At 39.6% G+C, this 112,860-nt stretch overlaps 3 protein-coding genes across 5 annotated transcripts; 2 read left to right on the forward strand and 1 right to left on the reverse strand.

Annotated features, from left to right (window-relative positions):
- Positions 1–1,410: 1,410 nt before the first annotated feature.
- Positions 1,411–5,559, reverse strand: adra2db (adrenergic, alpha-2D-, receptor b). Its single transcript, XM_026938758.3, has one exon. It carries the CDS (start codon positions 5,106–5,108, stop codon positions 3,888–3,890), a length of 1,221 nt encoding a protein of 406 aa, XP_026794559.3. The 5' UTR covers positions 5,109–5,559; the 3' UTR covers positions 1,411–3,887.
- Positions 5,560–17,842: 12,283 nt separating this feature from the next.
- On the forward strand, positions 17,843–29,422 carry cnot6a (CCR4-NOT transcription complex, subunit 6a). Of its 3 annotated transcripts, none has more exons than XM_026938483.3 (12): positions 17,843–17,956; positions 19,452–19,573; positions 20,329–20,515; positions 21,052–21,137; positions 21,293–21,394; positions 21,619–21,687; positions 23,180–23,337; positions 23,527–23,681; positions 23,804–23,958; positions 24,098–24,331; positions 24,416–24,618; positions 25,562–29,422. In XM_026938483.3, exons 2-12 carry the CDS (start codon positions 19,462–19,464, stop codon positions 25,772–25,774), a joined length of 1,674 nt encoding a protein of 557 aa, XP_026794284.2. In that variant the 5' UTR covers positions 17,843–17,956; positions 19,452–19,461; the 3' UTR covers positions 25,775–29,422. The 3 variants fall into 3 exon arrangements, with proteins under 3 accessions (XP_026794284.2, XP_026794287.2, XP_053096383.1); XM_026938486.3 differs by having other exon boundaries at positions 24,101–24,331; XM_053240408.1 differs by having other exon boundaries at positions 17,873–17,942.
- A 16,471-nt stretch (positions 29,423–45,893) lies between these two features.
- adamts2a (ADAM metallopeptidase with thrombospondin type 1 motif, 2a) lies at positions 45,894–106,808 on the forward strand. Its single transcript, XM_026938717.3, has 22 exons — positions 45,894–46,053; positions 46,988–47,367; positions 70,446–70,614; positions 84,099–84,301; positions 86,438–86,521; positions 88,087–88,243; positions 88,433–88,538; positions 89,721–89,864; positions 90,576–90,708; positions 91,494–91,607; positions 91,729–91,874; positions 94,369–94,544; positions 96,273–96,406; positions 98,061–98,184; positions 98,600–98,680; positions 99,010–99,173; positions 100,055–100,214; positions 100,309–100,441; positions 100,547–100,754; positions 100,851–100,980; positions 101,790–101,864; positions 104,058–106,808. The coding sequence occupies exons 1-22, from the start codon at positions 45,966–45,968 to the stop codon at positions 104,798–104,800; spliced, it is 3,852 nt and encodes a 1,283-aa protein (XP_026794518.3). The 5' UTR covers positions 45,894–45,965; the 3' UTR covers positions 104,801–106,808.
- The last annotated feature ends 6,052 nt before the right edge of the window (positions 106,809–112,860 follow it).

Consider the following 112,860-nt stretch of genomic DNA (forward strand, 5'->3'; position numbering starts at 1 on the left):
CTCTTGAACATTTTTGAAGGAGTGTACTTAAGCTCTTTGTGGTCTTTTGATTTATTTATTTTTTCTAAAAGTCAGACAGACCTTTCTGCAGTTTAATGAAATTTATTCCTGGAAAAGTCACACTTAATTCATTATTATCTAATACCAGGAAAATGTTTGACTTTAACATCTGTCAATAATTTCCCAAGGCTCATTAACACGCAGAAATCAAGGTCAATACACAGTAGTTCAGTATCAGGAAGCTCAGCTCTGGAAATGATTTCCACCAGGTACTTTTTTTTCTAATCAGATGTTCAAAGCATACGTTTCAATGCCAGCTCATTGTCCGGCACCCAGGGCTAAAGATAATTGTGAGAAAGTGTTTTGTTTCTGAATTACTAGAGAGAGGTTGGAGTTCATCCTCTCTCTGAGTGGCTGTTCCACACAATGCTGCTCCTCATCTGATTACTGTAGCACGTCCCCCGGTCATCCTCCCTAGCGTGACCTCGTTCTGTCTCTTTCAGGAAAAACGGGGCATATATGCTCTCATGTGATACTTTCTGCCTGTTCCCAGCACTTTATTCATGCTCTGTATGTGAACCAGCTGCCTCTTCTCTCTGTCTCATACTGTTTCCAATGCTAAATTTACTCTCTGTCTGGGTGTTTTTTTAGGGTCAGGGCTACAAACAAGCAGCCGTGCTGAAGCATTTATTCAGCCTTTGCGTCGGATTCTCTATGGGGTGCAGCGTTCAAAGAGGAAACTCTTCATTTTGGGGCGGGTTTGAACAGCAGGTGGTGAAGATGCCGCCCTGATGTTTTTTTTGTTTTTGTTTTTTTTTTAAAGTTTCACAGATTTGTTGCCTTGTTGTTGCCTTTGTGGAGAGGATGTGTGATTATAAAGGCAGTATATCCTTGTTAAAAGAATGGTGGTGCCATAGAAGAACCAATTTCTGGTTTCCTAAAGAATCTTTTGATTGATGGATTTGATTATGTGAAAGGATCTTTGTTGTGGAAAATTATTACTATAATATAGAAGACACAATGACTAAAGAATCATGAATCAAAAACCCAACATACAGTAGCTCTGTATAGTGAACCAAAATGGTTCTTCTTGCTTCTTTTTTTTTCTCAAAACTTTTATTTTAAAGCTTGTACACCTGCAGAAGGTTTTCTCTGCTTTCTAAATCCCTCTAGTTCCTGTCCCTTTAAAGATAGTCTAAGCCAAGTGGAGGTGATGCTGCCAGCTTCCAGTGCTGATTGTGTGGTTGCATTTGCTATTATAATGTTCCCTAAAGAAATAAGCAACATATGAGAGAACTTTCAGATAACTGATCGCTTAGGTCAATTAGCAATATTCTCTTCAGGGTATTTTTGCACATTATTTTACCATGTGAACATTAACTGAATACAAACTAATTGCTCAGACAGACATTCATTTATTCCCCAGTTTTAAAATTACAAGCATAAAGTGAAACACAAACAGGTCACAAATATCATTTTAGCATATGATCATTTTCATCTTCATCCAAACATTCAGTGTGTGCTTGTGTCATGTGGATGGGGGCGGAGTCATCCTGGAAGAGACCACTACCATCAGGATTATAGAAATGTTTCGTGACAGGATAAAGGTGATCAGTCAGAATAATTTGCAGTGACTCTTCCGTGTAAGGGGAATTGTAGACCCAAATCATGCCAGCGGGATATCCTCCAGAGAGCCACTGGATTCCTTTCATTTGCCACGCATAAATGAATTTCATTCATTTCCCCTTCAGAAATTGACAGTACAAATTAAATAGGCGTACTTCCTTTGCCTATACTAAAAGATATGTGTGTGTGTGTGTGTGTGTGTACCCGTTTTATCCGGTTTTTGACAGACCTTGTGATACATCTTTAATGCTTATACTTGGTAAGACTCATGAAAAGAAGCTTTTATGATGAGATAGAAGAGCTGGAGTTCAAAAGAAAGACAGAAAAAGACAGAAATGTGGGAAGGGTTCTCAGAGAATATGTGGCATCTACAAAGACTTGTTTTCCATGTTATTTTATCAGCCAAGGTAGAATTCACATTTGTCATGTCACAGCTGACATTACATTCATATCATACATATGGACCTAATATAGGCTTTAGAGACTTTCGCTTTTTCCTCCCAGTTTTCCTGTCATACGACAATCTACCAACCGGGGAGGGTGAAGGTGCTTCCTTTGAGACACGTGAAGCCAGCCAATCGCATCTTTTCAAACCGCTGCTCATTCTACATCACAGGGCAGCGTAGCGCACTCAGAGGAAAGCGCTATCTACCGTCTTCCGCATACATGAGCTCAATGATTGCTCCCGATTGGCTAGTGTTGCTGTGATTGACAGGGGAAGAGTATGCCATCCCTCCCACCCACAGAGCACGGCCAATTTTTGCTCCCTTGGCTCCCGGATGGCTGTGGCATCTTCAGGACTTGGACTCGCAATCCCCTGATAATACTGCGAATGCTTTTCTGTTGCACCAATCGGGACTCAATTTTTAATCTTGTGGAATGACAGCAAATATTTACAGTTATTTTTAAACCCTAAAACTGATGCTGAAAAGAGAGCAGCACAAACTATAGCCCAGGCCTGCACATCACAGATGGCATATAAACAAAATGCAGCAATACGCACTACAATCAAATACTACAGATAGGTAATGTCATTCGTGTCATTACTCTTTTCACAGATTGTGTAAAACCTTAAGCAGCTATGCTAATAACATAAGATGGCATGCCACTTTTATTTCAGGACCAAGGACAATGAAAAGACTGGATGGTGTTCCAGCAAACCACTGAGGTAGACTAGCATCAGTAAAACCACTAACTGTGGTTGTCACAGAAAGGATGTTAGAAATAAAGGATTCTTTATTTGCCTTTATCTCTAACATCCTCTATTGTTATTGTTACCTTCATTCTTATGTAACCAAAGGTGTCCAAGAGGCATAAAAAATAATTAGGAAAAGGTGTGGAAACGTTTAATTAGCACTAGCTAAGAAAAGCAGCTCCGTGAAATGACTTTGTTCTGTCCACCTTGTTTCACTGGAATTCTTTCCATTTTGACTTAAATTGGGTCGTAGTTTTAGTGTCTATTAAACAAGAAAGCTTTGTATCCAGCCATTTTATTTACATAAATTATAACACAAGAGTCATATACACCCACTAATCCCACTCACGACATTCTAGACAGACATTTTCCTAACTGAATTGAATCTAGCTTATTAGGTGCAAAAATATTGGAGGTATAGAGTCAGTATTGTTTACTCACAACAGTAAATAGGATTTAAAATTGGTGCCACTTATAGGTGGTTTTGCATGATGAAAACACGTCGTCCATCCACCAAAAATCCAATGCATCTGCATTCATTATCGCCATAATAAGGTTTTTTTTTTTTGGTTTACCAAGACTGATGAACAAATCTGACACATGGTATTATCTGAAGGAGATTTGTTTGGACCAGTATCCATTTAAACAAACAGTATGGATCATTTCATTTCATTTAAACATGATAGCATGAATCATTTGTTTGCAGTTAGCAGAAAGGCATTCTTTCTGGAGGTTTTGTTGGAACTGTCAATCCCTCCTACAGCCGCAGTCACAGCAAAATGCAAATCATTTGTGTCCAGCTACTCTTACATAAACACTGTAGATGTTAATCCAACATTAGAGACTTTACTGTGCATCAGTATTCAGTATTCAGTATTGTATAATGCTGGAATCTCAGCATCCCTATCTAGACATGTAAACAGGGAATATCTGCAAAAAGCCAACTGAGTTCCTTACAGTATTCACACACACACACACACACACACACAAAGTTCCATTCACTCTCTGCTGGGGCAGCAGGTAAAAGTGTGCACCAATTGCCCCTGGGTTTCAAGAGAATCTACATTCAGGCTCTCACTGGGTTGTGGCACATGATCTTTTTAAATGCTCTCCGAAAGTCCCGGTTAAAAATGGTGTAAATGATCGGGTTCACTGAGCTGTTGCAGTAGCCGATCCAGAAAAAGAGGTTAAAGAGGGTGTCAGGGATGGTGCAGCTCTCCCTGCACACGGCATGAAGGCTGTACGTGAAGAAAAACGGGAACCAGCAGAGCACAAAGACACCCATAACCACAGCCAACACGAAAGTAAAGCGCTTCTCGCGCATCTGAGCCAGTTTGGCTTTGGACAGGGAGTTCTGTCGGACACGACTCACCGGCTCATCGTCACACACCTCCGACGCACGTCCGTCCAGCTTGGCACGTGCGCACACACACGCCACTTCCACCTTGCCACCTTTGGCCGAGCGCGCACTGGAGACGCAGCTCTCTTCCAGATCGATGGCGTCCAGCTCGCCTTGGTTCTTCTCTTTAGAGCCGCAGGCACTCGGACTAGTCGCTTCGGACCTTCCTTTGCGTACAAACCCCGTCTCGGAGAGTGAGGGCTGGCGCGCCATGCTGGCTTTGGCCACAAACACGGTGGCAGCCCTTTGCTTGGCCACTCTGTAGATCTTGCAGTACACGGACACCATGATGAGGCCCGGTGCGAAGAAGGACACGGCGCATGATGCCAAGATGTACCACGTGTCGTTGTTAAGCAGGCACTCGAGCTCGTCATGCTTGGTCATGACAAGCGGAGGGAAGGAGATCACAGCTGAGATGAGCCATACGGCGGCGATCATGGCCTTGACGCGCCGCGGCGTGCGCTTCAGGTTGTAGCTCACGGCGCTCGTTACCGACCAGTAGCGGTCCAGGCTGATGGCGCACAAGTGCACGATTGACGAGGTGCAAAAGAGCACGTCGAGCGCCAGGTAGAGCGCGCACCACGTGCTGCCGAAGTACCAGTAGCCCATCACCTCGTTGGCCAGCGAGAACGGGATGACCAGCGTGGCCACCAGGATGTCCGCCGACGCCAGTGACACCAGGAAGAGGTTCTGAGGTGCGCGCAGAGCGCGGCTCGTGAACACGGCCACCACCACAAGCACGTTCCCCACGATGGTGACCAGAATGATCACGGTGACCACGAGGATGATGAAGGCGGCCGCGCAGCGCGAGTGTGGCGGAAGTTTGGGCGCGCTCGTGCCGTTCGCGGAGGAGTTGAGCGCCGGGAAACTCGCCTCCGCTATATCCATTCTTGATACATTTGCTCGAAGTCACCCATTGCTTCCATCCAAGCCTGCGCGCTCCATTCAGCTGTATTCCAACTAAACACTGTGCCGATGTTCCACAGTTTGTGCCGAATTGTGGAAGACGGAATTGTTTCTCTGGTCCGCGTCGTCGCGTGCGCGCTGTGTCCACTCATGCCCAGGCATTCTGACCAGGAACACTGAGTGCAAGTAATAATCCTGGATATACAAGATATTCTTCCAACTCTTAACGCATCATTTTAGGGGGGAAAAAAGTCTGCAGCTGGGGGGAATGCTCTTTCTTTTCGTGGTCGTAGCTTTGCGTTTCGCTTAACGAATGTGGGAGTGTTGGAGCTGGCATGTCACTTCAGGTTATGCGCTTGTGTGTGCAGAAAGAGAGAGAGAGAGAGAGAGAGAGAGAGAGAATGGGCGGAAGCAAATCGATGGTGCGGGACTTGATTTCACACTTTTAACGCTTTTTGTAAAGAAAACCTCGAATAATCGACGCCAATTGCAATCACATAGTAGGCTGTATACTACCATTGCACGAATAATGCACGAGCACATATCCTTCGCCACATGTTATCTCATTTGCTATGATAAAAAAATGCTATTACATGTTAATACATTGCATCACCATGGCATAAGCTGAGCATTTGGAGACTTATGAATTTCCATTCAGTGCTGCGCTCCCCGACAACGCTCCCTAACATCACGAAGTAATGAAACGTTTCCTAAGACATTTCTGAAACAACTCCTTTCAAATCACTCCGATCTTGGAGCTACTTTGCCATTCAAATCGCTGGATTTCTTCGTGCGTAAAGCAGCCGCGTCTCATTACAGTCCCATTACCTGCCATCAGGCCCCTATAGAAACAGAAGCTACGTCCCAAACGCTTTCAGTCCCAAAGTCCCGAAGTTAATGTGTAATCTGAGGAAATGCTTCAGGGGAGCGCAGCACTGAAACGTCTGGGAAGGGTTTCAGTCATCCAGATTATTCTTCATGCAGATTATTCATCACCCTGACAGCTCAGCTCAGTCTGTGGGCAACGTGACATACACGCTCAGACATAAAGGTACCAAACTGCACTTTTTTCCTGTCACTGGGGGTGGTACAATTGAGAGTACATCATCTGTAGCTTTAGTATGTATCTTTCACTTGGAAATGAGAATATATTATGCCTTTAAAAATAGATTGTGTTCCATTATTGATGCTTAACAGCGACTGATGCACCTTTTAAAGCTTTACTCTAAAATACCACATGCAGCTTCTTGATAAATTATATCTAAGACATATCCAGATAAAAGATACGCTATATGGCCAAAAGTATGTGGACACTTGCCCAACATAGCCATATGTGGGCCTTCGCCAAACTGTCACCACAAAGCTAGAAGCACACAGTTGTCTAGAACAGGGGTCTCCAATCGTATCCACAAAGCCCGGTGTGGTGCAGGATTTCATTCATACCAAGCAAGAGTACTTGTTTAACTTCCACTTGTTTAACCAGTCCATCTTGGTCGCCAATTAACTATTGAGTGTACCTCCTATTTAGCTGGAATGAAAACTTGCAGCCACACCAGCCCTACGTGGAGAAGATTGAAGAACCCAGGTCTAGAATGTCTTTGTTTGCTGTAGCATTACAGTTTCCCTTCACTGGAACTAAGGAGCCCAAACCTGTTCCAGCATGACATTGCCCCGTGCACAAAGCGAGCTCCGTGAACAAATAGTTTGCCGAGGTTGGAACAGAAGAACTCGAGCGGGCCTTCACAGAGCCCTGACCTCAACCCCACTGAACACCTTTGGGATGAATCAGAAAGTCAACTGCATCCCATCGACGGCGTCCTCATCCAACATCAGCGCCTGACCTCACTAACGCTCTTGTAGCTGAATGAACACAAATCCCCACAGCCACGCTCCAAAATCTAGTGGAAAGCCTTCCTAGAAGAGTGGATGGTCATGTGTTCACAAACTTTTGGTCATATAGTGTACCTTTATTTTATGAGAGTGTACTTCATGCATAGAAGTAAGTCAGGGCTGAATTAGTTTGCACATTACCAGATCCATACCCTTTTCTCTAAACACTTTTTTAAAAATATCAGTGACAAACTCTGAGTGGAAGCAGCTGATTTGATGTTAAAATTCTATACTGAAACTTTGTTATTATTTATTATTAAATATCCTTCTCTGTAATTTAAGTCATTTTTGTACACATTGCAGACATATTTTAATGCAATGATACTGTTTTGTTGGCAGTTGGTTACCTAATCTATAAATCGTGATACATATTATGTATCATAAAAATGTCTGCAAGTATCGTGATATGATATTTTCGTCATATTTTTTTACCCTTACTTTAAATGACCATAGGTTACGTACTATTTTTTACATAGGCTACTATTTCTAGTTTGTGTTGTGGGTGTAACCAGAATGCTAGCACAGGAGTCCTGCTTTATAATTGGCAACTATGGCTGTTATTGTTGGTTATGGGACACAATATTTAAGAAGAAGAAGAAGAAGAAAAAGAAGAAATAATAGTCTTAGAAAATCTTATAATCTAATAATAGTAATGATACAAAAGATATCCAGTTAGTGGCAGTTCTGCAGGCAGAAACATCTTGTCAATGAGAGAGGTCAGAAAAGAATGACCAGACTGGTTTGAACTGACAGGAAGGTTACAGTAACTCAAATAACCGTTCTTTACAAACATGGTGAGCAGAAAAGCATCTCAGAATGAACAACACATCAAACCGTGAGGTGGATGAGCTACGACAGCAGAAGACCACATCAGGTTCCAGGTTGTCAGCCAAGAACAGGACGCTACAGTGGGCACAGACTCACCCAAACTGGAGAGCTGAAGATTGGAAAAAGACAAAGCAACACTTTTATGGACAAATAATATAGACAGAGTTAGAAAGAATTTTTCTCAGACCTTAAGTCAGTCTGCTGCATTACTTGTTCACCAGCATCCGAATATCCATTTGAAGATCTGTACTTTTAGAGCTCTCTCTCTTTCTATATTAAATAATGGAAAAGAGGGATCCATTTGAATTACAACTGAGTCCTTACATCACTGTGAATATGGAGTGCGTCATATTTCTTATCATTTAACGCCATGAGCTCTGGAAGATCTCCTTAAAATGGCTATTCCCTCCCAATTTATTGTAAATCACTCTTAATAAGACCATCCGGTAAACAAATAAATATCAATATGCATGTAAATCAGTTTGAATTATACATAAAAAGGTTCTGAACAGGTTTTGAAGTAATATTTATGAGTTGTAATGAAAGCTATAGATGTGAGCTTATGTAATACTGTTTTGGAGTGTTTTTAAGTGCTTGCTGCAACAGCCAATGATTTCATAGCAGTTCGCTGAAGAGCTGGTGGAGATTGTTGTGCTCACTGGCTATCCTAAAGAAGACACTCAAGGCTGTTTACTCTGAAAGCAAATCCCACTCGATGACAGGTTATCTGAACCTATTGTGAGACAGCTGGAAAGAGGAAAAAGGGGGCTAGAGTGCGAGAGAGAGAGGACAAGGAAGAAGGTGTGCACACAGAGGCCTTCATTTATCAAGCTGGATATGAATGAATTTGTTCGCAAATCATTCGCAGGAGCATTTACACAAGAATTGTGGTGTTCATGAAAATCCGGTTCATTCTGAAAAAAAAAAAGAAAAAAAAAAAACGTTTGTATCCTAGAAGTCTCTCATAAGTGTGTGAAATTTTAAGAAGATTCAAGAATTAATCAAAGAATTAAAAGAAGATTCCCTAATGTGAAACTCGACTGATTGGCGATGAGGTACTACGATTTTATATACGAATTTATGATCTCACGTTCAAAATGCTCATTTGTTTCCATTACATACACGAATTTAACTGTCATTTTGATGCTAATGACTTGAAAGAAAGCAAAGCAAAACAAATCCATAAATCAAGACAAATACGAACAGTGATTCAATTAGATCAAATGAAATGGCACGCTATAAAAGGAGTGAGTGTTTTTGTGTGTCTAATGCGCATTACTGGAAGATTTATTTCTCTCATTCCTTAGGAGGTGCTCTTTCAATGTTTAGTGGTCATTTTCTTTAGTCATTTTCAGCTCTCTGGGAGATTTGCCTTTTATGGAGTTTTGTGGGCGTGACTAAATGTAGCAAATGCTATAAATGCATTTACAAATCCAAAGAAAATCAGCATTACTGAAATTTGTTCAATTCTGGCAGGAATTTTAGTTCTTTTTGGCTTATGAAAAGATTAATGCACAACTTTTTTTCAAAACAAGGCCCAGTGTTTGACTCTATATGCTGTTGTTTTCCTACATTACCGCTGAGCTCGGGGCTTGTCTGTGGGTCCAAATGACCATTCTGAAATAGTAGGCTGATGCAGTTACAGAGCTCTGTAACTCATGTCCTCTTGTTTTCTCCTCGGTAGATCTACTTTATTTCAGTGAAATTTAAGCATCTGGGCCCTCATGTGTCAGCTGTGAGTATGCACGAATCTTTTCAAAGTCAAATGTAGGATTTATCAGAACGAACTTTTGTGTATATACTGTATTTTGACCGTGTCTACACAAAGTGCATAGCAGGTGAAAAAACAAAGGTGTGTTTTATTTAGGGGCTTGTTAAATCACGGGGTAAATGTTTTAAATCATGAACGTAGTTACAAACAAGTTTGCGGTTATAGTCAAATCCCATAAAAGGCATTGAAAAGGTGAACTTCTTTCATGCATGTTGAATTTTTGTCAAAATGACATACACACCAAAATATTATTTGTCCCTTGGTGCCCCCATGGTCAAAGAAATGCAGCAAAAGTGCCCTCTAGCTGCCTCTACAGTATAAAAAAGTGATAAAGTAGGGCTTTTACAGTGGTAAGAACGTGATGAAGTGCATTCAAGGGTGCATCTACATGTGAGAAGACATGACGAAGTGCCCTCTAGGGTGCCTTTCTAGTGGAAAATATGTGATGCAGTGCCCATAGGGTTCCCCAACAAGCAAGGACACATGATGAAATGCCTTCATAGATGCCATTCCAGTGGAGAAAAGAGATGCAGTACCCTATAGGCTTCCCTAAATATGAGAAAATGAGATGAAGTGCCCTCTACATGCAGGGAAATGTGCCGCTTCTGGGCTGCACTTTTTATTTTTCGCACCAATGCCCCTTGGGCAGCCTGCGTCCACTGTTATTTGCGTGTTTGTCAATGACGCTAGTAAAACATTGGAGGTTTTTTAGGTACCATTTGAAGCAATGCCTACATACCATATATGGATAATTGTGGGTGTGTCTATATTTAAATGAGCAGTGAAACTAATGTGAATGATGGCTATGAACTGTTTATTTATTCATTGCGTGCATTTATCGAATCATAATTTTGTTGTACATTTGAGACTACAAAACTTTTTTCAAATATGTATAAGAAAAGATTTAAAACCTTACAAAGAAATGTTGATATGTGATGGCCCTGTTCTTTTTGTTTATACCGACAGGCCTGAATTGACATATATTTAAATGTGACCTATTCGCTTTTGCCAACCTTTCACCACTAAGCAAGCGGGTACGTTTTGAACCACATTTTATTTATTTATTTATTTGTTTTCCTTTTTAACTATATTGTGTATCCATAAATTTCTGTATAAGTCCTTTCTCTTGAAAGGAATGCTTTTCTCTAGGTTTGTGTACGAGTCTTTCAGACTATTTCTGGATGTGTGTGGGAGTTCATATGTTGCGAAATCTAAATAAAGGTGACGCATACTAGTGTCTTCATTTTTTTTAAGTGATGAGTAGAATGCTGTCCACCAAGGAAGCCAATGACCTGATTAATAAAGGGTAAGATAGAAGACGATGTTTAAATAAAAAGATAATAGCCTGGAGCCTTACTCCTCCTCCTCCTCCTCAGATGATGATGATGATGATAATGATGATGAAGAAATCTGTTGATTATTAACAAAACACACTTTTTCTAGAGGCGTAACGATACACAAAATTTACATTCAATACGATACTATATGGACGTTTTGATGCATTTTTGATACAGGAAAAATAGGGATTGTGTGAATATGTGCTTGAATATGTCCATTTTCAATCTGATTAAACTATTCAACATTATAAATTTACAATAATTAATTACTAATTACTCTCCAGACTCTTAGCGGTATATAACGTAACAAAATTAAACATGGCTAAGCTTTCATTGGTGGTACTCAAGGATGTGTGTCTGGAGCACAGGACCTTTTTTTTTTGTTTTTTTTTTTATATTCTGCTGTTAGCTAGTTGTGCTGTCCGAGTCGCATAGCTCTCAGACATTCGAGCTCTCTGTTCAGATGTGAGCCATTTCAACTTAAAGTCTGAAAATCCTGATAAATCAGGAGAGGCTACATTAAAAAAAAAAAAGTTTCTCCTAATAAGCACTGTGTATTCCATAAGCCAATATACTAGCAAACTAGTATACTAGTTTATTTCCTCAAAAAACATCAATGGCCTCGCTCCACACCAGGCCTTTAAAAAAATGTGTGGAATCTTCCAGTTGCTGCTTGGTGGTGAACAAAGCCGTTGCTGTTTTTTGAGGTAATATGCTAGTATGCTAGTTTGCTAGCATACTGGCTCTTGGAATACACTGTGCTTATTAGGAGAAGCATGTCTCTCCTGATTCAACCTTTTCAGAGTTTATTACACCTTACGTAATACAGGCAGTAGTTTATGTCAAACTTTATTATGCAGTCTGTTGCATTTATTGTTTGATACACAGATATGATGAATCAAGAGCCTTGTATGATATGATACAATATGCTGTAATTTTTTTTTTCTTTTTTCTTTCAGTTTTGACCGTGATACAGAATATGAAGCCACCATCTACATCTTTATCTGCCTTCAACTGCTATCTGATTGCAAGGTCATACTTTATATTAGTAAGAGAACAGGGTTTCAGAGACCCAGAATGCTCAGGGATTTGTGGCCTTGTTCATGTGTATGATCCAGCTATTGATTCAGGACACGAAATGACGTGTTGTTGATATTAAAAGCTGGGGACACACAGATGTGTTGTTTTATGTGATTCTGATTACGCTACATGAAATAAATCTGAAATCATTTTGGCATTGATTGCTGCCTAGCACATATACTTCCCAAAAATAACCTGCACACTTATTCGGTCATTTTGTTATGCAAAGAGGTAAATGCAATTACAAATTGGCTCTCAGTGCCAGAGAATAGCATGTGAAGGTGATAATGTGGGGGAGGAAATGTGAAAATTGGACAGAGAGGCACAATGAGAGAGAGAGAGAGAGAGAGAGAGAGAGAGAGAGAGAACATGAAGAGAGTTGGGACAATCTGGACAATCTTAACATTGTTCTAAATGCCAAAAGCATGGCTTCTTGTGGCCAAGTGAGAAATTCCTGAACATTGTAGCCCATGAGGGAAAAGCAGATACACTCTCTGCTTTCCACTTGCATCAACAAGCAGCTTCTTTGTTCAGCGTTCTGTGTTTCGGCTCAATTGAAGCGTGATATACTCTCGTAGCAGTTGTGATGTTGGAGGATACAGCAAATGATTCAACTATTAAAAAAAAAAAAAAATTCAAGGGTGGATGGTAGGTTGAAAATAGCTTACCCTGGTGAAAGGCAAGAATCTAACTGCACAGAAAAAAACAATATGGAGCAGTTAGTTGGCTAGTTTTTAAACAAAGCGAAGAATTTGCTAGTTACAGATTTCTATATTTTATTTGATAATTAATTCAGTAACCGCTGTATCCTGGTCTGGGTTGCTGTGGAACATATTCTTTCAATATAACATGGTGTATTAATCTCATTAATGGGATTAAACTACTGATAATAGATATCTTAATATCTTGATATCTTAATTACTAAAAAATTATAGAACCTATGGAATGACAGTTTTACAAATTGGACCCTTCCAAAAGAGACCCCCATACCTAATTCTCCTTTGTTTCCTTCAGGTTAGAGGAAGAAGAGGCCAGTGTGAACATAAACCAAAGAATAGTGGAGAATAATGTAAGAAAAAGAGAACACACTCTTCTAAAAAAAAATAGTGTTGCTCAAGTGTTCTTTGGATATTTAATGGTTCAGTGGTTTCTAAAGGGCTAAAAAAAATGCTCCATTGTAGGGTTTCACTCAGGAATAAGCCAAAGAACTCATTAGGATGCTACATTTAACAATTTTTACAAATAAAATTACAAGAGAAGAAGGCTCTTCATCTTGTGTTTACCTGAGAAGCCAACTTCAGAAGCTAAATCACCAACATCACACTGGAACCATTATGACTCCTGCTATAGTTGCATAAGGTGCATATTGATTGCAGTGACATTTAGACCAAAAAGGTCAGACATATTATTTTGTCAGTGCAAGAAAACTATGCAGACAATGTATCCTCCAAGAGGCTCTGTAAAATACCAGTGAAATGTATGAACATCTAACCAGACCAGCTTGGACATTAGAAAGGGTTGAAGAAATGAATATTGATTAAATGAGAGATAGCAGTCAGATTTGTATTATTTTCATTTCCACAGAAATTGTGTCCTAAAACGGCATCTGTTTTTGTTTTTTCAAATGGTATTAAAATGAAACCACTAAAATCAAAGCCATCTTCTGTTTAATGTTCGCATTTTATTCATCACTACTCACTCCCAGTCATCTATCAGCAACGGCAAATGCAAAGATCACTCGAATATGAATCATAAATGGCAGAAGAAATGTCACAACTGAGTGGTATTGTGATTAGCTGGGCAATGGTAAATCAAACTTTATTATTAATTACTCAATCATCAGGATGGGCAGGCATGCACGCAGTGAAAGCTTACTTCATTTCTGCTCCACTTTACTCCGCTTTCATTGGCTGTCAGTCATCAACCTTTGAGGAACTGAGTGACAGAATGTTCTTGCCAAATTTTTCCCACCCTACAGAGATAATTACATAGTTAAAGAGTTACAAAATATCCCAAGATTTTGATCATATAGTGACGATTGAAAGATCTTTAACACCATTCACTAGACCCGACTCCACTTATAAGTGTCCCTCTTGCTGAACTATTTAAGTACAACTCAAAGCACTTCCTTTGAGGGCTCAATAGCACGCATCTGTAGCATGAGCGGAAGCACCATGCTCGCCAATGAGAGAGCTCATGGGTTCTTGAGTTTCACAGCCATATGATGCTCAGAATAAGCAGAAATGGGGAGAGCAGATGCACTTCTGTGGAATTGTAATAGATGACAGCAGTTGTTTAATGTGAAAAGTGAAAAGGGTGAAGATTTCTAAACAAAAAAAAAATACTTTTCCCTGGTTGATTTTCTGGCCTTTTAGCTGATGTAGGTGGTGTCTGAGATGAAACCATGCTAAGCTCATGACTTCAGGATTATCCTCTGACATTTTTTTTTCTATTAATACTCCACATCACCAGTGCAGTTCACTGAAAAAGCAAAGTGACTCTTCAAATGTCACGTCAAATCAGTGGTATCAGTGATTTAGTTACAATGTTAAATACACCTCATGGAGTTTGTAAGCTGTATGAGGGACACAGTAAAGGGAATTTTATATGTATATGAAAACTATTTCTTAGTTCATGTAGCTGTGTGAAATGTCAAACATTTTTCCCAGAAAGTATTTTTGACCTATGTTGTTTTAGCGAGTGCTTATTCCGAAAGGCAGTATACTGTATATTCTAGATTTATTCCATAATTAATATTTCAGACGACATGGTGGCACTTCATAGCCGCACGCAAGCGAATCTGACAGTTGGACTGATGAAGATTTTTTTCTTTACATGACAGATTTAACTTTACATATTGTATGCCCTGAAGTTAAGGCAGCAAATACATAAATAAATCATGTCGAACCACGGAAGTGAGTACATAACAGCGCATAGATGGGTTTAATTAAATCCATCGATATTGTATATTCATGAGGCGAGTGTAATTTTCCAGTGTTCTGCTCAGGGTATCTTTTTCTCATGTCATCAACATAATAAACATCAATAATAACAGCACATAATTAAAGCTTCAGTTCTCCAGTGACATTTTGCACCACTAAAGACATATTTCTGTTTGTTTTTCTTCTCTTAATTTGTGCTAATTAAAGGTCAAGTTGTAGCTGTAGGACCCCACTGTCAAAAGAGGCTTCTCCTTTTGTCACTATGTCACATCCCACACCAGCCGTTACATACGTACTGACAGTTTTACTCAGAGTCATCTAGAATTACTACTTTTATACATACTAAATGGCTCACAAACATTATAAGGCAAGTGAGGAGCAAAAATATATCAAGGTCAGTAGTTACATCAAAAATTCTTAATGAATCAAAATAAACTACAAATTATGACAACTGAAACTGATGCCACAAAGTTTGAAGCACACAATTGTATAGGATGTCTTTGTATGCTGTAGCTTCACTAGAACTAAGAGGCCCAAACATGTTCCAGCATGACGATGCCCCTGTGCACAAAACGAGGTCCATGAAGACATGGTGTGTTAAGGTTGGAGTAGAAAAACTCGAGTGTCCTGGACAGAGCTCGGACCTCAACCCCACTGAACACCTTTGGGACAAACTGGAACACCGACTGCCTTATTGACTGACATCAACACCTGACTCGGTACCTGTCTGCGGTTCGTTCTTGTGGATAAATGTGCAAATCCTCACAGCCACGTTCCAAAACATAGCATAAAGCTTCCCAGAAGAGTGGGGACAAACAGGGAACAAACTCTGGAATGGGATGTTCAACAAGTACATATGATTGTGATGGTTGGGTGTTCACATACTTTCGGACATATAGTATACTAGTCATGGCTTTTGTGTATGACAGTTATAGTCCATTAATTCATGCTATGTTTAATTCATGTGGATCACTTGGTCACTGGGGCAGGCTGTTCAGAGCCAAGAAAAAAAATCTGTTCAAAAAGATATGGACTGCCCTCTAGTGTGAGTTTAACTCATTGCAACATTTACACAGAAAATCAATGAGCATTTATACATTTTAGGAATGTGGACTAAAATACTTCTGTCTCACGTTTAATAACAGCTCCTTTTATACAAATCAGTGTGAAAGTTTTATATATATTTTATATATTTTACATCCTATATTGAGTTGTATACATGGATAGAACTTGGGGAGTTCATTATGTGAAGCATTTAACATGTTGAATCAAAGAATTTGATCAAACAAATTCATAAATTAAGTTTTTATCATCTAAGAAATGAAGATTTTGAAGATAATAAATGAAGAAGGGGCTTTTGAAGGAAAACAGAATGATAGTTACTTCACTTGCTATGAAGGGCTTTGACCTCCCCAAACTGCTGAATATTTAAAAGATCTGTTTTGTAAATTTTGTAATTACAACATGTCTTCTCTTAAACTTTAGTAGTACAAATATCAAAATTCAACAGTTAATTATGTATTTCACTGCTTTTTTCCCACTCATGTCCAATATATTATGACAAATACTCAGTACAATCACGTGATGATGTACATATTGTATTAAACCATACTGTATTCATTTTTATTCTATATTCAGAACCAAAAATCTGTCTCTAGAGGACCTGCATTCATGACATTTTACATACTTATTCCTATCCATATTCAGAAGGATATTACAGGATAATAGTGTGAATAAGTGTGTGAATCTTTGTGTGTGTGTGTGTGTGGTACCCTTTCATGGACTGGCATCACATCCAGGGTGTATTCCCACCTCACTCCCAGTGTTCCTGGGATAGTCTCTGGATCCTCCTCCACACTGAACCAGGATAAAGCGGATACTGAAAATGAGTGAGTGAGTGTTTCTCTTGAAAGTGTCTTCGCATTTAAACAAATATTTTAATTCTAACAACACTGAAAGACTAAATTTTTGGTTTTATTGTATGAAAATGGATGCCCGTTTAATTAGATGAAGCCTCATTTGCATAAATAAATGTAGATTTTTAAAAGGATTTCAAAACTTGTAGGAATATCAGCAATCAGCTCTCAAGATTGATTGTGATACTGCTTTTAAAATAAGATTCAAGAACTGACATATGCACAAGGTTCCTTGTACAATGCGATTCTTAGTTTGCATGCTCTAATAAAGTAATAATAAAGACAGTAAGGTAAATGCACAATGTATAAAAGTGTGAGGGTACGAATAAAAGAAATAATAATAAATAAAATACAGTGGTATTGAAATGTAGTGCAGGATGACAGTATGGAAAAAAATTAATATGAATGTAAAAAAAAAATACAGGTATAAATAACAGTGGTCCTAATAAATAAATAAAACACACACACACACACACACACACACACAGGTGCCCCAAAATCGTGGAGTGGAGGTTATTATAACAGAAAAAAAGAGAATAAATCTGGAATGGGATGTTCAGAAAGCACATATGGGTGTGATGGTCACGTGTCCACAATCTTTTCGTCACAGTACTGTATATTTACATGAGGTAATTTGCTGAATAAAGGTATTTACATCAGGTATTGTGCAATAAACAACCCTATTGACATGTAGTCTTTTGCTTTAAGTAAATATAACACATTTCTCTCTCTCTTTTTTTTTTTTTTTTTTTTTTACAATAATTCGCCTGTAATAAAACATTTTTGTAGCATTGTGTAGCAACTTATTAGTCGACATCCGCAAATTGACCCAAATTTTCCTGCTTCGTCTCTGGCGTAAACACCGTGGAGGCGTGGTGTGAATTAACCAGCCAATCACAGCGCGCCTCTCGGAATCAGCCAATGAGGACGCGTGTTGTTATCTCAGCCCCAAACTCTCACGGCCGCCATGATTCTTGTTTGCTTTCAGTGAGAAACAGCGGATACAAAGTGGAGCAGAAACAAAGGAAACGCGCAGTCGGCTTCGTGAACTGGTATGCTCTTACAGGTAAACCTAACCCCCCCTGAAAACAACACTCACTTCATTTCAGGGTGACTAAATCGTTTTGGGTGGATTTTCTTGCCTATAAATAGCGTTTGGAAAATTTTGTTGTTGTTTCAGTTTGCACATACAAAGTCGCGCGTTAGCTAGCAGGCTAAGTCGCGAGCTCTCTGGCGAACTAACCAAATCTTAACAATGCCACAGCTAGTTAAAAATAACCACTCTAGTCTGTGTATTTGATTTTATATTCATTTATTTTTTATACATATCAAATTATAGTCGTCTCTTATAAAATGCAGGTTATTTTATATCGTGAATTGACCATTTATTATCCATAAATTGCTTATAAATATAGAAAGCTCATTATAATTTCAGTCTTTAGTAAGTTATATATTTACTAGTTTAGCTAGGAAGATTTAAGCTACTAACTAGTAACTTACCTGGTTAGCATAATAGCGAATAAGTCTGAACAGCTCATGTGTGACTTGTGTGTTTAGCCTTTTAATCTCTTTTTCCATTAATTATCTCAAATTAAAGCATAATTGACTAGTTGTGTTAGTGACTAAACATAACTAATAAAGCGTTTGAAATTATTTGCTTCAGTTTTAACCAGCTAACTGATTAGCCAGCGACCTGCTACATGCACGACATGCCTAGTCTTGTTACAGGAAAACTAGTCTTATACACAGTATTTACAAATTCACTCCATGTCCAGGAAAGTGTTAGAGTTTCTAACAATAGAAACTCTCTCATTAGGCTGTGCATAAGCTTGTATGAGCTTATGAGCCCTCGCTGAACTGGTTAACTAGTTAGCTAACAGGTTGGTGCTATGTAGTTGCTGAACACGAGGTGTTGGTGTTTTCTAGCTAGCTTTGGCAACTTTCCAGATCTCTTCAGTCTCTAAAGGAATTAGAAACCACTAAACACTAACTGATTCCTAGCGAGTTTGCTGACTGATGATCTTTCTCTGATAATCTTTTGGTCACTTGCAGCTTTGTGCCGTGAACCTCCTTAAAAGCATCTCACACACACACACAGCACAAGCTGGTCATTCCCACTGAATTTGTTAACCTAGTTTTGTCCGGGTTCTTCTTTGGAAATTTAGATCAAATGAAGAGTAGCAGTAGCTCTATGAACATTTATGAATAATGGAAAATGAGCCCCGGCTATTGATCTTCTAAAGTGCTACCATGTGTTCTCTGTATTCTGATATCCATTCAGGCTCCCATGTGCCTCCCTCGACTCTACCAGCTACTCTTAGTCCTCTGTGTCTTTTTCTAGGAAGGTGAACACATGCTTTTTAATGCCCTACCAAAGCTTAGATTGTGTGTATCCAATTTGTTTCTAGGACTCTTGCGTAACAGCCTTATGTGTGTGTGATGTATACATCCCAAGATTGGTTGTAAGGATTGCGTGATAGATTACATCCTGTTATTACACTTGGGCAGCGTTCTCCGATGTCCTGTAATCGAGCAATGGAAATAACTTTCACCTCTTTCAGTATTACAGGGATGCCCAAGGAAAAATATGATCCGCCAGACCCAAGGCGGATGTACACTATAATGTCGAGTGAGGAGGCAGCTAGTGGGAAGAAGTCATACTGGGCCGAACTGGAGATCAGTGGTAATTTCAAGATGCTTTTATCCTTTCTTTGTATCATTTTAAGCATGTCTTCATTGTTTCTAGTAACATGAATTAGATATATTAAATATGTATGGCCAAAAGTATGTGGACATCTGACCATCACACCCATATGTGGACCTTCCCCAAACTGTTGACAGAAAGTTGGACGCATACAGTTGTATATGTGTTTGTGTGTTGCTTCCTTTCACTGGAACTAAGAGGCCCAAACTCTTCATGAAGACATGGTGTGTTAAGGTTGGAGTGGAAGAACTTGAGCGTCCTGCACAGAGCCCTGACCTCAACCCCACTGAACACCTTTGGGGTGAACTGGAACACCGACTGCACCCCAGACCTCCTCGACATCCCCACATCACTAACGCTCTTGTGGCTGAATGAACACAAATCCCCACAGTCACACTTCTGAATCTAGTGGAAAGCCTTCCCAGAATAGGGGAGGTTATTGTAAAAGCAAAGGGGGAATAAATATGAAGTGGGATGTTCAAAAAGCACATGGGTGTAATGGTCAGGTGTCCACATACATGCTTGATTTCTAACTTTCTTCACTAATGCTTGGTCATTATTATTATTATTAGTAGTAGTAGTAGTAGTATTTATCCAATTGGCTAATGAGATGTGAACATAGCTTTTTTTTTTTTTTTTTTTTATGGAGGAATTCTCCTGAACTTATTACCGTAACCTGAAACTAAACTCCTTAAGAAATGAAACTTAAGCTTCGCTGTCTGTTTTGCCTTTAGGCAAAGTGAGGAGCCTGAGCACAGCGTTGTGGTCTCTTACCCATCTGACTGCTTTGCACATCAGTGACAACTCCCTCTCACGCATCCCTCCGGACATTGCCAAACTACACAACCTGGTGTACTTGGACCTCTCATCCAATAAGATCAGGAGCTTGCCTGCCGAGCTAGGCAACATGGTATCTCTCAGGTCAGTGACTACAGCATTATCTCATGATCAAGAGCACAAAACTCGTCTTGTGTTTGGATTTTTGCAGAATGCTTTCTTTCTAGTAGAGGTGATTAACTTCGTTATACACATGTTTTAGCTCAGAACTACGCTCCTCTTTCCTTTTTTTTTTTTTTTTCTTTTTTTGGAGCTAGCGGTAATAACCACTAATATCTGTGATCTCATGTATGGCTGCTGCAGGGCTTTACTTGAATGGATCAATTCCATTAATGTCACTGGTTGTAATATATACCCAGCTATATTCTGCTGTGATTATTGCTGCACCAGGTGCCTATAGATCCGTCTATAGCCAGTTCGCTCAGTTGAATGGTTGAGGCCCACTGTTAAAGCTTTTGCATGTGGTAAAGCGATTATGCAAATGTTATTGTTTTGGAGTTCATGAGGATGTGCTAATATCATTTCTCTCGTCCAGCTTGTAAATCATGAGCTGTGCACTGAGGATATTTTGTAATCCACTCTCTGCTCTGTCTTGCCTTTTTTCTTTTTTTTTTTTTTAGGGAACTGCTTTTAAATAACAACCAGTTGCGAGTCCTGCCTTTTGAGCTTGGAAAATTGTTTCAGTTACAAACCTTGGGTTTAAAAGGTGAGTCTACGTGCCAGACAGATTGAACCTTTTGGAAGTAACCCAGTATAAGTTGGTGTGAATTAATATATTTATATATCATATTATGAACATTTGAGAACTGTATTCAGAATGTTGTTTTGAGTAAAATGCAAATTTCTGCTTTGGCTTGCCAGGAAACCCACTTGCACAAGACATCATGAACCTCTACCAGGAACCCGATGGAACGCGCCGGCTCCTGAACTACCTGCTGGACAATCTTGCAGGCACCAAGCGCGGTAGGTCACACATCCTGTCCTCACACCCTGTAAATGCTTCAAACAGGGCATTTTTCCTGTGGGAAAAGCTTGGCTTTAGAATTACATTTTTTCATTTGACTTACGTGAAGACGAGGGGTAGATTCAATAGGAAGGGAAGGGAAATTGTCTTGTTTTGTATGCAGTGTATGTGCATATGCATTTTTTTTTTTTTCCCTATTTACATTGGTCATCTTCTGCTCTAGTCTCCACAGAGCAGCCCCCTCCTCGCTCATGGGTACATCTCAAGGATCCTGACAGGACACGACCAGCAGGTGAGAACCTTTTCACTCTTGAACTTTCTTAAGGTTGTGGTAATATGTGACCATAAGTCAGTATCTGTCCTTTCCTTTGAGCACATTTCTACCAGAAAAGCAATTTTGCAGGAACTCGGGACTTTAAAGCATGTTTCCACTAGAGGAACCAGAGCTGGTTTTGATTTTAATTGTACTGAACGTTGCTGATTAGTCAGACACAAGCTGAATATGATGGTTTAGCCAAGAAGTGAATACTAAAGTCCAAGAGCAGCACAGGCTCAGCCTCCACCGTAATTGTTGTGGTACTCTCATATTTGTTGCATTTGTTGTTTGTCTGTATTCAGTACTAATATTCCCTGCAGTGTGGGAGAAATGCGAACCAGGAACTGGGAAGTGCTCATCTAGGAGAGTTCCACACCACTGTTGATTTTAATCCTGATTTTTGAACTCTTTTGAATCATTTAAATGAATCTGTTGCTCTGAACTGACTCAGAGGTTTGTAACCAGGCCTTTAAATGCAATTGTACATCAACTAACAGCAATAGGACAGATCTGATGCTCGATTCAAAGCAAAATGCATTACATTTAACTCTTAGACACCACTGATGATTTTTGTAGTTAGGCGTGTGATTCATTAGACGCATAACAACAATCAGTTACTAAGCTTTGCACGTTTATTCATCGTTCAAATGCTGCTGAGATTTTGTGTGAAATGTTTATTCATTGATGTATTGATTATAGGCAACAGTGTTCACTGAGAGGTTCTTGACCTGAAGTAAATGAATCGAGTTTTCTACAATAGAACATGGCTGGCAGTGTATATCAATGCTTTATCAGGTTCACTGTAATTGCAAATTAACACAACACTTCCTCTTAGACTGACTGTGTGTCGGAATGATACTGCTAAATATAATCTTTTTCCCTGCACATCACACATGCATCATCTATAACAAAACGCAGAGCAGTCTGTTTTTTTTGTATGGTGTTTCTTGGCTCATCAATCATGGATCAATACATAAAGCAGTTCTCAGGCCAAAATAGGCTTTGCAATTCCAAATAAGTCAAACAATAAAATCTTTCACTCAAATCATACCGGCAAACAAGCTGCTAAAATTCTGTTTTTATTAGCTTTTTATTTCCAGCCGTTTCACATAAATTCAATGGAGCTATCCCAGAAAGAACACATGCTGGGGTTTTTTTTGTAGTATTTGATGGAGCTGCATGTTTCCAGAAGAGTTTCTTCATACAGGAGTAAGATGTTTACCAGAAACTGATTTCAGTACACAGTGACTGAGTGTGCAAGTTGAACTTTTTCAAAACCTTTTCACTAATAAGTGTTCAAATAAAATCTAAATGTTAGAAATTGTTTTGTTCAGTTCTATGCTATTCTTCACGTGCCTTTTCTCAGAACTGGTAGTCATGTAGTTGTAGTAGAGCTTAAAGTCATCTTGGAGAAATTAGGTATGTTTGGAGCTTGCAGTGATGCTGTGAATGTTTGTCCCTGCCGCAGCATTGTTCTCTGTGATGTGCTACAACGTACTGTGCGATAAGTACGCCACACGCCAGCTCTACGGTTACTGCCCGTCCTGGGCTCTCAACTGGGAGTACAGGAAAAAGTCCATCATGCAGGAGATCCTCAGCTGCAGTGCAGATATCATCAGCCTACAGGTCTGAGACACATGCGCATACATTTGCACACATGACATTTATTTATGCTAAGTGCTCATTAGATTGTGGGAGTGATGGAAATTGTTCACTGAAGAAGAATGTACCTATTCTGGGAATTCTGTTATGGTTTTGAGATGCTTCACAAATATGGCAGGGAGTGGAGATGCTTAGATTATGATTTTGTGGCAGGAAGTGGAGACGGAGCAGTACTACAACTTTTTCCTGGTGGAGCTCAAAGAGCACGGATATGAGGGTTTTTTCAGCCCCAAGTCTCGTGCCAGGACCATGTCGGAGTCTGACCGCAAACACGTGGACGGCTGTGCCATCTTCTATAGGACCGAGAAGTGAGTGGTCGGACGTCTCGTTAAAAATAGCAGCCAGTTAGCATGGCTGTTAAAATAACTGAAGTGTCTAGTGCGCTGACCCTACACCTGACCCTTCATGTGTGTGTGTGTCTTGGAAACAGGTTCAGCCTTGTGCAGAAACACACAGTGGAGTTTAACCAGCTGGCCATGGCTAACTCAGAGGGCTCCGAGGTCATGTTGAACAGGGTGATGACCAAGGACAACATTGGGGTCGCTGTGCTCCTGGAGCTGCGCAAAGAGATGATTGAGCAATCTGGTTTGTATCTAATATCTTGCTCTCTGTTTCATCCATGTCACTTTGCCTGCCTACTGTTGGCTAACATAACAGAACTCTGATAAAGAATTACGTGTCTAGTTTCTATATACATTACTGATCCTGGTTTGGTGCTGTGTAGCAGGGAAGCACTTGCCTAGTATGGAGAAGCAGCTGCTGTTGATGGCTAACGCTCACATGCACTGGGACCCGGAGTACTCGGATGTAAAGCTCGTCCAGACCATGATGTTCCTATCAGAAGTGAAGAACATCGTGGACAAGGCCACGCGCAGCCTCAAGCTCTCCTCTGTGTCCGGGGAGACCAATGCCATCCCTCTTGTCCTGTGCGCTGACCTCAACTCGCTGCCTGACTCGGGTAAGCTGTGTGTGTATGTTTGTGTTCTTTCATTATTTCGCATTAAAATGTGTGGATTTTTATTCATATTGTACATCTGTGTAGGTGTGGTGGAGTACCTGAGCACAGGCGGCGTGGACAGCACCCATAAGGACTTCAAGGAGCTGCGCTATATCGACTGCCTGACCAACTTTAACTGTAATGGCAAGAACGGCACATCCAGCAGCAGGATCACGCACGGCTTCAAGCTAAAGAGTGCCTACGAGAACGGCCTGATGCCTTATACCAACTACACCTTTGACTTCAAGGTCTCATAATATCAAATACACACTTATCTTTGCCTTTTATTTCTACATATAATTGTATACAGGGTGTCCAGCATGTCCAGTGTTATAGGGATAATGTATGTTTTTACAGACCAAGGAAGAACAAATCCAAATAATTCTACTAATAGGAATTGAGGAACTGAGCAAGTTCTGTAACTAAAAACATTTGTTTATGATGCTAGACTTTGGGACAGCATGTAGTTTGTTTAATTGATCCTATAGCTTGTTCTTTTGGAGGGGTGATAACCAGAATTTGTAGTTATATTTACTCAACTTTGGAAGGGAACAGTAAATCTGGTGGTCAAATCTTGACATTTTCATTGGTCTGAAAACTACAACTTTTCCTGAACTGAAATATTTTCTCTCTGCATCTATCAGAATAAAATGACACGTATTTAAAGTCTGTTTATCTCCAAACGTAAGGAACAGAGGAAATGATTTTAAAAGACTCTCTTTCGACTTCACTGAAAGATGCTAAAGCTTAGGTCTATATTTGTAATCTAATTTATTTATTGAAAAATATTACTGCCAAAGTTCAAAGAATTATCACAGACATTTTGACAGTCTGTATCTGCTCACAATCTGAATGGATTAGGTTTCTGTCAGTTTCGTGTTTTGCTATGACATGTAACTGTCTGAGAAGCTGATCGAATTGTGAGACATTCTTGGCGATGTTTTAGACATTTTTAGCAGAACAGTGTTTTTACTACTGCGTTTGTTGAATAGGCTCCTTACCGAATATGGTTTCTGTGGACAGATGCCAGGATGAGGTTAGAAAATAATCTAAATAAAACTATTTCAGTATCGTTTGGTTCCTTGTTTTCCCAAGGAAGAGATATCTGAGTATATTGGCAGGAAAAACACCATTTTGGTTTCTGACACTTTTCCCCAAGCCCTAACCATGCTGTTTTATTGTTCTCTGCAGGGCGTGATCGATTACATCTTCTACTCTCAGCCTCTGCTGAACGTGCTGGGCGTGCTCGGCCCACTGGACCCCCACTGGCTCCACGAGAACAATGTCACTGGCTGCCCGCACCCACACATCCCCTCCGATCACTTCTCCCTGTTTGCACAACTCGAGCTGCTCCTGCCCCTCTCGTCTTTGGTCAACGGTCTCCACGTGCCTGGCTGCAGGTAGTTCTCCGAGCTCCGAGGCAGCTCCCGGCCCCGCCTCACACCTGACCCTCTGCAGGGAGAGAGTGAGCGAGAGCGAGGGATGGAGAGAGGCAAAGCCTGTTGTGTACAAATCTCAGTCCAGTAGGAGGAGTTGGGGTATGGCTAAACTTTTATTACCGATGGATTTTAACTGACGCAGACATTTGTCAGTCTTATCTGTACCACCTGTTTCTTTTTGTTGTCTTTTTTTTTTTTTTTTTTTTTTTTTTTTTGGTTCTCTTTTTCTGGGCACAAGTACAATGTTATCTACTTTTTCACACTGTATCCCAAACCCAGATGGTTCTGAGTATACCTTGTATATTTTACCTGAAGACAATGGTCGACGCTTTTATATAAAAATATGGCAATACCTTTTCAGACACAAGCAGGGAGTCCAGACCAAGCAAGTTCATCAGATTTTCTATTTTGGTCCATGCCAATTTTTTTCTGAGGCCAGTTCAGAGTGAGCAGCTAAATTTAATAGGAATCGTTGATCACACCAGCTTTAGAGCGACGATCATTTAGTCCATTCTACCATAAATGCCCTTGTTAGCTAAAGGGCTTTTTAAATGTGTGCAGAGAATGAGAGCAGGTCACTCTCACTTGTGCATTCACCATGGTGCTGAGGCATCTTCTGGTGCAGCAGCTGAGCGGTGTGTTTAATTCACCAGCCTCAGAGACTCCACACGCCACCGGACTGCGTCCATCTCGGTGCAATCAGTTTAACGAACAGCTGCGCGAAGTCAGCCATGCCCAGTGTTTTAATCCTGTTTAAAGTGATGTGGAATTTCAAAGTGCAAGGCCTTGATGTGTACAGCGAGATTATCATTAAGTGTCAGAGAGATTAGCAGGAGAAGGGAAACACACTGTGTTTTGGCGTGTACAGGTTGCGTTTGGGACGCACTCATTACAGAAGCAGCTTAGACTAGCCACCCTCACACTGAGCAGTGCATTGCTTTATCTGACAAATGAGCATTTCTTTTAATTCCACATGATTGTATCGAAACCACAAAGTCCTAATCGTTTAGTGTACATAAAACAGATTCAGATTTGAACACGCACATGATTGTATTGTAAATGAAAGCTAAATTTCTATCCATTTTTGATGTATTGAACATGCAAAATGACAGGCATGTGGGCTATACAAGAGCAAGAAACCAATTTCCACCCTTTTTTTTTTTTTTTTTTGCGCTGTATAAATTTGCACGATTTTTATTCCCCCTGTCCCTGTGTTTTCTTTTTTTTTCTTCCCCTTTTTTTTCTTTTTTTTCTGTGCAACATTGTGCCTCACTGCTCCTTTCCTGCAAGCGCACTGCCACTTCTCTCCTGGACAGCCTCGAGCATTTCCTGTGCTACAGTGTTTGTTTTTTTTGGGTTTTTTTCCCTCTCGTAAATATAGCTGTTGTCTTTCACTGATTGGCACCATGCTTCCCCTCTTGCCCATTTTTCATCAGACTTACTGTGCAATGTCTGTAGACTAATCCCCCATTCACAGTTTACTGCCACTTCTCCTGCTCAACTCAGGCGATGATTTATTATTTTTTTTTTCCCCTTCTTTTCTTTCTCTCCTCTTCCTCCCCTCCTCTTATTTTCAGTTCCCCCAGCTCTTGTGTCCAGTTAGGTCTTGAACTTCCCTCACTACTGCTAGACCACAGCTGTCTGCTCTCTTTTGTTGTGCCATCTGATGCATTTTGCTGCAAAGCCAAGTGTAAAGCTCTTCTTCAGCTACTACTGTAAAATGAAAATGGCGGCGACGTCGTTCGTGCTGCGTCTGCTCTCGGCCAGAGCTATGTGTACGTAGTGTGGTCCAGTCTTGTTGGTTTCTATTAAGCATCAACCCATGATTAATGTCACTGATATGTGCTCACAAGGCCAATCTTTCTTTCTTTTTTTTTTTTTTTTTGGATAAATGTTTTCTTCCTTCTTAAGTTTGTCATGTTTTAAAAACGGAATGGATTGACAAGCACTTATTGTGTATCACTAGTGCAGCTACCCATTTTTTCTCCTTCTGTTTTTTACGAAAAGATACTTTTGCCCCGAGGCAGAAGTCAGTTTTAATGACTTTTACTGAGCAGTGGTTAAGGCATTACAAGACAAACCACCCGTCTCACTGCCAGTGTCTGTTTTAATTTCTTCTTTCTCAGTCTCTTTCACCCCTCCTTCTTTGGGTTGTTTTTTTAATCAAAAGCAACTTGTCTGGATATTATATTGGATTGCTGATGGTGTTGTAGCTAAAAAGAGGATTTTTTTTTTTTTTTTTTTTGTAAAGTGTGAATAAATTATGTATCAAGTTTCCTTTCTTTGACATGAATTGTGTTGTATGTATCATGATATCTATTAGTTGTTTTTTGTCGTTCTTTTTTCATTTTGCTCATGTTTGCTTTTTTGTAATACTCAAAACCAAATTTTTTGTAAAGATGTTGGCACACTGAATTATAGATTTGTATGGTTGCTAACTTTCACTTCAAGATACTTTTAAGGAAAAAAAAACTTCAGTGAAATCTAGAGAAAAGTCACAGAGAAATAAAGAGCTGTCATTTGTCACCAAACGCGATTTCTTAAAGCTTTATGTGACATTTCACCTGGTTTGGAAAGCATATATTCGATTAGTTTTGGAAGCGTAGATGCAGCACTGCCCTTGTTTCCTGTCGTTTTTTCCTGTTTTCCTTGTCTTTGGTAATTTCACAAGCTCTCACTGGAGGAAAGGTGTTAAGGTTAGAATGTAGGAGGCAGTGCAGAGACATGTCTGGCCTCCTGAATTCTCACACACTCTCACACACACACACACACACACACACACTGCTGGTTGTCCTCCTTGTGCTCTCTTCCGTACTTTTCAACTCATGAAAAGCCAGTCACTTCTGATACGTGTGCATGTTTAGTTACATTGGCTACCATCATAGCTGTTTGGGGATTTTTTTTATTATTATTATTATTATTATTATTATTTTTATATATATATATATATAAACACCGCTTGTGAACAACATCATGACTCGGCATCATTCTATCAAGTCTCCTTACTCGAATCCTGGCAATAATACTTTCCCCTAATGCAGTTTTTTTTTTAATTTATTTATTTTTATTATTATTATTTTTTTTTTTTACTTTAAAAAAACACCCTTTCAAATCGCCTTCTCAGAAATGTCTGGCTTTACCATACTTTTTGCTGTTTGTCTTTCCCCTCTCTTTTTCTTTGCCCCTCTCTTTTTCTTGCTCTCGTCAGTAGGGTTAGTCATGCAATGGTAAGGATTGTGATTGAGCTGGAAGTCAATAAGTATTTAGGAAATGTCACTATATGATGCACTGGACCAACTCTTGTTTACCATTTATGGAATACCAGCAAAACACTTGCACAATGTTTTAAAAAGAATGTTAAATATATAAATATATATGAAGAAATATAGATATGAAAAAATAATGGCAGCTGTTTTTATTCTAATATTAGGAAGTGTTTAAAAAAACCTAATGGTAAACAAGGCGTTTTGGGTTTTTTTTTTTTCTCCTCTTCCCGTTCTCTTGGTTCTTCTCTTCTGAGTAGTGGTGTGTTTATAACAGGGTCAGCTTGTTTCCTCTACACCTCTGTATTTTTTCCTACCCATGGTCAAATAAATTCTACATCTGTTTCAAACCTGGTAGTGTTTGTTTTCTTCTTTCATTTCTGTTCTAGGAAAATGTGACTGCTGAAATCTCATCCTATTAACTGTTATTCACTGGTACATTTGTTTGTTGTTTTTCAGAGAAATTATTTGAAGACATTAGTGTCCTCTAGTGTTCAAGGACATATTAACATGAGGGAATATTTTTGCCTGCTGATATTGGTCTTGCCCAGCAGGTGGCGTTCCTGCTTCACTGCTTATCTGAACATGTGGAGTAAAGGAAATGCACATATCCCTTTTTATGGTCCTGGCATGCTGTTTAGTGTTTTAGAAAGAACACTTGTGTTGGTCTTCTGCTGATGAGGTTTAGTGGTACTGTGTATCTTTTCCAAATGTGCAGGAATACAACAGAAAAATGATGTCTCGACTTTTGTACTGCTTGAGAGAAACCACTTAAACATTAATGGTTTTGTTTCTGAAGTGGAAAACCTTTGAATATACTATAGTCACAGATTTCTTGTCATAAAATTAATCTAATAGTCTTGATAAAAGTTTTATAGTAAGCTTTCTAGTAAAAGGTGAGGGGGGGGGGGAATCCACAGCTTCTAAATGAATAACTCTTGGTGTATTCTTTTAAGACATTATAATATTAATCATATTATATAAGTAACATTGATATTATTGTTCTATTATTATCCCACCTAAAAGCAGAATGTAGTACTTAGTGTGTAAAGTGTTTCCAAAATAAATATTATAAATATTTCCAGTGCTACAGAGATGCCTTGGACACACTCCTCATGCAGAATTAACTGAATCATTACCACTTTATCATTAGGTCATTAGCTAATCACAGCGCATATTGGTGACGGGAATTTCTTCTCTCTTCAGTGAATCAGATCATTTGACTCAGCTCACCTATAAGAGTCGACTCTTTCAGCTCCCAAATGGCTCAATGTCAGTTTTTCCTCTTCTATCTAAACTGGACAAAGGTTGCGATTGTTCTTCATTCACTGACTGGTATTGTTTCATGAAATCCTATTCTACCTTCTAATAAAAAAATATTATATTTCACTGATGTTATTGTGCTTGCTGTATTTGTGCTTCATTAAGACGATTCGGAGTCAAACACACGTCTCGACATCTAACGAACAGCTTGAGTGATATACTCAAGAAGCTGGCTACTCTTAATTCATTCAGTAATTCAGTATTAAGATGGATTTTTTACAACAACACTGGAACAATTAATAATGAATATTTTACATTCACACACCTACATTTTAACTTATTACTGCCTTAACCCAGATAGCACACAATCTTCAGGGCGATGGTGCAGTTCGCTTGTTTGACATCTACATGGGTCGATGTTGGCATTTTTGGCTCATAAGGTTTCAGCCATCCTTGAGTATAATTTGTGCTAATACTCTTGCGGCTGAATGGACAAATCGGCACAACCACGTTCTAAATTCTAGTGGAAAGCCTTCCCAGAAGATTGGTGGCTATTATAACAGCAAGGCGAAGACTAAATTTGGAATGGGATGTTCAACAAGCACATATCTGTGTGATTGTCAGGTGTCCACAAACCTTCCACCTATATATAGCGTACATTGGTAGAAGTCTCTGGAACTGTACTGGGCTGATAAACACCATTCTTCCAAAAGATATTCTCTCATCTCTCATAGGTGTTCAAGTGAGCTGAGAACTGAAACCTGAAGCTCGTAGCATATCATTTTCATCATTTTCATCATTTTCATACTCAGCAAACTTTTCAGTGAGCTCTGTTGTATCCTGTTAACGTTAAACATGCATCCGTGTGAAAAAAAAAAAAAAGTGTCTTCCCAGTTAGCAAACAAGCTGCATGTAATATTGTTGAGACAATCTGCACACATTGGCTAGATGTGTGTGTTGTGTGCTATCTGGAAAATATTAGACTGTGGTGAAAAGATGGTAAGCTATGCTTAAAAAAAAGCTATGGCACAAAGCGAATGAGCAAATCAGTTTGTGGTATAGATGTTTGTTTTTTATCTAACTGTTTTATAGTCCTGGTACTACAGATGTAAGTTATGCACCATAGCTGCCATAGTTGTCATAAGTCTAACATGTCGTCTGTAAAACATGGTATTTAGCATTGATGGATGGGCCAAGTTCAGCATTTCCAATATTCGTTACATGGTCTCACTTCTCTAAGTCTCTCTTTACAGTAATAACAACTTTACAGGCAGGTTTTCTAAACACACTCATGCATCATTTTGGATTAAAATGTCATGAGTCAGTGAGGATTCTCTATAATCTTGGGCAATGCACCACTGGCCCTACTGTGTCCACCTGCTTAGATGCTTTCCAGAAATAGACTGTGGGGGAACCCTTCACTTTTCCTTGCTGCAAACCTACATCTTATTAAACTTCCTCTGAGGTCACACAGGTACAGAGTTGCTGGGCAACAGAAGAAAGTCTCATTGAAATATGCCACAGAGAGTTAGTCAATGGTTTGACAATTCCGCTTGCTAGCTCTAACAGATGCCCTGAGGACTATTAAAGGTTTAAGGAGAAAATACGGTGTCTAAGAGAAAGAAGCAGTTGCAGAGCAAGCTGTAAAATTTAGAGAGTTTTGGCACTGGTGTATCGGCTGCCCATTAACACACAAGCTGGCCTTCTGCCAGAGGACTGACTCCATCCTAAGAGTGTTTATGCCTGTACTGGCCTGTCCTGCTCTGCTCTGTGTCTTCCATAGTGTATTCCAAAAATGTCAGGCTCTTTAATAAAGTAAGTCAAATAGTCATTCATTTATTCTGAATTAATCCAAATAAGTTGCTTTAATCAAAAAAAAATCTCTTGGCCAGTCCTGGGGAATATAGTAACAAGAAGCAACAAATAGAATAAGCAAATTATAGCAATTATAGTTATAGTCAGAGATTTCGATAGATAGTTCGCAGCTGTAGCATCACCACCTCACAGCTCCAGGCCCCCAGTTCAATCCTGACCTTGTCTTGCTGTATTTGAAGAGGCTGTGCATGTTCTTCCTGTGTACAGATGGGTTTCCTCCAGGTTCTCTGGTTTCTTCCCATCTCCCAAAACATGCCAGTAGGTGGATTGGCCTAGATACATTGCCCCTATGTGTGTATGATTATGTAAATATGTGTGTGTGTGTGTGTGTGGTGCCATGGGATGGACGTTCCATCCAGAGTGTATGCCTGCCACACGAACACCGTGTTCCCCAGATAGCCTCCAGATCCACCATGGGTTCTGAAAGAGACTGAGTTCCATCTATCACTTCTTTGGTTTGTCCCTCTGAGAAAACCCTGTAAAGATCTATGTTTGAACCCCACTGCAAAGTTTCCTTTATAGAAAGGTTTCAGTGTAGTATTGCTTTAACCGTCCAAAGAATCACAGAGGATTCCCCTAGAAAATGATACGTGATGTGCTGCTCCTGAATATACTGCTCCGGGACTACAAACCACACTGCCAACAGGGATTTTAGATAAGACTTGGATCTTGTTGACATTGTATTCAAGTGTAACCTTAAGCATTGACTCCACCTCATTATCAGTCCACACATATGAATCCTTGTGTTTGTCATTTTTTGGCCATGTCTGGGGGAATGTCTGCATTTTGTCTTTGCTACTAGTCAATGCTCTAAATGTCATTAGCATTTGATATAACAGTTTATATCATACTATCACTGGGCTGATGTGCTGGTGAGCGTTCTCAAATTGTTTTTGCGTTTTCATGTGGGCAGAGATATTTTAAAAAAAAGCTGTTTTTGAAAAAAAAAAAACACGCAGGTAATTATTACATTTTCAAAAATATTGCTGAGTTGACAGGAAACATGATTGGCAGCTAAGTAGAGTTTCCTCCTTGTCCTGATTGGTTGGATATTGGTGGTCCACATCATTTGTTCTTATTCCTGTTTAAAAGAATGTGGGATGCCACAGAGACAGGGTCTTTCCTCCCGACAGTTTCCAGAAAGCTGCTGAGAAAAATATTATCTTATATGATCCCACCTTTAAGAAGAAGCCTTTATTTGTCACATATACATTACAGCACAGTGAAATTCTTTTCTTATATCACATATCCCAGCTTGTTTGGAAGTTGGGGTCAGAGCACAGGGTCAGCCATGATACGGCATCCCTGGAGCAGAGGGCCCAACAGTGGCAGCTTGGCAATGCTGGGGCTTGACCCTCTGACTTTTTACACTTCATTAATACAAAAATCAGAGCTTCTACACTTAGATCTGTGTAAAACATCTACATATGTTACAGATTTTGGGTAACTGGACTATCTCCTGTGTACGTAGTATGTTTCACTAATTGTCTACGTGAAGCGGAGGGCCATTACCGCCCTAAAGCTTATTGTTTTCCAATAACTGCATGTGCTGAAGGTTCCTTATAAACCACACCAATATGCTAATGCTAACAAGTTTATATTTGTTAAAGAATGACACATTGTACTTTCTATTTGCAGATATGTTTTACATTGTGGAACATCTGCCAAACAGGTTACCTGATGTTATCACTTACGTTATAACAGATATAAACAGTCATTCCCTTAACTTACTCTGACATCTCCAATCATCACTTGGTATCCTCCACCATCACTCTCCCTATCCTGCCTAAAACCAACTATTAATACTTCTCTCCCACTCATCGAAACCTCCACTCTATCTCCTCTTCCTCCATAGCTTCCTGCACCCTATCATCCCTTCCAGACCCTGACTCCTTTTCCTCCCTACCACTGGAGTTAGCCACAGACACTTTCCTCTCCTCACTTTCCTCATCCATGGACCTCCTCTGCCCTCTGTCTTCTAACCCCTTGGCTATCGGATGTGTTACGCAGCAATCAGAGAGAATTAAGAACAGCAGAGACAAAGTGGCAGAAACCACAGCTCAACATAGATGTTGCCTCTTGTGATCTCCTGTCCAAGAAAGTCTTTGTGTTGTCTGTGTGCTTTTTTACTATATTACCTCCCCAACAGAGTTTTTAGACGGATGGTAATCTTAGTCCGTGACCTAGCAAACCAGTATCAGAATGTATTTATTAATAAAGACTTCAAAGCACTTCTGTAAGTTCCTCTGAATAAGGGCATCTGCCAAATGCCATAAATGTAAATGTAAAAGTACATGATTTGCTTTGCAGCCAGAACTACTATCTGACCCTGCTGTTATAGAAATTTAATCACCTTCTGACCAATCAGACTCAGAAGTGCTGTGGTATTATGTGTTACTATTGCTTAAATCCATTGGTCATAATGGATTTAATGGATTTTCATTAACCCTGATAATCTTTACTCTTGAGACCAATAACATAAGTTTGGTTTAATTTCACAGCCTAATGTTCCACAACTACTGGGTCTTAATACTAACAGTCGTATGTTACACTAAACTCAGTGTACTCCTTTTTCACGTTCTACTAGTATTACTATGAGGTGTTTTTCTCACACTATGTTCTGGTGTTGTGTGCTGCGGTGCAATAGGCTACATGCTGTGGGATTAGTGAGGTGTACTCTAATGCATTGTATTCTTTTGTACTGCTAAAGGTTCAAGGCTTGTTTGTAATTTAATTTAATGCTACCTTTTCCCCTTTGAGTCAACAGCTGTGTGTCTGGTTTGTGGATGAAGGCAATACCAGTATAATTGCAAAGGCAGGACAGTCTTCCTAGACCAATAGACACCTTCAAGCCCAGCAGGTGTGCTCTTCAGGAACAGCATACTAAGCTGTCTGCTATTATCCTTCACCGTCACATCTGCCTTACTTTGTTTCACAAACTTGCTTTGGTTACTCAGCATGAGGAAGGTCTATGACCCAATATTCTAAATATGAACCAACTGGCTAAGGAGCTGGTGAGAGCTTGAGATACGGCACCATCTGGCCTGGCTCTGGTAAGCCTGGCCCAAATGAGTTGGAGTTAAGTCTGCAGGCGTCTCACTAGGCATGATGTACCCTAATGAGAAGCACGTGGTGCTAAGGATGAAAACACTCTCCTTATTAACGAGCCAGTGTTTCAGTCAGGCAGTTGGAAAAACGTGTTAGGTTTTACTGACAGTGTCTCTTGTATTTCTGGATTTTCTGTATACGGGCTCCAACAGCAGCTCATCCATAGGGACATATATCATCTGTTCAACAAATGTTAGTCTTCATAAAGTCTGCATTTACAGCTCCATACATTTAAAATTTTGTTGAGATATTAATTACATATTTTGCGGGACCAATGATTTTTAAGAATTTTGCTATTTCATCGATGAAACCTGATGTTCCAGAGCTGTCCCACTGAGCTTCCATAGACTTCTTATTGCACCTAGTGGTCAAAAAGCAAACTGCAGCAAGTGCTAATAGAGGCCCATTGGGACGGGAATCATGCTGCCCCATACTCTCTCTATGAACATTTTCAATGGAGGAGAAGCAGACAGAACAGCTAATGGGGTTGCCAGATTGGGCCACCGAGATCTTATTTAACACCAAATATCAGAATTAAATCTAAAAGTGCAGACAGAATATCTGTGCTGTACAGAACCATTTCTATTACAAGGTACCTTGCAAGAATGGGAGTGGGAAAGGGGGATTTATGAAGTGGATAATGTCTGTACATCTTGGTATACATGCATTTCTGGTGGCTTGAAGAGCACAGAAGAGACACAATGATTTTTTAACCTACCTACAGGCACACTGATGTCCCCATATAGCCTCCATACATTACTCAGTCATTCCCTATTGTTGTGCCATGTAAATTAAGGAAAGAAGCAACACATCCTTACAAGAAGGCCTTCACTCCCAACCTAAAAGAACCTGATTGATTGCCTGTCCCCACCTCTGGGCTGCTTTGTTGCTTCTGTCACAGCGAATCCCTCTTGCCATCCATCTCATCCTGTGAGGAAGGCGCACAGTGCCAGAGCACTGTTTTGGTGTGCTCCTAAATAGAGTTGTTGATGAGGTTCCAGGCTGAGTTGAAAGACAGAGGGGGAGCTCAGCTGTGTGCCTGCATCGAGGATAGAGGTATTTGTCGCTGCCACGGAACCGGCGCGACATCAAGGACAGTGATGTTTGTTAGCAGGGGAGCCGGGCTCTGCTGGAGATGCAGGTGGCATGGGAGGATGCTGGGTGACAGCAGGCCCAGGTAGCTAACACTGCTGACTCAACAAGGAGGAAAGCTTCCAGCACAGGCACCTCGCAAACTGTAGCATTAGATAGAATGAACTGTAGAGTTAACAGCACTATGCTCTCAGAAATTCAAGTTTGTTTCATTTATTATCACACACAACTCGTCTGCATGACTACAAATTTGGTCACATTATCACAATCTCAAACCGCCAATCTCAACTTACGAATCAAAGAATGCTTTTATGATGTGATTTTGTCTGTGACAGCAAAATCATACAGCATAAAGCCAGCCATAGCCAGGCACAGTCTCACTGATGGACACACACAGTCTGTCCGCCAGCACTGCCAAAGAGCTGTGGAGAAACAGAGTGGCGTTGTGGCACTAGGGGTCAAGCAACCGTGAGGTGGCTTGGAGAGAGAATGACCACGCCAAACAGTACATACTGTCCAAAAAGTTCACTTTAGTTTTCAGAAATCCTTCACTATGGTATAAACATTGCAGCTGCAATGTGTACGATTTTTTAAAGAATGAAATATAAAACTTTACTGACACGGGGTTGGAAAATACTTTCAATACTAAGACATTGTATTCCTGAGCTTCTAGGAATCACTATGGAAATCCTGCAATAATAATTGACAATCAAGGCTGCTCAGTTTGGTTTTGGCAGGAATTTTTGACAAATACGTCACACATCACCATGCTCCATGCTTAAGAAGACGTCCACCTTCACATGAAGCTGATGAAAGCCAAGCTAACATAGCTAGTTACCTAGAAAGCATGATGAAAATACAAATCAGATTAGATAGCAAACTATACGAAGAGCAGAAATCGACAAAAATAGACCAGAAGTGAGCCGGAATTTTGTTTTAACTCAGACTCAGAGTCTTATGGAGCAATAACGAAAGAGATGAGAGCGAAGCAATCCTTTTCCTTATAACAACAGCTTGATTTTAGCTAGGCAGCTAATCTTAGCCAGCTAGCTCACTTTGCTGATCTTGTATCTGGATTCTGCAGAACAAAGCACGCAATTAGCTATCTAACATTAGCTAACCAACGTGGACTTGCTACCAAAAAGTCAAAAGTCGAATATAGTTGTTAATTTACCCAATGCTAAGGAATGGCAGCAGATCCTCTGAGTTTTAAACACTTGGGCTGTGTCCAAAACCAGTATCATCAAGGGTGTAGCATGTAGTTAATCGCTGCTGTGCTGTCCTTGAAAAGTTTTATTTTTGCAATGACTGTATACGTTAACAAATCAAAGCAACATTTTTTTTTTTTTTTTATAAATGATAAAACTGTGGGAATGGATTTAACTACTAATACTTTTAACCACACATTGGCATGAACAACAAAGGCAAGTTTTTTCAAATTAACAAATTAGATAAAAATGCCTGATAACTCCACATGTGATTTGATCTACCACAACATGAGGATGCAGAACATTTTTTTGTTTCCAGAGAGGGGAAATTAAATCAGATCATTTATGCATTGCTCATGTCATGTGCTTGTTGAATTCACAGACCTGATTTACAGTGTCAGAACGACCAGTCATAAACAGACTGTTTTTTTAAACACCAGGGACTCATTTGATCATCTTGAGCATTTTATTGGAAAATTCACGTCTCGTTTCAGTGTATTTCATTCCTTTCCAAAATCACACCGCTTTTGATCATAGAGTTGGAAGCACTGGATGTGGCACCAACTGCCAGAAACGCGAGACTGCTTCTGCTTAAGCGTCGGGCTCAAACTCGACAGAGTATTTCTGGGGCAAAGCCCATTATATAGTCAGCATATATATATACAGAGAGGCAGAGATGTTATTGAGGAAAGGAAATGCTTTTTACTTTGTTCGATTTACTGCGTCAGATCTGGGATGATTGGTTGAATAGGAATGCTGGGAATGAATATTAAACCTTTCCTACACTTCCTCTGTTCTTGACTTTTGCATTTCTAGAATAAAGTCGGAGAGCCCATGGGGCTTTTACTGTGTTACACAGCCTGGCATGTTTCATGCTTGTTGTTTAGAGTGCGATTCAAGTGCTCATTTTGTTTTCAATCAGACTCTTGAGGAATGCCTATTTCCCTTTTCTACTTATTCCAAGTTATTAAAATCAAGCCGAAAAAGCATCAAAGGAGGTTTTAAAGGTGACACCTTGTCTGTGAGACATGCTCTAATGAGGTATTCTGATGTTGTCATGCACATCACTGCAGAGACTGTCCAGATTCTTCTAGTTAATGTCACACCGTTCAAAACCGTCCCCTCAAATTGTGCCTTTTTACATCTGCTTTCTTCAGCATTTGCTAATAGGTTTGACTCATTGCTGCAGAAGATGCAGAAGACCTTGTGGTCCTCCCGGACCATGGAGGAGCTCTGCAGTTTTAGCATATGGCTGCCCAGTGGGATTTACTCTGTGCTGCAGCAGGGAGCTGTTCTGATCTTCCTTCATGAACAGCAGAGGATGATAACCTTCATCTGACCCTGACCAGGATCACATCCAAACTCACCTAGTTCTTTTTTTTCTGGGGGAAAAAAAAAAACAGTGCAGCATTGGCATTCCAAAAACATACACTATCAACTGAACATCCTAAATAAACAATATATAAAGATACATTGCAGACGAATAGCATATGCATGTAAGCCTACTGGGTGGAAAGAAGCAATTTTATGTCTCTGCATGTTCATAGGAGTGCACACTTTGCCTGAGGGAGTTTGTGTGCAAAAGCCCAGTGAACTCTCATAGCAGTACCATTTTACTTGTGCTTGGTGCCGTTTCTGGTCCCATTACTGAGCCAGACAACACAGAGGAGGTGCTTTTGTGCTTTCTGGAAAACCACAACTGACCAAAAATACCTTGTGAAATGCCAGTTCTTCCACTCTATTAAACAGTTTTAAAGTAACACCACCAAAAAAACACAAGGAAAACAAGTTTCATCAATTAAAATACACTGTTGAAATGTACTGGTTTCAGAACAAATGTGTCAAACTCCTGAACCCTTTAAGCTCTTGGATTGCTACATTAATCCCTTTAAATTAGGGATTACATTAGGATTTTGGAGGTGGGGCTCTAATTATTATCTGAGTGCTAACAATATGGACCAGTACCATAATTTTGTGCTGTTATATGGAATTCTGGGCATTAATATCACAGAAAATGTGATACTTTTTCACTGTATCTGTTTAAACCTACTCCAACTAAATCTAAATATCTAAATAATCTAAATCTAAACCTATCAGTGTTTGTTAGGATTACAATATCTTGTTTGTTTTCGTAGTTAAACCATAAAACAAAAAAAATCATTCATTCCTCTTCAGTAAGCAGGTGTAACTGAATATGAATGAGATGCTTTTCTGCTCACTACGTTTGTAAAGAGTGGTTATTTGAGTTATCGTAGCCATTCTGTCAGCTTGAAACAGACTGCCCATTCTCCTCTGACCTCTCTCATCAACAGTGCCTTTCCACCTGCTGAACCTGTATGTTTTTTTGCTTTTCACACCATTCTGTGTAAACTCTAGAGACTTGTTGTGTGTGAAATTCCCAGCAGATCAGCAGTTTCTGAGATATTCAAACCAGCCTGTCTCTCGCCAACAACCATGCCACGGTTAAAGTCAGTGCAATCACATTTTTTCCATTCCCTTCACCTCCCTCCTTCCTGATAACATGTGTATGTAGTTATTTTAGATACTAAGATCACGATTATATCTTAGTATCTGTACCTCAATATCTTATCTCGGTAGGCAGAATAGAGCACACAGCCCACACGGAAAACTATAATTAAGATTAAATCTCAAAACAAATAAAGAAACAAAAAACAGCAAGAGGAAATAAGGTTCCACTGCAGGGTTGCTATGCTTGATCTCCATGATAGGAAGAAAGCTTGACAATCCTGGGGAGCCGCTGATCCTACGACTCCACAGGAGGCAGTTGTGGTGGTTTGGCCAGCTTCCAAACAGTCACGTTTCAGTGGACAGAAACCCCATGGCATCCCCAGGACCAGTGGAAAGATCATGTCAAGCTGGCTGGGGATCAAGAAGTCTGGATTGACCTTCTCAGCCTGTGGTCACTATGAGCCCACCAGGAAAAGTAAAAAGAAAATTAATGCCAAAAAAATAAATAAATAAATAAATAAATAAATAAAATGATGTAGTAAAAATAGTAACACTTTCAAGCAACATGCACCCTTATTCATTTCATTACAATTCTTAGTCTAATGAAGGAAAAACAGGTAGACGTGATCCAATGCTCAACTTAGAAGATGAATATACCCACAGCTAGCAGAAGACAAACATGTTGGTTTGACAAAATGCTGAAAATATGAATAACTTTTATATTAATTATGGGTTTGATTTATTTTCTAGGACTACACCTGGTCATAGTCGCTCAAGTACCATCCAACAAGACCATCCAAGCAAATCAAATTATGTATATGTACAGATGGGTGACAACTTAATGGAATAACCAACATAAAGTGTGTTAGTAGGGTGTCGGGCCACCATGAGGTACCAGAATACTTACTGGAAGGATGAACACCATTCTTCCAAAAGACATAAGTTCTGTGTTTTGATGATGGCGGTGGAGAGATCTGTCTAACGCATCAGTCAAAAACTCCAAGCGGTTTGACATCTGGTCACTGTGAAAGCAATAGCATATGATTTACCTCGTTTTCATACTCATCAATCAATTCAGTAAGCAGTTGTGCCCTATGGATTGGGGTATTATGATCTTGGAAGAGATCACAAAACCACGTTAACAAAATGCCTCTGTAGCATGACAGAGCAGTAGTTTTTTTCTTTAATTTGCACCTGTCTTTATAAAAGTATATACAGTATATATTTGTGTGTGTGTGTTGCAAATGGAGTGCAGCGGATAGAGTAATGTGTATATTTGTGTAAGAAAGGAGGGGTTGGAAAAGAAGGAGAGGCAAAGAAAAGTGCAGCTGGGGGCACAGCGAGTAAATGGGAAACACACACTCTGGCGGGACGCTCTGACTCGGTCGTGCTCTGATCGAGAGCCAGCGGTGATGCCAGTCAAGTTTTATTCTTTCTCACTCATGCAGCCAAAACGGTTAAACACCCCTGCAGAGCTCAGCACTTGTCCTCCAGGCACAAACCATCCATCTTTTAACATCAATGATACATTAAGATAAAGATTACAGTATGTCAACCGTGGACGTGTCCTGTTTTGGGGAAGCTGAGGTCTTTGAGTTGCTCTCATGTGACTTAATGAATCATACACATATGGTGAGCTGGATTGGAGACAGAGGAAAAGTGCCGGAAACCTAACTTTCAGTATTACATACAGGATTAATACATGTAGCGTGATCAAAATCGGGCCATGTGGTTACTGGAACTGTTGTAAAGTACTTCCTAGCTGATTTCAATCATATGATGAAATATTGCAGGAATGCACAATGATGCAGTGTTGCTGCCTCACAGCTCCAGGGTCCAGGGACTGATCTTGTGTAGGTTTCCTTCAGGAACTCTGTTTTCTCCCAGCTCCCAAAAACATGGCAACCCCAAATTGCCCCTAGCTGTGAATAAGTGTATGTTTGATGCCATGTGACCAACTGGTTTCCCATCCCAATGTTCCAGGGTAGGCTCGGGATCCACTGTGATGAACGTGAAGGTTGGTGGAATGGTTGTTCCTGTTGACCATAATAAGGCGCAGTATTCATTTTTCAAGTGTTCACTGCTTTTAAGCAAGATATTTATATGCAATAATGGCATATTGACACAAATGACATGTTAAGAACTGGGTCAATTTATACCATTACTCTTCCAGGACAAATTGCTAGGTCTAAACTTGTATTCCTTATTCTCGTAATTACATACCATCCCTGTTATTTTCATTGTAGTGAATAAATAATTTATAGGACTTCCAAAACAACATGGCTGCAGCCGAATAACTGAATAATAAACGAAGAGTTTACGGGGTTTTTTCGGGGGTTTTTCTGTGTACATTCATGCATGGTATTTCCATGTTTGTTTTACGATCATTCTCATTCATGCAATTATTACCCAATCATGTGGCAGCTGAACAGTACACAAAACTCATGCAGATATAGCTTCAGTTAGCATTCATATCAAATATCAGAATGGTTAGAATTTTTGATCTCAGTTGCATGGTTGTTGGTGCCAGATGGGTCTGGTTTGAGTATTTCGGAAACTGTTGATCTCTTGTGACTTTAATACTTAACAGTCATTACAGTTTACACAAAATGTATTTAAAAAAAAATACAAAAAAAAAAAATCCAGTGAGTGGTAGTTTTGCTGGTGGAAACACCTTGTTGATGAGTGAGGCCAAAGAAGAATGGCCCGACTGGTTCAAGCTGACAGGAAGGCCATGGTAACTCAAATAACCACTCTTTACAACCGTGGTGAGCAGAAAAGCATCTCAGAATGCACAATATGTCAAACCTTGAGGCAGATAGGCTACAAGGAATCTGACGCTACAGTGGGTACAGACTCACCCAAACTGGACAGCTGAAGATTGGAAACAAGACCAGACAACTTTTTTTTCCCAATCTTTGACTCTCCAGCTTCATTGAGTATAGCTGTTCCTATTAACGGGGCTGGTGAGTATACCATATATAGCGATACTGCATACAATTTATGGTTAGTAAAGGACTGTGGTGTGCTTCATTAAACAGACAGATGCGCCTGGGCTTGTTAAGGCTGTTTAATATACACGTTTATTATACATGACCATCTGTTTTAAAACTCACTCTGTGCATGAGTTTTCGTAGTTCACTGAGTCTAAGTCCGTCTTGAGCCCCATTACTCGATGAAAACCACAATCCTCTTCATTCTTCACAGGATGTGACTTGATATAAATTTCAGATATTTCAGACTGTATCAGAGGTGGTCTGATACTCAGATGCAGTTGCTAAAAACACAGCTAAATAAAATCCAAATCTGAAGCTACATGCACTCGTGTTTCCGATTTATATACACCGATGACAATGCCAGCTGTGGGGTGACCGTTGAGTCTGGGGCTGGTATAGCCATCATCTGTTGTATAAGAGTTAGCATGCTTCATCTGGCTAGCTGACAGAGCCGGCATGCAGTATTTAGATTAAATCCTGTTCTTCCTTTATAGCCAAGTGGCATGTTTGCTTTTCCAGCTCTGTAATAAAAGCATGACAAATGTATGCACTCCCAGCTGTGCCATCTAGTCAGAAAACCTGATCTCTGTCTACTTTGCACTTATGCTTTCCTCAGCCGGAGCTCTCTTCTTCATTATGCCATCAAGCTGCTAGTTCTCTTTAGCTATGCACAATGCAGCGGCTTTGTGCGCAGAGGCCACGCAGTTAGTCGACAAGGTCATGTGGAGGTGTCTGAGATGAATGCCATATGATCTTTCACTGTTTTGACCTTGGATGAGTCACTGACGTGTTTCGTGACAAGTTCAGAAAAGAATGCATGGCAACTCTAATCCACTCAAAAATGACAGCTAACGCTAATAATGGCTGTGTGTTTTATTGTGCCATTGGATTTCAGTGACCCTTTCTGTGTTATTTTGTTCTTATCCCTGCATAAGCTGTGCTGGATCTCGGCAGCGAGGACCTGTAATTGTACTTTCAGATGCATGGCCCAGAGGAGGTGACTGAGAGAGAGCGAGAGAGAGAGAGAGAGAGAGAGAGAGAGAGAGAGATGTGCTGACAGATAGATGGCCGGCGTCCCTCTTCCTCCTGAGCCGCATTCATTAGACATTCATCTGATTCCTCTGTCTTTCAGGAATCCACCATCCAATCCTACCAGGTGATCTATTTCAGTAATCCACTTATGTCAGCTCAAGGCAGTGCAGTCCCTTCCATTTTACCACAGAATACAGAACAAGATTATACATGCATATTTTCTTTGGCCATGAGGATAGCAAGATGACATAAAAAAAAAAACTGTGCAGAACAAGCAACTAGCAATCTAATTCCAGTTTTTTTTTTAAAAAAAAAAATGAAAAGACTGTCTACAAACAAGGCTACAATATACTTTTCCTATATGTACCAAAGCATATAGATTTACACTGCTCAGAGGAAGCCCAATAAGTAATAAATCCAGCTACTGTTATTACACCATCAGAAAGTCAATCTGAAATGTACCTTTGGAAAAATGAAACAAATATAATTTTTTTGGCAGTCCCTCTGCGGTTTTAGTGTTTCATATGAGAAAACCTTGATTTCTTTGCCATTTCTTTTAACATGTGAGACGGCTCGTCTAACATGACAATAAAACAAGGTCATTTTTTTTTTAATACATGATGTGACTCAAGCTCAAAAAACTGCATTGTTAGCTCAAGCAACTGGTGATTCAGACCCTCATATTGCATCAGGCTCTGAGACTTTCATGTCCCTGAAAGGCAGTTGGCAGGAGAGAGAACCTGCAGACAGCCGACATCTCCTGGGGTTTGACCAGGCAGGATGATTGATAGAGAATCCGGGGAACCAATATCTGTGTATATGGGAACATATGTGTGTGTGTGAGTGTGTGTATATATATATATATATATATATATATATATATATATATATATATATATATATATATATATATATCCACCTGTAGGTAGCTTGTACGTTATGTAATTCAATCAAGAATACCACAGTGGAATGCATGATGTTGCCTACAGTGACATTCACATTATTAAAAAAAATATAATGTATAGAATTTCTGACATTTTTGGACCAAGCTATTTTTATTCCTATAGGATCCTGATGAGTGAACATGCCACACAGAATATAGCTGAGGACTATCACAGGTTGCTAGGCAGGATTTTGCATTAATGATGACCAGATTTATTGCTGTCTGAATTTTTAACAGCTCAAAGACCAAGGCTATTTCTGGAACTAACTAATGAACCTGCACTGTATATAGCCAGCTAATCTGTGTAGTGATCATGACAAGAGGAAAGAAAATGGTAGAAAGAGAGAGGAACTGCTCCTGTGCACTTTGCAGTTAGGATGAGCATTCCGACTCACTTTACTGATTCGATTCTTTCAAGCAGAGCCGTTTAACTGAATCGAATTTTGATTCCTTTGATTCATAGCAGAATTTCCATTGACTTGTAGAGTGAATCCCATTCAGCTGGTATAACTTTAGCTTTACATATATATCACTTTCTTTTTATTAATAATTAATAATAACATTTTTGTGATGCTTGAAGCCAGTGCGTAATTTGTATTGAATATAAATAATGTCAGGAAAAAAAAAAAAAAGCTTTAATAAGGTTTTGTTCCAAAAAAGAAATGTAAATGTAGACTCAAAACATTTTTTTTACAAGTAAAAGTACAAACTACAAGGCTATTTGAAACTTTTTTTCTTTTCCTGTGAAAGGAAAAGAACAGGCAACTTTCGATTCACTCGCGCGTGCGAATCGATTCGATGGACTCGCTTAAAAGAGTCGTTCAAAAAGGAGCGATTCATCGCGAATCGCCCATCACTAGTTTGCAGTCGGTCGCCCGCGCGCTCTCTCCCTCTTCCCCGACCTGCCATGGATGTTACGCCGGCTAAATATGCGTTCATCATTATTTTGCTTCACTTTCAGCACACAAAGCCTCTCTATATCACCGACAGCATAGGTATGTACAAAGGTTTTCTTCTTGTTTATTCGGGTTTCACTATTGATGGGTACTTTCTGTCTGGAGTGCCGAGAGAGAGAGAGAGAGAGAGAGAGAGAGAGAGAGAGAGATCAGGGATCCTTCAAATAATCCATATGATCATACAAGCTCAAATGCAACTCTTGCGTTATTTGGAAACAAATATGCATCTTAAATAAATAACATTACAGTGCGTCAGATTGAGAGAACAAAAAAAAAAAAAAAAAAAAAAAGTGCAAGGGCAATGCCCTGAATGTCAGCAACCTTTCCCATGTCTCCATGGAACTTTTTTCCCCTGTTCTTCCCTTCATTCCTGCCACTGAACCCTGAGATGGAATAAGATCCAGCTTAATGAGGAACTTTGGAATGAAATGAAAAAGGCATGTGCGTTCTTGCTTGGTAACTTTGTGTCTCTGCGTTAGTCTCCCCGACACTTCAGACTGGCTGAGATCTCCATGAGGTGCTGCTGGAGGTGAAATAGCTGACGGAGGCAGTGTTTCTGCCTTTTAATATTCTGCATAAAACTCAGGCATTAGTGTCACTGCTTCTGAAGAGGAAGCTGGAAAACAAGTGTGCAGTCCTTCAGCAGGCTGTGCTTGCACCTTTCCTCTGAGGTGAAGTTCACTTGCATATGCATAGGAAACTGTGCACGCCTGACACTACCCTGCACTCTGATGGAAACTTGGCCTTCTTCTGTGGATCAGGAATGCACGGCTCTGTGCAAGTTGTGTTCGCCTGCATTGAATCACTCTGCACCTTCTTTGTATTTTGCTAAAGCCTTGTAAGATATGAAGAGCCTCAACTGTCCCTACTGATGATGATTGATGTACGCACTGACCGAGTAGCTGTATGTGAAGGATGTGTACTGACTGTGTGTGTGTGTGTGTGTGTGTGTGTGTGTTTGTGCCTATGGCAGATTCCCTGCAGCATGTCCTGAAGGAGTACGCCCTGGTGAAGCCGGTGAGCGTGGACACGGATGGACGCTTCCTCTCCCACGCCGTCTCGGCTGACCGCCTGAGTGGGCTGCAGCACCGGCGCAGGAGGAGAGACACTCACGGGCACAGAGGGCCAGAGCACCACGAGACACTCTTTTACAATGTTACTGTTTTCGGACAGGAGTTTCACATGCTCTTGAGGCGCAACTCACGCTTGGTGGCCCCGGGAGCGACTCTGGAGTGGCACGAGGAGGATAACCAAACCCGGACAGAGCCACTACTGCCAAGCAAATGCCAGTACGTGGGCCATGTTACTAATGTACCAGATACTTCAGTGGCCATTAGCAACTGTGACGGCCTGGTGAGTGAATTCTCCTTGAAATGTAACACGATTCTTGAATTGCGTCCAGTGTTATAATAAGCGCTCTCTTTGGTATTCGTTTATTTCATAATGGCCACTGATTATTTAATTAGGAGAGAATAGTTGAAACTGTAGATACTGTGTTTTTTGGTAGATCTCTAGGTAATGTCTGAGATTCTGGAGAATGTGCATGACTGTCAGAGTCTCTCTGTTCTGTCTATTTCCACTAAGAATAAAGTATTGGCACCCCTGGCTCCATTCGGGCCATTCGCCTCCATTCCTGCAGGCCAGCAACCCACTGTGTGTTTTGTACTCCACAGTACACCCCCTGAGGTAGCTAAGCGACAGCATCGCACATTTTTTTTTTTTCTTGAGCACGTCTTTGAAAAGCCTCCAAAGATTTGTCTATTAGACCATGGTTAAATTTTGATTTGGTATTTATTCATATTCATTGGATCTAGCAGCTTTGAGATCAGAACTGAGCGACTGGCTATTGGCAAAACAGAGAGCGCTGCTGGCATTGAACATTTATGTTGTTTATCAAATATCACACGTCTCATGTTTCCCCACCAAATGTGCTCTCGGTAAATAAAAGTCCATGAATTAGAAATGGACATAAATATTATTTGCATGTTTACACTGAATTCCGTCCACGTGGTAGAGTTCCTCAGTGAAGATCCTGCATTCCAGCTCTGTAGAGCTGCATCCGTCCACGGAGGCTAACATCCATCCACTGACACTACAGGATAACACATTTCACTGACTACATGAATCCAATAAAAAAGAATGACATTCAGGACGATTTTATTAGAGTGAAGAATGAACCTAAACAAAACTGTTCCCTAGGACGAAATTTACAGAAACATGCATGAGGCTTGCCTCTGTAGCACCGAAGCATGACTCACGTGGACAGGGTTACCTTTTCATCCTGAACACAGCGAGCTGCGAGCGTGTCCGGACGCCTCCCTGAAACGCTGGCGTGACCTCACATGTGGCAGCTCCTGCCTTCACCTTCCGTCATGCTGCTTCACCTCAGGAAGAGAGGCAGTGAGCGTGCCAGCCTCCCAGTGAAGCTTGCATACACACACACACACACACACACACCCAAACCCACACACACACACACTTAGACACACATACACACGGGGCAATCCCGAGAGATGACGGACCCGGCTTGGAGTCTGGCCAAGCTGGATGGCAGGATTACTCCATCTGACCTGCAGTGCTTTTACTCAGCAAGGGGAATCTAGTGGGAAAACAGGCTTTTAGCATTTGGATGTGAGAGGCTTTATAATTTAGTTACATTCCAGTTAGAGTTGACCCTGTAAGTCTAGGATACGCATTTTAGTTCAAGTTTGTAATTTTAGTTTTTTTTAATTATTATTATTTAATAAATGATACTGTTTCTAAGTGCTGGATAATATAGACATTGCATGCATGCATTTATTTGGGAATAGAGTCTATTGTCTACTGGCTTATTGTACCGATAACCTGGTGTTTGCCTGAGCACATACAGTTTCCTAATACAGCATGTTTCTCTGACTTTGTGATAACTCTAGCATTAGCAGTACCCATGCTTGAAGACTCAGCTCCTCTGAGAGCACTTTGTTGCAGAAACACCCTCAGCTCTCTCCCTCTGATTTATGTCTATCTAGAAATGTGCTCTCTTTCACCACGAGGCTACTTTTTAACATAATCAATCACCTGCATTCCTTTAATACCAGATTGCAACGTTGACAATTTTGAAACGTGTGACCAGCGAACTGTACAATACAGTAGGTATCTCTAGGGCCATGTGCAGAGCTTCTGAAGCCAAGACTTACATGGCAATGATACTGAGGTACTAGTGAATTAAGTAGCGTGTTGATGACGCAGGAGCATCTTCATGTGCGGGAATGTTGTACCACGTGGAAATGATCGTGCTGCTCCTTGCAGCAAAATGGACTGGTGAACAGTCTCGCAGCAAATATCTTCAAACATTTGATCTGAGCCATCACCATGAGGCCTGCGACCGTGTATCTGCGAACACGTCAGGCCATAGTCACATCGGTGTCTGCCTTCTTACGTTACACGTAACTTAAGTGTATACACTAGGGGGCAGTGTTGCTTGTACCAAACTAGAATTGACGGGAATTGAAACACGAAAAAAGGTAGACTCTTCATGACTGACCGAAAGGTTGTGAGTTCAAATGAGTAAATGCAAAAACAAAGGAGAGGAGTAATTAATACAAGTCAGCATGGTTATAAGTTTTGTTTTGAGACCTTGCATGATAGGTCAGTTTGCCCCGAAAGTGTTTCGGAAGCGTTTTCACTCATCAGAACAAAGCCCTTCATTTATTAGAGCACTTCGGATTAACAATTTCATTTGTCCACAATTCTGGCATTTATAATATGACAGCTGCAACTAATCACTTCAACAGGTTAAAGGAGCTTATCCAGATGTGGAAGCGATGCATTTCGAACACTAGTAGAGGCTAGAAGCACTGGTCTTCGTAATTTATACCGTATTGCAGTCACAGTGTATATAGCGTAGACTCAGCTTCAAATGCTCCACCTACAGGATACAGAGGTTCTGATACCTTTTGCAACTTTTCTGGCCACAACCTTCAGAATCTTATAAATTGCAACTGTATTAATGCTTTGCTCTTCCATGCATCTGTTTCTGGTTTTTTAGGAAAGTGAACTTTTGAACACAGAGGAGCAATGAGCGTTTTAGAGCAAGTTACTGGATTAAATAATTTACAGAATCCTGCACTTAAAAGTTATTCAAGAGTTTCATGTAAAGCACTTGAGTGGTGAGAAGTGAACGGGTTTTTCTTGCGTGTTTGCCAGCAGGCTGTGGGGAAAAGTCTGTGTTCAGTCATCTGCATGTCAGTCTTGCCATTTCCTGTGAAAGTACAGTAAGTGGCTCCTGGCCACGTGTTTTTGAGGAAATATTTAGTGAACGTTTACTGAAATTGTTTGATAGCATCAGGAAATAATCAAACTATTTCTCTGAATTACGACGATGAAAACGATTTTCAAAATCTCGATTTTTGCCGCATACTTGCACCTCTGACTCTGAGAGCATTCAGACAGATCCAGTGAAAAGATTTTGATTCATGTATTCCTTACTAACATAATACAATACCTTCGACACAAATATAATTCCATATATTAACTTCAAGAGAGAGAGAAAAAAAACGATGTTGGTGAAAGACCGACTATTTAAAGCTGCTATAACACAAGTGATAACACGAGCTAGCGCTTTGCGTTGGGCTCTTTCACATCACCACACTGTAGATTATATTTCTTATAACAGCATGCCCCATCACGTTTTATTCTTTACTTAGCATATATAAAATAAAACCTAAAGGCTGTTTCCTTCTCCAGCTTTGCACACTACATCATTTCCATTGTAAATTGTAAATTATCCGCATCGTACACGCTAACTGTACAAGCAATTATTCTTCATTTCAAAACTTTGTGAATCAGGGCCTCGGCGTACAACACAGTTGCTTCTTTATTGATTTTGTCTCTAAGCAAACAGAATTTACAGAGAGTCCTATTGTCTGGAGCGACCTATTGTCTGGAAAATAAATGGCTTTAATGTATGTGCCGTAGCTGTCTGTATGAACGTTGCATGAAGGATGCAGACAGTTTCAGAATGTGTAATGCATTCTGACAAGATTTTACTTTTTATTTTAGTATAGTCCATCTTATACTCCAGAAAATATGGTACTAGCAGAAACTCCACACCGCATGCTAACTTCACTGCACTAGATTTTGCTGGACGTTTGGAATAAATGTATCTACGACAGCATTTTTTCCCCAAGCTTTTCCTCAGGCAGAGTGATTGGAAGTGCCACATTCGTTTATTTTAAGATCAAATGGATCATCTGTTGCGTGATCATGAATGGGCTATGACATGTTCCTTGACAGCTACGCGTTGCAAAATTTACACAGCATTGTAGCTTAACAAGCTTATTGCATGCTCCTTCTCATGCATATTTAATGACAACGGCCACATACAGAAACAAACACACTAACACACACACACACAAATGCTTGTGTCTTACTATCCATATGAGGACCTTCCTAATTATTACTGCAGCTAGTTCACGCTGTGCTACACCTAAATCAAACCCTAACCTCAACTTCAGTTACCAAAAGGAACTGAAAAACATTTTGTCTCTTTTTTTTGCAGCTGCAGCTTTTGTTTAAAAAAAAAAAAAAGCAGTTTTCCTCATGGGGACCATCCACATGGTCAAAACTTAGTCCCCACCAATATATAAAAATATGAAAGTCCACACACACACACACACATACACACACACACACACACACAAAGACACACTCTTACATAATTTCATTTATTTGACATAAAACAGGGGTTCACAATTTTTTTTTGTATTCAAGCACCCCTTTTCTGTAACAATTAATTAAAGATTTATTTTATTATTAAAATACAGCTATTGAAATATTAAGTGCCTTTTGTTTAAAAATGTGTGCTAGGATAATCTGGATATTTATTGTAGACCTTTTATTCTTGAAGTTTCCATTCACAGAACCCATTTGTAAACCCATTATTAAAGTTGTCATTATTATTATTATTACTGACATTATTAATATTATATTAAATCCAGCTGATACAAGTGATTAGTCAAACAGGCTAATAACTACAGGAACTCAAATTAATAAATAGATGTCCCCCTGGATATACTTCACTTCTCATCCTTCCAGTTTGAGGATGATGGCTATAAAAGAAGAAGCAAGTTAAGTAGTAGCTGCTGGTTTTCCTTTTCCTAACTCTTAACAAGCTCTTCGTTATGCTGCTTCTCCACAGCAGGTTGTTGGTGTTAGGCTGTCTGGTTTGAGTATTTCAGAAGCCCCTGAGATTTTCATGCACAATAGTCTCTAGAGTTTCCACAGAATGGTGCAAAAACCAAAAAAAAATAATAAAAACATGGACAGAAACTCCTTGTTGATGAGAGAGATCAGAGGAGAATAATGGCCAGACTGGTTCAAGCTGACAGGAAGGCTACGGTAACAGTAATCCAGGTTCTGCAGGCGTAAATGCCTTGCTGCTTAGAGCGGTCAGAGGAGAATGTTCAGACTGGTTTGAGCTGACAGGAACTCAAATAACCACTCTTTACAACCGTGGTGAGCAGAAAAGCATCTCAGAATGCACATGTCAAAACCTGAGGAAAATGAGCTACAACAGAAGAAGACCACATCAGGTTCCACTCCTGTCAGCCAAGAAGAGGAATCTGAGGCTACAGTGTTATTTTAGTTTTGTGTGATTGCCCGTCTGTCAGCACCGATTTTCCTTTTGCCAATTCTTAACAAGCTCTTCCTTATGCTGCTTTCCACAGCATTATATCTGAGCAAACTTCCTTGGCAGTCTGCACTTCTCTGCAAGCCTGCAAACCTCTGCAGAATACACCCACCACTCAGCTCCGGCTCTGTCAGTGGCAGTGGGGCTCGAACACCAAGGTGCATGCTGGGAGGCCCAAAGCCCTGCTAAGTGAGAAGTGAGTAGGAGGCGGCGCAGCGACTGTGTGCCTCGATTCTCCAGCAGGGGCACAAGCTGTTGCCGCCACTACTGCTACTTTTCTGTAGGGGAACTTGTGCTAAAGCGGATGTGCCTCCTACACAGAAGACACGTGTGGTGCTGCGTGTATTCCGACTTCTTCCTGGTTGATTAGGAAGCTGGTCTTCATGAGGAGCGCATCCTTGTTGTGCAGTTCCTCTGGCTTTGGCCTCATGTGTGCCAAGTTTGATATGGGAGAGAAAATTCAGAATGCATTCCTCCAAGCACTCGTCATCTGTAGCTTTCAGCAGAGGTATCTTGTTTCAACAAATTAATTTCCCCTGCTGATGTTTGAAGAAGTCTTTTCGTCTTTTGGAGTTATGATAATAGGTCTATAGAAATGTGAAAACATCTGGAAAGTACCAGAAGAAAATAAAGAGCGATTTTTAGGAGTGGATGTCATACTTGTTCTTGTTTCAGAATGTTCAGGTTTTTCACTAGAGATGTAACGATACGCCTTTATTATGCAATCTGTTGAACTTATTGTTCGACATGAGGCTCTCGATTCGATGTGTCTGTGCAATGGACAATGGTTCCATTGTGCCTCTGATGTTTCACATAAAGCTTGTATAGTTACTAAAAGGATGTCATTATTGGATCAGTATCAGGTATCGGCAAGATACTCTGAGCACTGATATTGATATTGCATCAAAAATGGAAAAGTGGATTACTGCACCATATTCACTACATGGTGTGTAACATAATGGCATATTAGAACTTATGTAAATCATTATATGCCAAGAAAATGCCAATTATATGCCAAGTTCTGAACAAATGTGATATCCATGACTTTGACCATGACATGGCTGTTGGTGCCAGATGTTCTGGTTTGTGTATTTCAGAAACTGCTGATCTCCTGGGATTTTCACATGAAACAGTCATAAGCAGAGTTTACACAGAATGGTGTGAAGAACAAGAAAAATCCAGGTTCTGCAGGCGTAAATGCCTTGCTGCTTAGAGAGGTCAGAGGAGAATGACTCAGAACGCATAGCACGTCAAACCATGAGTTGGCTGGGCTACGCAAGCAGAAGACCACTTCGGGTTTACTGAAACTGGACAGCTGAACATGTCCCACGCCACACAGGAGACGAATGCTAATTGGTGTACAGTGTAATTTTTAGTATTGTGTGATTTCCTCTAGTCTCTAGTGGGCAGCGTTTGCATCAAAATGATCAAGGTGTGTTTTACCTCCTGTTGAAACCCAGTGGCCAACATGTTTTTGCGATTGGAGATGTGAACAGTTTAATCTTCTGGCTTTTTGATGTCGAATACAATCAGTCGCGAGATCTATGAAAGGGTCTCTGCTCATGTGCCATGTCTCAGATCACCTCAAGGATGCTTTAAAAGCTCCTGACTAAAAAGTATCCATTTGGGCCATCTGCAGAAACTAATCAGTGAGCCCTTAGCAAGGGATCTGTGATGTCTATGTGTGTGTGTGTGTGTTTGGCTTTTCAGTGGCAGACGACGAAAGAAGAACGCTAGTCAGGTGGGGGTGTTCCTGGAGTACTTTGATGATGTCATTAACATTTTGCCACTGACAGGAGAAACAAAACCCTTTAGCACAATATGGCATGGGATCTCACTTTTCTCTGTTGTTTCAGCCACAGAACAAACCTTGCTCATTCAAAAACCTACAAATCTGAGCAAGGGCATGCTGGGGGAAGCTCAGATTTAAAAGAAAATCGAACTTGCTCTTGCTCTGCCTCTGGCTCAGCTTCTGAGTGTGTGTTGTGAAACCTCTAAGAGTCATGTGACGTGGCAGTTGGAAGACTTGAGTGGGAGAGGGGCCTGCGCTGCATCAGCATAGTCTCTGATACCTTTAATACACTCCAAGGAGGGATGAACAGGATTTCGGAGATGCAGTGTGTGTCAGCGAGAGAACCGGAGGAGGATTCCTCCTTTGCCTGTGTGAACTGGGTGGGGTGCTTATACCAGAAATCCTCAAATCTTTCATTTATGACATCATACAAAAGACAGAATGTCTAAGGAATTTTTTTTTCCAAAGCAACTGCTTCCCAAGCATCATCATCATCATCATCATCATGTAACCATAATCAAAACACATCTTTACACATTGTGTAATTAACCTATTAAAATAATCTATGTAGAAAGTTGTTCAGCATGTTTTAATACTGAAGACTAAAATGCCCTCGGTACACTCCGACACCATTAACCTCATTCCCAGAATGCCAGGATATACAAATGTAACGTAGGATATCACTATTCTGGACTTTCAGAGGATATTAAAGAAATCCTCGATTTCAGTCAGACTGTGATGATTGGTTAGACTCCGTAAAATCTACCTAGCATGCTGTCTAGTGCATTTATTTGTGCAGTGGGGAGAGGGGTTAAGTGAAATTACATTTTAATATTGCTTTGATATCTAATATAGCAGTATTATAATGTGTTCTCTATGTATAACCCATTCTACACTTAGAGTTATGGCAGAAGTGAACTTGTATGCTAATGTGGATGCTAAATCAGGCAACGCAATCAGTCGCTAATGCTTCCCTAGCCATGATTTTAATGTGATAAGAGGTCTGTTACTGGGATTTTAAGGTAAAATCCAGGTTTAATGGAAAAACAATATGCAATTTAACAGTCTGCCGCAGTGTATGGACTGATGAGGTGTAAGGAATTCAGGAAGCTACAAAATACAGAATTGTATGGAGTGCTGAAGTGTACAGAATACTGAAGTACACAGAAAACTGAAATTTTAGACAACACTGCACTGTAGGGAACAGAGGATTATAAGAAATACTGAAGTGTACGTAATACTGAAGTGTACAGAATGCTGAATTGTACAGCATGCTGAAGTGTACGGAATAATGAAGTGTACAGAATGCTGAATTGTACAGCATGCTGAAGTGTACAGAATACTGAAGTGTGTGAAATACCGAAGTGTGGAGTATGAAGTATAGGGAATACTGAAGTGTAGGGAACACTGACGTACACAGAATACCGCAGTGTACGGAATACTACAGTACAAGGAATACTCAAGTGTATGTAACACTGAAGTGTACAGAATACTGGAATTTACAGAATATTTAATACTGATGTGCACTGAATATTGAAGTGTAAGGATTGTTGAAGTGTATGGAGTACCGAAGTGTAGGAATTCTGAAGTGTCCAGAATGCTGAAGTGTTTAGAATGCTGACGTGTAATGAATACTGAAGTGTATGGAATACCGAAGTGTATGGAATGCTGAAGAGTACAAAATACTGAAGTATATGGAATACCGAAGTGTACGGAATGCTGAAGAGCACAAAATACTGAAGTGTATGGAATACCGAAGTGTACGGAATGCTGAAGAGCACAAAATACTGAAGTGTATGGAATACCGAAGTGTACGGAATGCTGAAGAGTACAAAATACTGAAGTGTATGGAATACTGAGGTGTACGGAATGCTGATAGTACAAAATCCAGAAGTGTATGGAATACTGAAGTGTACGGAATGCTGAAGAGTACAAAATACTGAAGTGTACGGAATACTGAGGTGTACGGAATGCTGCTAGTACAAAATACTGAAGTGTATGGAATACCGAGGTGTACAGTATACAGAAGTGTATGGAATACTGAAGTGTACAGATTACTGAAGTTTATAGAGTACTGAAGTGTGTGGGATACTGAAGTGTGTTGAATACTGAAGTGTACAGAATACTGAAGTGTACAAAGTACTGGATTGTACAGAAGACCGAAGTGTACGGAATGCTGAACTGTATGGAATATTGAAGTGTACAAAATGCTGAAGTGTATGGAATGCTGCTAGTGCATAGTACATTGCATTTTTTCACAGTTAGACAGACATGGAATTTCAGTATCTGGGTCTCAGTTCACATCACGTAACACTGTAACACTAAACCTGTCATATTTATCTTACTAGTTCCTGGCATCACACTGAGCTCCTATTTGACACTCAGTTATCAATAAGTACAAAGTAAGTCTCAGTTTTAAACTGAGAAATGTGAATTTAGTGACTGTGTTAGCAAATGTGACTTGAATACTTATCCAGGAAGTCAGGCATTGAAGAGGAGTTAACCATAAAAAATCACATTTTTGAGTTCAGGAGTAGCTTAATGTTCTATCCTTCTTTTACAGCGTCTAAAGTACCTTCTCAGACACTGCTTTCTTTCTCTCTTTCTTTCTTCCTGTTTCTTACCAGCTATGTATCTCTGTCTTTCACTCTGTCGTTGGCCCAAGGCCCAGTCTAGCAGAATGTGTGTTACATTACCATTTGCAAGTGACATATTGACGTTCTCGTCTGGATTTCTGGTCCAGTAAATTAGCTGTGCTTGGGAGTTAAGAGTGTCTTTCGACTCAAAGACACAGGCAATTTACTCTCGCAACAGGACACAAAGCCATGTACTGCTACATCACTGCTGAATTCTTTGAGAGAATGTCACTTAACACCTTGCACTGCACTTATTCTTAGCTCTCTTTTAGTTTGCTGTTTTTAATCTTGTCTTCACTGGAACCTCAATCAAGTGAGAAGTCCAAATTCTCACCACATCCTTTTTTAGGGTCATTTTTCCCTTTTATGGAAAGATAAAACTTGGTCAGTTGTTAGGAAGAGGAAAGAATTGTAACCTTAGATTTTTCAGACCCATCTTCTGGAAAAGTTTTCACGCCAGTATGAACTCCCAAACCTCATGGATACAGATTGCAAGCTCCACAGAACAGTTTTTAATCAGAGAGGAATTAATGGTATTGAGGAGAGAATGAAAATGAGATGGAAAGCTGGAAGTGATGATGGCACAGGTTCTGAGTTTCATCCATAAGTACATGTTGTTTTTTTCCACTAAATCTCCCCGTGCTGTTTTTCCAGACCTCTGATAGGATCCAGAGCACGCTGGGTCTTTGACCTGATGATCCACTCACAGTGTGCATGCTATGTGTTAGTGTGCACTAGGTGTGTGATATTGATTTTTCCCTGCTTGTGTTTTAACTTTAAAAAAAAAAAAAAAAAAAAAAAAAAAAAAAAGAAAGAAAAAATTTTAATCATCCTGAAAAAAATAGCCTAAAAAAGACAGGGGAAAAGAGCAACTTTCACCATTTCAGGTTTATGGAAAGTAGCGGAAGGTGTGAATAATATTATCAGCTATGAAGTCAGGAACTGCTTGGTGGCAGCGGCAATCACAAAAACTCAGCTGGTTGGTGGATTCTTAGGTGACTCTGAAGTAAAGCACAGTAAAGGGTAAAAACTTAAAACAGTTCATTTTATATATAATCCTTTTACACACTGGTTGTTTAACATGTACATGGCCGATATCTTCACTGTTGATCTTCTGTGTTTTTAATCACTTTGTAATTATCATCATTGTTAACATTAACTGTATTGTTAGATTTGACACTTCATTGTATTTAATCTTTTTTGGTTAAAATTTTTATTCTTATATCTCTTTGTTGTTGCTGAAAACCGAAAGAGCCATTTTGAGAGATCAGTTTTGGCTTAAATGTTTCGGTGGCTTCCCTAATAAATATAGTTCACTGATGATAACTATATACTTGTCTAATATTAGCTAAGTTGAAATATTCATAGATTTTATTTCATATGAACGTAAAATATATTCCATGTGCCTTTTTCAGAAAGCGAGGGCGCCCCAAGAGCCCCAAAAGCCCTGAGAGCTGCGAGAGTATGTGAGATGGAGTAAAGGGGGCGGGGCTTCCAATATCCCGAGTTCGACACCTGCACAAATCATTCCAGATTCATATGTTGATTGCCTCATCTGTCATTTTATTGGGGAGAAAAAGACTGCTCTTTTGGTGTATTTTTGAGTGCTAACATGTAGTAGCATACTCCGTAGTAGCGTTAAACTGCGGAGCCCCTACGCAAAATGCGTAAAGGTTATAATCACTATCATGGCAGTGTAAAATCATTTAAAGACGATTAAATTGTTATATCACAAAACCCTAGTGTGCATTATGTGAAATTCAACTTGTTATCTATCTAGATTTTCTCCCAAAGCTTCCCCCTTTGAAGCGTCATGTTTTTTTTCTTTATTTCATCTCATCAAATGCTAGTTGAATTTTTGTATTATGTTTCATATTGCAAGCAGATTAAGGCAACCTGGTCTTTGCACTCTAGATCCAGACAGCATTAGCTTTCCCAGAAGCTTATTGTGCTCTCTGCTAGCCACCCATTCTCTCTGTTCTTTAGTTTGAGAGAAGGTAACTGGGTTTAAGCTGTATTTTGGATAGGATGATGGAGAGAAGCAACAGATTTGGCTCGCTGTTCATCAGACCCTGAGCTTTAGAAATGTGAGCTGGAATAACATGTGGATCTTGGCCTTTCATGCTCAGACAGTACTTCAAATCCATAAGGGATTTGACAATCAATCAGATCACATGAACCAAAGCTAGCATGACTCATACAGGCAGAAATAATAGGCAGAGGTTTTGAGGTTGTTTATCTTTACGAAATTTAATTACTTTTATTATAGTAGTAATAAAACAGCTGCCTAATTAACAGTCAAGTATATGAGAAAATGAACAAATAATTGATTCATAATATTGATATTGAAAACACTGACAAATTATTTCCATATGCAAGGTGACCATCTGGCTACAGCTGTAAGATCTCCTTTGAGGAAGACTTTGTTGTGATAATAAGAGACAAATCATTCGAAAGGAATTCACAGAGTAGCAGTCAGCACAATAAAATATCATTGCTATCAACTTCATCCCTACGTGATCTGTAAAAGTTTGTTTTAACATAGCATTTTTTGGTCCAGGCCTGCAGTCATGGAAGAATGTTCTCATCTGGTATCCAGAAGTGATTAAAAAAATGTTTGAAGCTGGACCTTGATGTATTATTTTCCAAGAGGGGAAGCTTTGCAGAGCTGGATCACCTAAGCCTCAGGACGACTGCATACACTGTTCTGTATTAGACAGCAGTGTAGTGAAGCTACTGTACACTGAAGTTATTAAGCGTATCATAAAAATACTCATGGATAAACTGAACCCTTAATTAAGCCTAAAGATCTATTTCTGTTCAGGGAAGAAGAGACATAGAGAACGTAGACAAAATCAGCCAAGACCTTTCGTACTTGAGGTGTATTGTTGCTATGCTGGTAGTTGCCAAGTGTCGTTGTTGTTAAGGGGTGACGTGAAGAAAAGCTGGATGTGTACTGTGATTCCACCACTGCTTCATTTATCCAAGTGTACTTAAGGAATAAAACACTACAGGTGTGCTGTTATAGGAAAATAAGCATAGCAAAACCTCGAAATTCATCTTTTTTCTAATAACAGCATGTCCTGAAGTCTTTTATTCCTCTCATACCACAGGCCAACAATGACATATTTTAATTCATGAATGAATCGCACGTCATACTTTTATTCATTTATAGTTACATTGAGTATTGTTGTACATCTGCGAGACAACTTAGCTCCTAGTACCACTTACATTAAAGCAGTTACTAAGACAACAAAACATTTGTCACGTTACCGAGAAACAAGAAAGCACACACTGCTGTGTCCTGAAGTCCTGAAGATTCTCCCTGTTATAAACCGCTGACACTGGAGATTTATTAAATAAACATCGTACAGGACGTTTCACCATCTCAACAATTAGATATTTTTCTTTTTTACTTATTAACACTTTTAAAAAAATGTTTATTATTAGCTTTAGATTATCATGACGCATCGACCATGCAATGAATGAGCTGTTACTATAGAAGCGCTAATGTCTTAGAACTATTGCCGTTATAGACAATGAATCAACACCTTCCGACCAATCAGATTTGAGAGTTCAGTGATGCTGTAGTATAAATTGGAGGGTCACATTGTGTAGCAAGGCTAAATGGAAAAACACTATTTAGTGACTAATAACGATTTACGCTTGCAGATCATTAACCCTAATGGATAGTATTTATCCGTTCATCAAAATGAGGAAATTGTGAATTTTTTTAGAATAAATGTTATAGAAAAGCCTCAGTTTAAGACTATTAAACGTTTTAGTCATTTTGAACTTTAAACGGAACGTTACAGCTTTTTGTGAGTCATGTTAAGGTTATAATTGTTGAATATGGTATGCTGAAATGTTTTAAAATTGAGAATAAAGTAGATGGGTGTGCGTATAGCTGCACAGTAGGGATGCACGCAAGTACAATTACGTTGTTCGGATTGAACACATGATGTGTCTGCGTCATTTGTTAAACGAATACGAATACAGGTATGAACAATAGTTTGCTCAGAGTATTTGTGTCTTTATACCTCTGGTATAGATCATGCTGACTTCCAGTTTAAATCCGAATAGGAAAAGAGATATGAATATTTTGTGCACTAAACAGATACAGATAATGGCATTGTGTTACACCCCTACTGCACAGTTAATCACAATTAAGGAAACACAATCGACTGTGCTATCAGTGTGCTTAACTATAGTTAGCTAAATAGATATCGATTTTTATTGACTCTGGTGAGTTAAATAATGAGCTTTGCTTAATGTAGTTTAAGTGTGTATTGGGAAGAATACATCTGTCACATTTTTTTGTTGTCAGATTATTTCAGATTTATATTATAATTTTGTAAAGTACAATGTGAAATAAACATGCAAGAAAACTCTCTGGGAAAATATAAATACCCCATTAAGGGACTATTTTTTCCAACATTTTTCTTATCAAATAATCTGTTTCACAAAATTATGTGTTGACATGGTATGTTAAGAATAGCAGTAATTAAGTGTGTTGGTTAACGATAGCTGCCATAACAGTCTGTGTAAGAGTGCATTTATGTATCATTACATAAAAATGGCATACCGCTGTTTTATCGGCGGTGTAGATCACAGCTTCATGCTTTAAACAGCTGGCCTGCTGTGGTAAAAGGTAAGAGGAGTCTTGTTTATGTGGTGAACACTCACACACACGTAAAGAAGCATGTACATGTACAGAACCTCTTTTTGTTTCTCATTTTTTCAACTTTTGAATCCAGTCTTTGTTATTTTCATTGGTCTTCTCATTATGTGACATCAAACTAATTCTAAATTTGATATTCAATGGGTAACGTGGCTGGCTCAAAGCTCCAGGATCCCGGGTTGGATTCTGGGCTCAGGTTACTGTTTGTATGTTTTACACGTGTCCATGTGGGTTTCCTCTGGGTTCTCTGGTTTCCTCCCACCTCCCACAAACATGCCGGTTGGTGGGTTGGCTACTCAGAATGGCATGGATGTGTGTGTGATGAACTGGCGTCCCATCCGGGGTGTATTCCCACTTCACTTCATGGTCGTGGAATAGGTTTTTGTTCCACTGAGACCCTGACCATAGATAAAGCGTTTAGTGAAGATGACTGATATTTTTTCCTGATGTATTTGACCACAGATATCACATCACACATTACACCAGGTGTGTTCATGCACCCAAAGAATGTTACCTTTAACAAGAGTTATTAGTTATATATTAATTTAGCATTTAGTGTTATCTTGATAGCGGTTCCTTACATACTCATTGTTTCTACAAAAGTTGTCTCTCACTGTGATTCTTTTATCTTACAACTCTAACATGCATACATATATTTGTTTTTTGTTTTGTTTTGTTTTAAAAAGCTATTTTAACTGTTAAATGGTTTCTGTATTGAAAAACAGAAATTGTATTGGTTAGCACTGTTGTCTCGCACCTCCGCGGGTGGGGGCTCGATTCCCATCTCCGGCCTGTGAGCTTGGAGTTTGCATGTTCTCCCCGTACTTCAGGGGTTTCCTCAGGTTTCCTCCCCAGTTCAAAGACATGCATTGTAGGCTGTCTGTCTGTAGTGTGTGTGCGATTGTGCTGTGCGATGGTTTGGCACCCCATCCAGAGTGTCCCCCACCTTGTGCCCCAAGTCCCCTGGGATAGGCTCCAGGTTACCCCGTGACCCTGTGCAGGATAAGCGGTACAGAGAATGGATGGATGGATTTTCTTGCCCATTAAAGGGTTAAATATTAGGGTTATTTTAATATACCATTGGTACTACAGATGGCACTGATCTGATAGATAGTATCGCTAATGGTACGATAGAAGCAGAAAATGCAGGATTGGATTCTGGGAAAAAAAGATCAATTTTAATATGATTCTGTATCCAGGTAACATCATTACAACATGCTATCTATCTATCTATCTATCTATCTATCTATCTATCTATCTATCTATCTATCTGTCTATCTATCTATCTAACTATCTATCTATCTATCTATCTATCTATCTATCTATCTATCTGTTTGTTTGTCTGTTTATGTATTTGTTTGTTTGTTTGTTTATGAATGAATAAATGAACGAACGTGTTTATTTGTATTCATAAGCTGCAGTTTTTCGTACATCATGTCGATGGCTATGTATTTCTTCCTGCAGGGCGGCAGAGTGTCTGAGCTGTTTGAGCTGTTTGAGTTGATATGCAATTTAAAAAAAAATGCCTTTGGATTTGGTAAACTTTGGATCCTCAGCATCCAAATGAGTCTCCAAGTGAGCATACAAGCGCTTCACCATTTTAAAGCTTTCTTGTTGAAGAATAAAATCAGATTAGTATTGACTGATACTCAAGGTTTCGCTATCAGTATTGTTATCAGAAAGGAAAAATTGGTTTCATGCCATGACTAAATGGCTTTTTTGGACTTGGAAATCAGACAATCATAATCCAGTGCTGTAATGTTCAAGATCTCTGAGCTGATTCATAACCTCCCATCTGGTTTTTCTTTACCTGCGTCTTGCCTTCTATGTAGCTGTGTTTCCAGCTGAGACTGTGACTTTTCTGTGAAAAATAGTTAGAGTTACAAAAAAACGTTCAATATTACAAATTATTCTCAAATTTTGTTATTGTAATATCATAGAATGCTCCTGCTTTGGCTTTGTCTTGACCACAATCATTGATTATTGTCACCTATGTGCACAGTGTTCCAGCTGTGACTAGTGCTGTTGTAATCCCACTTAGTGTACATACTGTATACTCGTTAAAATCACAATCTGATTTGTTTCTCAGTGTAAGAACAATGCTGATTCTGCAAGTGTTTCCACTTGGGTAACCATTGCATACAACAGAGCACCACTATTCCCCCTTACCTGCAGTGACCAATAACCATAAATGTTGTACCACATGACTTGAAGCACACACTTGATTCCCAAGTCTAAAGAAGAGAAACAATGTCCGAAAGCTGCGAGTGAATTTGAACCTTTAACAGGCACACAATGAAATACGTTTGCAAAAAAAAATTCTTACTAACAGTTCTTACAAATCAATGCAGAATTGCATTGATTATTTTTAAATTCACCCTTCAGATTAGGAGTTATGGAGTTATCTACCGGCCGGTTCAGTTGCCCATTTAAGGTAACAGTAGAAGCACCTATCGTGCACAACAGATCAGTAGAATGATTTTACTTTTACAGCTACAAATTTAGTAAATTTTGATTGTAAACTTTTCCAAATGTTTAGATATGAAATTACAATCAAATATTTTAGGCATTTAGTGTCTCACACATATTAGACAGGACAAGACCACGACTATCACCTTCTCTAAAATCAGACAAATACAGCAAAATAAAATATACTGTATCTCCAACACACATAGATGTAAATTTTACTCTACATATTTTAATAAAAATCTCACAAAAGTTTAACCAATAGCCGCTTAGTTTGTCAGCTCGCCTAATTGATTATTCTTTCTTTTTGTTAAACATTGGAAATAAACCCTGAGATTGTGGTTCATGAGTGCAGGTTTCTCTTTTATTAATATGTTTAACATATTAACATATTTATGATGTAGCATGTTTTTTGATAATATCTTTTTTCATTTTAAACAAAGAAGTCATCTTGATAAAACGGTATGCTCATCAAGTTGCTGTAAAATCGAGCTCATAGCTAACTGACAGCAGGCAGTGAACTGCTAAGTCACGTCATTTTAGCGACCAAGCGACTGTGCTGTAACGCATGTTTTAACACCACTCATGCATGAATATAGGGGCATAACTGTAATGTTAGACCTCCATAAAGTCAAGACTGGAAAGTCAGAAGCAAGGTATGTGTTATATCAAGGTGAAGACGAATTAATGAACACTGTATATTGGAATTACAATGATAAGTGTGTAGAACTGTGGGGTTGAACCGCCAATGACCCAAACACCTGCTTGTAGTGAGAAGGAACAAATTTGTCCTAAACAAAGGTTTAATATTGTGTATTTAACTGAATATTAAATTCTCAATTGCTAAAACAAATACAATGAATGACTGTTGCGAGTGAGTCATGGCTGCAGTCTCTGAACCCATCAGTGATGCATTAGACACCTTTATCAAGACCGATTTTCAGCCACAGTTGCCTAATTTAACCAGATGTTGATATTGCTGGTTTCCTTTTAACATTGGGAGAACACATTGCACTCTCAGCCCTGTAATATGCTTAAAATCTTGTAATAAATATCAGTTGTTCTTGCTCAGGATTTCAGCTATTGCAGTACATGTAATGTACCATTAAATCTGTAATTCGAATTCAAGAACCTTCATTTACGAACATCCACAAAAATGGCCAAATGGAGCTATCACGCTCTGCTACACTAATTTAAGATTTTAATGAAATATATGTAATGTAAGACTCGTGATCTCAGTTCTAAGCGAAAAAAAAATCATGACTCCTTTTTCATCTAGAATAATGCAGCTCTAATATTCATTTGTTAGTCTTGCTTGTATCTTTAGCCGTTCTTAGCGATGTTTCTCTGATTTCTAAATTCTTTTGGCTGTAGTTATCTTGGGCAATTTCCTACAGAAACTGGAAAGTGATATTCTTACAAATTTTATTCATGCTTGGTGGCTCAGTGCTTAGCATGTTTTTCTCGCACCTCCAGGGTCAGGGGTTCAATTCCCGCCTCCGCACCATGTGCACAGAGCTTGCATGTTCTCCCTGTGCATCAGGGGTTTCCTCCAGGTACTCCGGTTTCCTCCCCCAGTCCAAAGACATGCGCTGTAGGCGGACTGGCATTTCCAAATTATCTGTAGTGTGTGTGCGATTGTCCCCTGCCTTGTGCCCCGAGTGCCCCTGGGATAGGCTCCAGGCTTCCCATGACTCTGTGTAGAATAAGCAGTACAGAATGGATAAATTGGATTTTTTTCACAAATGTAATTTTTACTGTGCAAAAGTCTTAGGCACATGCAAAGAAATGCTGTAGAGCAAAGATGCCTTCAGAAATAATGAAATTAAACGTTTCTACATTAAAAAAATACTATAAAGACCAGTAAACAGTTATAAATGAATCAAAGTCAATATTTTGTGTGATGACCCTTTGCTTTAAAAAAATAGTCTCAAGTAACATTTGTGCAGTTTTATAAGGAAATTATTTGCTTTATTTGTTTTACTGAGTGTCTTGCAGAAGCAGCCACAGTTGTACTGGATACACTGACTATCGCACTTGCTTTTTATTTTTGCAGCAAAACTCAGCAGCCGTCATTTTGTCTGTAAAGTGGCCTCTTACATAATATGCTGCTTTCTTTACTGTCATACAAACATTTTTCTCTAACATTTAATTTTGTGCAGGAAAACGAATGTTTGGAAATCTAAAATGTTTGTACTGACAGGATAATGAAGAAGTTATAAAAAAAAATCTATAACAAAGTTAGTACTTAAAAAAAAAATAGGTTGCCTAAGATTTTGCACAGTACTGTACTTTGTTTAAATGTCTGGAAATGTTTTGTACAGCTTTAGTTTTTAGATATTTCATACAAAGATTCAGATTTGACCAGTGTGACTCAAGTCTTGCATGAATTTGTGTGGATGAATTTGTGGATTTATGACTCACTGTAATTTATAAATTTGTTTTGACAGACAGATAAGAACACCATGACAACATTGTCCATTCAGTAAATGTTTTTGAAATGATTTTTCATTGGATATTCAGAATCATTTCCTGATTAGACAGTCAATCTTGTCATGGTGCTCTTATTCATCAGTCAAAACATGACTATAGATTTTAGTCAAAATAAATAAATAGGTAGCAAAAAAAAGAGCTTGGGTTACTGTCTGTGTGGAGTTTCATGTGCTCTCCTTGTGTCCATGTGGGTTTCCTCCGGCTTCTCTGGTGCAGGTAAATGGATTGGCTACACCAGTTTGTCCCCATGTGTAAGTGAGTGTGTGAATGTGTGTGTGCATGGTGGTGCCCTGTGATTAACTGGCCCCATTCCAGAGCGTATTCCCACTCACACCCATTGTTTCCGGGATAGGCTCTGGCTCCACCGTGACCCTGACCAGGATTAAAGCACTTCGCAAAATAGGATATTCACAACATTCGAAATTAACAAATATATTTGTGAATCTAATTTTATTTTAAAGGTATTTTTTTTGCATATCGCCTTACAAATACAAAACCAAGCTCAAAACATTTCCAAGCTCAAAAATGTTTTAACCCAGTTTTGATTCCTTCCGTATGTTCTAATTAAAGTTTTAGAGTTTTCTGGTTTGGACCTCAGTCTGCCAGTTAGGATTATGTTTATGGATTTTCCTGGTTAACCCTGCCTGCCTCTGACCCAAGTCATGGATTCTGTCTCAGCAGTTAGATCCAAGACTCAGATTACCTCTGACCGCCTCTCGGGTGTTGCAAGACGTGACATTTATCTAAATAGAGTTGATGAAACACAGCCGATGAACTATTTGGATAGAAATTTGGAGAAATGCTGGAGGTGCTTAAAAGCTTTTGCAGTGAGACACCTCGAGGCAGCATGCGGCTTGGACAGTGCTGACATGACATTTGTAAGAGAGCGGACAAGTCCATTAACAGTACAGGCTGACAAATACACATGCATAAGCAGTGTCAGTTGTGGCTTTCTTGTAAGAGGCCTTGAAAGTGGGTTGTCTCCAGTAAAGTAACCATTCTCTGTCCACTCCCCACGTAGCCAGATGATCTATCTGACTTCTCTCATGCTCTCTCCCCACCTCAGCGCTGGCAGGAAATGACTCCTGCACTCAGTGGAAACAGCAGTAGTCCTGATAAAGAGCACTTGGACCCAGTGCGCTGGTGTTGGACGGTGCAGCCGGCCCCGCTTGTTCTGTTGGAAAGCCTGTGCTGTTGTTTGTCATCCGGGTAAATCACAGCAAGCGAAACACTGTATTAATGATTCTGTGTTTAATCGTTTTTACATGCCTGGAAGCCAAAAGATATACACTACATTGTGGTTTTTCATTTAGGGTTTTTTTTCTTTTTTTTTTTTTCATTTTTTGATGATAGGCTATAATTTCAGTTTACAGGATTTTGGATCTATCCCCAAGCCTTCCTGATGGAAAGAATTTGTCCTCTAAATCCCTTAAACTTATACAAGTGTGGTGTAAAACTCCTCCTGTCAGTTTATAGGCTTTCCAGCTATGAACACAAACAGACAGAGACTCAGATATTTTGCAATGACCAATCTATTAGCTTTTATTTAAACTAAATTGAAGGTTAATGATTTTTCATAACACATTGTAATAGTCTTGCCTCTGGTCCATTGCTCTGTAAACAGGATTAAAAAAAATTAACAAACTGGACCACCAGTATTCAACCAACCTGGACAAAGACCTGTTTCTTCTTTCCTGTAACTTCTATAGTTTGTTTGTATGTTTGTTGTCAATCCAGAAATTTTGGGGGTGTGGATTTTTTTGGAAAGCTTGTATTTCAAATACAAGGTTCAAAACAGCTAGCTTCAGCTAACTTTCACCACAATTATTCACTATATCTTCAAAGTCTAATGGAATTCCTCTATCTGGTCATTAATAGGGTTGATGGTCAGTTTTATGTCTATTCTTTAGTATATAGCTAGTCTGTATAATTAGCAGTGCTGGAAAAAGTACAAAGGTGATAGCTACAACAGGTGATAGCTACCGAACATCACAGTGTCGTCTTAGGTTTAATGTTTCAAACTTTCATTCTCAGCTAGCTAATGACTTCCCTGTACATGTTCCTGCAGGTTGGATGTTGAGCTGTGAAATGCCGATATCTCCGCAGGTTCTGGCTTGCATAATTTGCAGATCATTATCAAGCTGAAGCAAGTTAACCTGAAGATAGCTGATAAATTGGGCTAGGGATGATCACCTGTCTCCACTATCTCAGTCATTGCTGCTGCTCAGTAAGCATTTGGTGTCTGAAGCTAGATTGTCTCGAGAGTGAATTACAGTTTGAACAGAGTGCGTTTTAATTGGCTTACAGTCTTCCAGAGTTGAATGCCTTATTATGCTTTACGCAGTAACAGTGAAATAATAACAAAAATAAATGTAGCAAAGTAAAAGTGATTTAATTTTACTCCAGAGAGTATTGTTGCAGCGAACGAGGTACTCAAGTACTGTAATGAGAGTACAAATAGTTTGTTACTTTCCACTACAGGTAACTAGTATGTAACTGTTGGAGGCAGTGATGCTAAAAGTCATATACGTCAGGTTTTTAAAGTGTCTTAGGTTGACACTTTGTGGTACTGTTATAAGCTTCCCCAGTAATAAAGACAACACAGTTGTGAATCAGCTGCGTTTCTTTCCGACGCAGGATAGATGCTTTTCTGTCAGTACTGTGGGTGAGTGTGATGGCTGAACCTGAGTACGGCAGTATCGGTTTATGCGGCATGCGGCCATTTCCTTCATAATGAACCCTCAGGGGAGGTAGAACAGAGTGAGGGAGGAGGAAGGGACAGCTTTCGGTGGAATATTTTCTGTGAGGCTGAGCTAAATGGCTAGCTCAGCGGCCTGCTCAAGGCTCTCTCTGCATTATTAGCGATGACCTGGGAACGCCAGGAGCGCTGAGGTGACGTTAAGAGCTCTTGTTTGAACAGCTTCAGAAACTTCAACGCTAATTCAGACAAAGTTGACTTGTTGGCTGTGAGGAGAAGACCTTGATTTCAGGGAAAAGCTAGCAGGAAGTATGTACCAGAGTAGGGCCCATCTCTGCGCACTAATCAATAAGTCCCACAGGATAGTCAGTCTGTCGTTTACTCGCTTGCTCTCTGTCTTTTTTCCTGGTTGTTATGTCCATGGCGCCTCAGGCAGCCGAGTACGTCCCGTCTTTCAGATAGCCACCATCAACTAGATACAACCAGAGGCAGACAGAAACAGACAGGTCTATCAACTTGTCAGTTCTTCACTAGAAGACATTTGTATTGATCTCATTTCTTGGCTTGGATTTCTTTCTTCTCGTCTTTGACAACCTGTTCTGCTTTAATTGTGTAAACACAGGGAGCTTAAATTCGACTCGGGGAACACAATGACAGCTTCTCGGGAATCTATTAGTACGGTTCTTTTTGGTCCGTAGCTGGTAGCATTGCAGATTTTAATGATGGCTGCTGCCTGCACGCATGATTTAGGTGAAGACAGAGAACGGATCGATTCGAAGATCGGGTTTCTTCCAAAGCGGCTGAAAATATGATATAGTGATCCTACGGAAATAGCCCCTCTAGCTGCTTCACTTAATGGACTTTACATGCAAGCTTTGTACCTGTCTCTGAATGAAGTGTTTCTTTCTTTCTTTTTTAGACTTATCTTGCTAGGTCTTTTTATCTCTGTCTGCTTTTTCTCACTGGCTCCTTCCCTGTCTCTGTCTTCCTGTCAGGCGGGCATGATCCGCGCAGGTCAGGAGGAGTTCTTCATCGAGCCACTGGAGAGAGGAGGCGACATGACAGGAGAGGAGGAGGGTGGATCCGGGCGACATCACATCCTCTACCGCTCATCTGACATCAAGAAACCAGCCATCAGTCATGCCGACTACTTTCACCCCAGAGGTCAGGACTCAGTGCTCAGCACTTATGCTGATGCTTTGTGCCAAAAGATTTAGCTCTTGGTGCTTGGTTTTCCTTAACATAACCAAATATAGGCCTTAGAATACAAAGACGATAAAGTCTTTGGGAAAAGGTTTAGATTGATGTGTGAATATTAAAGAATATATTCAAGGAATTTCAAATGTTAGATGTCAGTCAGAGCCATTTTACTGGATTAAATCATGTTTATTAACAACTGTAGCAGCAGCTGGATTTAATTTTCTGAATGAAATACTAGTGACTAATAGTGTCTATTGTATTATATCTATTAAATTACATATTTTTAGCATTATAGGTGAATATGTAATGTTGGACATTTGTTCTTGATGTCAGAACGAGCCAGATGTGTCTTAGTCAGTTGCATAATATTCAGGCACACTGAGTGTCTATAAAACACAGTGTCTTATGTGAGCTTTACTCTGAAAGCATATCTACTCTAGGTATTTTAATAAATTCTAGTAGAATGACTCCCTCAGCATCTCCAGCTAGTTTTGCTGATGCCACCCACTCGTTGTTAATATTAAGAAGCAGACTCTTGGTGCTCATTAATATTTATTAGCTGACTTGCAAAAGTTCTGAAATATGGCTACTGTATTTGTACATAGCGAAATATTTAACTGCGAGCAGCACTACATTAAGTTTTAGAGCGATTCAAGTGGTTTATACTATAATCAACAGTTTATAACTGACTCAGATTGTTGGACTGCAACAATGGAACATTAGCTTCCTTCAGTAAATTAACTGACTAATGGCATGCTTCATGATGAGAGAAGCATGTTGGTTGTCAGCGTAGGAGAGTATCTTTTGGTTAGGTTAGGTTAGCAACTAATCTTATCCCGAATTTTTCTGTGGGAGACGAATACATTTATTTGAGATTTATTTGCCACTCCACAGAAAAGAAAAAGTCTTTTGATTTGTAATTTATTGAGCTTTGAGTTTGATATTGAGTTGTAGGTCACTACAGAGCTGTGTCTAACTTCATGTGAGTTGCACTTGTTGATTGTAACCATGGGCCAATCACAGTCCAGTATGCAAATAATATGCAAATGAACCTCTTGTGTGATGTAAGAATAATCTATAATTTTGAACGGCTTGTAAAAATGCAACATATTTTTTCACTGAATTGAATAAACCACACTATTTATGAGACAAAAAAGAAAAAAAATCAAATAGTAAGATGTAGTGTTAGGAAGTCTAAAAAACACCAACACCAGGAACTAGATAAATTCATAGCATTCATTAAAAAAAAACTAGTTTTTAATGAACGTAATGTGAAGATGTAAACAGGATTCATATTTAATACCAGTTTTGAAACTTACAATATTGTCAAGAATGTCAAGAAGTGCAGATAAATTATCAAGAAAGGATAGAGGGAACCAGCCATCATGATATCATATTTGGGTGTTGGTGTGGGAAAATGTATTAGTTATTGATATAATGATGAAAAAATCTATTTTGCCATTTGAATCAAGATCAGTGATGCTCCAATATGATCATTATATGTGATCTGTGCCATCATTTTGAGCCACTTTGACCCTGACTACAGAGTAAAGCTACAGCATTCTGAGTTGAACATACGTTATTGTGTTGATTGTGCTTATTTCCCTTTATCACAGGTGAATGTAAAACTGTGTCCTCAAGAAGTCTGCCATTTTGTTGGTCTCAGAAGAATAAAAAAGGCCAATGTGACAAAGAGGTTTAGAGTGACATATGAAGGGTCTTCCATAGTATAGAATGTGAAATGTCTAATGTTGTGAATCCCTAGAAAAAGAGTGGTTTGGTTTTGTTGATAAAACCTGGTGACTAATCTTGACCTTTACGATTTACTTTTTCTAAGTAACCTGGTTCAGCTTAGCTCATGTCTCCGGGGCTGATTCACTTCTCTACATGCATTCCCCATTCCCGCTTCTCTCTCTCTCTCTCTCTCTCACTTTCTTGCCCTGAGTGCACTTCCTTTACTGCACTGTGTGGGAGAGGTGTGAGGAGGAGACCAGAGTCATCAACCTCTCTCGGAGAGATTCACATGTCACTCAGAGTATCGCCTGAAGGGTTCAGTTGGGGAAACGTCGAAGCTCGGTTTGTCTTAAACTCACTTCAGTTTTGCTTTGAGTGCTTCTGGGTCATTTATCTTGAGGCAAGAATGAAAGAAGAGGCATTGAGGTATTGGAGGGAAGAGTCACCCAATGGGTTATTCCACATGTACCCCAATATAACAAGTGTAATAAGTGTCCATGTTTGTGACACTGGTCAGCTGGTGATTTCTAACAATCAATATAAATCAATATAAAATCTGGAAGAATAATTGAATCATGTATCATTATGAAGATGTCACTGTGCTGCACTGTGCACACTCAGTTCATAATCCTTTCGTACATAAATTATTCAAAAACATATCCAGCTTTTTAGCTTTTTCTAATACTTAGACTTGCATGTCATATGCATTTTAACCTTTTTTCTAAATGTCACGTAATAAAAAAGTGGATGGATTGGCCATGTGTAGGAATTCTATAAAATATCCAAAAATCCAATGTGTTTATAAACATAAATTGTTAACATTCAGATTTAACCATTGGTTATCTATATTAAGTATCGTTTTTGAGCAAAATTTAGCAATATTCTTGACGTGTACAAACATTACGCAGTATGGGACTGAATGATGCCGCTGATTTCAAAGGGGAAAAAAGCTAAGACATTTATTGGAATCTGACACAAGTTTTTTTTTCTTTTTAAATTCATCTGCGTTTTTGTGTAGAATGTTTGTTAAGAAATACCAGATACATTCTGCATTAGGAAAGGCAGATCTAGAAATCAAAAGAAATAACAGTATTTTCCTAAAAGCAGCCTTAAATTGACTGTCCATAAGTGTGGACACTGTGCATGAAAGGGTTAATGGTCTGTTAATTGGAAGAATTGTAAACGGGATCAGAAGCTTTGCAGACAATCTACGCATCTGCATTTGCATCAATGCGTGTTTATTTGAATCTTTTCATGAGAAGAATGGGAAAGATGTGATTCCAGTTAAAGAGTCATAGCAGTATGGTGTGGGACATGAATCACGCCTACTGTTCAATAAGTACATTTAGTTTATGTTTTGATAATTTAAGCCAATGGCAAGGCAATATATGACCATGGGTAACAGACTCAATTAACTGTTGCTACTTGTTACGCTCTGACACTGCTCACGAGCGTCTTGTTGTTATGGTAACTGTCACGAAATGCTCTTCTGAATGTTCTTCACACGCACATTACCACTCACCAGCTAACTTTATTAGGAACAGTGTACTAATACTGAGTAGGACTGCCTTTGCTCTTAGAACAGCTTCAGTTCTTCATGGCATGGGTCCTACAAGGTGTTGGAAACATTCCTTTGAGATTCTGGCCCATGTTGATGTGATTACATCACATACAGTCATTGCTGCATATTTTCCAGCTGCACATTCATGCTGCGAATCTCCAGTTCTCCCACATTCCAAAGGTGCTTTACTGGATTTACATCTGGTGACTGGGGAGGCCAGTGAAGTAGTACATTCATTGTCATGTTCATGGGACCAGTTTGTCTTATTAGAGATGCATTATCATGCTGGAAGTAGCCATTATAAGATGGGTAAATTGTGGCTGTAAGAGGATGCATGTGATCAGCAATGATACTCAGATACTCAGACTGTGGCATTCACATGAATCTTGATTGGTTTTGGCCCCAGTGTGTGCCAAGAAAACATTCCCCACACCATTAGACCACCACCACCAACCTGACACAAGGCAAGTTGGATCCATGGATTCATGCTGTTGATGCCCAATTCTGGCCCAACCAGCAGTGCAGATTCCTGTTCTTGGTTGACAGGAACAGAACCTGATGTTGTCTTCTGCTGTTGTAGCTCATCCATCTCAAGGTTGTACATTCTGAGATGCTTTTCCGCTCACCTCAGTTGTAAAGAGTAGTTATTTGAGTTACTGTAGCCTTCCTGTCAGCTTGAACCAGTCTGGCCATTCTGCTTTGACCTCTCTCATCGACAAGGATTTTTTTCTGCCCACAGAACTGCTGTTTATTGGATGTTTTTTTGTTGTTGTTGTTTTTGTTGCTGTTTTTGCACCATTCTGTGTAGACTGTTTCGCATTAAAATCCCACCAGATCAGCAGTTTTTGAAATACTCAAACCAGCCAGTCTGGCACCAATAACGATGCCAAGGTCAAAGTCACCAATATCACAGTGATTCTGACGTTTTCAGCTCTTGACTTGTATCTGCATGATTTTATGCATTGTGCTGCTGCCACGTGATTGGCTGATCAGAAGGAGAAGAAAATGTAATATATAAAATTATGATCTTTTGCTTCCCTGAATCACCGTCCTGGCTGCTTGCGGGGGTCATTTCTGTAGATCATTAAACACTGTTTTGCATTCTAATGTAAAATGATTATGTGGTTACACTGAGTTGAGCTCCATGCTGTAGTATGTGGACAACATGACGTGTTATTATGATGCACCTCACCATTTGAATCTCAGACTTAATATTGCTCAGCATTATATATTAGACTACAATAATAAAATAGAAAACTGTTGTATTATTGTAGTCTGATGTATAGTGCTGAGCAATATTGTGTGCAGGGGGTTTTAAAAAAGCACCCAGATTTGGATGAGTAGATCTGTGTCAACTGTGTGAGTGTGAATGAGGGCTGAAGCTCATACTGAAATCCAGCAGAGACATGTTGCAGCCAAGCCTGGACTCAGTCAGACAGTGTCTACGTGGCAGATTTGATGGGATTTTAAGCTCTACTTGGCAGACATGAGAAGGGCAAAACTCAGAGTTAGTGTATAACTTGTGGAGGGGAAAAATGAGGCAGAGGGAACAGGGACAGGTCAGGCTTTAAAAATGCCTTTGTTTTCCCGCTATAAACATTAAGAGCTCAACTAAAGGCTAACCAAAGCAATTGCCTTTGTTTAGGTCCTTCTGGTTGGAGAGGTTCATGTTGTATTTCTCTTCCAAGCACTGTTTACAGCCCTGAGTCACATTTTACCACATGTGGCTTGCAGTCACAACTAAAAAAAATTGAAATGTCTGAATTCTGAAAAAGTGAGATTATGTATAATCTAAGAAACCTTTGCACTCACTAAAAAAGTTTAATTTTTTTTGTCAAATCTGGATGTTTTAGTATCATAAAACATTTTTTCTTTAAAAACTGCATTTAAAGGTAGGTAGGTTTATTTACGGTGCCATGAAAAAGTATTTGCCTTTCTGATTTCTTCTATTTTTGCCTATTTGTCACACAGATCTTCAAACAAAATGATTAGCTACTCAAGGTCCCCTACAGTGGCAGGACCTTAAACTGGCAGTTCATGTGCAAAAGCCCTCCAATGTGGCTGAATTAAGGCAATTCTGATTTAATTATATAAGAAGAGTGGGCCAAAATTCTTCCACAGCGATGTAAAACTGATTAACTGATCTCCAGTTAACAGATGCAGTTGTTGCTGCTCAATGGGACACAACAAGGTTATTAAGTTTAAGGGGGCAATTACTTTTCACATTAGTGATATCGGTGTTGCATAACCTTTTTCAATTGTATTTTGTGTTAACTCAGGCTATATTTATATTCTTTATTTATATTTATATTTCTTATATTAACTTTTGTTTGATCTGAAACAAGAAAGTGTGATACATGCAAAAAGTGAAGAAATCAGGAAGGGGCAAATACTTTTTCACAGCCCTGTGTTTTGAGGGTTGTAAATAAAATAACATGGAGGAGAATCTGGTTAAACAGAAAGTACACACACATCTGGTGTAGTCAAATTAAAGTTTAAAGAGGGCATCTCCTGTATCTGTGGAAGTCTCTGCCCATTTCAGTCACCCAGGAATATCAACCACACACACACACACACACACACACACACACACACACACACCCACACACACACACACACACATTTATCTTTGACATTGACATAATTATTAATGCTATGCTACACCTACCCCTAACTTTAACCCCAGTAACCAAAAGGAAATATTTTATTAATTTTTTAATATAAAATCTGCAATATTTGTAAAAACAAACAAACAGTTTTTCTCATGGGGACCAGCCACATGTCCCCACATGGTCAAAACTATCAGGTCCCCTCTAAGATATAAAAACCGTTGGTCCCCTCTATCACAGTTTAAAGGGTCCTAATGGAGTCTGATGGTCACCTTTTGGTAATAAACGGTATTTTAATGGTGATCCAGTGATAAACATGTCAGTATTGATCATGTACTTTAGGCAGCATGCCTCTGACAGTAGTTCCTCTGTAACATAAATCACAGGTTTACATTAATGCACTCGTTCTAATATGTTAGTGTTTCTATAGTAACAGCCCATTCACAGGGATTAGTATGGCATGCATAATCTAAGCCAAATAATAAATTGATTAAAAAAAAACTTGTGTTGGTTTTTAATAAACAAAAACATATAATTGTTGATGTGCTGAAGCTTTCTGTTACGAGAAAAATGTTATGAGAAGGAGTCTCCAGTGTCAGGGCTTTGTAACTGTCATGGGAAAGTCTTCAGGAGTTTGCACTTTTGGGATTCTCAGTAACTTGACAGTAACATGACAGTAACTTGTGCATTTTTTTTTTTTTTTTTTTTTTTTGATAACAGGAACTCGTCTCGCAGAAAGTCAGTAACATTAAATGTAGCTATAAATAGTTAAAAAGCGTGATATGTTGTTCGAACAGCATTATCTGTCATGGGTTATTCCTTACTTTTTACTTACTTCAAGAATGAGTCCTTAAAATCCATTAGATCCTGATGGGAAATGAGAAACTGTTTGATGGAAACCATTTGGCTTAATCACTTATGCCTTGTGAAGTGTTTATAAATAAGTTAGTTTAATATGACTGATTAACAGGGTGCTGAAAGTCCAGCACAGTCACAAACATTACCACACGTTTCATAAAGTGCTAAAAAAGCAGAAACATTCAGAAATGTTTGACATGAATGTATCATTGTTCTGTGTGAGTGTGTTTGTGGGTGTGTGTGTGTGAGAGAGAGAGAGAGAGAGAGAGACACATGTTCTTCATTTAAATATCTTCTCATCCTGAAACAACAACATTCTAGTTCCACTGGCCCAGTGTTTCAGAGGAGAGTTCACTTCCTGCAGCGCTGCTGCTTCTGCTGCTTCTGCATGTCCTCACCTTACACTTGAAACGTCCTCTAATACATCCTCACACACACATGCACACAAACACGCACACACACACACAAACATATGCACACACACAATGTCTTCTGCAGATGGCACCATGGCCTTTGCTCCTGGAGTGGCCATCTCAGCACTGCTGTTTCCATTTCGGTTGGCCTGATTTTTCAGCTGAGACTCACAGCTTGATCTACGATGCAGTCCAGAACTGTAATTACTGTGCACCAGTGGCACTCTTATGGAAAACACAGTAATTAGGATTATTTTCTTGGGCCTGTGTTGTGGCTGAGAGTGATGTTGATGAGCGGAGTGTCTGTGTGAGGTGTGTTTACTCTGTATGAACACTGGCCATGTGTGTGTTAGGAGATAAAATGACGTCAGAAGGTTTGTTAGCTGACTGTTTGTTAGTTTCGCCCTCCGCTGTGGTCTGCAGTGATATGCATGTGCGCTGTATGTTTCTGTTATCCTGCGCTACACGATTGCTATAGGCCAGATGTAAATATTTTTCTTTAACCAATGCATGGTGGGAAAAAAGGGGTTAAAGTAGCTGAATTACCCTGAATAACCCTAGTAAAAAAAAATAAATGCACTAAATTGTGTTTAAAATATGCACTTAAAATTTACGTACTTAATATGATTAAGTACATAACAATAGTAACAAGATTAACAATATGATTAAATTGTATAACTGTGTAATTTAAAAAAAAAAACATAATACATCATTGAAATTCAGTTTAATATTGTAATACACATTAGAAACCTATTCGCAAATGCATTTCTTGTGTGTTATTCATAATTACAATTGTAATTCATTTGTGCATGAAAACAAAATTAACTTTAACACACAAAACAAGTGTTTTACTTAAGTATTTTTTAATAATTTATATAAATAATAGAAGTCTCTTCGAACTCAAATCTCACTGCAGCTACTGTAAAATGTAAAATCCTTGCATATTGTTTCCTCTTCCAACTTTGTATGTAATGAATAAAAAGTTATTCATTTTATTTGTAAACCACCTGCAACACACCATTTAACCGTACACACAGTTTATCCCATTGCACATGCAATTTAATTGTTGAATTGTTATTCAGGTTCTTAGTAAATCAGGTGCTTTTTTACCTTAGTGCATTTCTCTCTAAGTATTTTTTTAAGTAAGGATGCAATTAGCAGTTTTGTCATTCATTGTGTTTCTCTGTATAATGACATTGGACTACAAAAATAATTGAAGTTGTACTTTTTACTGAAATAAACCCTATTAGACATGAGGCTAGACGTGCTAAGCTCTGGCAGTGGGAGCTGTTGTAGTGTTGAAAGGAATTTAAGGATTCGTCTGAATTTGGGTGTTTTTTTTTTTTGATAACTCGTTGTGATTAAAATTTTACACCCTTTGCATGCCTTTCCTGTTGTTTATATACACCAAACATCATGCAATTTGCTCAGATTTATTCCATGTTTATTTTTCGAAGTCTGTTGCTTGAACGGTCACATCTGCCAGCCTTGTTCAAAACGCCAAGTTATGCATTTTGTTTTGACTCTTGATGCCAATGTCTGCGCATCCATCTGGCAAGTAATCTTCCTGGACTTCTCCAAAAGCCATGTGTGTTACTTGGAGACCTCTGGAATGCAAGTGTGTGTATGCAGTATCATCCTCTGGTTATGTGTGTTTTCTGTCTGTGGTTTTGTTTAGCGAGTACAGACTTTAGTCGTATCTTAGCAGAGAATGCTTAGAAGAGCTGAGACCTCACATAGATCAAACATGTCGCGCTTTTTATGCTATCATGCTAGCATGTTTTAGATGTTATGATATGTGTTGGGGCCCGGGAGAAGGACCCTTTACACTCCTCTTTTCACGCACAGCAGTCTCTAGAGTTTACACAGAATGGTGCGAAAAACAAAAAAACACCCAGTGAGCGGCAGTTCCGCAGACGAAAAAAAAACAAAAACATTTTGATGAGAGAGGTTAGAGGAGAATGGCCTGACTGGTTCAGGCTGACAGGAAGGCTATGGTTACCGAAATAACCACTCTTTACAACCGTGGTGAGCAGAAAAGCATCTCAGAAAGCTCAACACACCAAAGCTTGAGGTGGATGAGCTACAACAGCAGAAGACCACATCAGGTTCTACTCCTATCAGCCAAGAACAGGAAACTGAGGCTACAGTGAGCACAGACTCACCCAGACTAGAGCTAGGCAAGCCAAGGCATTTCTGCCTCGTTTTGGTGAAATATAATTTTGTTTTCCTAATGTTGAGTTCTAATCTGAAAAACCTGTTTTTGTTTTTTTGTTTTTTCGTCTTTTTGGTCTGCCAGAATTCATCCACAGTGACATCCTGCAGGTTTTTCGAGACAGACCGTTTGTTGCTCAAATACCAAATACTGGTGATTTGAAGAACAATTGACATCAGTTTATTTGTTAGCTCTGTGTATCACCAACAGCCATTCAGCAGGTCAGTTAGAAACCATGACTCTATAAAGCAGGTCTATCAATAATGCTGTCAAGAGTAAAGGCAGACACAGCCTTTTCTTCAGCATAGCACCTACAAACACATGGCCAGCCTTCTGTAGCTTTCTATTTTTAGGATTTGGCCAAGCACAGAGTGGTGCATTGAAACCTTTTACCCTTGAAATATGATGACTGTGGTGACATTGTGATACCCGGTTGACTGTGGCAGTGATTGTGGTGTATGACTGTGCTGAGTTGGAGCGTTGATGCTAGGAGCATTGATGCTGGTTGTAAGTTTGAAGGAAGTCGACTTGTTAGGAGCTGACTCAGGTTTCCTGGATTATCTGATTTCCTGGGTTGCATCACACAGACATTGAAAACTATAGATGATAAATGTGGCCTTTCGGTGATGAAATTTTTCGGTGAGGTCCCTATTAAATATAGTTAACTGATGTTCAGTGTATACTTGTCTGATGTTAGCAAAGTCACATGTGCACTGACAGATTTTATCTCATATTAATGAACTCGGAACATTCTCCTTTTACCTTGACGGAAAGCATAGGTGTCAGTGCATTCGCAGGAAAATCTAGACGAGAGAACACTAATATGCGATGAGCTGAAGGGGGCGGGGCTTCCAGGCATTGTCAGTTAATATTGGCGAGTTAAAAAAAAAAAAACCTGTGCAAATCATTCCAGATTCGTATGATGATAATCTCTTTTGGCGTATTTTGAGTGATAACTTATACTAGCGTAAAATGCGGACCTTCTAAACAAAATGCAGAAGTGTTGGCAGGTAATATAATATAATATAATATAATATAATATAATATAATATAATATAATCAGAGTAAACATCACTGGATATCATGGCAGTGTAAAATCGTGTGGAGACAAATAAATGATTATATCGCAAGCCTAATTTGGCATAACAGAGGATTTTGATTTGATTTGATAATATGATTTGTATTGAGTTAATAGATTATGAACTGTTGAGACTAAGAATTGATGACATATTTCCCAGTTTTCAGGAGCGTGCTGGCACTTGCAGGTAGAGCGTTTGTTGTTCTTGTTGTGTGTATTCCCTGTAGTTTGCAGGCTTGAGCTGATAAACTGCTGACTTCATCGGGTGTTTAAAGTCTTGGCTTTAAGCTCTCAAGCCCTTGTGAATACTTTGATTCATGGTCTTTGCTCTGGTTTTGTAGATTGGGAGGATGGCCATTTTATAGATTGGGGCTGTGATAAGCATTATGAGTTATTGCGGAATGTTTCTTTCATTAGATCAGATTGCTGTTTTATTAGAGGAGTGTATGAACCAAACGAGTTCAAAACGAGAACTTTACATCTGTCGTGGAAACTTGATCAGGTTTTTTCTGCAGTCTTCCCTTTGCATACAGTCTACTTTTAATACTTAATCACAGTTCCTCAGTGTTTTGGTAGTAATTCCACAAAAGCAACAAATCTGTAGGGAGCATTTATAATGTAAGCAGCGGTTAATGTTCAAACAGCTGCTTTGATGATGGATTGATGATGCCTGAAAGAGATGAACTCATTTAAACCACACTGCTGCAGACATTATGCTGATCAGAGGTTGGGAGATGTTGAACTATTCCGGAGGAATTCATGAAACTGAAACTGGAGCGAAGTCATTATCAAAGCAATGAAGGCTTCTCTTCGTCATTTATCATGGCGCATGCACTGTTTTCCCTCTGCCCGAATGAGCATTATTAGCCAAGAGCATCTCACTCTTAATTACATTTATGGTCACCATTTACATAAACGATCCCAAACAGCCTATACTTGTGAGGAACTATAGATTAGTCATCGGTGGTACGTGTCAAATTGCCCCAATAGCATTTAACCAATAGAATTAAACAGCTGAACATTAGTCTAAATTAGGCTAAACTGGTTGCTCCAAGCATGTATGCTAATACGCCGGCAGCGTGCGAATGTGAGTGTGAAAATCTGAAGTGCTGATTCATCCTAGGAAGATTCCAATTATGTTTTTTCTGTTGAACAAATGGTTTATTCATGAGCTTATACACTTATTATCATATTGTTTACTATGGCGCTAGCAGAGGCTCCATGCAGTGGATGCTTTTTGTTACAGAACCTGAGGATGATTAATACTTTTACAGTAACCTTTCCAGTGGTCAACAATTTGCCATATTGGATATATCATTTCATTCACTGTATCCCTATGAACAGGGGCAGGTGAGGCAGAGCCCAACCATATATTTATATCAACTGTAACAAATGCTAATTTTCATAAAGTTCTCATTTACAACTCCATACATTTTAAATTCCATTGAAATATGAATTACCTCTTTTGAGTGACCACCAGTTAAAAAATGTTGCTATTTAACAGATATAAGCCGATGTTCCATTGATTTGCTCAGCTTTCTAGATGTTATGCAATTGTGGGGCAGCATGCTTACTGCCCCATTTACCTCCATTTAGTTATTGTTACACCTAAGGGTCAAAATTTGGAAACTGCAGCAAGCCCTAATATACCATTGGGGTGAAGAATCACTGCCCCATGCTCACTCTATGAACATTTTCATTGGAGGAGGAGCAGCAGACAGTACGGTTAATGACAGGGTTGCCAAATTGGACTAGTTTAAGAATACTCGGCAGCCACTAAGATGCTTTATAGCAAATAATCAGAATTAAATTTCTGCAAACAAAGGCAAAGTGTAAGTGCAGACAGTGGAAAATATGTCTCCTTTTCCCAGTGTCCAAATTGTTTGGGCTAGTTTCAGATCTACATCTAAACATCTAAAAACATTCAAAAATGAGCTACTAGAGTGTATGCTGTATGACTGCGTGTTGTCAACTCATAACTGCCTATTATGAGGTCACTCTAAAAATCCACTAGATAACAGCCTGTAGTATAAATCAAGTGTGATAGCCTCAAACAAAATTAAGTCAAGAGATTATGTCATTATTAATGTTGTCCTGCTGCACCAAAATCTATGGTTACGACTCGCTGCTGATAAAACAATACTTTGGGGTATTCTGTCATCTGTGGTGTACCATTTTTCACTTTTGTATAATTGCTTTTTAGCGGCGATACAACTGCCTAGAAATGCACAGCACTGTGCCATATGGTCAACGTCTTTTACTGGCGTTGCTCGCTTTTTCTCTCTCTTTTCAGTTCCCACATTAGGGCTATATTGATATCAAGGTTAGGTAAACACAGACAATGCAGGCTTGACTGGCCCAATAACAGCATGTATGCTCTTCCAGATAACCACATGACACCTGGTTCTGTAATAAACTCCCACATTCATCAATGATTTTGGTACATTGTGTGTTGCTGGTTAACAGCCAGTCGTATCAGTGAACTGGAACGGATTTCTTGTCTCAGTCTGCCGTCTGTTTTTGCACTCTCTTTTTTCTGAGTTTCTCCATTATTGTGGATGTAGTTTTGAGTGACGTGTACTAACACTTATGTGTCTGAATGGGAAAGCTGTATCAGATATGCACAAGAGAGGAACACTAGAGGTCTTAAGGCAATCCATTATTGCGAAGAGTTCTGGGGTTCAGATAGTAGGCTTTGGAAACCGTTGATGGTTAGATAAACGCTTAGTCTAGGCATATGTACTGACATTTAGTCTATTGTCATAACATATCATGCGTGATTTCTTTTCAGTCCGCCATGCTATAGATTTGCTCATTCTTTAATTACGTCAGTTTGCACGCACGCTGACCTGAAATTGAAATCCGTTCCCTTGGCTGCTTTTGAATGTGATATCAATTGTATGTCATGCATTCTCGGCTGTGTTTGAAGTAGCACATGCGGTATGTGTGTGTGTGTGTGTGTGTGTGTGTGTTTCTGCAGGTTCAGTACTGGGTGGTCTGGCTGGAGTGGAAGCCATATCCAAAGGTTTTAAGCCAAAAGTGAACAGCAGCAGGCGTGCACGCAGACAATCCTACCAGGACGAGATCTTCAACATCGAGGTGCTGCTGGGAGTGGATTGCTCCGTGGTGCAGTTTCATGGCCGAGAGCATATTCAGAAATATCTGCTCACCCTTATGAACATCGTAAGTCCACCAGAATTTCTTTTCCCCGCAAGCAATTCCGGTTAGCTTCATGACTTGCTCGCTGCTTTTCCCACCTCAGAATTTGACTTGCGAAGGTGTTGAAGTTGTAGAGCGATCTTTCACACCTGCTCGCCTAGAAAACTAACCAGGACAAGCTGGGGCAAGTCACTGCAGTCCGAGATCAGTCGTTGTTATTTTAATCTATCACATGAAATAGTGGGGGTCCAATGAAAACTTGCTAGGATTGAACTCGGTCTCAGTGTAACCTCGGATAGCAGAAGATCTGGGCCGGTGAGCTCTGTAGAACTGTAATTCAGTGGTTTTGGAGCTCGTAGATTGAGAGTTTGCATTTCTCGGGCGTCCATCCATCTTCCTGACAGCTCCTGAGAGACTAGAAATTCTGTCCTGCTCCTGACAGCGTTTTTGACCTGAAGGATTAATGTGCACATCTGTGGGCAAGACTGGACTCGCAAGCAACTAGCTTTGCATTCAGTTTGACTTGGAAACCATTTTTATTTGCCCACGTAATTGTTTTTCCTCATCACAACGTTCCAGTTCCACTCAAGCAAAATTGTCATCAGTATATCCTGCTTTAGTCCTTATTTTTCAGGCTCTCTACTTGTTGCCATCATATCTCACAGTTCACAGTCCATCCTGACTCACTTTTGTTTGTGCTGCCATTCAGTTGCTTAGCAGAAGACAAGCTCCCGTGGAAGCCCTTGCTGCATTATTAATTGAATCCTAATGATTTTCTGGCACTTTGGCCTCCTGCTTGCCAATTGCCTACCTGCTCAGCGGCATGCTGGGAGCCGGACTAATAGAACACGGCCAGGGTCCTACTGAGGGCCGGAGACAGCGACACACTAATGAGGGACCTCTGCTCTGGTTGCTAGCTCTCTCTCTCTCTCTCTCTCTCTCTCTCTCTCTCTCTGTGTGTGTGTGTGTGTGTGTGTATGTGTGTGTTCGTCTATGTCGGAGACAGACAACGTGAGAAAATGAACAGACAAAAAATCAGTGGTAATGAGAGAGAGCACTGAACATTGTTGATTGTCGCTTATGGGTGAGGTTAAAAGGTAAAAGGCTGCAGTGTTTGTGTGTGTGTGTGTGTGTGTGTGTGTGTGTGTGTGTGTGTAGAGCTGGAGAGCGCAGTAATGCATGGCCATACAATCCATGGAGAGTTCAGCCCATCTCGACTTATTGTCAAGGTTACCAGGCAACTTTAGCGACTGATTAACGTGATAAACATGAGGAAGACTTTCTTCTCCTTGTTAGAATCAGCCCTAATCACCACAGTTACCACATAATACCACTCTATTCGAGCTAATGAGACCTGACACTAATTATCGACTGTCTCATTTAGTTGAATTTCCAGCAAAATATCAAGTGTTTGCCACCCTTGTCTAGCCAACATTAACAGCCCAGTGAGCATCACCTCGGTTCGATTCTCAGAATCTTGCTGTGTTATTCTACTCTGTGATCTGTTTTCTTTTTTTTTCTTCTTCTTCTGTCAATCTGTCTTTTTCCCCCCTCTCTGTTCGTTTTCCCCAGTTGCACTCAGATTCTTAAACAGCCTCTGGTCGGGTTGCCATCCATCTGTCAGTCTCTGTGTGTGTCGTAGGGCTTCATTAGTTTTCTCACACTCACACACCCACATGCTGTGCGTTTTGGCATCGGTCCGGCACCCTTTCTCAGGTTTCTTCCCATGATGGGCTATGTAAATGGGGAAAAAGACAGGGTCAGATGTGAGGAGGAGGGAAATGATATTTATTCTACAGGCACACACACATACACGTGCTCACAGATGGCTGTCTCGAGACCCCAAGAGGGTTGCTGCTTGCTTGGCCTGTCTTACGGTATTCTAATTATATGTACATTTTTAAAACAGTTTACTTTTTTTCTATGACATAAAACCTGTAATTAGTGTGTCACTTCTAAGTCACTTGGTGTCTGCCCTGAGCTCAGTGTGAGGTTAAAAGCCTGTTTACCATAGTCACACCATCGCTGATCCATCACTAGCATTCACACAAACATCACACAAACTGCTTTAAAGCATCAAGCTTCAAAGCCACATTCATTTATTTACCTAAACAGCTACTCAGAAGTTCTACTGGCATGTTTCTCTGACTTTGCTCTCAGGTGAATGAGATCTACCAGGATGCCTCACTCGGTGCTCATATCAACGTGGTGCTGGTGCGAATCGTGATGCTCTGCTCAACCAAGGTAAGCCTTCCTTAAAAATAAGATCAGCTCTCCATCACACCTCTTTTTTCTTCTGCCTGCTTTAATTTATTAATTTATTTATTTTAATGACTAGGTCCAACCAGATAAAAATTTGTTCGAGCCAGCTGATAGCTAGAGAATCCAAGAAAATGATGCAATTTTATATTAAAGATCTACCAAACTTTCATTATGGTACATACTATAAAAAGTATAATATGACACTGCACAAGCACAAGCAGATTTGAGAACTCCCCAGATGTTATATAATATTCTAATAGACATGCTGGACTGACATCTGTCTTTACCATATTCTTATATCAAGCAGTATACAATATACAGTGAGCTAATCGGGGAGAGTTATGCAAGCCTTACCCAAGATTACGACAAGAGTCAGCAATTATTCAAACTTTGTACTATTCAAACTATTGTTTGGCCGCAAAACCAGAATGATTCTAATGAGAAATCAGTCATGAACTTAGGTTTGATGTGGATTTAAGAGATGGCTGAAACAGAACACAGCCACTTAGATGAAGCTAAATCATATCTAATCACATCATCTTTCTTAAATATGCTGTATTTGTGATGAATAAGTGGTTCAAATATGCAGTAAATGTGGAGATGATGTACAATGTAGGCAACTGTCTGATTCAATGTGACCTGAAATATTTAAAGAAGTTAAGTTCACGATAGGACTTGTGCCAGTTTAGTAATTTTAGGATGGTTCCACACCTATTAATCTGCTTGCCAAGTCCGAGTCAGAGCGAAATTGATACTTTTGGTTCGTTTGCTATTTGGCTCACACTGCACATAATTAAACAAACCCAAAACTGGAAAACAACGTTGGCTGAACAGTGTGCAGGGCTGAAAACTTCCTCGTAAAACTCTTTCATTTATTGGTCAGAAGAACGGCGATGGGAAAAAGGTGAACAAACCTTTGCTAAGTATGTGTATAAACCACAAAACCACCCAGTCACGCTCAATAAGCGACTAGATAATTATATTAATAACTCATTTCAATCATTTTTTGTTTAATTTCTCTCTTTTTGTCAGTCTAAATATCCAGAACACATTGTATTTCTGTCAGTTTGTGCCTCGTGGCGCTGATTAGCAGCACTTCGCTACAGAAACATGCTGCACACAGCCCAAAATACACGGCTTGTTTGGTTCACTACAGGGTCAATTCAACCATAAATTGCTTTCTCAATGTGAATGAACCATGCTAGCTTCAGACTGGAATTGAAGCGGGACCACATTGCTCAGACGATTGTACTCGGACTGGTTGTACTGGTGCACAAGAGTGCAAGTGCAGAGCTAACAGAGACTAAACAAACTGCATCGAGGAGGAAAAACGGACCAGGTTTTGATTCAAACAGACTCTTTATGAGCCTAGAGCAATTGCTATTCTCCATTACAATACCGGTTGATTAGATCTTCACTAAAACCACCTAGTTACATTATTATTGATTACATTATCATATTATCATATTATAGATTTTTCGCTGTTTAAAAGCATAGTGAATATACTGCTGCGGTGCTAACCCTGGTTCTGTGTTCACTATTTTTAGTCCATGGGACTGATTGAGCTAGGGAACCCATCTCAGAGTCTGGAGAATGTGTGTCGCTGGGCTTTTCTGCAACAGAAAGAGGACGAGAACGATGCAGAGTATCACGATCATGCCATCTTCCTTACCAGACAAGAGTTTGGACCGACGGGCATGCAGGGTATTACTGCTTGATACAGCACACCCCAAAACAAACACAGTATAGCCAATATGCATCATACGTATATTCACTTATATAGTATATACTGTATATACAGTCAGTGTGTAATGTATACAGTCCCTATAGTGTCTTACTTGTTTTTTTTCTCTTTCTTTATCTATTTGTTTATGTGTGTGTGTGTGTGTATAGGTTACGCTCCAGTGACAGGCATGTGTCACCCAGTGAGGAGCTGCACTCTGAATCATGAGGATGGTTTCTCGTCTGCTTTTGTGGTGGCTCATGAGACAGGACACGTGTGAGAAACGCAAAATCCCAATCGCACCCACATACAAAGCTTTTTTGTTTTTTCTTTCGTAAAGCTCTGGACATCAGAGATCATATTCACAAGAAATCTTAAGGCTCAAAGTAACTCAACCTAAGGCAGCCCCAACAGGCAGCCCCAATTTTAAGATTTTAAAGCCTTTTTTATGTTTAAGAATAATTTACAAGGCTTTTCAGCATCAAATCAAGCTCAAATTAGGGGTGTAAGCTGAGAGAACTCCTGTGTCAGTTTTTAATAGGTGATTTGCATCTTTCAGATACAAACAAAACTGTGCAGTTTCTTAAAACTGATCTTTGCATTCTTTTTGCCCCCTCACCATCCTTATATTTATGCCGCATTCAACTTACCTCAGAAGTGTGAATTCGGAATAATGAATTACGTCATTTTCGACCTCTGTGCATTCAAACTATAAAGTGGGGGGAAAATTGGATGCCTACATATTTCTATTTTGTTAGCGACAAGCTAGCCAGCTTACTATAAGGAGTGACTTCCTCAAAACAGTGAAATACTGTATACAGTATAGTGTTATAGAGTTCACAAGCAAATACGTCTGTATGTTGATTGATCTAAAGCAAATACTGGTATTTACAGCAAAACTCATTTAAAGGTAAGAATTGCTACTTTGTTTACTGTTAATGTTGTGAGCAGCCATGTTGATTTGACGTCACTTGCTGAACTCGGAGACCATCCTAAGTTTCTGAGTAGGAGTTCCAAATCGAGGGGGTGTTTTCTTTGTTTTTTTCTAGTCAGGTCAGAAATTGAAGTTGTAACCTTTAGTCGAATGCAGCACTATACATTGGGGACACAAGAAATGGTCAAATGCATCAATATAGTACATGGAGCCTAAGAGCAGTCTTCTAATCTTTGGGGTGTCAATAATTCTGGCAGAATGTATTATTAAAGAGACATTTTTGTGAGAAAGGTTTATGTTAGAAGGAAAAAGTAAACAGGTTCTCCACTTGAATGGAATGGAAAAATTGAATCAATATGTGTAATGTACATTATAATCATGCTTTCCATGTCTCTTGAAGGGTGCCAATAATTCCGGGGTTAAATGTGTTAGTCGAGAGAATGCATGTTAGATTGAATTAAGTGTTCGAATGTGTGCAGACTAAGTGTATGTTTGTGCGTGTGTGTGTGTTATGGAATGGTCAGATTAGGGATGGAACATGACGGACAGGGTAATGAGTGCGGAGACGAGGTGCCGATGGGAAGCATCATGGCTCCGCTGGTGCAGGCGGCCTTCCACCGCTTCCACTGGTCCCGCTGCAGCCAGCAAGAGCTCAGCAAATACCTCAAGTGAGACTCCACTCGCACTGTACAGCCATTAGATTACAGCCCATCCCTTCAGTTTACTGCTCACAGAACTCGGAGGATAATATGTAGGTGTCGACAATAAGCCGTTAAGTTTGGTTTCAAGGTGGCCATTAAGTTTTAGGAAGCTGGAAAGCAGACTGTGGGTCTGTGTACAAGGATGCAGAAAGAGGAAATGGCAGTAAAAGAGAGTTATGGGAATTTACAGAAAGCAAGAATAGGAAAGTGAAAGAAAGGAAAGGTTTAGTGGCAGAAATCCAAGAAGATTGTATTTCTTGGATTCTCACCATGACTTAACACTAGAGCTGCACCAATACTGATACTTGTATCGGGTAATTGGTCTGATAATTTGCTCATTTAGTCGTACTTTTTTAAAAAAAAATGCTCTGATACCAAAAAAACATACACGTAATACTTCTCACTTAATACTATCATACATTTAAAAAAAAAAAACATGAATACTTAATTAGTGATTGACTTTTCTAAAATATCTTGACGCATGTATTAACCCTTTTAACTCGCAGGGCCTTACAGTCACTCTCATAATTTCATACCTTTCTTATTAATTTCACATAGTATCTTACTGAATAATATGCATTTAGGTGAATAACTGAATCATAAGCCAGGAGATTAAGAGAGTCATTGGACATGTATTTATTAATTAGAAAGCTCAGCATGATGGTGTGTTTCCTGCAGTACCTACGACTGTCTGCGTGATGACCCCTTCGATCACGAGTGGCCGTCCCTGCCTCAGCTACCCGGTCTTCATTACTCCATGAACGAGCAATGTCGCTTTGACTTTGGCATGGGTTACATGATGTGCACAGCGGTGAGTGAGACACATCACGCTGACACCCACAGTCAAACATATGACCAGACTGACACTTATTCTTCCCAACTATTAATCTTTTGCTGCACTCGTGAACAGTATTACTAAGTGAATATTGAATGGGAGTGTTAAAAAATTCTACTACGATTATAAAATCATTGTGTTGAGCATTTATAGCATGAGCTCTCATCCTAGGCATAAAACTATTACACACTCACAGGAGCACAACCAGTCACCGTATTAATTGACAGTTGTGGAGGTGTTTTGAACTCACTGATATTAACTGACACCCCTGGAAGCCACGCCCCCTTCCCCCAGTCTCACATTAGTACTATTTTGATCATTACGCTTGCCTCAACTCGATTTTTTTTTTCTGAAATGGTATAAGATTTAACGATGCATTTGCGAAATAGCTAACATTAGACAAGTATGGAGTTGAATCAGATAAATATTTATTATTTATGATTTTATATTTAATATTTATGAATATTTACAATTGAAATGGCACTTTTGGTTAAGAAAAAAGAATTTTCACAAAAAAAAAAAATTCAATAAGATTAAAAACATAGTTTGTTTAAGGGCCGATGCGTTCAAACAATTTGAACAGCAGGCCAATAGTGAAAAACGTTAGCAGTGTGGAACCATTTCATGATTTCTGAAAGTTTACAGTAGGACTAGACATGATTCCTCTTCAGAGTTAGGTCTGGTTGTGTATTATTCTGTCCTGGTTGTATTCTAGCCTTGCAAGCTGCATGTGTGATTGCGAGCATGACTGTTTCTTTTAGTACAGCACCTACGACCCGTGCAAGCAGCTGTGGTGCAGCCATCCTGAGAACCCGTTCTTCTGCAAGACCAAAAAAGGCCCTCCCATTGACGGCACCAAGTGTGCTGCAGGAAAGGTAGCAGATATTAGCAGTATATACTTCAAATGCTAAGGAAAGCACTTCAGCAGTTACGGAGCCTTAGCTTAACCATAGTTTATAAACATGTCCAATTACCCTCTTACTCTTTTCTCTGCAGAACTGCTTTAAGGGTCACTGTATCAAGCTGACGTCGGACATCCTCAGGCAGGATGGACACTGGGGGCAGTGGACTAAGTTTGGCTCCTGCTCACGTACCTGTGGAGGAGGCGTCCGTTTCCGCACCCGCCAGTGTGACAATCCCATGTTAGTATACACTTTCACACCGCTGCCTGCTTTTGCACTCAGGACTCCCACAGAAGCGCACAGATGGAACTGTTTACACTATTCATTATGTAGTGCAAAGGGGAACCTGAAGGGTCTTGTAGGACAGAGGTGTCCAGATGTTTTGTTTTTTGCTGTTGGGGGACAGATTGAGAAATAAATATGGAATAGGTGCATTTTAAATGATTTCTGCTTGAATGCTTGACTTTGTGTAAGTAAAGATTTTGTAGATTTCACTCACTAGTTGATCATTCTAATGGGAACTGTAAGATTGTGCCTGGAACTGAAGAATTGCTGTCAAGTCAGTAGGTGAAAGTCTTGTTGTGGAGATTCCAAGCACGTCGTAAAGGTGTCTGTCAGTTATCTTGGATCTCAGTCGGTTCCTGTTCAGCCTAATTAGACAAAATGTTTGCTCACATGTATACTGTATGTGGAGCCGAACAAACTGTATGTTCTTTCGGCGTGGCACCTCATTAGTGGAAATCTGGATTTTTCCAAGCTCCTGTAGAATTCTGGAAGTGGGAGCAGCTGGTGGCATGCTGAGCTTGTGTCTGTGGCATCACTGCTGTCATCACACAAAATTGGATAAAAATTGGATCAAATGCATGTGCCTTGCCTCATACTTGGTTGACAAATCTTAGATTTGCCAAGCAGCTGTGTTTCTTACAATCTAATCTTGTTAAACTCTCGCATCTTTTCCAGGCACATTATAGCGATGGATTTCATGAGGCACTTCTTTATAAAGTCTTCTGCAAATGATTTTCCATTCTGGACTACAAGTTCAGCTAGTCCTTGTAGCATTTTTTTACACTTGGTTAGCACTAAGTAACAGGCTAGCATCCAGCTGTTTCACATTCTGTTCTCTTTCTGCACCAGTGCATGACATTTGGGTTCATATTGTCCATTAATATTATATTGTATTCCTTTATTAGAGAAACTGATTCCTGACAAATTAAACAGCCACACTTCTCTCAGAAATATTCATTTTGTGGACGTGACTGAAATCTTCTGCATTCTGTTTCTATTTGTTGTTTAGTTGATGCTGTGAGTCAAACTTAAATCTTGGTAATATTAATGTATAATTAACGTGTAAAATTAACATCGTTAAATTTTGGAGTGTGGGAAAGGTTTGGGGCAAGTTATAGCAAAACCCAGCTTTCTTAATAGTTGGCCACCATTAATTTGTTTGCTGTTTCCAAAATGGCTGCAAATGTCCTACAGGTTATAGTTTGGACCCCCTTATTGTAGGCAATCAGACAAGGCATAAGGATTTCTGCAAACTAATAATCACATGTGCATATACTGTGGTCTTATTTCACTGTAGTAGCTAGTGACAAATAGGTAAAAGAGGTGGACATTGGTTAGCATTTCAGAAAGCCTTTCACATCTGATTATCCACCAACCTTGGAAGTGACACTAGAATCAAGCACTCATGTCAATCTAGCCTTCTGGATGGCAAAGAAATGTCACTGAATACGAGCACAAGCAGTAACCTAACGATTTACTGGCCTTGATTTATGTAGCCACTCTTAACACACAGCCTGCTGCCATGCCCAAGCTATGAGACTCAAGGAGCCATGCTAGCAATGTTAGCGTATGTCCCTTCAGATGGATTCTAGTCAAATTTGGATCGACTATCTGTGTATCTAAAAAAATAAAGATAAATAGAGTTGGCTGAATAAGAAAATTTAGCATTGTGTAACCCTGCTTTTTTCACATTTCTACATAATATAAGAAATGGCTTATCATAGTTTTATTTAGCCTGATGTAACATCATGCAACAGGTTTAACATCATGTTAAAATGTGTAAAAACATTTTTGTTAATGTGTTCCTCTAGCCATTCTTCAGTAGATAACTTCATTTGGATGTCCATTCAACTTGATTGACTATAAAGTATATAATTGTGGAAGTGTAATTTCTCGTAATCGCACTATCCCGTGTCACCCAGAAGAGGATGGATTCTGTTTTGAGTTTAGTCCCTCTCAAGGTTTCCTCCTCACATCATCTCAGGGAGTTTTTCCTTACCACCATCACCTCTGCCTTGCTCAATAGCTTTACTTGCTCATCACTAAATCTACATCCGGATTTCTGTCAAGCTGCTTTGTAACGTCTATTGTTATAAGTGCTATATAAATATAATGTGCTATATAAATAAATTGAATGAATTTCATTTTATAGCAGTTGCGTATTGAAGCTCTGTAGTGTATAATGTCCACGCTGTGATCTATCAATTTAAAAATTACCTTAGACATAGACTCTAAATGGAGACCTACGTTTATAATGCAAGGCTCACCACTGGTAATTAAAGTAGAGGGCCAGTTGGGATATTTTTATCTTGGTTGTGAAACTGTTAAGAAATTGTTATTGCACTTGACAAAAGTAGATCAGATGTTACTGATCTAAAATCTTGTAAAGGCTTTATGTTGTTTTTGTGGGTATGTCACACCTTATATGACTCTTTGCTCTCTCTCTCAGCCCGGCCAATGGTGGGCGCACATGCTATGGAAATAACTATGAGTTCCAGCTGTGTAACACTGAGGAGTGTGCCAAGGATCTTGCCGATTTCCGAGAGGAGCAGTGCAAGATGTGGGATCCACATTTAGAGCACCAGGGGGCCAAGCACCAGTGGCTGCCATATGAACATCCTGACCGTGAGTTAGGACATCAGATTATATCAAATGATGGTTATGATATATTGTTGGGGGGAATGCTTGTTGTATTGCAGATATATGTTTGGACTACATTCACTGGCAACTTTAATAGGAACACCTGTACCTCTGCTCATTGATGCAATTTTTCAGTTAGCCAATCACGTGGCAGTAATGTTGTGCATAACATCATACAGATACAGGTCAAGAGCTTCATGTTCATATTCACATGAAATATCAGAATGGGGAAAAATTTGGACCATAGCATGGTTGTTGGTGGGTTGAATTTTTTTTTAGAAACTGCTGATCTCCTGGGATTTTCACACACAACAGTCTCTAGAGTTTATGGTGCGAAAAACAAAAAACATCCACGGAGAGAAAGTTCTGCGGGTGGAAACACCTTGTTGATGAGAAATGTCAGAGAAGAACAGCCAGACTGGTTTAAGCTGAAAGAAAATCTATGGTAACTCAAACAGCCACTCTTTACAACTGTGGTGAGCAGAAAAGTATCTCAGAATGCACAATATGGCGAACCTTGAAGCAGATGGGCTACAGCAGCTGAACACCACATCATGTTCCATTCCTGTCAGCCAGGAACAGAAATCTGAGGTTACAGTGGGCACAGGCTCAATGAAATCGGACAGTTGAAGACTGGAAAAAATGTTGCCTAGTCTTTTTCCAGTCTTCAGCTGTCCAGTTTCGATGAGCCTGTGCCAGCTTTTCTTTATTGTCCTGAAATCTGTGTTTGTGTGGACATGGACTGAGAAATGCATGATACGTGCATTCCTGATGTGCTCCACGTACCATTAACTTGTTCTGTTTAATTACAGCGTTTTAACATATCCTAGAAAATATGATCTCAGCAAGTCAGAATGCAGTTCAGAGTGTTTAGTTTGTCAGGCATATTTCTACATAACATAGAGAAAAGAGTCCTTTGTGATGAACAAAGACTACAAGCTCGATTGGCTCTTTAAAGCTTGGGTTCTTGTCCTTTGGGAAGTCTGGAGAATTTCATACTGAGCCGACATCAATACTTTGTTACATAATGGGCAATACCAAGGCAACAGAAGTTCAGAAGTGAAAAGGAAGAAGGAATCTGTCTGTCTGTCTGTCTGTCTGTCTGTCTGAACAAAGGCCCTCTTATGATGCTGTAAGAGTAACACTGCCTAGAATTGTGAACAACTGCGCTTGGCTGTTTCTGCCACTCGAATTATGGGTTAAGATAACTGTTTGATTTGGTTGAGTCATTATTATTATTCCTGTCCGAGGGATGGTTCCTGGATTGGAATTGAATATCTGTGCAAGGTGATGGGAATGCAAGACAAATATTAGGCTCTAACTTTGGGAACGGAAGGAGTGAACGTTAAATGGAACAGTTTTTAGACAAATGGAAATGCTATTAGGGAGCAATGACATCTCCGTTTTTCCATCAGGATGAGACTGCTCTTGTATTAGATGGAATTTAGGTAGCCAGTGGTTAGCTATACCCTTTCATATCCACAGAATGGTGCTGTTTTTACTGTACTGCTGTTAACGAGGTGGGTTTGAGGCAGGTTACCTGTTTTCAGGGTGTCTCTGAGTCTAATTTTGAGTGACAGAGGTTAGCTAACCTCCTTAGCGAGTTTCAAGCTAAAAAGTGGTTTCTATACTCCTATTTCTATATTCCACCATGTCTAAAGACACTTTCCTCTCCATGTATGTGTGTGTGTGTGTGTGTGTGTTTTCTTGTAGCTGAGGAGCGATGCAACCTCTATTGCCAATCTAAAGAAATAGGAGATGTGGTCCCCATGAAGAGGATGGTACACGATGGCACGCGCTGCTCCTATAAGGATCCCTACAGCGTGTGTGTGAGAGGAGAGTGCGAGGTAACCCACACATAAACACACACACACACACACACACACACACAGACCGCAGACACTCATTCCATCACTGGAATGCATCCCCTCCAGTGCTATCAAATGAAGAATGTCAGACCTAATAGAATAAATCTCAGCTGGCTATCCTTGGCTCCTCCCTGGTTCTCTTTTAGTCTCATATTTCCAAAAGCGTAGGAGTAATTTGGCAAAGGTGGCCGGGGTGGAGGCATTAATGCTAGTTGAGTCAAGAGTATGCACTTAAGTGCTTTAATGATTTTGGGCTGCATTTAATGATTTTTTGGCAGCAACATTTGGCATTTCTTTATCTGATGATCACAAATACAGACAAACTACATAAAAAAAAAACAAACCAAAAAAACCAAAAACCAAACCCATTAAACTGCAAAACACATGGAGGACACTACTTATTTATATTCCTTTTTATTAATCTTGGAAAAGTGTGTTTGCTTTTGTGTTACAAAAGGCTTTCAACTCTTTGGCTACTGGGAAAATAATAATAATAATAATAATACTAATAATAATAAGCGAACTCTTATACTATAGCATGGTTGAATTCCTGAATCTGACTAGTCAGAAAGTGTGGATTAGTTTTCTGTAACAGCAGCTCTGTCATTAGTTCCAACTATAACATAAATCACAGGTTTATTTTAATGCATTCATTCTAATACGTTATCGTTTCTACAGTAACATCTCATTCACAGGGACTCATATGGCAGATGCTCCACATAATCTAAACCTAACATGGTGAAGCTTTCTATAAGGAGCTGTTTATTTAACATTTATGGAAGGAGTCTCCAGTGTCAGATGTTAGGAATATTTAGTAAGATTTTTTTGCTATGGGAAAATTGTCAGGTTTGGGATTTACAGTTTTACAAGCTGTGGTTTTTTTTGACTGATTAACTTCAAGAGAAAGAAAAACGAGAGGCTGATGAGGGAATGATTATTATAGCTGCTATAAAGTAAGTGATAGCATTTTTGCAGACGTTCCACAACATTACCTTTAAATATAAATGTTTAAAAAAAAACGACGATGTGATGTTCGTTAATTGTGTTAAAATGTGCCATCACTGGCAAACTGCTGTGGTATAAAAGGAATGGAAAATAATCCACTTCTGCTCACATTACCCTGGTGTGGATTATTTTCCTATAAAAGCAAGGTCTGTTGGGTGTCATTTCCTACTTCCATTGTGCCTTCCCTCTTATCTTTCCTTCCCTACTTGTTGAGATCAATTTTGATTCTGTCGCAGTTATCCAACTTTTCCTGATTAGTGTGATTGCAATGCTGTTCAGAGTGTGTTACGGCTGATTAATGCAGGTTTTTTCCTAGTTCATTAGTCTAGTTAAACAAATAACACAGTGGAACACATCAAATTAGGGACTCTAAGATACAGCTAGATTGTGAGCCCTCTGCTTCTTGAACAATGATGAAATATCCTGGAAATTTTGATTTGGCTTCTGTAGAAGGCAAGAGCAACCAGCAAAATGAAAGTTGGCGTAGCAGGGAAGGCAGGGAACCCCTGGCCTAGTCTATAGAGTAGTAGATTAGATTCTCTTTGTTATGAAGACACACTCATAAAGCACTGTGGAGACTGTTTTTGGACTTTATGCTTTATATATGGCCACGCTGATGTTTGTGCAGAAAGTGGGCTGTGATAATGTCATCGCCTCTGAGCTGGAGGAAGATAAGTGTGGTGTGTGTGGAGGGAACAACTCCACCTGCAAGATCGTCAAAGGCAACTTCACTCGGAGCACCAGGAAGCCAGGTGAGCATTCCGGGTGTCTGGCCATATGAGACGTTACTTCGGGTCATAACAATTACCTCAACCAGCTACTGATTTTGCACTAATAACACACTTTGCAAAATATACTAGGTTTGGAAGGTTTAATCTTCTAAAGCTCCTTTTGTATTAATTGGCATTAAGGTAGACATTGCCTCTAAAGCTAGTTTTCCAAGAACCATGGAAAACTAACCAGAGCCCAATAAAAAGAATTAACTTTTAATGGTGCAGCGCCATTAACATTGTAATTCCAGCTCCTAGCTGGATCTGTGTCTGGAAAACAACTTCTAGACTTCCTAATGCATGCCCATTTCTGGTACAACAAAAACATTCTTGAATGTTTTGTAGACCTGTTCCCTCATAAGTAGCTTCCTGATGACTTTCTAAAATAAACACTCAGGTTTCCTGAAGATCCTGGAAATTCCCAGAGGAGCAAGACATGTCCTGATCCAGGAGTTTAAAGGATCTCCTCATATTCTGGGTAAGAAGCTTCACCTAAATGATTGATTCTGAAAAGTCTCCTACTCATAACTCAAGAGTTTGAGTGTTTGGCCTCCCACTGCTTGTTATTGATAGGCTCTTCTTGGCATTGAAAACTTTATTCATTCCAGCTCGCCTGAGAAACATCCGGACGTCTGGAAAGTAATGCCTCTCATTGTGTTGATTTATCTCCATTTCTCCAACCACCCAAATCACAACTTAACCAAGACTGATCTTTGTTTCTCTTTGTTGAATTTTTTTTTTTTAAATCATGAGTCACAGTGCACTGAGAGTTGTGGCTGTAAGGTTGGCGTTTTTTTTTCTCGTTAGCGGTGAAGAACCAAGCCACCGACGACTTATTCCTGAACAATGAGGGCGAGTTTCCTGAGACCAGATCAGTGATCGAGAAAGGTGTGCTTTGGGAGTATACCAACAATGATGACATGGAAACAGTCCAGACCACAGGCCCGCTGAGATACGGAGTCCTCATCATGGTAATGAGAGTGATTGTGTGTAACACTCCAGATGGTGATGTTTGTGTTTTCTTAACTGGAAATAATTAATGGTGGAGAGTTTAAACAGTTTGACAGTGTTGAATTCTTGTGCTCTTTAACAATGACAGAAAATAATGGCAGAACTGTTATAAAAAATCTGTTGTATGTTCTTACAAATCGTCATAACATTAAGGATTTAAGCCCTTTTTGGATTGGATTAGTTTTACATGTGGAGGTGGGGCAATGTAATTATTACTGGAATATCTTTGGGATTTTGCTACCGTCAGAGACCATCATTTTTCCAACTATGCATGCATGCACCTAGAAAGATTACTCTGTATTTTACCTTCTATGAAATAAACCCAGGTCTTACAAATTCACTGACAATTTTAATATGAACCCGCATCCCCTGGTCTTTTCTATTTTTCTATATTTTTATATAGATGACGTTTAGATATAAATGATCAGATATAGAATGTTATTATTCTTTCGGCTGCTGCCATTAAGGGTCGCCACAGCAGATCACTGGTCCGCATGTTTGATTTGGCAGAGGTTTTACACCGGATGCCCTTCCTGACGAAACCCTCCCATTTTATGCAGGCTTGGGACTGGCACTGAGAGTACACTCCCAGTGGCTGGGTTGGTTCCCTGCCCAGGAATCAAACCCGAGCCAGGGGCGGTGAGGGATCCTTAGCCGCCAGGGTCCCATGTTCAGATATAGAATAAAATATAAAACATTTACATATATATTTTAATTTTTCTTTTAAATATAAAAAATTAAATGTTAAGTCAAGAATTAAAATATTCTTGACTTGTCAAAGGACTGCCATTTCTTGCTGTTTGTGAATCTGAACAGATTCTTAACACTTTTTCTTCCCCAGGTCCAGTCTCAAGGTACATCTAAAGTCACTCTGTCCTACAAGTACATTCTACCAGAGGATCCATCATCATCTATGGAGAACAGCTTACCTCAGGATGACATAGTGTACTTCGAGTGGGCTCTGAAGAAATGGTCTCACTGCTCCAAGCCGTGTGGTGGAGGTATGCTACGGTAAAAAAAAAAAAAAAATCAGATGTCTTTGAGCAGTGCTGCTTGAACTGAGTTTGCGTGGCCGTGTGTTTTCCTGCATTGCAGGTAAGCAGTATACACGATTCGGATGTCGCAGGAAGTCAGATGGCAAAATGGTGCACCGCACGTTCTGCGCCAACATCCCCAAACCCCGTGCCATCAGTCGAGCCTGTAACGTGAAACAGTGCTCCGAGCCCATGTAAGCATTACTATCCTGGAGAGTAGCTTGGCCCAAACAAGGAGTATCATCACAGATGGAATGGTAAAGTCTGTATATGAGTGTGTGTGTGTGTGTGTCTCGTAGTTGGGTGACTGGAGACTGGGAGGAGTGCAGTAAGTCATGTGGTAAGACGGGGACCCAGACTCGGCCTGTGCGCTGTGTGAGGCCTCAGGAAGATGGCACACACAAAACTGTCAACTCCAAATACTGCGGCGATGATCGGCCCGAGAGCCGGCGCTCCTGTAATCGGCACCTCTGTCCTGCTCAGTGGAGAACTGGACCATGGTCCCTGGTGAGTCTGTGCATCTTAGACAGATAAAAAGTGGCTGATATAAATGTTAGAGACTGTGGTCATTTTTTCACGTTCCTTGTTGTTGTGTATTCGCAGTGCTCCGTCACATGTGGAAATGGAACCCAGGAGCGGCAGGTTATGTGTAGCACTGCTGATAACACCATCGGCATCTGTAAGGACACAAAGCCAGAAAACATCCGGAGATGTCAACTGGTGCCATGTCCAAGTGAGTAGCTATAAACGTCTCTCTCACTATTCACTATTCACTATTATAATAATGATTTCATAGTAATGATATACTGTACTGTATATACCATACTGATAACAAGTAAGTACAATATTATTTAGATAGCACCTTTCGATTCATAGAGAAAATTAGAAATCTAAGTAATAAAATGTGATATATATACATATATATATATATATATATATATACATATATTTATTATAAGATAAATATAACCATGAAAAAACTATGTCTTTATTCATAGCCTACAGCCAGTTGTGCAATCACGCTTGTTAAACTAGCTCCTTATCTACCTAATGTAATTTTTGTCAAAAGTTTAGAAAATTAATTTAAAAAAATTAAAAGTTTATATTGACTTTAAAAACAAATTCCTACATTGTTGTCAGAACTATACTGTATTTATGTTTAACTCAATTTGACTTCTCAAAATTTGTTATAAACAGGACATAAAATCCCAATTTTGACCACAACCCGATTTTTTGTCATTTTTGGCCAGAATTCAGGTACAGCAACATCTGACGGGTTTTCCCACACCTCCACACATGCCTTGTAAAGAGGAAACAGCTGTGAAAAAGAAAAACAAAAGAAGAGAACCGAGAGCTTAAATTCTCCATCTTCTTTGTTAAAAAACATAAAAGCAACATGATATCAGCAACTAATAAATCTCCGACACACCACACACCACTCCGCTCTTACTAATCCCACATGTCTGAATGATCAGTCTCGGCCATGTATGATAATTCCTCATATTAATTGGCTTTCTCTTTCTCTTCCTTTTCTTTCTACAGACGATAAGGGGAACTTCCTGATCCAGTGGCTTTCCAGAGCAGACCCCGAGTTCCCGGCGCCCAAGATCTCCTCAAGTAAACGTCCTCTCTCCAGCGGCCAGGCGGCCGTGTGCACCGCGCCTGCTCCTGCCTGCCACCTGGCGTTCTCTCTGGCCCTCTGGCTGTGCTACACTCTGCCTTGACTGCTCTTGCTCTTGCTCTCTGGAGCCTGCTGCTTATCTCTCCCTCTCCTCTTGCTCCTCTTTAAGGAGTTTAGGGGCTGTTTTTACCCGGCTCTCCTCCTCTTATAGCCCACTTGGGCTCAGAATCAATCAGGTCATTAAGGGTCAGGGGTTCGAGGTGTTACGGGCAGTGAGGAAGGTGGCTATAAAGTGATGAGCGCCTTTTCGGTTGTGTCATAGACTAGGAAGGTTTCTTGTATAGGTTTTATACGAGACAACAGTCTGGTGTTTTGGAGATTGTGATCCCTTTGGGGTGGTTTGTATTATATTATAAGCATATAGTATATGATTTAAATCAGTATATATATTAAAAAAAAAAACACAGAAAATAAGGTATGGGTCAAGAGGCCCGGCCATCTTGACTGTTATATTGTATCCTGTATTTTTGTACATATTAACTTGAATAGTCTTTTAAATATAAACATAGTGTTTAATTGATAAATCCGTGTTACAGACCACGAGGAAAGAGAGCAGGGTGTTACGATGAAACATTACGATGAACTCACTGTTGTTTTTCTGCTGCTTTTCTTCATGTCTCGTCTCCATATTGGATCTACAGGACGATCAAATACCTCATGGTTCATCACATAGTTTCTTTAAAAAAAAAAGAATTCTGTGCATTTATATGAAGAACCTACGCCTTATTCAGGATTTACGAGACACGTCTTTGCTCCGTGTCTCCATGAAAGCTTGAAAAAGGGGCAGCTAGAGGAAAAGCGCTTTTAACCAGGACCACAACGGATGTTTACAGCTAAAGGAATTACGTCATCATGCTTTTATCGCTCTGTCATGACTGTTGGTCTGTAACACATGCAATGTTCTCTAACGTGTGGTACATCTATATTTTATAGACTCCAATATATATCAGTTATAGGATGATACATATATTCAATGACCTTAATGACTGTTATTATTTCCATCTTATGCGATTAACAAAAAAAAATGTTATATTGTACTTGATGTCTATATATTTTGTGACATGACTGAGCAAGATTTATAGCCTGTGAAGTATTAGCATTCAAGAAGATTCTACAGACTGAGATATTCAGGGTATTCTCTAGAGGTATTCGTTCTTGGTTTTTGGTTTTTTTTGTCTGTTATTCAAAATCCCAGAGTAAGAAAGGTCAAGAATGTCAAGAAGCTCTTTTTGTGTATGGATCTCTCACACACACACACACACACACACACACACACGCTTAGAAACACACACCTGGAATACAAGAGCATCACCTACAGACCGTGGATTGTTTTACACATTATCAGTATGTCCATATCACCTCACAGCCAGCACGGTGGATAACAGCAGTCCTTCGCAGGCACATTTCATCCTTTTAAAAACCACTCGTATACATTTTCTCCTTGCCTTACTCTGTAATGTATTGTTGATGGTTCTGGATTAAAAAACGATGCATGTATGAAACCTGTCAGGCTAATATGGCCGACGTAGGAGCATATTCGACCCACTCGTAACCTGCTGAAGGTGAATCTTGATTCCAGACGAACGCTCTTGTTTTGAGATCCTTTGAATCGCACCGTCTCTGCCGTTTCCGTGACATGATTGTCCACATGTATCTTGGGATGTGCCATTCCTTATTTGTTACGACGAAGTCTTATTATTTACATTTCCGAAAATTTGGATGGTCTGATGAAGTGTTTAACCAAAGTGTTTACCAAACTGTGAATGATGTAACATTTTTAAACAGTTTACATTGTACTGCGAACAAAAATGTGTTGTATTGTACGTGGTGTATATTTGACAAGGACCGAGTGTTATTCATATGGCTTCTTGTCAGCCACATCTACAAGGATTAAGGAATAAAAGGTCAAGTAACGTTGAATATTTAGACTCCAGTACTGATTTGTTTAGTGGAGTGCACGTGAAAATTCCTTTTTTTCTTTTTTTTTTTTCCCATTCCTGTTTCCTCCCTCTTTTCTTCTGGTAAATGATGCTTTCTCTTGCACATGTAATTTCCTATTATTCCAGAATGTTTGTTCTAATCTGTATTTATCATGTGTGTGTGTGTGTGTGTGTGTGTGTTTGTTCTAGGAGTGCGCTGTAAAGGCGACAAGTCAGTCTTCTGTCGTATGGAGGTGCTGAGTAAATACTGCTCGAACCCTGGCTACAAGCAGATGTGCTGCAAATCCTGCAACGAAAGCAACTTCACCTCAAATCTTAACCTGACCTACACCACCACCATCACCACCACCACCACATCTCCACGCTCTCACCATCTCCACACCACACAGCCCATCACCCACATCTCCACCTCCAGACCTAGCAGCACCTCCACGCCTTGGAGATACACCACAACTCTGAACCCGCTCAGCCTGAGCCGAGGAACTGCGTTTCCCAGCACCACCAGCTCCATCCTGGAGGAAACGGACGGTCCGAGCACCTCATCCGACGAGGAGGAAATCACAGAACCCTGGAGAGTCGATATCATCGAGGAGGTCTCAGAGTCCACGTCTGGGTTCGAGGAACTTTTACCAGCCACCACTGAATATGTAGTAACCGGAAATTTGGTTACAACGTCAACACAATCCAGGTTTACTAGTACAAGTCTTCCGACTGTAGTAAGTCTTCATATACCAGAAGACAGAAAGGAGAACAACTCCATCGATGTTTCGTACAAAGTTGTTAACGGTAACGAAGTCACTCAGAACTACTTTATACCTAAAAAGCGAGTATCCTTCCGAGAGAGAACGCAGAATAAAAGAATTCAACAGCTCCTTGAGGAAAAAAGGAGGCAAGACTTTCTTAAAATACTCAAACGGAAACCTGGAGACTGATTTGGAGGGGTTTTTTTTCTTTCTTTCTTTCTTTCAGTGTCATGGAAACACTTCTGTCTCTGAGATGTATTATAACATCTGTGGTAAATTCACCGTCCGAATGCTGTTAAGTGCCAGAGCATTTATCTGTTTGCATTTGTTTCTGTTTTCGTATGAACGCTTTGCACTTTTTTGCTCTCACAATACACACAATCCTGTAATAAATGTAGTCATAGTGAGTCGTTTAATCTGGAAACAGGGTTGTTCAGTTACAGGAAACATTTATATGAAATATACACTCAGCAGCCACTTTAATAGGTGCTCATTCATGCAGTTATCCAATCAGCCAATCACGTGGCAGCAGCTCAATGCATAAAATGAGGTAGATATAGGTCAAGAGCTTCAGTTAATGTTCACGGCAAACATCAAAATGAGGAGAAAATGTAATCTCAGTGATTCTGACTGTGACATGGTTGTTGGTATTGTGAGTGTGAGTGTGTGAGTATTTCAGAAACTGCTGATGATCTGCCATTTTCACGCACAACAGTCTCTAGAGTTTACACAGAGTGGTGCGAAAAACAAAAAAAAACATCCAGTGATCTGTCATCCGGCAGTTCTGTGGGCGGAAACTGCTGTTGTAGTCTATCCTCCTCAAGGTTCTACATGCTGTGCGTGCTGAGATGCTTTTCTGCTCACCACGGTTGTAAAGAGTGATTATTGGAGTAACTGTAGACTTCCTGTCAGCTCAAAACCTGTCCATTCTCCTCTAATCTCTCATCAACAAGGCATTTTTGCAAACTGATGCTCACTGGATGTTTTTTGGTTTTCGCACCATTCTGTTTGATGTCAGCATGAACAGTAAAAACATTAAGCTCTTGACCTGCATCTACATGAGTCTTCCCGCATGATCGGCTGATTGGATAACTGCATAAACGTGCAGGTGCACAGGTGTTCCTATTAAAGTGACCGGTGAGTGTAGACTCAAAATCTGTTGTCTACAGACACTCTTTCATTTTCTGCACTAATGCAGCTCCCCTGATGAATTTCCCTTTCTAGGATACAACTAATGACAGTTAGAGATTAGCAAGAACATTCTGGAAAATGTACTAATCTGGACAAAACTTTCGAAAAGTCTGGAATTTTTTTTCTTTTTCTACAAGACAAAGCAAGAACCCTGTTATATGCACGTTTTATGTTTGTGTGTGTGTCAGTCAACAAGTTTCAAGAAATAGAAATACAAAAATTTCTCATTCATTATAGGTTTAACCAGCACAATATGATATACTGTTCATTTTCTTTTTCAACACATACATTCTGTTGCTGATTTATGACAGATACATAACCCATCTTTTGTTTGTAAAACCACTACTTTTCCAGCAGGAGCCACTTTCAGATTTCAAGGAGGATTCAAGATTTTGAAATGACATTAAGACATCCATTGTTAGTAGTAAAATAGGTTTCTGGTTGATACGAATTTAATGCTTGTTTTTTTTTTTTTTCTCATGTTATTGATCACAGTCCATTTTCATATATATTTAGGTTTCACGCTGTTAAGGAATAGTGCATGCATTTTAAACCATTCATGCTTTCTCTCTGTTCTTACAACGTGAGCATGACGGACCAAAAACCTTCTATTTTAATTATATCGTTTTTGGGTTTTATGAGCAACATGTCATTGTGTAGCACCATACACAACATTTTGTATCACATTCATCTACACATCTTGATCTTGTACAGACAGGATATCCTGTCATCCAATTCCTGCACAAATATGACCCTCCTCATCGGTGTTGTATATATGAATTTTTATTTTTTATATTTATTGAAGTGCCTTTGACTCATTGGGAATGTTTTATCACTGCGCTTTGAGCTTACGTGGAAGCCAGTGCATGCGGCACGAGCGTCTAATACGTCTGATCCTCGGACATGACACTGTCCATGCTGTCTGAAGCCATTCTCTTCAAGACACAAGAGTGCACGCGCATTCTTTCATACATTATTTCAATAAAATTGCAAGCGAAGTCTTTAAGTCTTCTGGTTGTGTTTTTGGAGAATCGAATTAAAGGAGTGATTGGAAAAATAAGTGGCTTCTTCAGCAGTCCACAATAAGAGTTATAGTGACCGTTGTGTTGCTGTGATATATTCTGTGAACACACTTGAGTTTGTTCAGTCTTCTATCCATAAGGTGGCACTGCTGGTCTGCTGTGGGATATAAGAACGTGTTTTCTTTTTCTTTTTCTTTTTTTTTTTGATAGATATAAATGTATTTTTCTTGCTCAATGCAACTCTATAAGGCTTTCGCAATTTCTCCTTTGTCTTGTTCATAAACCCAATATTTGTTTCCATTTCTCTGCTATTTCCTTGCTAATCCAAACATCATTCTTGGCCATTAAATGGTATAAACAACAAAACGCAGTCATCTGTTAGAAGTGCAAGGAAAGTATTTTTCTAGCTGACAGTTGCCAATTTCAGCTCTCACCATTTTCATGCATTTTAGAAATTAAAAAAATGTATGTTGTTAATCTGACAAAAGTTAACGTTATTGTGGGTTCTGTATTTAGCACGAAGATCTTTTCTGAGATCATGGATCTGTGAATCATCCGTACTCAAATTGCTCATCATAATGATTTCTATTATTGTATGAGCTTTTTCTGCAACGTCTAGTGATGACTGTCTATTTTTATTTTCCTTATTCCCTCTATATATGACTAAAAATAATCTTTATCTACCCTACCTGGTTGCAGACTTCAGTCTCATAGCAACTGCTAAATTGGTGTAAAATGTGTCCAGCCTTAGGTTCTAATTATATCTCTCTACCTTTTATGGCTTCACTCACTGTTAATAGGTTGTGTAGCAACCAGACATATTTTAGGACCTTAAAGCTGTCGCCAGGACGTGGCAGTAATTACATGATGTCACATGTTGATCAACTTTGTTCATCTGCACAAACAACCTTGTGTATTTGGGGGACTATAAATCCATAAAATTAAATGGACAAGCCATCGATTTAATCGGGTCATCAGGTAATTGTTATAATCTTGATCTGATTCTGATGAGAGTGGGAAATTGTTTGAACCTTTTAGTGGTGTGGCAACAAGGATTGGAGTTAGGGAGCATTAATGTAAATCCACCAGATCTCAGTGTAAAATACAACACTTTTTTTCTGGGAAAATCTGGGAACTTGATGAAATGCTCTTGCAGTACATGTGATTAAACACGTTCTATTTTGGGCTCAGGTGATTTACTGGATTTCTTTTTAATCATGGCTTGCAGGGTCATGGAAGATCCAGAGCCTATCCCAGGAACACTGGGTGCAAGGAGGGAATGTATAACCTGAATAGGACTCCAGTAAATTGCAGGAAACCATGCACACACACGTTCACACCTAGGGGCAATTTAGAGAAGCCAGTCCACCCACTGGCATGTTTTCAGGAGGTGGAAAGAAAGCAGAGATCCCAGAGGAAACCCACTTGGACATGGGAAGAACATGTGAAACTCAGACAGTAACCAGAACTCATTTTCGAACCAGGGACCCTGGAGCTGTGAGGGACCAATGCTACCCCTTGCTAGTCTTTTCTGCCTCCGTGCCGCCTCCTCAAAAATCGTAAAAAAAATTGTTAGACTTCCATCCACCGAAAGAGCAGTCTATTTCTAACCAAGAGCTAAGCCAATTGACATACTAATCTGAAATGATTTTCACAGGTGTTTTGAATTATCTGATATTAACTAACACTGCACGGAAGCCCCGCCCCCATTCCCCAATCTTACGCTCTTGAGTAGACTCACGGGGCGCCTCGCTTTTTGCAAACGTAAATGGATAATGTGTTCAGTTCATTAACGTGAAATAAAATCTATCGATGAATATTCTACTTGGCTGACATTAGACAAGTATATAAACATCAGTTAACTATAATTATTAGGGATACCGCTGAAATATTTCAGCCGATAATGGTCAAACACAGACCTATCTGTTTTGGCTGAAAGAGAAAAAATCATGAAGATATTGACCTGAAAGAGATAAAATAGTCCTACAACGAAGTGTAACATCTAAGACTTTACAAATAATGTTAATGGTAATGAAAATTAGAGATTAAATAGGCTGTTTTTTTTTTTTCTTTGCTGGAGTCTCTGGTCACTGGACGCATTCAAACACTTTGAGCATCAGATCAACATAGAAAATCAACAGAAAATCTGATATTTTAATCTTATAGTCTTATATGTACAACCGATTTGGAAAAAGGATTATATTGAATAAGAAAGTATTTTTTTGTTTAATGTGTATTACTGCAAATCCACCATCTAGCTGAGATTTCGGGGTTGCCACTGCCAGTAAGCAGTTCCTGACCTAACAGTCAACAATATTGTTACTCTCTTCCCTACACTTCGTAAACTTGAAATAATAGAAATGTTCCTTTTTCCTGTATTTTTACAGACTGAATGTTACAGACACTTAAATCTTTAATAAACACAATTTAGCTATATTAATGGTAAATCACGAGCAGGGAACAATCTAATTTTCTCTGTTAGGTTTGGTGAAAATGGACTTTTCCTTTGCTACTTCGCTGCATTAGCCTGCTTACTTCCACTTGATTAGCGTATTGATCTTACATTGTGAAAATATTATGAGGATACTGATTACTCAATTCCATTCATCGTGGGTTTGTAGAGACAGAATTTGAAACTCTGTTTACACCATTTCCCTAATCCATCTTTGCATCTAAGTCAGCTAATCAAACATTTGTAAAAAGCATATTAAACTATTTCTGTTGCTTAGAGATTAATACATGTTACTGCAGCAGTCTGCACCAATCCGCTTGCTCCACATCAGCCCCGGTGCAGTGTATTTTGAGCCCGAGATGATAACTCTTGACAGATTTTGACCTCTACATAAGAGCTGAAGTGTCAGACTAATTCAGAATTTCATCTCTGGTTCATCTCTGACTGCTGACTGATCCAACACAAAGCCTTGAAAGCCAATTGTTTATGGTTAAATTCAATAATCTTAAAAGCAACACTTGTGTTTAGCCACATGCATATGCATACTTTCATAATGGCAGGAAATCTTATCTAACAGCGCAGTATCTTTTTGTTGTGCCTCCATCTACTGCACTTCCAACAAACATATCTATTCATCTTATCAATATTTCATGTTTGTATTTCCATGGGCCGTAGAGAATAGTACTGCAATTTTAATGGTCAGCCTTCTGCACTCCTCTTAAAGCCTTTTCCCCCAACACACATGTCTGAATCAGCATTCCAGATTTGTAAATAATTAATGGAGAAAATGGATGAAGGATGTTCAGTCTCTGTGTACAGGTTTATATAACTGTTCTGTGGATTACAGAATTTTACAATCTTTTTCAGGAATCTTAAAAATGCTGCCAAAGAATAACAAGCTGTTTTGTAATGTTGCTGTTTATCACATTCATTTCGAGCTGCCACTCATTACTTGGAATTTTTCTCGACCAGGCTTCCCAATGTGCCATGCAGTCCCATTTCCCGGATCATATGCTGACTTGCTGCATGCCCAGATTAGATAAACATATTAAATGTTCTTGTGGTTAAAATTCTGAAACAAACTTGATATCACCAGTGATATGGCGGAAGAATCCACATGGGGACTGTTTACTGACAATGAGAAATGCAGCATAGAGTTATGGGAAACAGGAAGTACACCCTCCTTCAATTCTAGGTTTTTATTAACCAGGTTCTAAATAACAATTCTGTGGTCCTCATTAACTTTAATAAACAAACCTCAGGTGACCAAAAAATAAAATAAATAAATAAAGATAAATAAAAACTCCTATTTACTCCCATAAATAAAATTGAAGGAATTGAAGGAGGGTGCACTTTCTTTTTCCTATGACTGTACAGTTATGCATCCTGTCGTTTTTCTGGTGGCTTTCTAAAGGGGTCATGCAGATATGCAGGAGCTTCATAAAAAGTATTTTTTCCACTGAAATTTTACAATCAAGAACTGGAAACCTTAAAGAACAATACTTTTAGCCAAAACCTTAAATGCCATTAGGTCCTTGGGAGCCAATCTTGAGCAAGTACCAAAACTGTTAACACTGGTACTTGATTATTGGGTTATAAAAACATGTTCCAGTTTTTTGTGTATAAACACATGCAAACCTGGAAGTACAATAACATTTATTTTTTTTATTTTCATAGTTTTATGGTATTAGCCTTATATTCTGCATGCTAGATGTAGTGCAAGATCAAGCTTCCCAATTAGATAAACATCACATTGGATATAACAGAATATCTTAAGTAAAGTTTTGGCTTTTATACACTGTGTATACTCTAAAAAAAACAACCTAGAAATACAAAAATGACAAATTCTACTAAAAAAGCTAGCTAAGTAATTAACATTACATGAACCAAACCAACACCAACTCCTACCTAGTTGCTTTCCTGCCATAATGCAGTTACGCTAGTGTTACCCTTCATACTTCATGGCTAAGCCTACAGTTGTCATCCATAATTATTTCTTTATTAGGTTATCTCCAGCACTTTCAACATTGCTGCTTCATCTTTTCTTTTTTTTCTTTTTTTTCGATTTCTTCTCTGGCTTCCAGACAAATTCTCTTCAAGTTCTTTTCACGGAGAAAAATGTAGCAATTCAAAATAAACTCGTGCAAGTCCCACATGCTAGCAAACCCACATAGACTTAGTATTGGCTTTCAAAAAAAAAAACCCTCACAACTCTACGCAATTGCCTGCCCTGCCTGTCCTGTAGCTACTCACTGTCAAGTCCAAATACTTTCGACAGTCTTGTGAGCTGATGTTTACACCTTGTCTCAAGTTAATACCATAACTTTGCCATTTATAAACAGGACACTTAGCTACCACTGTTTTTGACTCATCCCTGAACAATTCTGTACTCTAGCATGATATTTTGGAAATAAAATTATTTTTAAAAAATGAGGTTTCCCACTTTTGGTGCCTTATTGCATGTAACAGAGGTTGATGTGAAGAAATTCTTAAAGTGATTTAAGCCTTACAAAGCTTGGGCCTGACAGTATTCTATTTTAAAGACAGTTTAAAGACCTATTTGCTGAAATTGTGCACAGTTCCAAGGTGTTTTAAAATGTCCACCATTGCATGTAGGATGGAGAAGTCACCTGCTTCTGGCCTGAATGCCTCATGCCCCACTGAAAAGTCTGTTAAGATAATGTTCCAGCAAAGACTAGGCATTTACAAACCATAAAATTCCTACCAATCTCTCTGGGGTTTGTTTATCACCATCAGTGTTCCAGTGGATTATGCCTTTTGACCTGTATGTTTGAATTTCAACACTTGAATATACACTATATGGCCAGAAGTTTGTGGACACCTGACCATCATCACTCATATGTGCTTAGTGAACATCCCATTCCAAAGTTGGTCCCCAGTTTCCTGCTATAACAGCCTCCACTCTTCTGGAAAGGCTTTCTACTAGATTTTGGAGCATGGCTGTGGGGATTTGTGCTCATTCAGCCGCAAGAGCATTAGTGAGGTCAGGCGCTGATGTTAGGTGAGGAGGCCCGGGGTACAGTTGGCATTCCAATTCATCCCAAAGGTGTTCAGTGGCGTTGAGGTCAGGGCTCAGTCGAGTTCTTCCACTCCAACCTTGGCAAACTGTGTCTTCATGGAGCTCTCTTTGTGCACAGGGGCATTGTCATGCTGGAACAGGTTTGGGCCTCTTAATTCCAGTGAAGAGAAATCTTAAATCTACAGCATACAAAGACTTCCTGTACAATTGTGTGCTTCCAACTTCCAACAGTTTGAACCACATATGGGTGTGATGCCCAGGTGTCCACATACATTTGGCCATATAGTGCATGTAAGCCAAAATGATTACAGCTTAGCTTTGTATTGGTATTATTGGTGTTAGGATTGGTCCTTCTAAACTTTTGTTACAGCTCTAAAGTCTGTACAGCTTCATCTTCTAGGTTGATGACTAAGAGACAATGACTCTGTGGCCAACCAACGACACCACTGTGATCACTCATAAGCAGCAATTATGGGCTTGTCTACAAGAGAGAGGTACACACCCAGGCTGTATGGTGTCTCAAAAAACAACTTCATCCTGACTG

Source organism: Pangasianodon hypophthalmus, chromosome 15 (assembly GCF_027358585.1).
Source record: "Pangasianodon hypophthalmus isolate fPanHyp1 chromosome 15, fPanHyp1.pri, whole genome shotgun sequence".
NCBI classification, from domain to species: domain Eukaryota; kingdom Metazoa; phylum Chordata; class Actinopteri; order Siluriformes; family Pangasiidae; genus Pangasianodon; species Pangasianodon hypophthalmus.

Coding starts and splice junctions, on each gene's coding strand:
- adra2db (XM_026938758.3), bottom strand. CDS start 5,108: ATGGATATAGCGGAGGCGAGTTTCCCGGCGCTCAACTCCTCCGCGAAC.
- cnot6a (XM_026938483.3), top strand. CDS start 19,462: ATGCCCAAGGAAAAATATGATCCGCCAGACCCAAGGCGGATGTACACT. Junction 23,682..23,803: donor ATCTTCTATAGGACCGAGAA/GTGAGTGGTCGG, acceptor TCTTGGAAACAG/GTTCAGCCTTGTGCAGAAAC. Junction 24,332..24,415: donor CAACTCGCTGCCTGACTCGG/GTAAGCTGTGTG, acceptor ACATCTGTGTAG/GTGTGGTGGAGTACCTGAGC.
- adamts2a (XM_026938717.3), top strand. CDS start 45,966: ATGGATGTTACGCCGGCTAAATATGCGTTCATCATTATTTTGCTTCAC. Junction 90,709..91,493: donor GTTACATGATGTGCACAGCG/GTGAGTGAGACA, acceptor TGTTTCTTTTAG/TACAGCACCTACGACCCGTG. Junction 100,215..100,308: donor CTCCAAGCCGTGTGGTGGAG/GTATGCTACGGT, acceptor CCTGCATTGCAG/GTAAGCAGTATACACGATTC.